The sequence below is a fragment of the Stegodyphus dumicola genome, chromosome 7, assembly GCF_044657685.1.
Source record: "Stegodyphus dumicola isolate Sdum_Otavi_A_Nest chromosome 7, ASM4465768v1".
NCBI classification, from domain to species: Eukaryota; Metazoa; Arthropoda; class Arachnida; order Araneae; family Eresidae; genus Stegodyphus; species Stegodyphus dumicola.
This window is the reverse complement of record NC_140774.1, coordinates 48,975,548-49,097,443: the sequence shown is the minus strand read 5'-3', so window position 1 is coordinate 49,097,443 and position 121,896 is coordinate 48,975,548. Positions and strand designations below refer to the sequence as shown.

Here is a 121,896-nt window from a genome sequence, read left to right as displayed (position 1 = left end):
TATACTTAATGGAGATAAATTAAAATGCAAATGCATTTGGATTAAGTTAAATGTAGTTAATTAAAATACATTTTTTTCGATTATGTCATAAAATAAATACACTGAATTTATAACATAATCAAACACATGACTTTTAAGTGTTGCCATTATTTTGTAAAAGATATTTCTAACACTGTATGCTATGTACATAGATGCAGAATCTTCTTTTTCTACTTTTTTCCTTAAATAAAGCTGAATATTTTAAGCATATTTTAAACTGAGACTTACACGACAATAAAAAACATGATACAAGAGGATTTTTTAAATATGTCTTTTAATGGGCAATGGAGAAATTCCGCTACAGATAATTTTCACATTTAATTTTATGTACAAAATCTTCGAAATAGTATGACATATTTCAAATTATATATTCACCTTTGATTCTATCTTACGAGAAAATACATAACAATCAGTTCATGATTTTGTTTTCATACAGACGTGGAGGACCAGATTTTCAAAACATGTTATAATTACATCTCTGTACATCCATGTTGTAATCATTCTGAAAGACAGGAAAAGAAGGAAGCAAATATGTAGATTAATTTATATTTCTTTCTGTATAAATTTGGCACGGGAGTTTTTATTATCTCCGAAGAAAATTTAAAGTTAGTCTTAGATGGATTTACTGGAGCACTCAAACAGGACTCAGAAGAACAGAATGACTGAAAATTAGCATGGTTACATACTTGAATAGAAAGTCATTATTCGAAATAATTCCTTGTACGGCAATGAAGCTTTCCCAATGTCCTGGAAGCAATTTTATCCTCTCTTTTAACAAAGTGGTTGGGTTCATATCTACGCTCAAATATCTCTGATAACACTGGAGGCTAAATCTGTATTATAACAGAGACTTGGCAGCATGTCCTACCAACCTACATTATTCTCCAGGTTTCTGCGAAGCCTGGTCGAAATTCTGGAACCTGAGATATTTTCCTCCAGGAAAGACTTGACGAATAATTCTTTGTTTTACAGACCCAGATACAGCTTGTTTAATTATTATTCTCATCGCTGCCACACGTGATTGACAAGAGAAAGCTCATATTGCACTGAAGGCAGCACGTAATTGCTAGAGTATTCGCAGTCATTTAATATGCAGCAACAATAAGGGCGTGAAAAATCCATCACTCTGTGTCATATTTGAATGCTCTATAATGAAACAAACTGGAGACTGCATCTTCAAAGTTCTCCTCTGGAACTGCTAGAACTCCGTTCTTGTTCCTCCGCGTCGTCTTCATCAGCACCTTTCTGCCTGCTGCTCCCATTGCGACGCTTTGCGCTAAATGAGTCTTGGGCAGTTTTGTCCGAATCCTTCCATGTTCTTTCAAATACTTCTGTGTCATCTTCTCGTTGGATTGTTCTGGAATCTTCGACTGAAGCATCTGAATGGATTGGGTTCTCTTCTTCATCCCTGCCTTCCATTGGCTGATCTGGAGTCACATTTGGAAGATTATCAGTAGCGATAGAATTCTCATTCTGACTTTCCTCTTTCTCTGATTCTTCTGCCTTCTGATTCTGTTCTTCTGACTCTGTGGTGGTAGCCTCTATAACATCTGAAACTTGATTGTCAGGCTGGGAATTTACTGCATTTTCGTCATGATCATCCAGATGTTCGCTTCCAGCTGACGCGGTTACATTTCCTTCATCTTGCTCTGAATACGCTTTAATTTCTGTTTCGCTTTCGGCATCAGGCTTAGGAAGTAGCTTCTTGTCATTGAGATTTCCGTCTTCTTGATCTTTAGAGTTTTCTTTGACTCTCTCATCATCGTTCTCGCAAACGTCGAGAGACTTTTCAGAAGGAGATGGTGATCTACATTCTGAATTTTTCTCTCTATTTGCTTCTGAAATAACTTCTTCAGCAACAGAATTCGATTCATCTTTTTCCTCAACTTCATGACTTTTATATGCCGATTCATCTTTCTCTTCTAGTTCATCATTTTCCCTTTCCGAATCATCTTGTGCGTCTAATTCCTGATTTTTATCTGCTGATTCATCTTTGACTTTTAGTTCATGATTTCCCTCCCCTGAATTTTCTTTTCCCTCAAGTTCATGAAATTTTTCTCCAGATTCTTCTTGTACTTTAAGCTCTTGACATTTTTCGTTCGGTGCATATTCTTCCTCATAACTTTTTCCTGCATAATCATCTTGTTCCTCATGATCATATCTTCTTTCTTCGTCTTCCTCTTGTCCTGCAAGATTATGACTTTTTTCTTCTGATTCATCTTTTTTCTCAATTTCATGACTCTTTTCGCCATTATTATTTTCACTGTTTTCTGATGTACATGTGATATTTTCTTCCACATCTAAATTATTGTTAGAAGAATTTATGAGTTTTTCAGACAAATCCTGCTCTTGTTCAAGAACTTCACCTTCAAGATTCTTTTCATTGATTTCTTCGTCATGTTGTTCTCTTCCCTCGGCGAAACTTCCATTTTCATGTACAGCAGGATTTTCTCTTTCATTTTCTGGAGAGGCATTTTCCTGTTCGGTTAATTTTTCAGTTGTATCGTTATCTTCATCAAGAACATCACTTTTAACAACAGATGTTGTTGAAACATCAGTATCAGTCTCATGGCTTTGATTTACTTCTTCTACACTTTTTTCACGATCTTCCTCTATTCTTTCATGTTCTTTTTCCACATCTATATCACTAATTTTTGGAGGTGGCATTCCCTCATTTTCGGTTCGTTGAATCACTTGTTCTGACTCGTCACTTTCAGCAACAGGCACATTTCCAGACTGCTCATTATCCCCTGAAGCATGATCTTCGCTTTTCTCGGCGTAATCTTCACTGTTCATTTGCATTTTTTGCTCTTTTGCTGCATCGGATTCATCGTTTATTAATGAAACAGTGTCAGAGTCTTTAATTGGAATTTCTTGTTCCGAAACTGGGTCTTCATCAACACCTCTTGGCGGTTCTTGCTTATCGGTGGCTAATTCTGTCATTTCTTCAGGTTCATTTATGGTGACATCCGTGTTATCAACTCCTCCCTCTAACTTTTCCTTTCCTTCTAAGGTTGGATTTTCGGTTGGTTGAGATTCACTTTTCTCCTCAGAGGGAATGGAATCCTTTCGTTTTCCGGGTGTCGATTCACTATTGGAGGAAGCATTCACTTCAGATTCTCCATTTTCTTCGTTTGTCTGTTTGTTATCGTTTTCAAGAGATATATCCTCATTTTCTTGGTTTTCTGAAGGTTCCTGTTCAACAGGCATCTTTTCTTGACCAGAAGGCCCACTTTGGTCTGCACAAGAAATTTGACTGTCTTCATACGATTCTTGATTTGCCATATTCTCTTTAGCAGAAGCAGAACTTTCATCCCCTTCAATTTCTTGACGCATTTCATCCATTTCCGATTCTTCATTACTGTTTTTATTATCATTTTCCTCTTGGTCTGAATTTTGTACTTGATCTGCACTGCAGGTCTGCTTCATTTCAGTCTCCTCTGCTGGGTCATCGGATTTAATGGACTGATCATCTTTTACGACATCAGGAATGATTTCAGAACCGCTGGCAGTTTCATTATCTACTTTCCTCTCTTCTTCATTCGTGTCTTCTTCTTTCGATGTCTTTCCATTTTCTGACGTTTCACTTTTCTCATCTAACTGGATTTCCTCATTGATCGCAGCTTCCTGTTTTAATTCTTCCGAACTGACAGCAATTTCTTCAGGCACTTCATGAATTTGCTTATTATTGTTATGAATTCCTACAACAATTTCATCTTTCGTACTGTCTGTAACGCTTTCTTTCGAACTTTCTTTATCAGATTCCTCGGAATGTAAATTTTCATCAGTTGCCGACTGCTTTGTCGATTTGTTTTCCAACAATGCAATATCATCGTCAATGTTATTTTTACTATGTACATCCTTTTCACCAGTTTCTGATTCTACTGCATTTGGAATGTGATCGTTAGTTTCTTCAACGTTATTTGATTTTTCAACACTATTTGTTTCCTTATTCAACTCAAGATTGTCTATAGATTGACTTTGTAGACATCCTTCGTTAGTCACACTCTTGAAATCTTGTAAGAAGTGTCTTAATTCATCTTCCAGTTTATTCTCTGTCGTAGATATTAAGCCAATTCTGTCTCGTAATGACGACTGGAGAAGAAGATTCAGTTCTTGCGTTTCACCCTTTGTTTCATCGCTAATAAAACTGACATATCCTAATTTTAAAATTTTTTCTACATTTCTAACATCAAGTAACTCGAAGGGAAATTTATAAATGAAGAATCCCTTTGAATAGGACACTTCATCTTGTTTCAAAACATTTTGTAACAAGCGAAGTCCTTCAATTGAGTTTGAAGTTTTATCGTCAACAACAAGTTGGCAATAATCGATGAAGCACATTCCCAGTTCGTTGGCTATGAAATCGCGGATTTTTTCTTCATAAGTTAAGTTCAGATTTTCGAGGGCACACAGTAATGGAATTCGTTGGGTAGGTAACTCGTCATCTACCGTTACTTCTTGTTTATCTTCTGCAGTTTCTTCGGGTTTCTGGTCATTTGTGTCATCAATAATTGGAGAAGTATGTTCCATTTTGACGATTTCCTTTCGGTCATCTTCTTCTAGAAGTTTGGAATCAGTAGAATATTCCATTTCAGATCTTGCTTTGGTTTCGTCACTTTCGCTCTCATCGAAAGACTTCTCTGCATTGGCTCCTTGAAGCATATCGTCATCGTTCGCTATATCACCCTCTTTCTCGTTTCCTTCAAGACTGGGCACAGTTTTTACTTTATAACTTTCTGTTTGCATGGAAGCCAGATCTTCCTCAGTTGCATCTCTGATCTCTACAGTAGAAGGCCTTCCTCTTGGAGGATTTCCCGCTTCATCATCGTCCCAGAATCCTTCCGTGTTTTTTCTCGTTTCAATTACCCTATCCACCGAGAGAACAAGGTCTTCGATAATATCCTCCATATCCTGGTCGCCCATCACCACAGTCAGAAGATCTTTATTGTCGTAGTATTCGGCGACGGATATGATATCCTGCTTGTAGCGTTCTAATTCCAACTCCACGTCTGCAGTATTAGACATTTCATGCTTGAGGAAGCGGCGAAGTGCATCTTCTTCGAAGTCGACAAGAACAACTCCGTCCATGCGCACTCCTCGGCTGCGATACTCTTCGATGTCTCCGCGATTCCTGGGAAATCCGGCCACTGAAAGAAAAACAGAAATGTGTAGTAGAGTGAACAATATTTTGGCTTATTGCATAGAATGGACAGTTAAAGTTAGTTGCAAAATGGATAACAGTTATAAGTATACAAAAATTTGCTAAAATTTTCTAAAACAATTTGATTGCATTGCAAATTACTTGCCATTTGCAGGCCCGAGGAATGCATGCCCCCTCTGAGCTCCTTTACTGTAGCCTGCGGTAAGATTAACAAATATTATTCTGATTATCGAACACGGATTGCGTAAATATTACCACGCGTCCTTTTGATAGCGTACTGAAGAAAGATGCAGAGACGTACAGCATACCTGCAAGTTCCTGGTACGGTGCAGTTAAAAACTGTTTTTGATGAACTTGCTTTTTTGGGGGGGGGGCAAGAGTATGTACAAAGTTCTCATTAATACGTATTATATTTTAAGAACATAAATATTTTGCTGAAAAGTACATTCAAAGGGGCATAAATTCCATAATACTGATAACTTGCATTTGAAATCTAAATTGTTCTATAAGTAATGATTTGATTTGATTGCAGACAAAATTACTATAATTAATGTAAAGTAAATATTATTAATACTTTGAAATAATAGTTGTAGAATTATTAGGTTTCTCGAAGCACGAAATGTGAATTCGAATTCCGGACCTCCCGACTGCAAACCGGATGTGCTTCGAGTTGCACCACGAAGAGACGCGATAAGAAGGGACACCCTAGATAAAAAGATATGTAATTTGATATATCAGCCATCATTTGATCATCTTAAAGTGGCCGTTATGTGTAAAGAATTTCATTCTCTTTGTTGAAAGAAACCAGACCCTTGTGCGTGAGAGCTCAGCGTCTCATTTTAAGTGTAGAAGCAGTGCTAACTGGATAGCAACATCATACAGAAAAATGGCCTGAATTTTAAAAAGAGGTTCACGTATGCTGTAAGAAATTAAAGGCATTTCCTGTCATGTACTCTTTCTTGTATAGCGATTAGCATATCTAGCTGGTTACTGAAAGACTCGAGCTATGGCCAAAGTTAATTTTAACTGAATTCTCGTTCTCGAATTCGAAATATAGAATACAGTAGAACGTAGTAGAATGTGACAGTTGTGTAGAATTCATCGCCACCTGAATAACGCCACCTAGGTGTCTTTTCCAGTCGACCTAAAGGTACGGTGGAGTGTTTGCTTACTGTTTTATTTGCTTAATGAAACTCAGCAATGTGCAGAGAAGGATGCTTCCGCGGAGAACTTTCTAAGGGAAATCAGCTTTTATTAAAGTTATACTTTATTATTAGATAAAGAAATCGCATGACTATTCAAGATGCATTTTGTTCCTCAAGATCGTTGATGCCTGCAAGAATATTTCCTGTAAATGAGGTTGCAAAAATTCCTATTTTGCCACGACTTGAAATTTGCGTTGTGTCAACATGGCACCCTTCTTCGAGGTTTTAAAAATAATTCATTGGCTAATTTTTTCAAAAAGGAACATTTTGTTTTATGGAGGGTAAAGCATTTAGTTTTAACTGTGCAACATCTATTGAATTAAAATGCTATAAAACAGAAAATTATCTCTCATTTGCACTATATCAAATATAAATTTGGCCCATAGAAAATACACAACCCAATTATCCAGACTTTCTGCTGTATCCAGATGTGTTACGATTACAGTTAATCCAAATATCCAGATTCTGTTGTACGTGGAATAGCTTGAATGCCTATTTAACTTTCACATATATATTCCCTTTAATTTCTTGTCTTCCGTAGAACAGTTACTCAACGTTTTTAGCATAATCATTGCGTGTCAACAGATTTCATGAAACTACAAATCCATTTTCTTCGGCTATGTGACTAATACTACCCTCTCCTGTCACACTGCAGCGTCGGAAGGCAATCTGATTTGAGCTCCACCCAGTTCTGCCGACTAAGCACTAGTTGACTGGTACCTTTTCCTGCAAATTAAGGCTTTCATGCAACTCCTTTACCCCAGAAAAGTTTAATGTTTTGACACTGTAGGCGTCCTTAATAGTCTTTCCAACTTTTGGAAATGAGAATGTAACATAATCCTACCACGTATTTATCATCTACGCAATTTCAGAAGCATTACAGCTGCGCGAAATAGAAAGTCTTTATTTTCCACACTTCTTTGTCGTTAGCGGTCTTCAGTACATTGCGATTTGAAGTTATATAAGCTCTTTGATTTTAATCATTTAAGATCTTTAAACTGGAAGGAATTGGTACTCTGCGAGAAAAGCGTGCTTTCAGTCTTTTCCGTGCAATGTGAGCCTGATAATTTGCATTTTATTAGCAAACTGCTGGTTTTATATTTTCTCAATCTGAGTTTGCGAGTGCTTCATAGCAACGGGGTTTTTTTTAAAGCCTGAAAAGGCTTACACATTTCTATGAATTCCTACGAAATCGTTCTCCAAATACGGTTTCGCGTTGTTTCACTTTTCAACAGAAGATAAGTAACGTTCATCATGTTACTCTAAATGCATACATACCTATTAAACTATAAAATATTTCTCTATTCCACTTGGACCATGTCCATTGATAATCTCTACTGCTAAACTATATTAAACTTTAAGCAAGCTGTTTTGTCGATAGTTGAAAGCTGAACCTTTCAGATTTTATTTTTAGTCCAAAGGGGCAATTTGCCGGGAAGGGCTATTAATTTCGTTCTGCTTCGTCCTCTATAAAACGGCGTGTCACTTTTCTACTTGTTAACACAAAATATTAGAGCCCTTCGTTATATTTAAGGAAATTAAATAATGAAGGATAGACATAAATGCATGTATGTGTCTCGCATTGTAAAAAAACAACGGTATCTAGAGACTTCAAATTTTGAATAACTTAGTCCTTCACTCGAATATGGGCGTATGAAAGTCCAAATTTGGAATCTGTAATTTGTTTTATTATGTATTTCATATTTTGTGAAACTTTAACGAACTTTTTATTAACAAACTCAACGATTTCAAAGCGAGTAATGGCAACGCTGTACGAAAAAAAAAAAAAAAAAACTATTTTCATCACGCAGGACTGCCTAATGGAAATTCTAAAGATATGCTGTTTTTAAATATTTTGTGATATTGCTGTAGAACTGAATTTTATGGTTTAAGTGCGAAACACAAAAAGTTAAAAAAAAAGCCCTTTTGGGCGTAATATAAAATCTGAAAGCTTTCAGAGTTTTTTATTCTTTAAAATTTAATTTAATGATAATTAATAGATAAATTTAATTTAATCTATTATTTTCTGTTTCATTGAGTTGTTCTTTTGTGAATACTAATACAAGTATATACACGTTATTTCTTTACATATTTCTGATTTTAATTTTGTAATAATATATTAATATATGTAATAATATATTTTATATGTTTTTTTTTATTTTCCTGTTTACGCCATTTCACTTTGCAAAAAGAAAGGTTAGAATCAAATGCTAGAAATTTGAAAGCTAGAATCCTATTCGAGTTGGGTTTTAGTATTATTCGACAGTAGGTTTATTTGTATTTAAGAACTGGCATTTATTTAGGAATACACTTTTCTTTTATTTCAGAGGAGACGCGGAATAAATGTATAGTTTTATATTCTTTTTTAATTAATAATATTCTTAATGGTAAAACGTTCTCTTATTAACCAACAAAATTCCTGGAAATATCGGTTGCCTATTTGGAGAAAGAAAAGTTTCAGTTTAATAACTTTTAAATTATAGGAATACAGTAGAATTTATGAATAAAGAAAAATTTAGAATAAAATTAATAGAAAAATTAGTACGCAGAATGAGAAAAATAACACATATATTATCTTTAACCTTTCAGGCACTTACCATAATATAATATAGACATTTTAAAAATTATTTACCGTAACATAGAACAAGATATTTCATTACGTAACTTCTTTGTTTCAGAAAAAAAAAAAAAAAAAAAAAAGGGTTAATAAATTATATATTTCAATAGTTAAAGAACTTAGATACTAAAACTTGTGCGTTTTAAATCTATCATTATGCTTAGTAATTTTTATTATCACCAAAGGATCTGTTATTACCAAATCTCATTTTTTTGCCCGTATCTTTTTATGTTCGTACAACTTTTCAAATATACAGAGTGGTTGAAAACTATATGTTAAAAATGTAAAGACATTATTACAAGACAAAGAAAAGGATATTCGCAAGCATATATCTTTACGTCATTTTCTTGCCAGGTTAAATTTTGCAAACTAGAGTATAAGTTTTTTTCCCATATGAACCCAAAAGTGCTAAACTAAATTTGATTTATTTTAATTCTTTCAGATTTATTAGCGTGAAACCACAGCGAATTTTCTATATTATCTGCATTTACTGACAGCGCAACATATCGGAATTTAGGCCCCTCCTTTCGCGTTTGCTGGAGACACTTTTACTGTAATACAGGAGGGGATATATCCTTTTGTTGTTTATTATTTCTTGAAAACAAATCTTATAAAATGAATGTTTTTTAAAATGTAAAACAGATTATTTTTTTAGTCCAAAGGAGCAATTTTCCCTGAAGGACTATTAATTTCGTTTTGGCATTTTGCCTCGATTCACGATAAGCGTTGTTTCAATTTTCAAACTGTTGCCACCAAATATTATCGCCCTGTATTTAAAGAAATTAAATAATGAAGAATCTGCATAAATGTATGTATATTTCTCGCATTGTGATAAAACAACGGTACCTAGAGCCGTCAAAATTTGAATAATGTAAACTTCCATAGAATATGGACATGTGGAAGCCCTAATTTGAATTTGAAATTTGTTTTATTACCGAATTTATATTTTGTAACGCTTTAAAGAACGAATTTTTGATTAACAAACTACACGATTTCAAAGCGAGCAATGGCAACACTGTATGAAAAAAAATTATCTTCAGCGCGCGAGATTCTGTATGGAAAATTCTGAAGATATGCTCATTTTAAAATTATTTTGCGATATTGCCGTTGAACTGAATTTTATGGTTTAAATGCAAAGAACATGATATTTAATAAATAAAGGTACCGCACAAAATGTTAAAGAAAACCTCCCCTTTGGACGTAATTTAAAACCTAAAACCTTTCAGATTAAAAAAAAAAAAAAAAAAAAAAAAAAAAAAATTATTTATTTATTTTTGAAAAATTGAACAAATATTTATTCTGTTATTATGTTGATCTTTGATGTCATATGTTAATTAAATCGATATTTGTTTTTGCTTTAAAAGGAAATAGAATTTTTTAAGTCTGTAAAAAGAAATATAAAAATAAACGATTCTTTTGCAAGGTGCATAATATATGGTGTTAAAAATCTTTTTATTTATTGTGGCTCATATTTGCTTTCAGTCACTTGCGTTTAAAGTTTATTTACAAAAAAACATACATTAAGCAATCAAAGAATTGAATTTAATTTTTTTTCACACGTGCTGTTGTTTCATATGACCCATATGAAAATATATTTTGTTTTCACAATATAATAAATATATATATTAATAATTAATATCATATAATTTGTTTTCACACACACACATATATACACTTTGAAAACTTGCTTGCTGCAAAATAATATGCTCATAATTTATTCAAAACGAGCTGGAAATTAACTAATACAAGCTTTAGAGCTCTTAGAACATATATTTGATATTAAACAAAAATATGGGAATAACAGAACCTTAAACAATTTATTAGTTACCTTTCAGCTAAAATTATATTTTTCGTATGCTTTTGCATAGAATGAAGGAACATTTATTTACATCTAGAAATATTCGATTATGTTTCCTTCTTGCTTTTAAATAAATATCGTATCTCCTTGTTCTTTTCTCCAGCTCATTTCATACATGTGTAATAGGATTTTAAGTTCCGCAAGTATCCTGCAATTTTAATGACTCATACAAAACACATCAACAAATATTTAGACCTATGAATTTATAATCGTTATTCTGATAGAATGTAAATGGGTTTTGCATTTCATGTCTTTGCAGAGGTGTTTTCAACTTTCATTCAGCAGCTTTTGCCCTTTTGTTCTTATCCGTAATGAAATTCCGCAATAAAAATTATATTTTCTACATCAGAGGCAGTTTAGGTGCCTCCGCAATAAAATGGCCACCACTTCTGGCCTTAGTAGTGGCCAATGCCGTTATTATAGGCAAATGCCCACCATCGGGGGAGGACATCAGAGGCAATAAAGCTTTACCAAACCATTATGCCTCCACATTCACGTCCTTAACGGCATAGGCAACAAGTTTTTTGGATAACGTGTTTCCGCTGTACAACAATTCGTCTATCGTGAAATTTTATTCGTCTGCAAATATTATATTATGAATGTGCCATAAATCTTTGTTTATGTTGGATTTTGTAAGCTGCAAGGTATAACTTTTTTCCTCTTCCATATACGAAGAAGTTCCTTCTTGCCACTCTGCTGTGATGACTAGTTTGATAGCTTCAGAATTAACTTTTACTGCAAACCATTCTTTTAATTCAGCTACAAGTTTTACAGAACAAAGCCTTGAGTTTTGCTTGATTTTCTGATTCCTTGGTGTTGGCTCGAACTGTGATTTTATTTTAAGGCCATTTCCACTGTTTCATCTAATGTCTATGATTTCGTAATAAAAACAGCTGGACGCTTTATATTAATGGTTTCTGTCATATTTTTGTTATTTTTACGATCTTTAAAATATTATATAACAAAATTTAATAGAATTTTATCCTTACTTTTTATCGTTGAAGAACTAATGACTACAAACTATAGACAGTAACTGTCGTGATGTATTGATGTATTTTCATTTAAAATTTAAAAAAAAAAAAAAAAAAATGTAATAAAATTCTTCGTCTGAAAATTTCACCCAAACGTTTAGGTGTCCGAACAATTACGTGGATTCATTTTTGAATGAACTATTTTATTTTGAGAAACATTTTGAATATATTTTACGTATGTACTTTAAATTATATCGGATGCGTATATGATTATTAAAAAAAAGACTTAAATTATTAAAAAATATATTCAGTAATTTTTAAGTAACTGATATTGTTAATTGATTAATTTAAATTGGAGATCTTATGCTGTGCCAAATAGCAACACCGTGAGAAATGCTTATTTGTAAGGCCACGTGGAAGCTGAAGATCTTACGATTTGAACAATGGCAGTATTTATATAGGATACATAAGGCCGTTGAATTCAAAGCAGATTTAAATTTGGCGATTTAAGTTAAGAGTTAGAGGTTTATCTGAGTGTCACCAAACCTCATTATGGAATGGAGAAATTTCGATTTCATGTTGAATTCAGCACTAAAAATGCTGTTCTGGACATCCATTTCGATTCGTGTATATGAACAGAACAAATTTATGAATATTTTGCTCGACGTATTTTTATATTCATCGTTTAATAACAACAAGTTTGATACCATTAGCATAATTAAAGACGCTTCTAACACCGTATATCATTCATGCAACACGTTTCTAAAACTGATCATTTAAGTTTTTTGTTGGATTTGAAAGAAAAATAAGAATTACTTAAAATATGAACGATGCGATATATTTAGCCAATCAATAACACAAGAAAAAGAGCAGCGCATAATGCACATAATCGAACTGCATAAGACGCCCAACTAGTCAGCCATTATCGATGGCTTTAAAACTAGCAGCACATCAGAATTAATCAGAGTAGCACTCGAAATATTTTAGAAAAATATTTTCTAAAATATTTAAAGCTTTACATTAAGTTACAACGCTTTTTGCATTTTAAGGTTACTATGCCTTCTATTACGCCCTCGCGTTGCCTAATATTGCCATTCAGGACAACATCATCCACGTGGCCTTGTTAAGGAATATTCTTTGATATCGCCAAGAGATGGCGTTAGGAGTCCATCTATTGGCTTACTTAACCTTTCCCCTTCTGAACACGTGACTTGAAAAAATATTCTTCTTCTTGAAGGTAGAATTTCGATGCACTACGCAATAGAATTCGATTTAGATTTTAGCTGGAACTATTCAGTTCTTGCCTTTTGAGCATTAAATATTCGATTCAGGCATTTTAGCCTACATTGTATATATGTAAATATTAAGTTTAATTAAAATTTATGGAAAACCCTCCAGGCCATGCATCTCGACTTTTGGATTATGAGTGATTCGACTTTGATCTAGAACTTTCGTTACAGCCTTGTAAAGAATCCATTTCCAGAGTTTTACCATTTGATGTTACATGAAATTTTTAATTTACCTTTCAAGTTATAATTGTGATACTTAACAAGATGAATGATTTGAAAGCAATAAACGAGCGTTCCAGAAATATCTATTTTATTTTAATTAGGTATGTAATTAACACAATTTTAAACACATTTGTTTCATTTAACATATCCAACTATAATTTTGTGAGTTTTTACAGCATTCTTTCTATAATTAGTAAAAGGTGTTTCTAACGCCCTGTATTGCATATCTGGAGAGAGAATCACTTGATTTTAAAATGTTTTTAGAATTTGCGACGGTTAAAATATTTCTTAATTTTGATATAACTTATAAATTAATTCATAAAATACTTTTCTACCATTACGGAAGTTCTTAAATAGTTGTAATGTAGGCTTTCAGATTACAATTTTGATAACGCGGCACATTTTCAAAAGGTTACTGGAGGTTTAAATTTTTATACGAACTGCACTGGGAAAATAATCGTACGATTCTGTACGGAAGTGCGCAATGTACGGCATTAGAGTGATCTTGAATTAATTACAGCAGAGGAGCTGAAATTATTCAAAACAATTATCAGTTGAAAATATTCTAAACTAAATTCATTAAAAATTGAGTAAGGATATAAGAATTTATTTATCTGAAGCGCTGCGTTAAACTCGCCATTAGGCTTGTCACGCCGATATTGGGTTTAAGCCAACTCGCTCCCTTCTGTCTATGTAGCCTTTGGGCTAACTTACGATTTAATCTCTATTAAATTCTTTACTTTTGAGTTACGCCATAAATGCTGCCTAAGCAAGAGCCGTGCCTTCTGTTAATCTATTGATTTCAATAAAAGGTCTTTTACACCCTTTTCGAGTCTCTGTTGTAATTTCCAAGACATAGCGAGAAGTCCTCTAGAGTTCTCATCAGTTTATGTTGCCAAAGAGGGTGAGACTCTACAAGGATTTAAATTTAACAAATATTATTAATTAAACAAATATTAAAATTATTACCTTATTTTTGCTTTGACATCTCGCATCTACTTTCGTGATAAAGTCATAGTTTCGGAATAAAATTAAGTTGTTCATAAAATTTAAAAAAAAAAAAAAAAAAATGAGTCATTTTTGCACAAAACTGGTATAATTCTCTTCTTCAAAGGAAAAAGACGGAACATATGCGAGTCACATTTGAAATCGACAGCATTTTAATATATAATAATATTTACGCAAATTTAAAGTTATTTTTTTCTATTCAATTTTATATTTATATTGGTCTGCGTCTTTTATATAAAGATATTATGACATATCTAATAACAGTTTTAGAAATTGGCTGTTTGTCGTTCTTCGTAGAGCCGTATGATTCTGTACGGAATCGTATGGAATCTAATATCCTAGTAACAGATTCTGTACGGCATCTAATTAAGGATCTTACGCTTCGGTGCTAAAAGTATTTACCAAAGTCTCTATAGATTCTCTTCACTTTTCTTCTCATCAGTTTCTTATGCAAGGTCAAGGTCTATGCAAGGTCTAATTTTGCTGGAACAACATTTTAATACATTAAAAGAAAGCAATTACAACCATACAAAACTTTAATTTTTGAAACTAAACTTTCCTTGATAAGCAGATCCTTGATCAGCTCTCACGGATCCTGTGGGGTTAACGAACAACAGTTTTACAAGCGCTATGCTAGATGACTCTCTTATGATGTGTAATCACGAGGATGCAATTAAGCACGGTTTTTCTTTCGAACACTTCCAATGCCCATTTTTAATTTTTAATACAGAAAACTATATTATAACGTTACAATGGCGATTTTGAAACCTCTTAAAATCTAGGACCCTCGGTTGAACCTTACACTCCTAGGCTATATCAGGGACACTGCACTCTTAAAGGCGTTAGAATTAACAGGAAGCTCTAGGAATGGGGTAAGGAGGCAGGGAACTTTACAAAGGAGCAACAATAATGGCAATAATATTAAAACACTGTTATGATACTACAAGGTATTTTCTTCCTCCTTCCAACATGCCTTTCTGGTGTAAATGTAGAACAATCGGCGCATAATTGAGAGGTCCAGGTGACAGCATTGCATATATTCTACGTCTTCTGCTTCGAAAAAAACCTAAAGACTCTACACTGGCGTTCAAACTAAAAGGTGATGGAAAATAAGTCGTCACCTCCGGGATTTGGCAATTGGGTTCCCTTTCATTTACTTCGGCTTCAAAATAACTTAATGACTGTACAGTACTGTTAGACTTAAATTTTGTAACAGCTTTAGCATAAGTCATAAAAACAACATCACAGGCTGCACTTTATTTCCTATATTTTAGGTAAACAAATAATGTTATTATATTATTTTTTGTCAAATGAAAGAAATCATCTGCAGAGTGTTGAAGATGGTGATGTACAACTTAAACAAAGTACAATAATACTAACCTTACTAAGCTACTAAATGACCACAGAGGTCATACATTCCATTAAATGAATATCAAAATATTGTTGTTACTTTATAACACTAATGTTACACTATAGTTGATGTTAGGAAAGTCTATAGTAGACTTTTTCCAGAATTTTTGGGCTATTGCATTTACGTAATGTTGCACTGGTATGTGTCTATCGTCTACTTGTTCTACTGTGCAAAACATAAAAGCTTTAATTTATCTTCTGCTTGGGCCACCCAAATAGTAGTTTTCAAATTCTCGCTATTGGCAAAGCATAAGTTCTTGAATGAATCTGTCAAATTATATTTGCATTGCTTAGCTGAGAAATTTAAGATTTCTCCAATTCCTTAACAAACTGAGCGATTTAAAAAGATTAAAAGCACTTCTGAATAATTTCCATAACTAATAATAAAATCCATACCTTTATTTTTAAATAACATATTTAAGTGACACAATTTTAAAATATATTCTATGTATAGTGTGTCAACTAATAACTTTTACGGGCGTTTGGAGCATCATTTAATTAATAAAAGATGTTACTAAAGTGTATACTCTGTACTTTATGAGGAAACGTTTAGTTTCATAAATTAAAAGCATTTTGTATCAAATTATATAAATATACTATTTGTTTTCTATATTATAACCGTGTATTGTTTATAGCGAAGCAAGTGATTCGAAAGCATTATGCATGGTAGACATTTCGAGGTGTTGATTGTAATCTAAAGTGCTCAGATTGCAACTTTTTTTTAAAATTTTCTCTTTTTTTAAAGTCGCACTTAACCTACGCAAGAGTTTCCCTTTCATATTTATACGTAAAGCCGAAACTCAGCTGCAGATAATAACTTATCGTATGTTTCCCAGTTTGCTTATGGTCAACTTTTTCTATTATTGTATTCAAAGCAATTAATATTATAGTTTACAACCCTGCAGTGTCACGAAAGAGACAAGGGACAATACTGTTACTATGGAAACCGCACACGAGTGAAGAGACTGTCTGTCTAACGAGCAATTATTAATTTAAAGTTTTACATTATCCCGATGTTAACTGCCTTGTTTGTATTCATATCCCAACACTGTGGTAACAGGAAACAAATTACGCCACTGTAATTTTGTGTGTTTTAGATTCTTATCAGTGTTTAAAATAATGATTTTGATATTAGAAATCTTTGCAGAGACGACTTTTCAGAATTATTGGATTGTTTCATTACGTTACCACCCACTTATCATATACACACATTAGCAGATATTATCACCGAGCAAAAATTGAATTGCTACTCCTGACGACAGATAAAAGGCTTTGGCGCTCACTATCTGTTTCGTCTTATTTTAGTAATCCACTCAACTGATGTAATTTTTTTATTAATTTAGTTTATAACATGTCTCACATAACTAAAATTATCGGGAAATTTTCAGCATAGTTGTAACAAATTAAAATGTTTCCAATGCCATATATTTCGTACGTAATACACAATAATCTGGTATTTGATTCGAATTGATTTCTAGAAAATAATTTTGGAATTAAAAATTACATCAGTAGAAACTTCCCCAAACGTTTGTAAAATTATGTTCGTTGTGACACGTTGCCTTTTCGATGACTGCCATTTATTGTTCATACGCTTTGGTAGGTGTTGCCATTGAATATATGAAGTCTTTAATTTAGCTTTTTCTCGAGCTCTCCCAAACAGTCAGTTCTCACAACGTTGCCATTTGGCAAAGTATTAATTCCGCTTACAAATTAAGTCAGTGTAGTTGAGCAAATTTAAAACAATAAATGTATTCTTAAAAATTTTAATCTCTGTTTTTTTAAGGCTACAAACGGATTGTTATTAAAATTAGCCTGTTTGCAGCATTTTGTAAGTTATTTGGTGAGTAGACTTCTACGAAAGTTAATGCATAAGTTGTTAAAAAATGAGGAAAAGTGTTCTACAGAAAAATAAAATATAAGTTCATAATTGTCCGTTAAGGGGCGCTTTTACAAAAATGCGATAAAAGGAGCATATTAAACTAATGAAAGAAACCAATTAACCACAAAGAACATTTTAGCCTTTAGAACACAATTTATCACCATTACAAATGGAATAAAGGAGGAAAAATTGCATCGAGTGTCAGAAGCAAAAGAAAACACAATCTGATTAGTAATCATGTTTTGGATTGCAGCTTACTATGCGTAATTCACGTAATCAAACACTAGTTATGTCCGTATAAGACGTTTAAAAGAATTTGCTCAATATGCTCTTCAGCTTGAACTGGCACAAGTTGAAAGCGATGATGAGCGTGTTTAACAGCTCATTTCAAATGTCCTCTGCGATTCTTCGCGCATTGGTTCTAAGATACTGTCCATCAAGTCTGCAGAAGCAGAAACATATCCTCGATAAAAAGCATTCATCAGATGGCCCCACATTTAAAAGCCAAGCTGATTAATATCTGGTCAACACGAAACAAACAAACAAAAACCCAGAAAATTCATGTTTACATTATCTTTTTTAGTACATTTAGTAGACTTAGTAAATAAAACGTTTTTTGCATTTTAACAAAGAGCGTCCTCACAGTAATTTTTAAACTGAGTTTTTATAACTCGAAGAATGTATATTTTTCACTTAATATATGAAACCGGCATACATAATCAAGCCTAGGACACATTGAGCACTGATTTTTCGAACGCGCATTGCGGTCTCGGGTGATACCCGGGACCTCGCCTGTCTGAGGGTCGGATGAGACTTGCCGAAGGAGCTTGCTCCTACTTGGTCGTATCGGACGTCAAACTCCGTCGACCTAAGGTCTCGTATCCCCTTGGCCGAGAAGCGCACCATTCGAGAGGACGCTCGAGGGCGGGAGAGACGATTCATAAAGATACTAAGGACGGTAGAGGGAGCCGTGACCTCAGATAAGAAATATGAAATGAGAAGCGTATACATGAGTTATACGACAAATGGCTTTGTGGCGGAAATTGATGGTATAAGATTGGTATGAATATCAAATCTAATAAAAATGAAAACTCGATAGACGAGAAAACTGGATATATTCTTCTAGAGCGGCGGTTCTCAACCATTTGAAAAACTTCAGTACCACCATTAGATTTCAGAAAAATTATTTTTCAGTTCCTCAGTAGAAATATTAATATATATATATATATATTTACATTTGCACAAACTATTCGCTATTTGTATTAAATATGCACACATTAAAAATATTAGATTAAAAATTCGTTACCATTTTAATTATCAAAATATAAGTTATAATACTTTAAAATTTAGTGTGAAATTTGGGCCTGTTTAAGAGTGATTCATTTCTTTATGTCTGGCCTTAATTTTACTCAGATTTAACCGTAAATTAGGGTCCACTTTTAATTTCGTTCTGTATTTATTTTTCAAATATAACGTGGAATAAAATCCTTATTCACACAAATAGGTTGTGCAAAACGGCAATAAAATTTTGATAAACTTTATTTGAAATGCCTTTAAATTTTTTATTCGGTTCAGACAAAAGTTAACAAGTGTGTTATTTTTAAGCTCTTCAGTTAGAGTTCGATCACGGGAAATTTCTATCAATTATTCTTTGTCTTCAGGAAGCTTTTCAATTTAATTGCTAAAAATACTTCGTTTCTTTGCGTACCACCAGTGGTACGCCTACCACCGGTTGAGAATCTCTGTTCTAGACTCTTTGGTAAGTCTGCCATTGTAAGAATGAATTGTGCGCCTTCGCGCACAAAAACATTCTTAGAGTGTTATGTGTTGTAAAGATTTAACATGTTTCAAGTTTAATTTGTTTCTTGCAGTTGAATGTGCGAATACAAGGGATTTGAAATAAAAACAAACTAAAAAAAGGCATTTCTTAATAAATGGAATTATTGTTTTTGTGTTTTCATAGTGTATCTCATTGATGCAAATTGAAATCCAGTAAGACCTTAAATTTTGCGAATAAACTTTCCCTGCGAATGTTCCGCAAGAAGTATAAAGTTTTTAATAAATTTTAACTTGATAAAGGAGCTCAACCTTACGATAATTCTTCTGTTCTTCATTGGTTGACTGAGGGATAATCATTCCTCATGCTCGGTCCCAGTCGATGTACCTTGCCCACTTAATCAACATCCGTCCAAGTGCATATTGTTTACTATAACATTGTGAGGATGCATGTGCGTGAAGAACTCATAAGTGTACTTTGGAGCTATACTGCAACAATAGTTCCCATCAGGGAACATTTGAAAAGGAAAGCGATTAAGAAGGAGGTAAATGGGGTGGAAGATAAGAAGAAAACTGTTTGAAAGTACGAACTAGGTACGCAAATGGCTCTCATCTCAAGATTTTGTTAAGAAGTCTTCTTCGACGATCTGCGCAATATTAAAGAAAAAGGAAGTTATGAGAGGCTAGATGCAGCGAAAGTAAATCACGGGAAAGCCGAAGCAACAGTGTATGTTCTGGAAGATGTAAACAAGTAACCCTTCGTGTGAAGGGTAAATTACTGCATCTACCCTCTTTAGGAGTTCCTTTGCCTTTAATATCGCGCGGGTCGTCGAAGTAGACTTATAAGGTATTTCTCCCGCCTTCCCAGCGTGCCTTCGTGGTGTAGTGGTTCTACACCCTGGGCCGGTATTCTAGAGGTCCGTGGTTCGATTCCCGGCGAAGGCGTTGATAATTTTTCATCTTGTCTGCTTTAAAAAAATACATAATGTTTCTACAGATTTCTTATAAAATCTTGCTGTGACAGCTATTTGCGTACCTCATTCATACTTTAAAACAATTTCCTTCTTACATTCCACCCCATTTATCTCCTTCAAATAAATGTTAAGCTAGCTCGTGAGTGATACTGTGACCATGAATTTTACTGACGAAAACACACAGACTCTGATTTCATAATGAATTGCCAAAACGTCGACATATTACATAAATGGTTTTAAGGCTAGGGGAAGGGACAATTATTCTCCGGAGAAGCGGCATCCACCATGTAACAAGGCACTGATCTCAAACTGGTGGCTTGAGGGCAGCATGCGGCTTTGAGGCAATTTTATGTGGTACGCTTATACCTTTCCCGTCTAATTAATTAGAATTATTATGACAAGAATTTAAAGAAAAAGTTTAAGATTTTGTTGGTTTGAAATTGAGTTTTACGTTATTTTCATTACCTTAAACGATCGTAAGTAATTCTAATGAAAATCTAGAAATGAATCTAATTAATTTATACTGTGATATAAATCTTAATCAAAGACTGGAAATTACAAATTTGATTAGATTTTATTAGTACTTATCAAAATATAAATATACTCAGTTATGAATTTTTGTAATATGAATAATTGCTTTGTTTTGAAGTACATTTACATATCAACAGCTTTTTTTTTCTTCGTAGTTGAAAATTAAGTTTACCAAAAGAATCAGATTGCTGATGAGTATCTACAATTTGCGACGAAGATACTTTCTAGTAATTTTCCTCCAAGATTACAAAGTTTATAAAATTCGAAAAGTAAGACATGTAGTAGCTGAAAGATATATAGTAAGACATAAAGAAGCTATTAATTATTTTCATACACGTACCACTTTTTCTTTATGAGTCATAGAAAAATCTAATAAAAAGAGAAAGGGAATAGGTTGCCTTTATTTTTCTTGGGAAATTTTCCTATATTTCCTTTTAGTTTATATTAAATTCCGTATATTTCTTTTTAGTTTATATTTCGTGCATTTCTCTTTAGTTTATATTGTTTAAAGCACTAATTAACTTAGTGGTTTAAAAATATATACATTTTTATACCACTAAGTTATTTAGTGGTTACTTCAGCGTATTATATTTCTTTGAATAAATGTTAATTTGAAAATTTTAATATTTAGCTGTCAATGAGCGTAATTACAGATTTGACTAACAAAAATTTCTTGTAGATACCAACTTTTAGACTCAAAGCAAAAAATAAATATAAATTTTAATTTTTTTCTTTGCGTTATTTTTATATGTATGTTTTAACAAATATCTAGTACAACGTTTTTTTAAAAAATTAGTTAAAAATTTTGTTTTGTTAACACACACACACACACACACACACAAAAAAAAAAAAAAAAAAAAAAAAAAAAAAAAAAAAAATCTTGTTTTTTTTTAATTGAGGCCCCTACATTACAGCTGAAAAGAACCTAATACTCGATGACATACACATGAAAGGGAATCTTAACGGTTTTTGGTACGTGCTAAAGCAAGGGAAAATTTCAGACTTATGCCCTGATTGAGTACCTTTCCAAATATCCAAGAGCATTCAAAAAAAGCAGTGTGCAGCACCGAGATATAAACTTTATGTGGAATTCCAGCATCAAGCCTTGTGTTATACATATCTTATTAGTTGAGAGAATCAAAGAGCTATTCTGTCTTACAATAAAAAAAATTAGAAAGGCAACTTCCATTCAAATTCTTGCTGATATGAATACTGGCTGCTGTCGCTCATCCTCCTTGTCATAAATCATTTGCTAGATAAAAGATGAGGCCTGTTCCTCCAAATTCTAGTCTTATTCCAGCTTATGAATCAGCTGGTCATTTCAGGCGTTGATTTAAAATGCTGATCGAAAGAAGTTTGAAGGAAGTTACCCTCCGCAGCTTGGAAAAAAACAATTTTCGCATATCGATTATTTACTCATATTCACTGGGGTATAAAGATCATCGATAAACCTGGTACGGGGTAGCCAACACAACTTTCAGTACTGCTGGTAGAAAGCTGTGATCTGATTACGCCCTTAAACAGGAATTTAAGACGTTTACTTATGAACAGGAACCGCCACAAAAAGAAAACTACTTCAGTGAGCCAACAGATAGTAATATTTTTGTTAGTTAGCAACAATTCCTTTCAAAGGCATATTAATATTAATATTGTATTACGTATTAATACTTTTTATTTGAATATTTAAGGGTTATGGAAAAAATCATCTGAGTCTGCATTATTTCTAATGGGAAAATTTACTTTTATACATAAGCCCTTTGCGTTGTGAGCACGTTTCCGGAACGAACCGTGCTCCCAAACCAAGATACCATTGCACATTTACACTCATGTCCATAAATTAAGGATAATCAGGAGTCACGCGGAAATCGAATTCTAAAATAAATATATCACCTGTAAAATCACTACACACATCTTCAAGAATCATATGCAAATTTCAGGAAGTAACCATATGACACCGATGGTACGTCACAATGACGAGAGTGTAAGAAAGTGATATATAAGGAATACAGGCAAAGAAGTAAAATTGTTCGCAAGCGCTTTATAAGCATTTCTATGCAATAACCGAATAGTTATGACACAAAGGACGTATTTGGATGATTTTTTACGTGGTAGAATAATCGGCCGTATGGAATGTGGGCGTACCCAACTGGAAGTATCAGACGAACTTGGAATTGCCCAGAGTGTCATCTCCAGGCTTTGGCAACGATTCCAAGATGATGGTAATGTGAGTAGACGTTACAGCACAGGTCGCCCCAGAGTTACAACGCCGAATGAGGACCGGTATTTGGCAGTTACTGCCAAAAGAAACAGGCGGAGCACAGCCTCAGACCTGTCTCGTCAGTTCTCTTCAACCACTGGTACGACAATTTCAAGGCAGACCGTGTACAGACGCTTAGGGCAGATTGGTCTATATGCTCGTAGACCTGTCAGACGCGTTCCACTTACTGCAACTCACTGTCGCCTGCGGTTAGCCTGGAGTAGAGAGCATGCATTGTGGACACCGCAACAGTGGGCTTGTGTGATGTTTTCCGACGAGTCCAGGTTTAGTTTGCAGTCTGATTCTCGTCGGACTTTCATATGGAGAGGTCCAGGTACCCGTTACCACCAAGAAAACATCATTGAACGACACCGTTACGGTGGTGCAGGAGTGCTCATTTGGGGTGGAATTATTCTGGGTTCCAGAACTGACCTACATGTTCAAATTGTAACCATGACAAGTCATATCTATCGGGACGTCATTCTGGAATAACATGTACGTTTGTTTCGGGGCGCCATGGGGACACAATTTGTGTTCATTAATGACAAAGCCCGTCCTCACCGTGCAAACATCGTAAGCGAATGCCTTCAATCGGAGGATATCACCCGTATGGACTGGCCAGCATTCTCACCGGACTTGAATCCAGTAGAGCACGTGTGGGACATGCTTGGCCGACGAGTTGCAGCCCGTCAACCCCCTCCTAATGTCTACCGGAACTTCGGAGAGCATTGCTTTTTGAGTGGTGTAATATTCCACAAGATAAGATCGATAATTTGATGCTCAGCATGCCTAGGCTTTGCACGGACTGTATTGCATCGTCTGGGAGACATACAATGCATTAGCAATCACACCAACCATGTAATATCGGTTTTTTGTAAATAGGGTTTTTTGTAATTTGCTCCAGGGAGAAAAAATCGCTAATTTTTTTAATAATATCAAACACATAGCATCTTTGTTTGCTCTCTACCTTTTGTTTAATAAATCAGCTTTATAAATAAGTCAAATTAGTTTTGCTTCTAACCCTTCCTTTGCCTGATTTTGCATTATCCTTAATTTATGGACATGAGTGTAATTTACCATCCGTAGGAAACCACACTATATTCAAATGATAACTTTTATGTATATTTGAAGCTTTGATATCATTACAAAATTTATTTCTAATGTTACATGCTACATAATTAGTATAACATCTTTTTTTTTTCCTTTTATAGATTTTTAATTTTTCCATTTTTTATGGCTCTTTGTTTAAATTTTAAACATTAATTCCTTTTTGAGGCTTTAGAGAGTAATTTGAGGCTTTTTCGAATTATAACTTTATTCATTTATTTTCCCTTGTTAAATTATTTTTTAAGTCCCTTGAATAAAGGTTTTTAAATTTTGGTATCTATCCTATAGTTACGGAGCGTTCCGAGCAGTTTCAACTTTAAATATTATTATCTAATTTAATAAGAACTTAACTGTATTTAATTTCTGACCAGCGAACTGATTTATTGCGTGAATATTTCTGGCTTTGCGGCAATGAATAAAAGATATTCATAACGCCATGCATTGCCTAGCTTGACCAAATAAATTTTAATTGCTGAATAAAGTGAATGATTTGAAAGCAATAAAGAAACATTTCAAAGGTAAAAAAATTTTCCCATAATTATGAATTTAATTTATATAAGTGAAAACTATTCAGTTTTAAAATATCCAGATGATAAAATTTTATCAGCATTACTAATTAATAAGAGATAATATCCTTGGGTTTTGTTTCGCTTTTAATGTCATTGTTTCCACTTGATGTCTGAGGCCAAAGCGGAAGTTGTTATCAGTCTGCGAGGCATTAAATCAATCAGAGTATTACTTCATCTCATCTTGCTGCATTTAAATTCAGTTATCATAATTTTTGAGCTGCTAGAGGACTTTATGAATATCATTAGACTTTCATTTTGATGTAGATATTAATGTAAACATAAAACAGGGACAAAAAATTTTTCCAGTCGAGAAAATCATTATATGCCTCTAGAGATGTCTTTTATTGATTATTATTGATTCTTTATTGGTTTTGTGACGTAAATTTTAATGAAACTTGTTGCCATAGGAATACATCAAAATATTACTGAGAAGACACTGAAGTTAGAAAGATACGCTGAAGTAAGAAATGTCCGTAGAGGAATCATTCCAGAATTTTCGACTCTTACGTTACTTTACGCTATCCTGCTTTATGATGAGTGCTCCTTCTTAACAGTTGCACTGGACAAAACGTTCTACTTCTTAACATTAATGACTGTTAATCTGGTGGTTTCAAACTCAAACTGTGTGCGAGCCCGAATCTGAGATCTCAAAGTAGCTGACGAGAGAATTTTTTTTTTTACGGAAATAAAAAGTTTCTTTCTTAACAAAACATCTTTTTTTTAACTGAATTTAAAATTTTACTTACCAAATATTTATCAAAATGTACATAAACTATAATAGTAATGATGCATAGGAAAGAAATCCAATTTATGTTATTTTTTCTCTGAAATCTAAAGGCTGGTAACTGAAAGAAATTTCTGATGATTGCACTTTATAATGAAAACGTATTGTTAGCTAAAATTAAATTTTCAGGATAATCTTTATTTCAAATAATTCTAATATATTGAATAAACGACTAAATAACTTAAATTTAAATCAAACTAAAAACACGAGAAATGTGTTTCGAATTTTTTTATATAAGTAATTATAAATTTCTTTTTTGTTAGAATAGCTTTCAGCTACAATGCCTCACAGCATTTTCGACTTTGATAAAATTTAGAACTCCTATAGAAAATTCCTAGGTACTATCCTCTTCACAATTTTTGGATGCTCATCGGTTAATCTAATTCTTTTTTAGACATTTTAATTTTGAACTGTCGGAAAAACGGTTTATATATAAATGTAAACTCAAACAAAGTGATTATTCTTATCACAAAAACTTTTATGAGGTTATTTATCTTCAGACAAATATGAAAAAAAAATCAAATATGCATTTCTAAATATTTTAATAACATTTATATTCCAGTGTAAATTAACTAGTTCTATTTGTAGATTTTCTGGAGCGTTACTCATGTTCGTTTTAACTCTTTCGCATCGAAATCGCCCGTAACGCCCGTTCATTCAGGCAACGGCAAACCTCCCCAACGCCTCGTTTATTTTCCACCTAGTGCTTTCCCCCTCCACGTTAGTGTATGGCTCATTGGTTTGGCGAGTTGTTAAGAGACATGTCAATCATTCTTTTGAAGCAACTAAAGGAAACATACGGAAAGCTATTAAGGGTTGCAGGTGCAATCCGGCTGTAAGGTGAAACTGCACACAATGGATGAAACCGCTGAAAAACCCCAAGAGAGAAACACTCATTTCACTTAAGTAGGTTATTATTAATGCTGTAGCTATCTACCAGGCAGGGGGAAAGGAAAGCTATTCCAAGACAAATTCGTAAACACGGGCGTTTTCGATGTTTGATGAAAACAGATTTGGTCGTCTCTCGATGCAAAAGAGTTAATGGTAATGAAAATAATGAAATTTTGGACTGCAAATCATTAAAATCTTAAAACTTTCCACAAATTCCAATCATAATAATTAATGTCTTAATTACACTAATTAATTTATGGGAAATAAATCCGTCGGCTTCGTAAAATTGCTTCGGGGATGCATGCGACCTGCGGGGCACACGTTTGAGTTCACTGTTTGAACCTGTTAAATAGTAAATCACTGGTGATCAGCAGTATTTATTGTTACTTGTACTCTCTTCAGTTATGACGTTTGAAAATTCTCAGCGGAGTATTTCTCAAATATTTCGACTTTTTAAGAAAGGTTAAGTTTATGTTGCATTATATTACCATAAGATACGTTGTACTATCTACCAATAAGTATTTGTATGCTCATGCAAATGCCGATATGTGCGGTCCTGATATACGTCAAGCCCTCAGCTGTTAAGTATCATGTAGGAAACACATAGGCATTAGTCACATGCAAAATGCCACGAAGTGCAGAATTATCCGATTTCGAAAAATGTGTAATTGTTGGCTATTACAGAAATGACCAATCGTTAAGAGGCATATCTAGCGGTCTGAATTACCCAAAATCGACAGTGGTCTATGTGATTCAGAAGTGGAAGGTGAGCGGTGATTGTCGGAATGTGCGCCGAATCGGCAGACCCCACGGCTGTACCGCACCCAACTGAAGGCTAACATACTCCAGGAGTTTAAAGAAGCATCCAGGAGTGTTCAGCGTGCTCCACCTATAAGCCTTTGATCGCGAAGTCCAACCACTCTGCTCGACTGTGGTTAAAAAATACGTCGATAGTGGACTGTAGATCAGTAGAAACAGGTTCTCTGGAGCGGCAAATCAAAGTTCATTCTCTACCCTTCGGATAACAGGGGTTCGGTCTGTCGTCTGCCTGGAGAACGCCTCCTGCCAAAATGCATTGTTCCCTTAGGCTAGAGAGGCTCTTTGAGTTCGCCAAAGGTAGAACTGTGGTCTGGAAGTGTTTCTCTTGGTATGGACTAAAACTCTTGGTCCAAATTCAGGATAAGCTCAACGCCGATGCCTACTGCACTGTTTTAGATAACAGTGTGCTTCCTACGTTATGTCAGTTTTACTGTGTGGGCCCACATCATTTTCAGAACTACAAAGTCAACTGTTATGTTGCGAAGTCCACCATGGATTGGTGGGATGACGATGGGGTTAACCGAATGGACTGGAATTCCACAGCCTACAGCTACAGCCAGAACTCTATAAAGAACCTCTGGAACGAGTTGGATCACCGAATTAAGGGGTGCAACAAACGAACAACTTAACAGAAGAAACTTACATGTCTTCTCCAAGCCGAGTGGAAGAAAATACCAAACCGTCGTACAAAGACTTGTGGACAGCATTTCTCGGAGGATCGAGGCTGTAACTCTCTCTACGAACTATTGAATATAAATAAATTTTATTTTTCTTTTCTATCCCGCGTGTCCAAATACTTATTAATTGGTAATGTATATTATCATCATCCCTACAATTTGGCAAGTATTGAAAGTGTGCGAAGCATAAGCACTTCAGATTATCGTCTAAGCAAATAGTTCTCAGAAAGCAGCCACAAAGCAAAGCGTAAAGTATTTAATTTATTTCAAATGTAATTAATCTGTGAATACTTAAACTGAGCAGTTTAAAAGCAATGAATGAATATCTTAACTTACTGTACCGTACCACACCAATGGCTATCAGCTTGCAAATCATCAATGACTGAAAAATTTGATCGCATTTGTGTTCTTGGGTGTAACGTACCCCATACCAATCAATGACTGAAAATCCACAAAACACTGGTCAACATACTGTTTCACATCATTTAAGAAATATCGTAAGAGTACATAAAGGTTCGCACGGCATAATTTGTGTGGATGTGGTACAGGCATCTTCATTTCTAATCCTTGTGTTTTTAATCATCACGTTCCATCTAGTGTAGCTTCTTCTTTTACTTCTTTGATGACGCTAATCAATCGTGGAATGAATTTTCTAGGGTTAAAACACTTCCACTTGTTTTGATGCGATTCATGCGATTTCTTCTGGATACTATGTGTGACATTTTATTTAGGTGTTAATAACAGTTAACACTTGACTTTATTCTTTAATTTACGCCTCCTTTCGTCACGTACTATCTCATTGCAGAGGTTTATGCAATTTTATGGCACGCTGTGTAGTTTAAACTAAGAAGGAAAATCACAACCATCTTGTTCTTGAGTAAAGATCTAGTTGTTGTTGCCGTCGTTTGCTTTCCCGTGAAAGTAGCTGTTTAGAACAAACTCGATCCCATGAAATTCGGCAGTGCTTTTTGGTAAATGTTGGAAACTAATGAAATTTAGATTTTTCGCCCCAGTTGTTATTTGTAGTTTCGGGTAGGATTTCTGAAATTGTACCTAATTAATTTATTGTAAGTTTCCAACCAGAAGCTATAATCAAGAAGCTTTAAAATTTTGCTTTGTATTATATTTTAAACATTTCTAAGATTAGAAGAGCCGAAGCACTATGAGGATGGCCATCGGCAAAGAAGGAAAAAAAATTAAATAAAATAACTATTATTACAATAATAAAATAATTAAGAATTAATAAAATAAATAACGAATAAAACACTACGTAATTAAAATAATAAAATAATTACTGATTAAAATATTAAATAATTAAAATGATAAAATCATTAACATTAAAACTATTATTAAACATAATATGTAAGCAAACATTTTTTAATAAAATTTAAATACCTCATTACATTCATTCAATCAAAATGTAGACAAGCAACAGACAAATGATAATTTAGTTAATTATTAATTTAGCGATGAATGGTTAAAAGGACACAGCTCAGCAAAGCATTAGCTTAATTTAGGCCCTGAATGGACAGATAAAATGCTGTTTCAAAGGATGATAGAAACAAAGGCCATGATTTTCTATCATACCAAAGAAAAAAGGTACAAAAATTAAAGCTCCACAATTGAAAATACGGATAGTGCTAGAAACAGTACCAGAAGGGAAGCAAATTTGGTTGCTTAGCACTTTTGTCTAAAATGACGTTTCGCCCAATTTTTCCTTTTTCCTTGTCACCCACGGAGGAATGTCTTTTCCTTACTGTCCTCCTATTCTCTGCCCCATTAAGTGATGGGAGTTCTTCTCTATCTACCTTTTCACCCCTTATCTCGTTAATCTCTTAACCTCTACCTCAATTTTCACATCGCTAACTTATAATGATCTCTACAGTTATTAATAAATTATTTTTAAATGAATTTCGATTCTGATTGTTAAAGCGTCTTCTTAGTTTTCTTTTTAATGTATTTTTTAGTTTTAATTTAGATATTGATTTATTTATATATTGTTCATAATTTTAGGTCATAAGCGTTGATAAGAAAGTATACTTGCTATACTTGCTATATTTAAATAAGCGTTCTGACATCGTCATTTTCCCAAATTAAACTTCCACATTCATAAAACAATGCTTACTTTTATGCAATAATAAAACCTTTTCCATTCGCACCTTCTCTCTTTTTAACGTCTAAAGCTATTCGCGCAGAGTAATACTTCGGGAATAGTTAGTTATTTTAGACACTAATTTAGGTAAAGGCGAACTGTTTGGTTTGTGTAAGATAATATTTTTTTAATACGGCAGTTTGGTACCTCACTGAAAAAAAATTCTTTTTGCTAGACAAATGTTATGATTTTGATTAGACCTCTTAACACTGAATTAGGACGCTAAAAATTTATTTTCATCTGCCTAGGTTGAAAGCAACAATATCTTAAAAATTTTTGCAAAAGGATGGGGAAAAGTGCGTATTAAGCATCATTTTCTTCGCACTTACGCCCTATACAATTCAACACCAAAATTGGAAAAAAAAATTAAAAGCTGCATAGCAGTATACGTTTCGAGTTCCCGATGCAGCTTTAAGTGTCGGCATATATTTTCTGATTTTTTTTCTCAGCCTTTTCTCAATTCTGAGAAAAGACTTCTTAAAGCCATCTTAGTAAAAAAACTAAACACATCATATCAGTGTTTAGTTTTCTTACTAAGATGGCTTTACGAAACCTTTTTTTTGTCTCTTCATTACTAACACATTGTGTGTTTACTTTATTTATTAAATATCGAGTTCTTGGCGCTTACGCCACATAAAATTCGATTCAACAGCAAAATTACAAAATATTTAAATGCAGTATATCTTTAGAACTTCCGATAGATAGTATCGCGCGTTGGAAATAATTTTTTTTCCTGGTACTGTGTTGCCATTGTTCGCTTTGAAATCGTTGAATTTTTTAACCAAAAATTAGTTAAAGTATTACAAAATATGAAAAAGATAATAAAACGAATTCGAAATGAAAAATTCGGACTTTCATGTGCCCATGTTCAGGTTCAGGACTACGTTTTTCAAAATTTGATAGCTCTATGTGCGTTTGTTTCTTCATAAAGCGAGAAACATACTGTTACTGTTTTTGTATTTAGTTTGCTATTTTTAGTAAAATTGTTATCAAATTGTTTTATTTCTCCGTGCAATGCTGGGCGCGACATGTTTTAAGTGAACGTTAAGCCGAAAGAGTAGGAATACAAGAGGATGCGCATTTAACATTTAATAAATAGATATCTCGTAATTGTACTCTTTTACTATCCAGAAAAGTCGAGAAAATACCAGAATGTTTTCGTGCATGATTAAAAAGATTATAAAAGCAGGATTAAAACATCTCAGTTCAGTTATTTACTTAGTTCTTGTAGTTTACTGCAGCGAATTCGCGGTGAGATCGGTTTAGCTTCCTCTGTATTTTTTAACTGAGTTCTATTTAACGTTTTAGTAGTTTAAAATATAACTACTGTGAGATATCGCAATATTTTACGAATATATCTAAGGGTATTTCAGCTTTTTGTTTTATATCTTGGGATGAGAATAAATTTTATTAACTTTTTATCGACTTGTGCATTCAATCCATTACGAAACCGTACGCACGCAACAATACATACATTTGCCTTTTCTGAGAAACTGATGTAAAAAGAATGCTTTCGTCTGTTTTACAAACTTTTCATTTCTCGGCACTCCATCCTTTTACATGAATATAGATGACGCTACGGGAATTCTATGATTCTCAGAGCAATATTTGATAACGATGTTATAAATATGGTAGCGTTGGAAACTAAATCTTACCTTGAGTAATCAGAGCAGCAAAATCGCTTACGTCCTTTTTTTTACCACAGAAAATATCGGAAGCCCGCTGAACCAAATGAAATAAGGGCTTTTTTGACACTGGTGATACTCGAAGGCACTGTGAAAAAAAATTAAAGACTGGTGTGTATTATTTCAAAATTCAACATACTGAGTTGAAATATTAATTTTCATTCTGGAATTTCATGAAATGTCAAGTACGCCAAATGTTTGTCTCTATAAAATGTATAAAACTGTGTTTCCCTTAGAAAGTTTATAAGGTACTTCTCCCGCTTTCCAAGCGTCCTTTGTGGTGTAGTGGTTCTGCACGCTGGCCCGGTATTCCAGAGGTCCGTGGTTCGATTCCCGGCGAAGGCGTTGTTAATTTTTCATCTCTCCGGCCTCCAAAAAATATCCTAATGACTCTACAGTGGCACCCGAACTAAAAGGGTTGTGGATGATGATTCTCCACACCCAGGATTTGGCGACTAGGTCCCCTAAAACCCTAGTCGCCCTTTAAAAAGGGGAGTATATAAGGTATTTCTCCCGCTTTCCAAGCGTCCTTTGTGGTGTAGTGGTTCTGCATGCTGGTCCGGTATTCCAGAGGTCCGTGGTTCGATTCCCGGCGAAGGCGTTGTTAATTTTTCATCTCTCCGGCCTCCAAAAAATATCCTAATGACTCTACAAGTTCTCCACGAAAGCATCACAGCCCTTAGGCAAATAATCCTTGAATATTTTCCCGTAATCAAACCAAGCCAAACCAACTCTGTAAACTAGTTTACTATACATACCAGCGTGAGCGAGAAATGCCGACATTAAAGGGATAAAGACTTTTATATTTCTCTCTATTTTCTTTAAGTGATTTTCAATATCTTTTTCTTTAAAAATGCAAGTTTGCTGCATTTTTTTAAATAAAAAATTTATTTACTTATTTATTTATTTATTTTTAAATCTGAGATTTGGTTAGTGATTTAGAGATACAGTAGACTCTTGGTTAACCGGGATAATACAGAAGATGATATGCACGGTAACCCAAAAGCGCGGTTAATTTTAAAGGAGTTGAAAAAACACAGGAGAGATAAAATACATGTAATACGTAACAGAAAATATTATTAATAACTCACTTGCATGTCGGTGCAGTTTAATTTGGAAAATAAATTCATTCGATTATATTGTGTCCTGTCTTTCTTTTGAGTTAACTAATAATTAAAAGTTTATTTTACACCTTTCTTTTATACCTCGTTTATTTTACACCACCTTTCTTTTATACCTCGTGTTTTTACACCTTTCTTTTGTACCTCGTTTCGTCACGTACTCGCTCGGTGCAGAGGTTTATGCACATTTGATTGGAAAACGATGTAGTTTAAATTAAGTAAGAATTGTAACCGCAGGACTTGTGGCATAGATACATTTTGCTGTTGTTTTATCAGCAAACCTTTGGCATCACAAGCCGCAAATAGAGAAAGACGCCGTTATCGGTATTAGCGATGCTGGTTGCCGTACCGATGGGTTCGAGTTTGAAACTCGGAGAAGGCACGGATACGTATTTGTAAGTGAACAGTGTCTGTGCCGGCATGGGGGTACTTAATACTGTTGAGGCGAAAAGTACTTTCGAGTGGTATGGTTATAGAGGAAGAGGGTCGGAAGATTCTTAGATCGACCTCTGAAGTATTCTCAATGAAAACTGGGGAAACCTGCACAATTAGTGCTATTAGTGCACAATTAGTGATCGAAAAACAGAATCTCGGTTGGTAAGTGAGATTTAATTTAGGACTAAACTATTCGACGCATGTATACTTTGCAACCTTCAGTAGAAATACTGTATTGTATCCAGTTCAACAATGCGTTCCACTCAGTTTCAGTAGGCATTGTACTGTATTATTTTAATTTGGATCTCGCAATTAAGAAGGTAAAGTAGAGTTAAGTTAATGCTTTACAACTTTTCTGTGCTTACTGCTTTTGAATCAGATTTAAATTTAAGTTGATAACTCGCATCTCAGCTATAAAATTATGTTTGAAAGGTCTGTGTTTGGCAACAGGTTTGTAATGAATAAGAAAGGCTACTGAAGAACTGAAATGTAAATCATAGTTTAAAACAAGAAGACGCTTAAAATCAAAAGGAGCAGTACCTTTATTTATATTAGTCTTGTATTTGGACAAGAGTTAATGGGAAACAGAAAACTAATGACTGTGCGTTTAATTTGTTTTTATGATTCAGCAATTCAGTTTTAATTAAATTACATACTGTTCAATTAAATTACATACTGTGATGGATATAAAGCAATAATTTGTTTTGCCTACTTTTGCCATCACTGCTTTCATGCCATGCAATTTCTTCTGTCTATCTTTCTTTCTTTCTTTCTTTATTGCAAAAAGTTTGTTTTATTCCAGCGGTATATGGTAGTAATTTCTCTTTCGTTCCGCAACAAACATAATGTTTTAAATCGGTTAAACTGTAACCCCGTTAAGCGGGAGTTAACTGTACATGATATAACTTATAATATACTAGCTCTCAGTTTTTACGAGCTTTTGCAGCATTATGAAAATTAATAAAAGAAGTTCCAAACGTCATACATTACGTATTAGATACAAGAAACTTTTCAAACGCTCACTTGGTAATGCATTGATGAGAAAAATAATGTCACAATTTTGAAGCTAGAGTAAAAGATAATATGACACAGAGACAGGAAGCAGTTCCGTTTCCGATCTTGCATGCGATTTTGTCCAAACAAAAAGAAAAAACATACTTCTAAGACTTCAACAACAATCAATAGAAATGTTACTAATCTTCCAACCCTCCCCACTCAGATAGATTTTTGAGCAACTTGTAGATTACGACTTTCGATCAAAATACAGCTCATATTTTGTAATTTCTGTCTGAATTGATCAGAACTTACGAAAAAAAATTAAACAACATTAATATTACAAACAGAAAAATTATGTTGTAGGATGATGAGCCCACGATAACAGACGATTCCATTTATCGATTTCAAGTATCGATTTTAAAGTTCGGTATACCGATATCGAATGACGAGGACACACGTCAATAAAAAGAATCGATTAATTTTTATTTCGGTTACTTTTCGCGTGACATTCTTTTCACCAGTTTCGGTGCACCAGTTTTGTAAAATTCTTTTTTCCTATTTCCGTGAGGATGAAGTTACAAGATTAATGTTGATAAAATGTTCATAACTTTCGTGTTAGTAGAGTCAATTGCCAGGCGCAATTTATTATGCATTACAATATTGTACAAGCTAATTAATATTGTACAAGCTAGTAATTTTCATTACAATAAATTCTAATATAATAATTTATTATAATAACCTTGCGATAGTAAGTAATTATTATAATAATACTATAATTAATAATTATTAGGTATTTTTTCACCTTTGAGCTAAAATATATCTACATTACTGTATACTGAAAAAAAAAAAAAAAAAAAAGAAAAGAAAAAAAAAAAAAAAGAAATTTTTTAATAAAAATTATAATAATTATACGATAATGAACAATTCCTATATTTATTTAATTAATTATAATAATTATATTACATTACTACTAAATAATATTACAATAGATAATTATTATATTTCTTTTCCTTTTTTTAAGGTGAAATCTATATGCATTTTTATACATAGTTGAATAAGGGATAACAAAATTTTGTTTTAGAAAAAAAGAAAATAATTCTTGCATAAAAGATCGCAATACTGACAAATGTCACGTTAACTTAATGACTATCAGGGAAGACCGATACCCTTTTTTTAACCTGCTGACCCTTTTTATTTCCTTGTATGAAGTAAAAAGGAAGTATTGCAATCGCGAAAAATTACAAGTATCATATTTCAACGAAAATATCCATTTTGACCGCTGTCGAATGCAATTTAACGATGTTTTCGCGTGACATCTATACATAAGAACAGAATAAAGGACTCTTTTCCCCAAAAAAATTTATAATGATTTAAAATGAATTCTGAAGATATTTTTTTTTCGTAGCGTCTATAGGTACGTACGTATCTCGCATAACCCAAAAACGAGTAGCCTCATAACGTTGAAATTTTGTATATAGGACTGCTATAACATGTAGATGTGCACCTCCCATTTTGGTTGCAATCGGCCTCACCAAAAGTATATAAATATATATATCCACTCTGTTACTCGGCTCAGTGAGCTCAGTTTCTTTATTCTTATATGTTTGTAAATTGTGCACTTTTTGCTTTAAAAGTGATTGAATTATGTTGTTCTGGTTAGGATTTTTATGCCTTTAGTTAACCTGCATGGAATAACTGTGGAATTATCAACAATTTAAAGGTTTTTTTTAATTACGGCAAAAGTAATTTTTGATTACCATGGCCGCCATGTTTGTTTACATTTGAAACTTATTGGATTTGTTGCCAATCTAGAGAAACCAAGCTTCGCAACAACAAAGTAGTTGTAGAGAGATTAGTTTATTTGGAAGCAGGAAAGATGAAAATTAGCAACGCCTTCGCCGGGAATCAAACCCGTGGATATCTCAATTACACGCTGAGCGTGCAGACCAGTACACCACGAAGGTTCGCTAAGAAGGCGGGAAAAATACGTTATAACGTCTGCTTTTATTAATGCGAATTAAATTATGTTTAATTCATTCTAGAATTATGATTTAAGTTATTAGCTTGTTTTTGCTTTGAAAGTGTAATTTTAATTGTAAACATTGCTTTTCTAGTTGTTTTAACTGTACTTGGTGTTTCATGATTTTCTATATCTTTCAAATTTTAAGAAAATATTTTGAATTTTTATTTATTTTTCCTTTCCGAGAAGTGAGAACTGAGTTAATTAGTAGCGCATGAGCATTAGGTAAGCGGCGCTGAATTGTCTGCGAAAAACTGTTTCTTTTTTATTTGTTTAATTTCTTTTATATATTGTTTTAGATTTATTATAGTATTTGAATAGAACTTGTGGTAATTCTTCAGATGATATAATTTTTGTGCACCCTCAGTTATAAAATGAATGAGATGGAATGCTGTTAAGTGAACCTGGCGCCGAAGTATCGCTATGGCAAATAAATAAAGTGAACTTTAAACAGTGCATTTATTCTATTGTGCTTTATGTGCTATCAACGAAGTAGATTTAATTCAAAATTCGTTAACTGTTAATTCGATATGTTTAATTAAAATGGAGGAAAAATGTGTATAATTTAATATCCCTTACAAGAAAGTCATGTAGTGTACACATCAGATTTTTTTAATAAGAAAAAATATTGCCTTCCCAAAGTATTGTTCCATTATTTTTAGGAATATATTTTTAAAAGTAAGCAATGAAACCTTTCACGTAAACTTCATATGTTATGAAAAAACATTTCAAACATTAATGGTTTTCAATGTTGCACAAAAGTGAAAAAGAAATGTAGTAGTTATTTATTATAATTTATTATTATAAATAATTCTCTTTCAGTGTGTATTAAGGAACATAAATTTAGTGTGCATTAATGAATATAAATAAAAATGATATATATTAATTTGTAGAGACATTTAGTACTTTTGGAAAGGCAAGATGAAAAATGAGCAATTGCCTTCGCACGGAATCGAACCACGAACCTCTGGAATACCGGCCAGCGTGCAGAACCACTACACCACGAATCACGCTGGGAAAATGGGAGAAATACCTAATAAATTATAGGATAGTTATAATAATTATTTCCGTTAAGCTACAATAAATTATATTAGAATTCATTGTAACGATAATATACTATTGAAAATAATACAGTAGAAAATAAAAATTCGAAGAAAATCTGAAATGTTTCAGATTTTAAATTTCGTCTAAAGGGGCGGTTTTTTAACATTTTGTGGGTTACTTTTATTTATTAAATATCATGTTCTTCGACCTAAAACCATAAAATTAAGTTCAAGAGAAATATCGCGAAATAATTTTAAATTGACCATATCTTTAGAATTTCCGATGCGCAGTCTCGCGCGCTGGAGATAAAAATGTCCCCCCCCCCGTACAGTGTTGCCATTGATCGCTTTGAAATCCTTGAGTTTGTTAATCAAAAATTCGTTAAAGTTTTACAAAATATGAAATCAATAATAAAACAAATTCCAAATTTGGCTTCCAGATGCCCATATTCGCAGTAGGTTTACGTCATTCAAAATTCGGTGACTCTAGGTGCCGTTTTTTTATCACAGTGAGAGAAACATACATACATTTATGCAGATTCTTCAATTCTTAATTTCTTCAAATATAACACAAGGCGATAATATTTGGTGGCAATAGTTTGAAAAGTGAAACGGAGATTCAGAGTGATTCGACGCAAAATCGCAAAACGAAAACAATAGTCCCTCAGAAACAAAGCCACTTCGAACTAATAACTTATATTTTTACAATATAAAAATAAATGTTTAAATAAATCAATAAATAAATGCACAAATTAAACACAATGCAGTCAAAGAGCTAATTATAAATGATGATCAGCATATTATCTCAGATTACTTAAAAGTAATTTAAAAATTACTTAAAAGTAAACTCTTTTAATTCTGTGCTCTTTCACTGCAAGTCTTAAACAGTTAAAAAAGAAATCTGATGTGGACACAACATGGCTTCCTTGTACGCCCTATTAAATAATATACAGTTTTTGCTGCATTTCATTTAAACTTATTTCCTCGAATTTCATTAGGCATATATTTCACATTTAATCAATTCATTTTTAACTTCACAGCAAGGCAAAAGTTCGTAAAAACACAAAACATCTTCAAAATTTGTAAAACACAAGAAAACATAAAACACTAAATATAGTTAAAACATGTCTTTTTACAATTAAAATTAGAGTTTCTACGCAAAAACAAGCTATTCCGCCAACGGTCACGAAGACAGAATCTTTCGGTGTATCACACTAAAATTTTACTTTTGGTTCCACTCGGCCAAAAGACATTGAAATTAGTGAAGAAACTGACTTAATTCACTGTTTTACTGAGAGTGTCAAATGTAAACCAATGGCGGGTTCGTTAGGCTTAGTACCACTCAAGGAACGTTTAAATTGTTGATGATTCTACAATTAAGATGCATTCAATTGCATGCAGATTAACTGAAGGCGTAAAAACTTAGTCGGGACATAAGAGGAACATAATTCAAACACTTTTAAAGCAAAAAATACAAAATTTACCAGCATAGAAGGAAAACGACTGAGGTCTCCGAGTTGGATAACAGAGTGGGATATATATATATATATATATATATTCTTGGTGCGGCTGATTTCAACCAAAAAGGGAGGTGCACAACTACATGGGATTCGAGAGGGGTCAAAATAGGTATTTACGATTGAAATATGATACCTGAAATTTTTCACAATTTCAATACTTCCTTCATTTCATACAAGGAAGTAAAAAACAAGGAGGGAAAAGGAAGAAAAATCCCTACTACGTGACTGATGTGCATCCGCCCATTCTATTTTGTGAATCACTCGATCCGAATGGCGCATGCGTGTTTATGCTCATGGTAGTGGCTGCCGCGGTTAAAACTATAATTATAAAAAATAACACAGATTTGTTCGATAAAAAAAGCATTTATTTCAATTTTTATATCATAGCTCTAAATGAAGTGTTATAAATTTTTAATTTTATAAACAATTACTCATAGAATCAGTTAAGTAAACAAATAATATTAACAAAATTTAAACATTTTTAATTTCAATGACTTCAATGCGTTTGAAATTTCGAATTACAAATTCTTTCAATTGTAGGGGCAATATTAAAAATTCGAATTCTTAATATCAGATGCAACATCAAGTCAGTTTTTATAGTTATGTTTTGTTGCTGCCTAATATGAAAAACCATCCTCGCATAAATACGTTACCGCAAAAAGAAGTAAAATGGAATACAATCTGAATATAATATTGTTGCGTGCGTACGGGTTCGTTACGAAATGAATGCACAAGTCCGATGAAAAATGAACAAAAATTTATTATTATCACAACAAAAATGCTTAAATTTTCTCAAATTATCATGCAGTATTACAATATCTCACAGTAGTTATCTTTTAACTACTCAAATATCCAATAGAACGTAATTCAAAACAGCTAAAGAACGCTAATCCGCGAATTCGCTACAATCAACAACAGTAGTTTTCTAAACAACAACAAACTAAGCAACTACTACAAACTGAGATGTTTTCCTCCTTTTATAAGATTTTAAAATCACGCGCTAGAATTTTCCAGTACTTTCTCGAAATCAAAAAGAGATATTTATTTATTTAATGCACGCGCTCTTGTATTTTCAATTTTCCGGCTTAGCTCTCTTTTAATATTCGTCACGCGCTGCACTGCGCGAGAAATAAAACCATTTAATTTATAATTGAACAAACATCAGCTTTTTAAATACCAAATTCGTAACACTGCCCCCTTCCCAAGGAGTGCACGTCCCGGCAGTACAATCCCTGGACAGGAAGCTAAACTTACAACTGTGGCATAAATGCATTAATAAACATTTCATTACAATAATAAACAACATGAACAATAAATGCAATAAAAAAAATCAAATGCTATCAAATACAAATCAAATACACATTTAAAAACAAAATGGACCATGGTCTTATACTATTTACAATTATTTACATTATGTACTATGGCCATAGTAATGAGCTAACCTGTTGTAATGAACGACTTTAGATTTAGAGTTCGAAGACTTACGAATCCGAACCACGACGTCATTTAGCCTGTTTAGGACTGTGTACGGCCCATCCCAAGGTGACTGTAATTTCGGACAAAGTCCTTTCCGTCGAGTCGGATTCCACAACCACACCTTGTCTCCTTCGTGGAATTGATGTTCAGTAGCTCTTGTGTCGTATCGGGTCTTCATCTTCTCCGTCGCCAAGTTGACTCGCTCTCGTGCAAAATTGTGCACCACTTCAAACCGGGCCTGGAGATCTTGAATATATTCCTCAGACGATGAAGGAGCATCCGGAGGGCGGCCAAACAATAGATCACAAGGCAGACGAAGGTCACGACCGAAGAGCATCTGTGATGGAGAGTAGCCGGTAGTCTCGTGGACAGCACTGCGGTAAGCCAGTAGAAAGAGTGGTAATTTCTTGTCCCAGTCCTGTTGGTTTCTGGAAACCACTAATGAGAGGTTATTAAGGATGGTTCGATTGAACCTCTCTACCATGCCGTCCGACTGGGGATGCAATGGCGTCGTTTGAGTTTTGTCAATGCCAAGTAGTTTGCATAGTTCTTTGATTACTGCCGAGGCAAAATTCCTTCCCTGATCGGAATGTAACTGAAGAGGCACTCCGAATCTGGAAATCCAGCGCTGTATCATTACCTCAGCTACTGTGACTGCCTCTTGATCAGGAATAGGATAAGCTTCAGGCCACTTGGTGAAGTAATCAATGACAACGAGTATGTATTTGTTGCCATCAGCAGTTCGTGGCAGAGGTCCCAGGATGTCAAAGGCGATACGTTCAAAAGGCGCACCTACGTTGTAACGTTGCAGTCTGCCTCGGCTGCGTTTCCTCGGTCCTTTTCGACCTGCACAGGCATCGCAAGATCGGCACCACTTTTGCACGTCATTCTTTGCATTATTCCAGTAAAAGCGCTCACGAACTCTCTGTAAGGTCTTCATAATTCCAAAGTGACCTCCTGTAGGGCTGTTATGTAGTTCTTTGAGGACATCAGTAATCCGGGATCTTGGAAGTATCAGTTGCCATCGGAACGTCTTCCCATCATCCGACTCGAATTTCCGGTATAAGACGCCGTTTCGAATGTGAAGTGAATCCCAGAGTGCCCAGTATTGTTTTGTTGTAGGACTACAGATAGAAATGTCCTGCCATGTAGGTTTTCTGTTTGATGACTCTATTAAATCAAGTATGGGTTTAATGTCGCGGTCTTCCAGCTGGTCTCTCCTGACTTCATTATCACTCCACGGGTCTCGATCAGCCGATGTTGATGTTGTAATTTGTCTTGCGACCGGAGTCAGCAGCTCGTATTTCGCTTCCACCCTGGAACACTATCGGCAGCTTTCTTGGCAAGGTCTTCTAGACAGGGCGTCGGCGTTTCCGTGTGATGATCCCTTATGATGACGGATAGTGATGTCATATTCTTGGAGTCTCTGTATCCACCTGGCTATTTGACCCTCAGGATTTTTGAAATTTAAAAGCCAGGCCAATGAGGCATGGTCCGTGCGGAGGAGGAATTTTCTCCCGTATAGATAATGATGGAAATGTTCTACAGCTTTGACTATGGCGAGTAACTCTTTCCTTGTGACACAGTAATTCCTCTCCCGGTTTAGACAGGCACTTGCTCCAGTAAGCTACTACCCGTTCTTGGCCGTCTATTTCTTGGGACAAAACAGCACCGACACTTTCATTGCTCGCGTCGGTGTCGAGAATAAATGGTCTGTCGAGCTGAGGATACGTCAGGATTGGAGCAGATGTTAAAGCTTCCTTTAAGTTGTTAAATGCATTCTCGCATTCCTTTGTCCACAAGAATCTTTGCTTGCTCTCTGTCAGCTTGTGAAGTGGTCTTGCGATGGAAGAAAAGTTCTTCACGAATCTCCTATAGTAGGTGCAAAGCCCTAGGAAGCTTCTCAGCTGATGGACATTTTCGGGACGCGTCCAGGATTTAACCGCTGATACCTTTTCAGGATCCGTGCGCACACCTTCTGCAGAGATGACATGTCCCAGGTAAGTCACTTCCTTTCGAAACAATTTGCATTTAGCGGGAGTCAGCTTCAGATTGGCCTCTTTCAGTTTCTGAAGCACCTTTCTAAGATTTTCTAGATGCTCTTCAAAACTCTTTCCGACGATGATTATATCGTCCAGGTATATCAGACAGGCTTCGTAGGAAAGGCCTTTCAAAACAGTCTCCATAAGACGTTCGAATGTTGCCGGCGCATTACAGTCCAAACGGCATCACTTTGAACTGCCAAAGTCCTTGTCCCGTAGTAAATGCCGTCTTTTCTCGGTCATCAGGATGGATTTCTACCTGCCAATACCCACTCTTTAAATCAAGTGTTGAGAACCACTTGCTTCCAGAAAGAGTGTCTAGAATGTCATCAATTCTAGGAAGAGGTAACTGTCTTTCTTCGTAACCTCATTCAACCGGCGATAGTCAACGCAAAATCTTGTTGAGCCGTCTTTCTTTCTGACGAGAACGATGGGAGATGCTCATGGACTCGCTGAAGGCTCGATGACATCGCCTTCTTCCATATCTTTTAACAGTGTTCGCACCTCTTCCTGTTTAGCAAACGGTAGACGTCTTGGATGTTGCTTGATCGGGGGATGATCGCCAGTATCTATTCTATGTTGTGTCAAACTAGTTCGACCCACGTCAGAAGACGAGCGGGAGAAAACAACTTGAAGATCTTTAATGACGCGATCGGCAGCATTTTTCTCTTTATCGTTTAATTGTGCATTCTGCAATAACTCCGATGTAATGCTCGCTGAGGACACGGATTCTGGGATGTTACTCTTTCTTTCAACGCTGGTTACTGGAGTACATGTCGCAACCACTTCACCTTTCTTAATAACTCTCGACTTTTCAGTTACATTGGCGACTCTCACCGGGATAACCGTTCTGGATAGGTCGACGAGTGTTGAGGCTACTAATACTCCTTTTGGGATATTACAGTTATTGGGATATTCTATGATGCCGTAGCGGAAATTTCTATTTTCGGCTATGGATCCAGGAAGTAAAATTTCTGTTCTTGCCGGTATTGTAATATAGTCTTGTGCTATGATTTTATGGACAGATTTAACTTCTTCATCATTAACGAGAAATAACGCTATGTCCTCAGATGTAGAATGCAATTCGTTATTTTTAAAATCCAAGGAAAAATTGTATTTCCTTAGAAAGTCCAATCCGAGTATGCAAGAATCAGTGATCTCTGCTACATATGCCGTGTGATGGTAAGCGGCACTTCCAAACGTGATGTTAACATTTACTTTTCCGTCGATGTCGATCTTCTCACCGGACACAGTCTGGAGGGTAACGCAGGGCGGCGTCCAGATAAGTTTGTTTCCTAGTTGTTGAGCCAAATCTTTTCGGATGATGGTGACGTTGGCTCCTGTATCTATAGTCATATTGCACGGAACTCCATTAATATGTCCTATTATGAAAAGTCCATTACTGCCGCCTCTCACTGCAGAAATCTGAAGCGCTTTAAACGGGGGCTTTTCATTATCTGGCAACCTCCGCCCCGCGAGATGGCCACTAATTAGTTTCCCTGCTGCTTGTTAGAAGCGGTCTTAACATCAGTACCCTGGGGTGTTTTGCAGTTTCGTCGTATGTGACCTTCAGCACCGCAGTTCCAGCACTTAACGGTCGGTTTCTTCTCACCAATATTCCGTCTCAAGGCGTTCAGTTGTCTAGTTAAATCGTCAAGTCGAGCGGTGACTTGATCCCCTGGCTCCTGGACTTGAGCAGCTCTGACTGGGTGGCGGTCTCGACGAGTGGCTTGCTGGGCTGCCTCAAATTTCATGGCGTACACTAGAGCACTTTTTAAATCTTTTACATCCGCCATTCGTAGAGCTTTCTGTATTTCAGTATCTCGGATGCCGTCGATAAAGTATTGCAAGGACAGGATTTCCCTTGTTTCTGTCGGGCATTACGAAAAGGCGAGATGGGACAGCCTTTCAACATCCGCGGCGAGCTCCTGAAGTGTTTCGGTAGGCTTCTGTTGACGAGATTTTAATTGGAGCCTGATGTAGTCTTTTAAACAGTTCTCCCCAAAGCGCAACTCCAAGGCGCCGGACAGAGCTTCGAAATCTAACCTTTTGTTTTTGGGAAGCGTCTGCAGGATATCCGCTGCGTCTGCTCTCAGAGAAGCGGCGAGATGACAGGCCTTAGCTTGGGAATCCCATCCATTCGCATCCGCTACGATAGAAAACTGGGTCTTATACACTTGCCAGGATGTCTTCCCATCATATGTGGATAGCTTCAGAGATGGACGAGCAGGCATCGGTAAGAATTTAAAATCATCACTCTTACTCCCAGCCGTCGCTACGAATTTCTTTAAAGTTTCCAGTTCTTTGGCAACCGCACAAACCCGGTCATCAATTTGTTGTTCGATTTGTTTCTAAACGGAACAAACTCTTTCTTCTATTTCTTCTTTAACAGAAGAAACATTTTCCTCAATTTGTCCCACTTTATTCTCAACCACATCTATTCTGCCTTCCATAGCATCGAATTTGGTTTCTATTATGCAGGCAATTTCTCTTTTCATTTCGCATTGACTTTCTTCAATCTTGACTTGAACAGCTTTTATTTCTTCTTTAACAGATTCCTTAACAACTTTTATTTCGTCTTTAAAAGTTAATTGACCAGTTTGAATGGCCTTCATTTCTTCCTTAACGGATTCTTGGCCCAATTTCATCTCGCCTTTAATTTCTTCTTTAACGGAGTTGACGGCTCCTTCCATCTTTTCTTGGAAAGCAGCAAATGCAGTCATCATTTGCCTGAATTGTTCTTCCATCGCTCTTGTTATTGGCATTCAAACCCCACTCCTGACACCAAAAATTGTTGCGTGCGTACGGGTTCGTTACAAAATGAATGCACAAGTCTGATGAAAAATGAACAAAAATTTATTATTATCACAACAAAAATGCTTAAATTTTCTCAAATTATCATGCAGTATTACAATATCTCACAGTAATTATCTTTTAACTACTCAAATATCCAATAGAACGTAATTCAAAACAGCTAAAGAACGCTAATCCGTGAATTCGCTACAATCAACAACAGTAGTTTTCTAAACAACAACAAACTAAGCAACTACTACAAACTGAGATGTTTTCCTCCTTTTATAAGATTTTAAAATCACGCGCTAGAATTTTCCAGTACTTTCTCGAAATCAAAAAGAGATATTTATTTATTTAATGCACGCGCTCTTGTATTTTCAATTTTCCGGCATAGCTCTCTTTTAATATTTGTCACGCGCTGCACTGAGCGAGAAATAAAACCATTTAATTTATAATTGAACTAACATTAGCTTTTTAAATACCAAATTCGTAACAATATAAATAAATAAAAAAAATTAAAAAAAAAAATCTGAAATGTTTCAGATTTTAAATTACGTCCAAAGGGGCGTTTTTTAACATTTTGTGTGTTACCTTTCTTTATTAAATATCATGTTCCTCGCACTTAAACCATAAGATCCAGTGCAACAGCAATATCGCAAAATAGTTTTAAAACGAGCATATCTTTAGAATTTCCGATACAGAGACTCACGCGCTGGAGATAAAAATGTTTTTTCTGCACAACGTTGCCATTGCTCGCTTTGAAATCCTTGAGTTTGTTAATCAAAAATTCGTCAAAGTTTTAAAAAATAGGAAATCGATCATAAAACAAATTTCAAATTTCAAATTTGGTCTTCCACATGCTCATATTCGTTGGAGGATTACGTATTCAAAATTCGATGACTCTATGTACCGTTATTTTATGACAATGTGAGAAATATACATACATTTACGCAGATTTTCATTATTTAATTTCTTCAAATATAATGCAGGACTCTAACATTTTATGGCAACAGTTTGAAAAGTGAACCGACATTTATCCGTCCGACGCAAAATGCCAAAAGGAAACTAATAGTCCTTCGGGATTCAAATCCCTTTGGACTAATAAATAAATAAAAAAATCTGAAAGCTTTCAGATTTTACATTACGCTCAAAGGGGCATTTCTTTAACGTTTTGTGTTACCTTTATTTATTAAATATCATGTTCTTTCCACTTAAATCCATACAATTCAATTCAACAGCAATATCGCAGAGCAATTCTAAAATGAGCAAAGCTTTCGAATTTCCGATACACAGCCTCACGCACTGGAGATTAAAAATGTTTCCCCTCCTCGGACAGTGTTACCATTGCTCGCTTTGAAATCTTTGAGTTTGTTAATCAAAAATTCGTTAAAGTGTTACAAAATATGTAATCGATAATAAAACAGATTTCAAATTCCAAATTTGGGCTACCAGATGACAATATTCGGTAGAAGATTACGTTATTCAAACATACATACATTTATGGGGAGTCATCAGTATTTAATTTCTTGAAATATAGAACAGGGCGATAATATTCGGTGACAACAATCTGAAAAGTGAAACGACATTTTTAGTGAACCAACGCTAAATGCCAAAACGAAATTAATAATCTTTCATGGAAAATTGCCCCTTTGGACTAAAACTAAAACAATTCAAAGTAAAATATAAATTGATCGCAAAATTAACAGTCACTGTGTCACTGTTGAGAAGCATATAAAAACGAGCAATGGTTGAACCACTTTCAATCCTAGCTAACAAAAAGCGAGTCAAATTTCAGGTAAATTTTAATAGCTTTTGAAAGGTAGAAGGTTATTGCGAAATAAGCAAAAGAAATAATTAAAAAACTAAGAAAAAACAAATCTGAAAGGTTTCAGATTTTAAATTACGTCCAAAAGGCCGTTTTTTTTAACATTTTTTGTGTAGCATTTATTTATTAAATAAAAGGTATTTTCTTTTCCTTTCCTTTTCTTTTGGATGGAGAGGGGACAAATATTAGCTGAAATCATGAACATGTTTTTCCTTCTTCAAATTGTGTATATTAGATACATCATTAAAGATTCAATAATATTTAAATTCTAAGAAGTCATCTTCGTTTTCTCTTCTTTTCTGCTCAATTTGTTGGATAACTGCAGTTTTAGTTTGAAAGGTAATGATACTACGAACTTTCTAATGGAAACGTTCAAGACTTACAAGACTGCTTGAAAGGTGAATTAAAGAAGATCTTAATGCATCGTTCAGTATGAACGATAACTAAATGGCGTGGAGCTCTGGTTAGCGTAAAGTAACATTACATAATGCAGCAGCACAAAATTTTGGAAATATTTAGCTACCGATGCTTCGTACGACAAAACTCTGCTTCGTTTTACTCGGTATGTTACAAAACGTTTGAAGAAATTATGACTTCTAAAATTAGCAGTCACTGAAAGTTGAGACGAAATACGTTATTGAGGACATCAACGGTTAAGGCACAAAGCGCGCCTGGGGACATAACCTCAATGATCGTGCAAAGAGGACACTTACCTCGATTGAAAGACAAATTTGACTGCAAATCGTCAGGACTTACCATAATGTTTCTATAGTGCTTTTTTTAAGTTATGAGTATCATCTTTTCATTTAATGTTAGAAAAACTCTCGCGAATCGCAAGTTACAGAGCAGATTGCTTTGCCTGTAGTTGTTGGGTTATAAGTTTCAAACATTTTACTTTTGATGTTAGAAACTTTATAAAGTTCCTATTATTTTGCACTCACTAGTTATTTATAATTTCAGCCTTTACCGTAATTTTTCCTTTCCGTTTCCTCACCAGAAATGTAAATTAGTTTAGAGAGTATTTCAGCTGAGGTTTTTGGATTGTAAGACAGAGTGTGTTTCTTCCTCTCGAGGCCACGTTACTTAGTTTTGCCATTTCTGATATAATTGTAAGTTTTCGGCTTCGCGATATAGCTGCCGTCATTTAAATTGTTGCGCCGGTGAGAAATTTTGAGCCAACTTAGATTTAAAGTTCATTGTGCAGTCTTTGACTACTAGTCTACATTTAAAATTCTGAATCTGACTGCTACTTTATACTGCATCGCCATAAGTGATGGTTGATCCTTAGAGCACGAGAAGAGCATTAGTGTTCTGTTCAATAAAATGTTTTACACCCTTTAAAGGCTATGTAGTTCATTTCAGACACAGCGATCATTCGCTTAATATCTTTTAGGAGTTCGATACTAGTTTATGCTTTCAAAGTCAAACTCTATAACTTTTATTATGTTACTTAACGTTACGTTACCAAACCATATATCATTCATGCGAGCTGATCACGATAATCACTGCTCGAGGATAAAATAATTTAATTTACTTTCCATCATCCTGCAAACAACTAGTTTCTACAATACTGCAAGTCGAAACTGCATAACATATTCAAATTTTAAACAATTAATAAGACGTACAGACGACACAAATTAAAAGCAGTTAGTTTTTGGTATAGTCAAGTGATATTTTTTTAATATTTTGAGAAGTATTGATTTGCTTCATTTTTTGACTACGGCGAAGCACGCTAGAATTACCTGCCTAAAGGAAGGATTGCTTTCGTGGAAAACTTTCTAGGGGAAACTGGCTCCTATCCTCGTTACACATGGGGAAGATGCCCATGCAACAAGCCCGTTCACCAGGATTTGAACCTCATCGAACTATTAGCCTTCAAGGACTTTACCGCTCTGCGGCTGCTACGCAATATTGCAATTAATAAAAAAATATTTTATTGTCATGTATTAAATACCTATCATAGAATCCTTTGGCTTTCCTCAACACTTGATGAAATACTGAGTTTAAATACTTCGAAAACAGCTATTTTTTTAAATTTAACTCTAAAATATTTGTCCACTGTAAACAAAGATCAGAAACTTTGCAGCATGTTGCCTCTAATACTGGGACAAAATTTACTTCATTTGACTCTAATGTTATAAAACTGCGTTGCTTCGCTGTGTAAAAATGTAAATGAAATAAGGTAAAATAAAATTTTATCTGAATTTCTTAGCAACATTTTACAACAATTGCTATTCTATATTTTGAATATTATTAGTAAAATAAATTTTTATAATGCGATAGTCAAGTCGCTTACAAAGTTTTCTCTGCTTTCGTACGCTAGGATCAGAATCTACAGCAAAATCCGTTTTTTAATGTGATATAACTTATTTCTCCCGCCTTCGTGGTGTATTGGTCTGCACGCTCAGGGCGCAATTGAGAGGTCCGAGGTACGATTCCCGGCGAGGTCGTTGCTAATTTTTCATCTTGTCTGCTATTAAAAATACATAATGTCTCTACAGTGGCGCCCGAACAAAAAGGGTGTTGGATGATGATTCTCCTCACCCAGGATTTGGCAACTGGGTCTCCTAAAAAACCGCAGTCGCCCTTTAAAAGGGGGAGTATAAAAGGTATTTCTCCCGCCTTCTTAGCGAGCCTTCGTGTGTGCACACTCAGTGCGTAACTGAGAGGTCCGCGGTTCGATTCCCGGAGAAGGCGTTGCATATTTTTCATCTTGCCTGCTTCCAAAAATCCTAATGTCTCTACAGTGAAATTTGGTAATAACAGACAAATAAAAAACCTTTGTACATATTTCTTTTTTAATATTATTCAAATAATTATACAAATCTTTAATAGTTTGATGCTTAGTTTGTAAAAAATATGCTGTCCTCCAAAATATTAAATTCATAAAGAAACGCCGGAACATATAAAATAAATTTTTTTCAAAGCTGAGTTTTAATTTTATTCATCACTAAAAGTTTAGTTTTATATGTTAGTAATAATATATATAATTCTTTTAAGAATAATACGAAACCTTTTTTCTTATTTCTTACAGCTTTAATTTTTATAGCTCCTATTTTATAGCTTCTATTTTTTTTTAATGCAATCAGTTATAGAACACTGGAAACCAACTACTTTGATGATTTCCTATATCCTTTTATTTAATTTTAATAATCTAGACGAGTTTAATGCAACTGCTCTGGCCCCTGGCGATAACTTGTGGGTTTATTACCAGCGAACTTCAACCAGTAGGTCAAATATAAGCAACTACATTAGTGGGCATCAACGTCCTTTAGCTTTTATACATACAATTTCACTTTTTTTGCTGTTACAACTGTTGCAAAAATAACAAAACTTTTGGAATATGGCTCCAGTTTTATTTTCTTTAATTTGCCAGAAATGGAATAATAATAATGCTACGCTTCTAGTTTTAACTACAAAGTGTTTTATTGCGTATAATTATACGTTAAAATTTATTATATTTTAACATATAAATTAAAGTTATTACATAAAATAAGTATGAAAATTATATATATAAAATTTGCACATAATTTTGTAAACTATATATATGCACTGATAAGCCAAAACATTATGATCACCTACTAAAAAACGCGTTGCACGACCCTTGGCCTGCAAAACAGCTGCAACTCGCCTTGGCATGGATGCTACAAGTTCTTGGTAGGTGACTTGAGACAGGTTGTACCAAATGTTTAAGCAGCTGTCATGTGAAGTCGAGATATTCCGATAAAGTTGGGTTTGAGCTCTGAGCTGCCACTACATGACATCCTAAATGTGCTTTATCGGGCTAAGATCCAGCGAGTTAGAGGGCCAGGACATCAATTGGAATTCATTATTATGCTTCTCGAGCCACTCCAACGCAATTCGAGCCTTGTGACAACATGAAGCGTTTTGTTGTGGGGAAGACAGATGCCTTTTTATTTAATTAGATGCCTTTTATTTTATAAGGGTGCAATTGATCCGCAGGTTATGTTCAGATAGTCTGCAGCTTTCATGATCTGTTTTACTACAAGTAAGCGTCCCAGAGCCGCTCATAAAAACGTCTCCCAAAGCATAATACCACCACCACCAGCCTGTGTATGATCTACTATACAGGAGAAAGAAACTGTTCACCTGGAAGACGGAGTACCCTGACATGACCATCGACGTGATAAATGAGATCCATGATCTAGTCTCGATATTCCCGGGCCCACTTTAGGCGTAGCTGACAATGATGGTTGGTCAACAGAGGCACACGAGTGGGACGTCTGCTGCGCAAGTCCCATATCCAGCACTGTCTGCTGAACTGCGCATTACGGAACACTTGCACATTGACCTGCATTGTATGGGGCTGTCAGCTGAGTCACTGTCTACTACTGGTTTCACCGTCTTTTATCCACATTGCATAAATACTAACAACGGCAAATCGTGAACAAACTGCCATTCGTGCAGTTTCGGAGATACTCGTTCTGAGTCTTCGGGCCATTACAATCTGACCTCTGTCAAATTCGCTTAGATCACCTTTCCCATCACTCGCAAAATTAAATGTAAGCAAAAACACATCAAACAAATGTCTCAAAATTAAATGATAGCCTTTCCCATCACTCGCAAAATTAAATGTAAGAATGATTTCTTACCATCTTCAGCATCAGTTAAATACTATTCCCATTTAATCATGTGCCCTTCACGTCATCCAGACGAATTCGCTGAAAAATGTTTGGATGATCATAATGTTTTGGCTCGTCAGTGTATAATGGGATGGTCCATTTTTTTTAAGTTTCGGTTTTCACAAACATAAACAGGAAATGAACAACAAATCAATCAATAATGTATTCTCCGTTGATTTTTACAACTTCTTCCCAACATTCAACAAGCTGTTGAATCCCTTGATGTAGAAATCACCGTCTTTGAATAGCTTAAAACAATTTTAAGTCATTTTGTGAGGCATCATTTCTTCGCCATACACTTTACGAATCTCCCGAGCAGCTTCTGTCTGTGGCACCTCGATTAAACGCAAAAAGCAGGTGTCGAAAATGCACTTTATTGTCGACCTGACACTTCATTTTAATGGCATGAAAAGAACAAAAATTATATCAGCATAAAAAATTATGCACACTATATTGTACAGCACAAAATTCTCTATCGAGTAACATAAAACGCATTCCCAAAACACATTTTTATGCGATATTTTCACTTAAATGAAACGCCAGAACTTACAGGCCAACCGAATAATTACTGCATTTAGTTGTTGAAAAAATGAAGTCGCGTCTAAAAAACAAATAATTCAGAATTAATATTTTTAGAATGCGTAAAAATTGCGTAGTTGAGGAGTTTCTTAGTAGACTGAAAGATTTAGAGTCTAACACATGAAACAAACAATCACGTGATGAATTTTAAGAAACTAAACAATAAACAATTAAAAAATATTCCAAAAAAATCCAGCACATAGTTTGCTGCTGTTCCTAATCTAAATCTTGCTTTGTTGAATAAAGCTCAACTCTAAAAGCATTTCAGTTTTAAATAAAAAAACTGGCGCTTGTTTCTACTTTTTGCTTTGGAACGCAGAATGTTATAAAATATGAAAATATTAAGAGAATATTCCAGCGTTTGAGCAAAAGGTTAGTATATGTTATAGTATATTGCAATCTGCATGTTACTATAGAATTTTATTACTCCCTTCGATTTTATTTTGTATGCAAAACAATAGGGAACAGAAGAAATGGGAATTTTGAAATGTATATATTATAAGCTACTAGAAAAGTGTTTTGTAAAAGTTGGATTAAAAGCCCTTTTGTCAACACAAAACTATCGTTTCGAAACTATCAAAAACACATTGATACTTTCAAAAATACTTTGCTATTACAAACAAAAACGCTTATTGTCTGTCAATATAATCGCCTAAGATTATTAAGCATCTGCCATGCTCATCCAATAACAATGCATATGACTATATTTCATCGACAAAATGAAGCAAGTACTGCCAGGGATCCATTACGATAGTAGAAAGGGGACTATCCGTTCTTTAGGGCGGTCTCTGCGAGGCATCATTAGAAATTTGGCATGCTGATGGTATAGAGCCCTTTTCGGTAATTTCGCAAAGGGTGGTAGAGTGATAGGCAGAGATACCGGAAGTTTTGTATCCATAGTAATAAAGTCTATTTAGAACTATCGATGTATTACGAGTACTTTCTATCGTCTTTGTTATGCTTAGTGTATAAAATAACACTTGTGACAAAATATTATTAATAAATACAGATAAAATAACATTTTAATTGATTAGTTACTGCCTTGTACGAAGTAAAAAGGAAGTACTGTAATGGCGAAAAATTTCGGGTATCATATTTCAACGAAAATATCCAGTTTGACCGCTATCGAATGCAATTTAACGATGTTTTTGCGTAACATCTGTACCTAAGGGCAGAATAAAGGACTCTTTTTCCCCAAAAAATTTATAAAACTGATTTAAAATGAATTCTCAAGAGATTTTTTTCGTAGCGTCTATAGGTACGAACGTATCTCGCATAACTCAAAAACGAGTAGCCTCATAACGTTGAAATTTTGTATATAGGGCTGCTATAACCTGTAGATGTGCACCTCCCATTTTGGTTGCAATCGGCCGCACCAAAAGTATATAAATATATATATATGTATCCACTCTGTTACTCGGCTCAGTGAGCTCTTTCTTTATTCTTTTATGTTTATAAATTGTGCATTTTTTGCTTTGAAAGTGATTGAATTATGTTGTTCTGGTTAGAATTTTTATGCCTTAGTTAACTTGCATGCAATAATTGTGGAATTATGAATAATTTAAATGTTTTTTTAATTGCGGTTAAGCCTAACTTTTGATTAACATAGCAGCCATGTTTCTTTACATTTGAAACTTAGCAGAATAGTCGATTTGTGTCTTATCTAGAGAAACTAAGCTTCGCAACAACAAAATAACGTCTTCTTTTATTATTGCGAATTAAATCACGCTTAATTCATTCTGAAATTTTCATTTAATTTATTAGCTTGTTTTTGTGTAGAAACTGTAACTTTAATTTCAAAAATTGTTTTAACTGTACTTGGTGTTTTATGTTTTTCTACATCTTTCAAATTTTAATGAAAGTGTTTCGAATTTTTATTTGTGCCTTGCCGGGAAGTGAAACCTGAATTAATTAGTAGCGCATGCGCATTAGGTAAGCGGCGCTGAATCGTCTGCAAAACACTGTTTCTTTTTAATTTGTTTAATTTCTTTTATATATCGTTTTAGATTTATTAGATTTATAGTATCGCTATGGCAAATAAATAAAGAGAACTTTAAAGAGTGCATTTATTCTATTGTGCTTTATGCACTGTCAACGAAGTAGATTTAATTCAAAATTCGTTAACTGTTAATTCGATATGTTTAAATGAAATGCAGGAAAATTGTGTATAATTTAATATTCCGTACAAAGAAGTCATGTGGTGTACACATCAGATTTTTTTTTTCCATACTGAGGAGCAATGCTTCTTTAGAGTATAGGAAATAAATGAAAGATTTTGTGCTTCATCGACTAGTTAAAACGTGTTTTGGAAATTCCTATCTCTATTTGCAATGGACAAGATTTTATCGTTAACTGAAATCAATAACACTTTTTCTAGATATAAATAAAAAAATAAAAATTAAAACAAGTAAAATAAATACAAAAAATAACAAAAAAACAACAACAAAAAAAAAAAAATATCTGAAAAGTTTCAGATTTTAAATTACGTCCAAAGGGGCGTTTTTTAACATTTTGTTTGTTACATTTATTTATTAAATATCTCATTCTTCTCACTTAAACCATAAAATTCAGTTCAACAGCAATATCGCAAAATAGTTTTAAAATGAGCCTAATTTTATAATTTCCAATGCGTATTTTTAAGCGCTGGAGATAAAAATGGTTTTTCTGTACAACGTTGCCATTGCTCGCTTTGAAATCTTTGAGTTTGTTAATAAAAAATTCGTTAAAGTTTTACAAACTATGAAATTGATAAGGAAACAAATTCCAAATTCAAATTTTTGCTTCCACATGCCCATATTCGGAGGAGGATTACGTCATTCAAAATTCGATGGCTCTACGTATCGTTGTTTTATCACAACGCATATATTTATGCAGATTTTTCATTATTTAATTTTTTCAAATATAATGCAGAACTCTGACATTTGGTGGCAACAGTTTGAAAAGTGAAACGGACATTTATAGTGAACGAACGCAAAATCGCAAAACGATAACAATAGTCCTTCAGGGACAAAGCCCCTTTGAACTAAAACTGCAAAATATAAATAAATTTTTAAAAAAATTAAAAATTGCAGTTACGTTTTTAGTTAATACTTGAGATCTGCAAAAGCCTGTAATTTGAAGTACGAAATACGCCACTAGTTTAGAATATTGATATTTTTCAGACGGAAAATTGTCTATTCCTACAGGTACAAAAAACCTAACATAGAAATGTGATACTGATATTTTCTTTAATTACGCTGTTTTAAGTGCTTCTCATGAAAGAAAATGAAGAGAAACGCTCAAAGGTAAAGTTTCAAATTAGGGGGAAGAACTTAGATTGGAGTAAATTTTAAATAAAGTTCTATCTATGATTCCATTGATAGCTAACTGAAGGCAAAATATTTAGCCTTCGGTAGAAAAGAGACTTATGCCAAATCACTATCAAAAACAACAGACCTTTGTTTCAAATGCTAATCTATAGTTGTTTTTTTTTTTTTTTGGTCTTAGTATAATGCCCGTATGAAAATTATTAGTATTATGATTCACATCGTATTTATTAAAAAGTTATTTAAAAACGTCCCATAGTCAAAGAATTAATATAAAAATTAAAGGAAAAGTTTAAAATTTGCGTATACATATACTTTGTTTATGTTAAATGAAATAATTTCTTTCCGTAATTTTAAAATATATATATATATATTTTTACCGTTAAATCAAGTTAAAATGCAACTGAAAATGGAATTCGTACGCTCCGGCATTTATTTCTGCAGTGTTCAGAACATTAAAAAATATAAACAGATGAGTATCAAAATAATAGAAATAAAGAAATTAATACTAACAATTTAAATAAATTTTAAAAAATATGTAAAAAAGCACGTAATTAACGCGTAACTTAAAAATTTCGCTTGAACTATTAAAGTTCACTTGGATGCAGACAAATGTGAGTACAATTATGAAAAATTTTTAATGGACTTTTTTACAGGCTGCCAGAAATGAGTTTTGCTTATGACATTTGTGGCGTGATGTAACACTTGTTGGAAAATTTACCAACGTAAGTCAGACGAAATGATTTTGAAATGATTAACGTACAACAGTGTTGAACAGTGTACTTTATAATACCTGAAAAAAAAAAAAAAAAAAAAAAAAAAAGATCGTATGAATGAAGGATTGGAAACAACGTTCTATTTATGTCGGATGGAATTTTATAGAAATTAAAAACAAGATCATTTTTTGAGGTTTTAAAAAATGGTAGCTATCTGTGTTCAGTTTTGTACCTGAAAGCTAATGTAAACTTATACTATTCCAATGTGAAACTCTGCGAAAAATTCGCATTTTTTGTGAGAAAACTATTAACTTTTGCATCATGTGTGAATTAGAAAAAAGAATCTAGTTTTAAACTTCTACGAACTTTACTATTTCTACTTCTTCTTTTCTACTTTCTTAAAACTTTTACGTGCTACTATAAATGATCTGAACAGAAATCATAGATAGGGATCTGAAGAGAAATCATGGAGTCTTTTAAAAAAGAACGTAGAAATATTTAAATATTTTGTCTTTTATTTAATAAAAATAATATCTCCTTTAACCTTTAATAAAGCTTTACCATAATAAAACTAAAAAACTAAAGGCTCAATTCAAAAAGTGTTACAAATTTAAAAGCACAAAGCTTTGTTTCCGCACTTATTTTGGGTGGAAAAAATTACACGTAATATCACAAGTAATTTCATTTCCCTTAGAATAAAATTTAAAAAAGACTTTAACGTTTAAATGAGTTTAATTTGTATGTACATGTAGAATTTCTTTGTCATCTTTATATTTTTATTTAAATGCGAACTGTAGAATACATAAAAAGTAATATTAGAAGTTTTAGAGTGCTCGTTATAATTATTAAAATATTTTTATTCTTAGGCTACAGGTATAAAATAACACTTGTTGAAAAATGGTATAAGAAGTACATATAAAATAAATTTTAAATGATTAGCTTCTTACACTGATGAGTAACGCAGTTAGCAACGCCATATGAGTAGTGATGAGTAACGCAGTAACGCAATACGGAAGATAAATGAAAGATATCATGCATCGTTGATTTGCAACAACTTTGACAGAAAAGGAAATTTTGCATTTCGAGTTGTGCAGCCAATGGCACGAGATTTTAAGCGTTAATGTAAGCGAAATTTGTCTCTGCTTATGCAAATACTTCTTTCGGACCACATATCTATTATAAAACTAATTTTTCAATTATGAGAACTTAAAAAAAATAATCTGAAGATTTCAGATTTTATATTACGCACTAAGGGGCTTTTCTTTAACGTTTTGTGTGTTATCTTTATTTATTAAATATCATGTTCTTCGCACCTAAACCTTAAAATTCAATTCCACAGAAACAGCACAAAATAATTTAAAAAGAATATAGCTTTAGAATTTCCGATACACAGTGTCGCGTGCTAAAGATAATTTTTTTCCCTTACAGTGTTGCCATGGCTCACTTTGAAATCGTTGAGTTTCTTCATCAAAAACTCATAAATGCTTTACAAAATATGAAATAGATAATAAAACAAATTCCTAATTTGGGTTTCCAGATGTCCATGTTCGGGTGGAGGCGCACTTTATTCAAACTTTGATTGCTCTAGGTACCGCTGTTTTATCATAATGCGAGAAACATACATACATTCATGCAGATTCTTCATTACATAATTTCTCTGAATATTACACAGGGCGATAATATTTGGTGGAATTGGTTTGGTTTATTACGGTATCCAAATATTTGGTTTGGCGAAGAATTCTAGGGTTATCTGCCTAAGAGGAGGGATGAGTTCGTGGAGGACTTTCTGAGGGAAACTGGTTCGTGTACGTTTGAAAAAAACACGAAAACACCCCTGCAGCCAGCCCGTTCGCCTAAATCCAAATCTAAGTCAGAACTATCAGTGTTCAAGGATTTTACCACTCGGCCGCTGGTGGACTTAAAATGGTTATGATAAAAACTTTTAGTAGTGTATAACTTGTAGATTTCTTTATATGTTTACGCTTTTAATTTTCTTCAGAAGGTAATATACCTTTCAGATATTATGATTTTTTTCTTTTTATACTATTTTTCTTTCAAATAAGAAATGCGCAATTAATTAATAAAATACAATAATATACCAATGGTCTCAAATCGAAATTGCGTTCAGGCAGAATGCACAATCTGAAAACAGCTGACAGGCCACAGAACTTTTATTTTAACAAACTGAAATTTTATTAACAAAATTTAAAAACATTTTTAATAAATTTTCAATGTCCCTTACTAAATTTTTAACACATAGTATAAACAACAATAATAATAATATCGTAAAGGGAAAAAAATTCAAATTTATATTTCTTTTCTATCCGAAAGTGCACCTGCAAGATATTTTATTTAGTTACATTCTGTAATTAAAATAAGTTGACAGCTAAGTATTAAATTTTCTGACCGACTTTTATTTCAAAAATCAAGACTGATATTTATTTCAAATGTGATTTGAGATAAAAGTCAGCTTGAAAATTTGTATGTTAAAGTGCCATTTAAGAATAGTTATAAACACGTCTAATTAATCATTAATTAACTTTAATTTAATTAAACATACGAAAATTACGAAAATTTTCCAAGTGGAATAAAACTTGGTAATAAGTAATGACAATCTAGTGTCTTATTAGATTTTTCTTCGAAGTATATATAAAAATAAGTAGGTTTGTACATAAATAATTATAAACTTTTTTACTACAGCTTGGCCTTTGAAGCGTTTCAATTTTCATGAAGTTTGTAGGCTTGGAGAGAAATTACTCGAAATTGTGTTCATCACGGATTGTAGATGCACATCGATCACTCGAATCCGTTTCTTATTAAATTTCAACTGAGAAAAAAAAAAAAAAAAAAAAAAAAAAAGGCTGTATAAATGTAAAGAGATAATATACATTTAATATTATCTTATATAAATGTTCTTAGTGCAGAAATTTGTAACTGAGCGTATTTATTTTTTGACAAATACAAACAACGTTAATAAAATCTGTCAAATCATTTATTATAGATTCCTTTCAAATAAGATTTACATCGCAACGTAAAATAATTAGCTCCATTTGTAGATCTTCTTTTGTATTAATCATGTTAGTTTTTAATGGTAATGAAAATTATGTAACCTTGGAAATTAAATAACTAAAATCTTGAACTCTTTCCAACAAATAAATACTTGAAATGTATTCACAGGCCGCGAAAAATTGCTTCGGGGCCGCATGCCATCAAAAGGCCACTAGTTTGAAACCATATATTATTGCTATACACAATAGAAATAGGTTATACTATGCTATTTCACTAGTCCCGTCTGAGTAAGGCAAGTCATTTACGTGTTTCTTTCGCATTAAAAAAAAAAAAAAAAAAAAAAAAAAAAAAAACTGAAAGGTTTCAAATTTTAACGGTCACCCAAAAGTATTTGTTGAAAGTCTTTTTTTACCCTTTCCCTGAGCTCGCAGTTTACCTGTCTGCTTTTACACTCATTCGTACTAATTCTTCCCTTTTTTATGTTTTTATCTTTTCAGTTTTATTATAGACTTATTTTCTTTCTACTTAACATATACAATCCAATAACAAAATTACAAAAATTTTAGAAGCAGCATAGCAGTATATGTTTATAATTCCCGATACAGAGTTAAGTCTTGGCATCCATTTTTTAAAAAGTTTTTTCTCAGTTCAATCATCCTGTTGGCTTCCTAAAGTTGGTGTAAACGAGTGAACAGAGAAGGGATATAGAAAGCTTTGAAACTACGAACACGTCTTTTTTTTTCCGTTACTCTACATATATTACTGAAAACATACGATATGCTTTTTTTTAGAATTTCTAAATATAATAGCAATATTTATACTACATAAAACATAACATTGACGCGCTTCTTGCAAAATGACATGATTGTTTTTGAATGACTGATTTTATTACATAAATGAAAACAACGTATTGCATATATAAAATCTGTAAAAAGAAATATATATTAAAAAATGCAAGTGCAAATACAGATGTTTAATTTCGGTAGTAACATTCCCTTACTGCGATATAAACGACAACAGTTCATCAATGTTTGTTCTATAAAAGAAAACTTCAACCAATAAAACTGTGATATAAAAATTTAATAATTACTATCAAAAGTAGGAAGGATTCTGTCCTGCTGTTTTGCATTACCATTCAATTAGTTATTAAATCTAACTAATAATATTCAGATTCCTGATTCAATGCAGTACGTTTCTTATTAAGAAAAAATGATTCAACAGCTTATTTATTCCATCAAAGCATTTGAAATCAGTTTAGCTAAAGATGGCTTCTCGAAGATCTTCCTAAGAAAAATAAGGCTCTTTCTCATTTGCGTTAGAAGCAGATAGGAATCGAGTTGCTTTTTTAATCAATTACACAACCTAATTTGTGTTACATATAGAGAAAACCATGAAACCTTTATGGAATCACTCTCTCTGCCATGTACCCAATTCATTATTCAGAACCGCGGCCGAATTACCAGTGTGCAGCGATATTATCTCTTGGCCGTTGGTGGTTTAATAGTGTTATGAACTGAGCTTTTGGAAACTGACAGCTGGAAAGATGAGAGCCGTTGGGCAAATAGCTTAACTAAAGAATTAGAATTGGTCTCGACGCTGAGATAATGCATTTTCTATGATTTTGAAACTAATACTGTCTCCAAAAGTGATAATTAGTGTAGTATTGTAATCGAGGGGGATGAAAAAGAAAGGACAAAATTCGCAGAGTGGTAGCCGAATAATTGCAATCTGTTCACTTCAGATAGCAAAGAAGAAGCTCAAAAAAGAAGTTCTTAAAAAAATTAAGAAATATAAAGAAATTTTATATGCCAAAAAAATCATAAAAATATTACGTTTGTCTTCCTAAGAAATGATATGGCTAACACAAAAATTAAAAAATTTTTACAGTGTTATCAAATTAAATAGCAAGCCAGAAAGAATTAAATTTTAAAAACTCGTTTTTATGTGCAATTTTTCGATTTTTATTGGGGGGGGGGTGAGAACGAATAGGTAGAAAGAAAAAAGTATGAAACTATTAAAAAACGTAATACTGTTTGAAGAAGTAAAATATTATGAGGAATGAAGTGTGTATGTTACTACTTATAACTACCAAATTTAATCATTCTTGTTCGATTTTATTTGGAAGTAGGATACAGTGTGCTAATGAAAGATAGTGAACAAACTTTGAAAACATTTATAACAAATTACTAATATTATTATTTTTTTTGTGATACTCATGATATAAAGTAACACTCGTTGCAGATGTTGCTACAGAATCTAAATAAATTGGCTTTCTAACTGATCAATGTTGATGATCTACCCACTGTCATATTATAGAACATCATCAACTAGCACTGACATTTTAATCACTTATTTAAACTTCGCGTTTCGACCCTCATCGCTGACAGTCAATCCGTAGGTCACCAGTGAACAAAGGCTCTGAGATCACCAGTGATCAAAGGCTCTGAGATCACCTTCGGCTTATTTTGATTTTAACAATCCATCGAGCCGATAAAATTTTTAGTACATTTTATTAATATTGTATCCGTTTAATATTCTATGAATAACTGCAACATTAGTGTAATTAATGGAGGATGTTTCTAATGCCCTATATTACATATGCAGACCCAAAATTACTAGGTTTTACATTTACTAATAGTTTCTTACAGAATCCATAGTTAGGAGAAAATATCGCTTATATCGTTTTTATCTCTAATAATTAAATTAATTTTAACTGAGTGTCGAATTGCGAGGGATAAGTTAAAATTCATCTCGATTCAGAGATAAAATATTTTCCGCTGATTTACAACCGATGATGTTTTCAAAACTGACAATACATAATCAAGTAAACAACTTAAACACTTACGTACCTAGGAGTGCTCCGGCGCTTTTCACCATGGACATAGCTTGCAAAACGGAATCAACGACAGCGCAGGCAGGGACAGAGGTCAGCCTGTGAAAGCCTTCGATTGTCATCCGCGTCTTCAGCATGGAACAGATCGAGATGTGGACCAAACCTCTAAGGCGCGCTACAACCTGTTCGCATAGCTCGTCTGTCTTGGCTCCGGGACCTCCCAACACAAATAGGACGGGTACCTGAGGCTTGGCGAGGACCGGCGGCGGGTTGTGGTACAGGATGTATGTATTCTTGGACTCTGGTGGAGTTCTGGCTTTTGCGCTGATGGGTGGCAAGGGAGTACTCTGGCGGGAATTATCAGACCAGGATGAGAAGGAATCCTGCTTTTTAGGGGTAAGTGGCGGCAATATATCTTTAGATTTTCTCTTTTTGGCGTTGACGAAAGTGCTCCACTGCACTCTAGTCTCGCTGCCGGACCTCACCTCGTCCAGGCAAGTCTGGAGATATCCGATGTGGTTCTCTGGCCGGTGGTACATGAGTCCAGCCATAAGGCTTTCAAAGAGTTGAGGGATCTCCCTCTGAGAAAGGTAATTCTTCACTTCCGCGTAGGAGACCATGGCGCCCGAGGCCCGCGAGCGCCGCTTCGACATCTGTCCGGAATGACGGTCGATCTCCGCGTGCAGCTGGACAGTGGAAGCCAGCGTCGCCCCGTTGCCCCGGCAACCCACATCAACCAAACAACAGAGTCCACTGCGGTTCGTATTCAACTTAAATTTCGCCGAAAGGTCGCTCGCTGCAAAGGAAGAAAATTGTTTTCATTTTTTTCATCAGCTTTCACGATAATAACGGAGAGTTTCCGTTTAACAAGTTGCGAGTAAAAGGGAGGCTGTTTAAGCAAACCGCCGACTCAGCGGGGGCAATTGTTCTCGTTTACGTAAATGTGAAAGGCTGGAGTGAAATGGGGATATCCTTTTTACAACTTGCGTTACTTTTACACACAATGTCGGAAATTAGCAGGCCTTTATGAAATAAGGTTTTTACTCACGCAGACAGGTGGCGGGATGGCCATCAAAAAATTGAAGCGTTACGTTAACACGAAATGAACTTGACCTTTCCTTTGACAAGAGTATCTTAATTAAAGAGAGTCTACTAAATCATTACAAATTTAATCTATAATTCTTGAAGATATAACGCAAAGACTAGCATTTTTTTTAGTTTGTGACTTTGATCAGAATTAACGTTTCACATATTTCACCCGTGCAAATAATTATTCAACCTCCGTGTATAATCTATTTGCCTCACGCGAAAACGTTATTATCGTTTAGTTCTAATTTTAGTAATAGTTAGCAGAAATATTTAAAAAAAAAAAGAAAGAAAGAAAGAAAGAAAATGGGCTGAAATATTTTTGTAATATTTCACATGAATTTCAATTTGCTTCTTAGTTTTAGGAATCATACAATTTTAAAGTTATATGAATTCAAATTTGTTTCTGAATCCCCTGAATGTTACAGTTTTAAATTCATATTAATTTAAAATTGTATATGAATTAAAACATTTTTTTGTCCATATGAGTAATTTAAAATACTGTATAATAATTTATCATTTTTCAAATACAAAAACGAAAGTTTAGTACCAACATCCAGCACTTTTCCTAACTCATATTCAGTGTGGGATAAAAAAATAAGTGAATACGTAAATACGTGTTTCCCAACTTCTAGAGCAACATTCATGTGGCCGTCGACAGTTTAAATTCGAGTAAAAGTAAAAGACTGAAGTTACTCTTAATGTCATCCCTCATTAGCCACTCAGGTTGTTGCAATACAATGAATGACGACCGCGATTTGCTTCTCGAACTCAGTGGGTTAAAGAACTCATTGTTAGGTTAAACGGAAACAATTTCTGTATCAAATTACGCGAAATATGGTAAGAGGAACATATTACATTAATTATACTGATGCAAAATAATTTCTTAAATCACCTGTCAGGGATATTATAAAATTTATGAATTAAATATATAATAAATTAGTTTATAAATTGGAAGTATTGAAAACAAAATAAAGCTATAACTAAGAGGCTTATTTCTTGCTTTTCAACCTTTTAATTCATTAAGAAGATTTTAGTTTTAAAGCTAATAAAATTAAAGATTTTACACCCTTTCCAATGGCAACATTTGGCAGCAGTTTAGCTGCAGTGAACACTGTTTTGTCTTTTGTATACTTATTTCACTTCTTAGTTATCAAAAATGAGGACCTTTAAAATTAGAGCTGGGACCTTTAGAATGGCATAAATTTTATCAAGTTTTGTTTCAGAAGTGAAAAGGAAACGGATGGTTTAAAATAATGTCAACAAATATTAGGAAAATTATTCTTTTCTTGTTATTTGGATACCAGTTCAAAAAGTCTGAAGGGAGTCAAAAATTAATGCTGATAGAATGTAAAATGCCTGTTTTCATTCAAATTTCAGTTTAACACTTTAAACAACTTTAAGCTGAACAGTTATACCAAGAAGTAAAACCTTTAAAATTTCAATAGATACAGAATGGTAAACAAGAGGCAGAACTGTTATGATACAAGCATTAAATCAACACAACGTTAAAAATTGTTGCATTATTTTTTTCTTTGGATATCCTGCGCGTGAGACTTGCAGCAAAAAATTTCGGTATAGTTTCTACAATTTCTATTTTGCGACAGACCAAAATTCGCATTAATGAAAATAATAAGACTTTCTTCAAGGGTGTGAAAAACTCCAGACGGCACAACGCAATGATAAGGTAAATTTTCTTCTGATATCTTAAAATATTCGAAATGGATCTTTTTTCAATACTGATAAAAGTTCCCGAATCCTAATCCTATATATTTAGAAACGCCCACAATTTGTTCACATATCATAAGTCATTCGTACATTTCAATATATCCATGTCGTACATTTCAGCATATCAGATTTTAGCATGAATATTCTTCGACATCCTGGTACTGTAAGATCTACTACTCCAACAATCCCTAAAATCAAGGGATTCCAAAAAACTGCAAAAGCAATACTATTAGAAACTTTCACAAGCTTTAATACCACATTTTCCGGCGTATAACGAGCATCTGTAATTTCAAACTATATATTTTTTTTTAATTTTCAGGTATATTCACCGTATAACGCGCACAGAATTCTTCACGAAGAAAAGTAAAAGATATAAGTGCAATGCTGTTATTTAGCGATAAAGGGGGAACAATGTGTGTACGTGTTAAATGCTTGACGGAGTAAATATTTCTGCAAAAAGGATGGATTGTGTTCGATGCAAGTGTCCAAAAGAATGCGATTGTAGGGTTTCGAGAAAAGGGGATATAATTTGGAGAAATAATGCATTTCCATAATAATTCTAATGAAGCTAATGAACTCGTAGAATAAGGAATTAGATGTTTTCTCTTTCTATAGTCATTTGAAGCCGCTATTTAATTGATAATCGAAAATGATTTAAGTTTAAACCGCATTTGCTTTAGCTGAAATACAATTGATGTAATATTTCTTTTAGTAGTAAATATGGCTTCCGCGAAAAGAAAGAAACACAGTGCTAGTTTCAAATGCAAAGCCATTCGTTTTGCGAAAGAAAATGGAAATCGTGCTGCAACAAGAGCGTTTGGTGTTGGTGAAAGGTGGAACGGATGATGATAATTTATTTATGGATAAGAGTAACAATGATGAAGATGAAACAGAATTCGATGATGTGTCTGGAGATACAAGGAAAGAGAAGATGATGAAAGTTTCATGTTATCCGATAATGAAAATTTTTCTGTTCACAAGGTTCATTTCTTCTTTTAAATAAACTTCTTAAACATAATTCTATCTATTTAAGTATATATAGAAATCTAATGTTTTTATTCTCATCACTTTTTTTGAATCGATCATTTTTATATCCGACGTATAAAGCGCACTCGTAAATTTCGATCTTAATTTTTTTGTGCTGAAAGTGCGCTTTATACGCCGGAATATACTGCAGTAGCTAAAAATATGCCTTACAGTCCTCATATTTACTGTATACGAAGGTTAATCAGAAACACGAACAATAGAAATAATATTTAAAAAATATCATTGTTAAGGTAATAAAATATCGGGTTTTAACGAAAGTTTGACGCCACCGCTAATGTTGTCTGCGCAGACAGTTCGCGTTGGCGTGTTTAATCATATTTTGTCACACGATTTTTTAGCATTTGAAAGAAAGAGCCCTGCTTTAGAGCACCGTATTGTGAAATTTGTAAACGATTATCGTTGTCATTAAGAACAAGGTATCTGAAATGGAACGATCGAGCTACCAGATTAGAACCATCATTTACTTCCAGTTCTGTTGCAAAAGGTCAGCCACAGAATCTCACCAAATCATGTGTTCAGCTTTATGTACTAATGTTGTATCATATGACACTGTGAAGGTTTAGTACCGAAAATTCAAAAACAAGGACTATGACTTTCGAGAAACAGAGCGCTCTGACCATGGAGGTAGGAAAGGGAGGACGGGCCATTCCGCGCTAGAAGTGAAGCACTGCTTTGAAGCTTGGGTCACCAGACGGGGTGTTCTTTGTTTACATTCAGAAGCTCGCTTGACAAGATTCTGATAGTATTTCGACACACGACAGTTCCATAGAAATCGAAAAAGGGACACTCTCGCATGAAAGAAACATTCATAGTGTGATGGATAATAGCAATTTGTATAGTTTACTGACATTTACGCAAAAATCACATCTTGGTTATTTTTCGATAACTAACAACAGCGATTTTGATTATGAATTTGTTTTATAAAATTCTAAGCTGTTGCACTACAAAAATATAGATTTTAAGAAAATTGCTAAAAGAGATCTGCCAAAATTTATTTTCTAGAAGATTTGAAAAGTTTGAAACTTGATGGCTAAATGTAAATATAAAATTATGTATGTTAAAATATTTGTAATTAGGCACATAGGTCAGATTAAGTTTTTATTAAATAGAGTAACGCATGCAAGGGCTATCTGCCTAAAGAGAGAGATGCCATCGTGGAGGAATTTTGAAGAAAAACTGATCTTTGAGTGGGTATTAAAAATAATACTTATAATTTTCATTCAAATTATATTCATATATATTTTTTATGTAAAACTTTCGGGTGTATGCTAAATTAGTGTAAATTACTTTACACGAAATATATAGAGAATGCACAGATATTAAAGATTTGCACATGCCGGAAATGATAAATAGGATATATGTATGGGTATTTATGCATGTGCTTGCAAAAAGCATGTATCTGCCTTTGACAAAATACTTAAATATTCATTAAATTATTTATAAATGTATTTGAAATGAAGAATTTATTCACTTATAAACAACTGTGAAAGTACTGTGAAGAAATCTAATGATTAAATTTATCTAATTTATAATAATTATAAATGTTATCTAAATATATAATAACCTTAATATTGAATTGTAAACATAAATTGAAATCCTGTTGACAAATACGTTATAAAACTATTTAAGCAAAAATTGTTCGTATTGGAAAGCGATCTGTTAAAAGGTATTGTAAAGCAAATGCTATGAGATGCGCACTTAAGAACGTAATAAAGAGTTTTGGAATATGTATTGTTGAAATGAAGGGTAAAAAAAAATCTTATAAGTATAATTAAAAGAATTATTCCCTTTACATTTTATAATAACTCAGTTACAAGTTTTAAATAATACTTAAAAAAAAAAAAAAAAAAAAAAAAAAAAAAAACTTTTTATTCCCTTTCAGAAATGTTCAGAGAAAGTCAAATACTATTTAATACGTATTTAATTATTAGGAATTAGCGAAATACTTATTTAAAGTATTTCGCTAATTCCTAATAATTCTCTAATTTAAAATGAACCGAATAGAGCATTAATTATAAATTGACTTACATTTTTCGATTTAAAAGAAGCCAAAAAATCATGTCATATTTAAGAAAGTATTTTAGGAAGAAGCTCTATAAATAGAAAAGAAATAATGCATAATTTTAATATTAATAATACAATAAACTTTGATCTTAATTTTTGTACCTTAACCGTATCAGGTTCTGTGTTTCTCCTTACTTGCTTGGGGAACATTGAGGAACCTGACTCGGAACAGGGAGCTTACTAAAGCTATGTTCAATAAATGTGGGAAGTAGACAAGATACACAGGAAGGGTATACGAAACCCTTTATTTTTCACTCTTTACAATAATTTCCGTACTTCGGAATACAGAGACCAACTACTTGTGGTCTGAACGTAAGAATATAAAAATATTTAACTAAACTCTAACTTAACTTTAGAATAATAAACAAGGGCCTACGTGGAAGATTGGCCTTATATTAACAGGAAGCCGTATGTAGTACAGAGAACTGTTAACACTACAATACGTTTAAAAATTATCACGAGGATTAAACCTCTGGCCTGGAAGGCAACCAGCAACTGAGTAAAACTGCTAAGGTAAGCGGTCTGCTTCTACTAACTCCTTCCTCTCTCTCGCTTGGCAAAAAGCCACAACTTAAGTACTTGGCGTTCGCCAGACAAATTTTGCATAAATAAGTTAACGCTTTTAATTCTGGCCGGAAGTAGAAAATAAGAAGTGATAGTAAAGATTTAAAATAAAAATAAACGTTAGTAAAACTTAAGATCCTTACAACCGAATAAAATCGAATTACCTTAATTTTTTTTCTAATGTAATTAACGAAAACTTGTGAAAATATTTCATTCAAATTAAACCATTCTGAGAAAACTGTCCTGTGAAAATTATAGCATTTAATTCCGTTCATGTTGTTTAAAAATATGTTGTTTTCACATACTTAGGACTCTGAAGTGTTGTAGAAAAAGAAAATATATACATTTATATGTATATTTGCAACGTAATTACAAAATATTTACACCCGAACACGTCAAATCCCATAGAACTCAATGGTAAATGACCTAATGTTTTGGTCACCACGTAAGGATCGCCGGTGCTTCAGAGCAGGGTACGGAGAAACTTGTTTAGGGCTACTCCTTCTTACTTCCTACCTCCATGGCTCTGACCGGCCTATTGATGTTAATGAGACCCGCCTGCGAGACTGTGTAGAAGAAAAACAGTATGCAACTAGTCGAGAGCTTGCTAAGGAGATAGATGTTAGTGTTATGTCCATTAGTCACGCTATGCATCGCTTAAATTGGACGTTCAAGTTCAGTCGCTGAGTGCTGCATGAGCTGACTCGAGCAGATGGGGACAGGCGTGTTCGGGCCTGCACTTATCTGCTCGAATATCAAAGCAAGGACAAAATTCTAGACCTGGTCGTTCCTTGGGATGAAAAGTGGATTTACTTCAGCAACAGGCCAAAAAGGAGGTTCGTCTACGACCGGTGTGCCTGTCGGCAACGTCGCTAAGCGCAATTTGACTAATAGCAAGATCATGCTTTGTATCTGGTGGGATTGCCATGGTATTATCCATAAAGAGTGTCAGGGAAAAGGTAAAACCCTCGGCATTAAAGTGCACAGCCAGATGATAGTCCGTGTTGACGCTGCAATCAAGGAAAAACGTCGAACTGAGTTCTGTCGCAAAAAGGTAAAATTTCATCAAGATAATGCAAGACCACATGTTTCTCCATTTACTCTGTAAGGATTCTAATGGGATCTTTTACCACACCCACCCACCATATAGCCCGATATCGTACCTTCGAATTTCTACCTTTTTCACACCTGCAGCTACATCTTGCTGGTGCTATCTTCCATTCTGCATAGGACGTCCGGAATTAGGCTGATCTGTTTTTGGACTCGCAGCCACCAAGTTTCTGAGTCGAAGGCTTTGAAAAACTACCAAAACGTTGGCAGAAAATCATAGATTTGGGTGGTGATTGTGACCCGAGGTACTGCTTTCATGTTGTTGTTTTTTTTAAATTTTATTAAGAAAGTTTTTTTTTGGAAAACTTTCCTCACACCCAGATATATCAGACCATCCAATACATAGCAAATGAGAAAAGTTACGTTAAAATCCGGGCGAACGACTGATAACGTTTTATAGCGAATATTTAAGAAAGTGATTTTAAGCTACCAACAGATAGTGTTAAAAATACTCTTGTACAATTATTAAAATAGATCAATCATTCGAACAGAGCGACGTTGTGATTACCTCAGAATTTACAATAAATATTCTGTAAACAAATTTTCTGGTTTTCCACTGAAAGTAATAATATATTTTAGATACATATAATAACGGAGTGGTCACATAACAAAAACAATTTGGGGAAAATAGGAGTTATAGAGATTAGTTGGGGCATTTCAAGATTTATGTCATCTATGACTGATAATCGCAAAAATTACGAAAACTAAATATATTGATTTTATCTTCTCGGAGTACTTACAAAATTTTTGGAGATCACGTTGCGCTACCATGCATTTATCATCCACGCACAATTTTTTTGCAAGCATGAAACATATTGTAGCCTTGTGTCGATAAGCATCAACTCATTAGTCACCGGCAATCCATCACCTGGACTGTCATTTATTCCCTTCATTAAATTTTATTTTCATGATCAATCTGAATTTATCGTGTTGCCTCATACAGATGATCTTCAGCCCGTAAGTTATAGATGCTCTTTAATTTAATTTAATTTCACTGTTCTGTATGAATATACTGAGTCATGTGACAGTGATGATCGTCAGCCCATAGATTACTGGTGCCTAAAGGTTATGACTACCATGTTCAGTTTCATTTTATTATTCAATTATTATTATTTATTATACATTTATTTGAATACTATATTTAATTAATATAATTTTAAAGGCATTTAGTTTATAACACAGCCAACTGTTAATTTTTAAGAATATTTATACCATTAGTTTAATTACTAAAGGATGTTTATAATATTATATATTACTTGAGTTGATATTGAATTAGTTTTTTACTTTCTTTGCACTCTTTGACAATATGAATGATAATAAAAAAATTTAAAAAAAAACTTTTTTTCTCATTTACGTAATGAACTTTATTACAAACATATTTTATCGATTACGATAATTGTATATGCTTATCAATTAGATATACTGCATATCATATTAGTTGAATGTGCTAGTAAAAAAAACTGATAATGTTAATTATCATGAAATATCTTTATTGCTTTTAAATCATCCAGTTTTCAATGCAACTGAGTTAAAATTTGAAAGACAGATTAAAAATCTCATATCCCAACAAATGGAAATACAATAGAAGCTGACTATTTGCCGAGTGCACATAGAAAACTGTATATGTGCTACAATGGCAACACTTTTTACATCACGTGGACATTAAGTACGATGCTAATTTGACGACAACAAATTTTAGAAATCTTCAAAATCTTTTTCTAGTGTTAAAATGTGTTGCAAAATACTTTTGAGAGAAACATAGCGTTTATATATTGAGTAACAAAGAAGTTTTATTAAGGATGATAAAAGGCACATATTTTATTTTGTGGCTTGGCAATATCATAGACTTTTTGACTTAAAATAAGTCATTCTGCAAAATAAAAACAATAATAACGTTAAAATACTCCATTACTAAACCCAGACTACATGCGCGTGCTGAAAACACGATTCGTTCATTTGCACGAGGCGTTGCTACTGTTGCAGTCGTATCGATCGGTCAAAAATATCACACTATCCATATTCTAAATAACTCTATTTTGACATCCAATCTAACGCAAATACTGGTATTCGGTTTTAGAAACTTGCCACACGAATCGAAAGGCGGAAATGTATCAAATTTTTAGATGCATAGAATAGTAATAATGAAAGAAGCGTGTATATTAATTCAATAATTTTTTTGATGATGTTTTTTTCTTTCCAGCTGTATGGAAATTTTTAAATATAATTGGTTTACTGCAGACATTTTCAGGAAAATGAAGTAAAAACTTTCATTTTCATTTCTGTAGGTGTTGTCCTCAAGTGTCTTGCTTGAAAGGGGAAAGAATTGAAAACTTTCTTTATTTTAAATGATAAATGAATATGATTTTGAGATATATACAGTTATGGAGATACACAATTGGGCTGATGATAATTCCATCACAACCAAAACAAAATTTTGTAAAACGTATTATACTTTTGTAAGGTTATGTTAATTAACCAGTTATTCGGTTATTTTATTTTTTGGATCTTTACTGTAACTTCTCCCTTCCGTTTTCCCGCCAGAATGCAAATTTAGTTTTCATGTATTTAAGGTGAGGGTTTTAGATTGTAAGACAGAGCGTGTTCTGGTTTTCGAGGCCACGTTACCGGGTTACTAGATCAGATAAGATTTCTAGTCTTCGGCTTTGCATTATAATTGCCGATAGTTTATTAACCACGCCGGTTAATTTTCGGGACAGCTTCGCGTTAACTGACCTGTGTAGCCTTCTGCTACTACCTTATTTAAATTACTCTTTAGGTTTGACTTTCTGATACCTTAAGATAATTACACTCTCGCCATAAGTGTTTGGCTGAGTTGTAAGCACCAAGTGTGCCATCTGTTCTTAATTAATTTTAAACAAAGGATATTTTACACCCTTCTCAAGTGTCAGTTGTTACTTTAGATTTAATTATCGATAATTCGCTGCCAATCTATCTAAAGTTTCGTTACAGTTTATGATTACATTTTATGAGAAAATTTGCAAACTTCATACTTTAAAAAAAAATGTGACCTGAAGCTTTTACATTATAAGACATCAAATAAGAATTTATCATTTAAAAGGTATTAAAAAACTGCAAAGCGTAAAATATCATGAAACTTAGGAACAATATTAAGCTTAAAGATTCTGTAGCAGTTACATTCGACGTTAGAGGCATCTTTTATTAATCACAACAAACTGCAGGTTTATAAATTTATCAGTTAGATGCAGTATAATTTGAATGCTTCTTAATTTCTATATAATGCGTTTTAATTTATATCAGTTAGACAGTAATGAAGATATAAGTCATTCAAAAGTGCTTTTATTGCCTTTTAAGTCTCTCAGTTGTTTAATTAATAGCAGACCAATTAAATCTGAAAAATAAATTAAAGATCTATATTTTTTGGCCGAATGGCAATACACTGACGATTAGCTAATAGCGAGCGAAGGGAAGAGAACATTCTTTCGTTTTGCCCAGTGGCAACACTTGCCAATGCTTTCTTCTAAGTTCTCTCTCTATTTTAGCCGTCAGTTCTCGAGGTATATTCGTGTGTATGAATTTTATTTTGCCTGAATGTTGTTTTACATGTTACCTGAAACAATGTATCTCCTTTGAATTTAAAGAAAAAAAAAAAAAAAAAAAAGGTTTTAGTTCATAAAAATATTCAATTTAAACTACTTCTGCACAGAGCCTGTATCATCAGTGTCAATAAACACTATAATACGAAACCATTCCGCACCACGCTTGATGACATGAGACGTTTCAAAACTTTTTTTGGATGTCATTTTATCCATATAGGATTAAACAAACATAGATACGTTAAACAATCAATCTAACAAATAAAGAGCAATCTAACTAATCAAAGAGCAGTAAATAGCGTGCTATTGAAGAATAGTTGAGCACCACTTTCTGTTGAGCTGATAAACTGAGATAAACTTAAGTGTTTTGATATGTAATCAAAACGCGCCTTTTTATCTTGTCTAAAATATTACTGCAAAGTTCAATATAATAATTTTAATGTTGGCATTGTTTCCTAGAGGGACGCCCGAAGGAAAAAAAATTGAACTGATTAATATGTATTATAGAATTTTCAAGCATTTTATTTATTAAAAAAATTATTTCTCATATCTATTCTCGGTAACACATATTTACTCTGCTATGTAACTTACAGGACAATATTAATATAGTTACTAACAAATAGATACCTTGGGGATACAAACTGGAGTTATGATATCTGTGAATATCGTGCAAATATTGTATTATTTGTATTTCCTTTTGTTGTACAGTCATTAGGTTATGTTGAGACTGGAGACGTGAAAAATGAGCAAACCTCTCCCCGGGCTACGAACTCAGACCTCTCAAATACGCTCCGAGTGTGCTACCGTTAGACCACGAAGACATGCAGAAAGGAGGGAGAATATATCTTATAATGTATTAGTTTCTATTTAATATGCGTACGGAGCATGTAATGTATATAAACACTCATCACACACGTTAATCTACTGTTCAGGCGATAGCATTTATGCTAAAGATTATGCCGTTAAATGTCAAATTTTTGAAGAATAGCACAGGGTTTTGGAAGTTCGGTGGAAGTTGATGCTTTTAATTTCTGCTCGCTTCAAGAGTCACCTGAACTAAATATAAATTAAATTATATTAAATAATTATTTAGATAAATATATTAAATAATCACATAAACTATTATAATATAAAATAAAAATTTTAATTTACTAAGAAAGGCTTTCATTGTTATTAAATCTTCAGTGTACTAAGAAATAAAATAATAATTTACAAGATAAGATCTTATGACAGGTCAATGTGTAAGATTATGGAAACTGGATATCTGCCTGACTGGATGGAGGGCGATTTAAAGGTTTTATATCAGTCGTAATACAGGTTCAAATGTATTCAAGCATTGGTAAAATTTAAAGAATTTCTGTTTGTGTTTGGTTATTGATATCGATTATTATGTTTGATTATGATTATTGTTGCTTATGATAAAGATTATATTTGATTTGATTATTTCTCTTGATATTAGAACAGAATTTATGTTTGGTTCTCTTATTTGCGCATTATTGCTTGGTACAAAATACATGCATGTTGTTGCATCCATATGCTACATGCATATACCTGTAAATATTTAAATTATTTTTATTGCATTGCTGCATTACTTATTTATTATCTCTGTATTTTTGGCCTCATTTATTTTTTACATGTGTGTTTGTTTCTAATATGGAATTATTAATATTTTGTTGACCTAAGAATGGTAAGGTTCAGAATGTAAAAAACAAGGACGTTTAAAGTAAATGGAGTAAGCTTCTTCCATACTTTCCGTGCTACGAAAATGAAGCCATGACACATAACGGTATGACGTCACGACTTATCATTGCCACTGCCATAAGCGGATTTTGGTTTGGTTTTTGCTCACATTCTAATGGATGTTGTCCAGTATTAGCTATATGTCATTAAAAGTATAAGTCTCTCTTTCTAATTTTAATACTTAACATAATTGCTTTTCTACTTAATATATAGAAAAATCTCAAGGATTGCAAATAACCTTTTCAAATTTAGTCAAATCTAGGTACATCAAATACGGCTAAGAAACCTAGGAGAGTCATCATGAAACTACAAGAAAAAATCCCGGAACTTCCACCAAAAAATTCAGAATATTTTCTGGCTCTAAGTAATGCTACTTCTGCTAAACTTCAGCAATATATTAGAAGTAAACAAGCCTTAACCAATGACAAGGAGTCCCAGACGTTTACGGACTGGATTTAAAACATTCTAATAAAACCTAAATTTCTCCTTGAGAGAATTAAACGAATTAACTTCTTAATGGGGAAAATACAAATAGTCATAAAACACTATGACTTTTTGACCTAAAAAATTTGTGAAATGAAATCAACTACACTTGTTAATTTTCTACTTTGCATGTTTTTTATAGTCAACATGATCAAGGAACTTTCCATAGAAAAATAGCTTATAAAGAAGGGTTACTTTTTCTGCATTGTATATTGTAAATCGTCCATGTGCCATTTCAAAACAGTATTATAATTACATGTGCCACTACATCTTCTTGAACTTATGCGCAAGAAACCTTGCAGACGCACATCAGATGGTGTCATATATATTCCGCAGGCCAAACTCAGCAGCTTTCGATGTTCGTCTTTTTTTCGAGACGCTTTTGCGTGATTTCTATCATGAACGCCAAAGTCTTAGGCAAGATTTTCAAGAGCACGGGAAAATACTGCTTCTGTAACAAGCTCACTGCACCAGCAAGTTCAAAACGTTCGAACAAGTTGTTCATTAAAGTTATTTTTACTGTTATAGATAAGCTTGTATTTGAATTTTTACTGTTCATATTTGAGGTTCTTTCTGTACAGATGATGCTATCGTGCGACGACTAATTCTGAAGTACTTTTGCTTTTATCATACTGAAGCCAAATTTAGAATCATCCAACATGCATCAAATATTAAACACTTGGATTTCGTATTTTTGTACGTTCTCTACTAGCCGTAGCACCGTCTACAGTCTTACGAAAATTGCGTTGGTAATTCCACAGAAAGGAAAAATTAGGGTGAAGCCTTTGGTGGGTTATATATTCTTCTTCGCCCCGGCTTCAAAGAACTTGGATATATGTTTTCTCTTTTAACATAGCAACGGAGTTTGATACATCGAACTTTCCATTTCCCAGGGAAATACATTTCACTATAATAAAATACAGGTGGGGTTATCAAGTAATGAAAAATCTTAGCATTGAAAATATTACCATTCATTTAAATGTGCTTGAAATAAAATACTTACTATTTATTAATGACATTAATAAGAAATTAAGCTCAATTTTCGTTAGGAAAGGTGCATCGCTGTCCTGCCATAATCACCTGTATAGCATTCAGGGAGAGCTATAATAATTGAAAGAGTTTGACAAAATCGAAATGATAAAACAATTGGGAGCACAATTTGAGGAAACCTTCAATGCTCTTCCGATCGCCTTTAGACCTGTTGCTCGACTAACAGGCAGACTGAAATCGATTCCAAAATAATCTCATTTAAATACTAGCAACAGATTTCCCCTGCTAAATCAAGAACCCTGCAATATCGATATGAATACGCAGGAAGAAACCCAAACCTCAGTCGACCAAACAGAAAACCTGTCAACTTCAATAAATCTTGGCCTTCATTGGACAATATCACAATCTGTACATTTTGCAATTCACCGGAAAAATTTGTCATGATGATAGACGGAACTGCTACAGAATTTAAGCGCACGTGTCAATCCCAACAGCAAGTATAACATCAGAGACCTAGTCATCATGTGACTTATACACAAAGCAAGACTTACCAGGAATGATAATGGCCTGATAGAGAAGAAGAAGGAACTCGTTAGTTGCATTGAGGACTGTGTTTTATATATTATCTTTATTCAGGAAACGCACCTCAGGCTTTCATCCAATGTACTCCTCCCAAATTTCCAAGCCTACAGGAATGACAGGCTTGTAGGATGCGGGGGTGGCACTCCAGCCTATGTGAAGAACACATCAACCATTTCTAGAATAACACACATACAACTCTTTTTAAAGCACACTCATCACATTTATTCATAACAATAAACACGTCATTGCTAACATTTGCATACTTCCCAGTAAAACAATCCATGGTAACGAACTCAACAGCAATTTTCTGCTCAGTTCTGCTACCATCGCCGGAGATGGAACTCCACCCCTTTTCTAATAACATCTGCAGCAATACCTGAGGAAAAGTTTTATTCAATCTACCTCTGTGGTTTGGATAGTTCATCATTGCACCTGATAATTCCACAAGATACTTTGATCACTGTGCAAGCACAGTTCACTTCGTTATATGAAAATATATTCCCTATTCACATCATATTGGACTCTAATCTTCTATAATCTGATCAAAATCTCCAACTTCATTCCTCTCACAAACTTGACAAGTTCAAAGACCATCTCAAGACAGCTGCGCTAGTCATATTCAAGAATGAACATCAAAGTAAACTTTGGCCAAGAAGTTGTCAGGTTAACTGAAACTATTAACACATACATAATTCATACTTTCAGTAAATGTGTGAAACTGAAAAGGCCTTCCAAAAGCTTGCCAAGAAACTCAGGGAGATTATAAAGCAAAAGAACAGAGCCAGAAAAAACTGGCAAACAATTTGGGACCCAAATCTGAAACATATATATATATATACTATATGTTTCAAAATATGCCATTCTAGGAATGGCATATTCTGAAACAGAACTAAAACTAGAATTGAAAACTTTTAGACAGCAGATATAGGATAATTCTTAAACTCGCTAATGACTAAAGATAGTACCTTATATGACCTCAACAATAGGAAACTTACTAAAAGTTGCACTTCAATTTCTTTTCTCCACGGCCCAGCAAGAATAGTTTATTCTGATGTTGACAAAATGTCTTGCTGATGAACTGAAGAACATGTCTCAGACAAATCCCAGGCCATATAACGATAATATCATCACTAAAGTCAACAGAGAAATGAATAACTTCATGCAAACAGATCGGATCACAGAACTCCTCTGCGATTGCCACTTCATCCCAGATTGTAAACACCACGAAGAAACTCAAAAATAGAAAACCTGCCTGTCCTGGCAGAATTAGTAAGAAGGCTCTGAAGCAATTTTCACTTAGAAGCATCATTCACTTAGTAGCATCACCACTATTATCAAAATCATAAATTCCTACTTACTCAAAGCAATTACTTCACTCAATTACAATTACTTCACTCAAAGCTCAGTCACAACAATTAGGTTTTTGGTTTGGTTTGGTTTATTTAATTATGGCAAAGCACACTAGGGCTATCTGTCTAAAGGGAGGGATGCCTTCGTAGAGGACTTTCTAAGGGAAACTGGCTCGTATACAGGTTGCACATGGAGAAAACCACGAAAATGCCCTTACAGCCAGCCCGATCGCGGGATTCGAACCTCGAACCGAACTACTAGCGCAACAATTAGGATTTCCAAGCACAATAAAAATCTCTCACTTCCGCAGAACTATTGGCCCATCCGGCTTACTCAGTATGTTTACAAAGATCGCCGAAAGAGCTATTCTGCTTCTACTACTCCACCACTGCAATATTAATATGTACTTTCCTCCCGAACAATGTGGATTTTGAATAAGTCACAGTAGTACACTCCAACTCCTCAGAGTTATAAACACCGCAACAGTAGGAATCAACTGCAAATTTTTCACCGGCGTAGTATTTTAAAAATCGTTAAAGCATTTGACTGGGTGTTCCACAATGGCTTGCTCTATAAGCTCATTCAATTCAAATTGCCTGACTATATCATTGCCTGATCATTGCTTCCTTTCTCAAAAACTCCAAATTCTGCGTCGGAATAAACTCAAAATTTTCTACTATTTGCAACATCAATACTGGAATTCCCCAAGGCAATGTTCTGCCTTTCAAATATCTAAACTCATGACATACTGCATAATCCCGAAATTCAACTTACGCTTTTTGCCGATGATACCGGCATACTTACAAAACCTGTGAACATCAAAATAGTATGGCAGCATCTTCAGCGTTATCTGTACCTCTCTGAACACTGCTATAAAGAATGGCGTAACTTTGTAAATTAGCAAAAATCTTCTTCATGTTGATGAAACATCATGTTTCGAAAATGAAATTCAAATAAACGTATTACCTTAACGCAGCCTATTTGACCTACAAATTGTCTGGGGAAGCAAGACTACATACCTTGGTATCACCCTAGATTCTAAAGTTACCTTCAATCATCATACAAAGAAAATTAAAGAAAAATACAATTATACTCTCTGAAACATACGACCTCTCCTAGGACGCTACAGTGAATTTTCCATCAGCAATAAACCAGGACTCAAACTTGATCTCCTTTATGCCTGCTTCTATTCGGAGTCATGAGGTAAAAATGCACATGCGCAAAATACAAGTCACCCAGAATAAGCTCTCGACAATTCACAAACGTCACGAGTACATCAAGAACTCTATCATGAATAAAGACTTAAAGCCTAGTACATAAATAACTACATCACAAACAATGCAAAATTCTATCTTTCTGTCAAACATCATCAAAACTCATCCAATCCTACTCAAAAAAACATACCGTTTCTCATAAAAAAAAAAAAAAAAAAAAAAAAAAAAAAAAAAAAAATGCGTATCCGGTTATACCACTCTTATCGTAAGCTCATTCCATCATTACCATCTATATTGTTCCATTTCAGTCATAGTCTTCTATTTACATTCATTAAATTTCAGTTACCACTAATTTTCATTCTTCCTGCCACACCTTCCAGGACTTTGCCACCATTTCTTCAGCATGAGTATCTCTGCTCCTATGAGGATTAAAAGTCTAAAATAAACTTCTATAATTAACAGAGTACAGAGGTTCGTACTTGTATTCCTTCGTGAATCCCATGGTTTAGTGCAAGGCGACCTATTATGTTTTCTGTTTAAGTTGTTATTCAACTGCGAGATTTAGCTGAATTGTGAGTTTACTCACAATATGTTTGAATGAATTGTGATAATAATTGTGACACATAATTGTGATAATAATTGTGAATGAATTGTGACACAATATGTCAATGAATTGTGAGTTTACTCACAATTGCAAGTGATTTTGACAAGTGCACTTTTCTCACGTTCTAAGGAGAAATTGTTTACATCTGCGTTATGCTCAAGCTATTTGAATTCGGTTTGTAATTAAATTTATAATAAATTGTTCATTTCTTCCTGTTATTCGAAGTAATCATTCAGAGAGATTTCATAGAACCGGTAGGCTGCAATCGTATATATTTTAATTTCTTTGCAAAAGTAGAAAGTAGTTAATTAATAATTGAGAGACTTAGTTGGTCAAAAAAATTGCGCGCTGAGCTGCAAATTTTAAAATAAGATTGAAATGAAAAAAAAAAAAGTTAAAAATAGCTAAAGCTTAAAGTACATTCAGAGGAATTTCATAGAACCGGTAGGCTGCAATCGTATATATTTTAATTTCTTTGCAAAAGTAGAAAGTAGTTAATTAATAATTGAGAGACTTAGTTGGTCAAATAAATTGCGCGCTGAGCTGCAAATTGTAAAATAAGATTGAAATGAAAAAAAAAAAAAAAAAAGTTAAAATTAGCTAAAGCTTAAAGTACATTCAGAGGAATTTCATAGAATTTCATTTCAACGTTTAGATGATTTAATAATTTTTTTGATTGCAAATTTTTTTTTCTTCTATTAATTTATAACTTTGATCTTTTTGTTCAATTTTAAATTTTATGTTTTATATACAGGCACGTCGGCTGCAATCGTATATATTTTAATTTCTTTGCAAAAGTAGAAAGTAGTTAATTAATAATTGAGAGACAGTTGGTCAAAAAAATTGCGCGCTGAGCTGCAAATTTTAAAATAAGATTGAAATGAAAAAAAAAAAAAAAGTTAAAATTAGCTAAAGCTTAAAGTACATTCAGAGGAATTTCATAGAACCGGTAGGCTGCAATCGTATATATTTTAATTTCTTTGCAAAAGTAGAAAGTAGTTAATTAGTTGGTCAAAAAAATTGCGCGCTGAGCTGCAAATTTTAAAATAAGATTGAAATAAAAAAAAAGTTAAAATTAGCTAAAGTTTAAAGTACATTTGACGCAGCTAATTCCATAGTTTAGAAGTAATACCAAGTAAAAACAATTACACTAATAGAAAAACAACAAAATCAAAATTGGTACTTTAAAAATACTAAAAAACTTTTTAAAAACCTATACGACAAAATCAAATTTGGGACTCTTAAAATAAAAAACCTAAACTTCTTTAAAAAACAGAGAAATTATATACAAAAACAGAAAAAAAAAAAAAAAAAAAAAAAATGGTCAATTCACTTAGATCGAAGTTTCAGACAGATTTATTGAGGAAAAAGTGCCTCAAATCTCCAATTAAGCTAATGCCATAGGCACTTTCGTCGAACTAAACCATTGAGACTGAAAACGGTAATCCATTTATAAAATAATTAAATTAATTCATCTTATTAAAGCGATGTCTAAAGTGTTTAGTCCCTTATCCCGACGTGCCTGTATATAAAACATAAAATTTAAAATTGAACAAAAAGATCAAAGTTATAAATTAATAGAAGAAAAAAAATTTTTTTGCAATCAAAAAAATTATTAAATCATCTAAACGTTGAAATTAAAAAACCTATACAACGTAGCCTGGGATGGCAAATATCCAACCAAATTAAACAGTGTAAAACCTGCAAGTATTAAATACACATCATTTTAAGGGTGAGCCCTTTTAACGAAAAGAATAAAAACTTTGTTTAAAAGAAAAATAATGACAAAAAAGGGGTCCTGCTAAGACCAAAAGGCAAAGAATAGAGCGTTCTAACTACTTTACACATTTATACATTTTTATATTTACGATTTTTTATTATCTTTTGGGAAAATAAATTTTCTCAAGCTACCATCAGTTCTATGAGCATTCAGTCTATTGCAAACCCGTACACATGTAAAAATATTATTATAAGTACTGCCATTAATAAATGAATGTCAGCATGGAGTAGTTGATAGTTGACAGCAAGCAAAAGCACCAATGCTTTACCATGGTGTTAACAGGTGCTGCCATTCGCTTGCAGCTTTCTGTAATTTAGATGTTTTTTTCCAAGGTTAGCACCTTCTCCAGAATTAATGTTTGAACAATGAAGTAGTGAGAAAACAATGCTTTTTTGTGAAGGTAAACATTTTTCAGTAATACACTGAAAAACAATATCAGGACTTCAAGATTAAAAGTACCATAATAGTCAAATTTAAAACAAAACAATTGGAAAAGGAAAAATTTATTACCGAAAGGTGCATACTTTTGTTTCAAACTGAGTGAAAATTGTTAAAAAAGATTATCCAGAAAACACTAGTACTAACGCACAAAAAATTAAAATATTTATAGTAAAAGTAATAGTAAAATATGCAGATTTCTCAAGATTTTAAATTAGAAATTACTTTTTAGATATTTCAGTGTTTGCTTTATTAAGTACAAGAGTCTCCGTGTGAAATGAACTTGCAATTTAATGACATGCGACGTATTTTCGTCTACTATTGTTATTGTAAACAGCTTCTTTTAAGTAAACAATTTTATCACGTGGTCGGTGTAATGGTTAACGAAAGCTGACTGCTAGTCTGAAACCATGAGTGGGGGGAGGTGATTAGACTAAATGATCGATGGATTAGCCGTTCTCGATGAATGTTTAACAAGCTAAAGCCAGCCATTTGACTTAAATTTTATGCTCTGCTTCATATTTTTATAGCAATTTATTCTTAAAATTGTAGGCCTACTACAACTGTTCAGCTAAAAAGTGTAATTTGAATATAAAGAACTCATTGCAATTTTTAAAGAATTTTACTTTTTTTTAGTAAAATGTTTTTTACATGTTTTCTGATTACTTTTCATTTTTTCCTCTTCATGACTGGCAATTAAAAAAATTTTTTCCTTAATTTCGGCGGCTACTGAATCAGAGATTTTCCACATGCTAGTTGGTGATTTTGACCGTTACATTACAAGAGAAAATGCAAAAGAATGCCTTTGACTCTTTACGAACACTAACCTTGATTTTAGCTGAGAGCAGCGTAGTGAGATGGAGAAGAGTGGCCTGTGTTGTAGTTCCTTGGAATCCGAAAATTTTTCCCCAAACATTACTGTTAATCTGGTGTGGTATCACGTTTAATTTTAAAATTCATATTGGCCATTGGCTTGACATTTGAGGCTGCTGAAGCTTTTATTTGCCAAATGATCGAATCCTAAGCATTAGGTTTTGTTTCGTCTTCAGTTTATAAATTAGGAATGATACTGAAAACGTCCTATTTTATTGGTCAATGCTATTTTGTATTTTTCAGGTTAGGGGAATTACGGGAAAACCCGACATTGTGTGCAAACAAAGTTAACTCACCTGCTGCCAACTACCAATAAAAATTTCATAAAGTTTGAGGGCAAATTTCATTGCGCATGCAAGGGCGGCCGCGTCTGCATTCGGAAACAAAGGGCGTTCAAATGTCACATGGGGCGCACACCGGAATAGCAACGAGGGGTGAGTGACCGTGAACCTCACACGTAGGCGGTCAATAACTCCGGACGGTTTTCCGAGAAACAATGAGAAACAAAAACGAAAGATAATATTCCCTTGTGAGGGAAATTAAAAGGGTGCTTTCTTCTCGGTAAAACACCCCCTAATGAATCCGTTTCCAGATAGAGAGAAAGACTGGATTTTGCTTAATAACAAAAGAAAAGCCAATCGTAAAAATCTCGGCCGTGTTTTACTTCGTTTCTCTAGGCTTTAATTATGCTCCTAGTAATACTTTTCAAGCAAATGGCAGAAATGCATTTGTTTTTAAGATTATTTTTGGTTTTGTTTAATGTCCATTTAAGCTAATGGTTCGCACGCTGATCGGTATCGATCGTTAGAAAAAGTTAAGATAATACAAGGGTTCGATAAACTCTAAACAGTCAGCTGATCTCTTGGGATGAACTAAGGGTCGCAGTACATTACCGGAAATTAAACAACAAACTTCAATTAAGCAAATTTTATATATCCGCACTCCAGTTATCCGTAATTTCAATTAACGTGATAGATCATTTATCCGCACTCCAGTTATCTGTAGCTTCAATTAACACGATAGATCATTTATCTTTCGAGGATAAGTAAATTTAAGCTCGAGGTTAATTCATATGTTTCGACATCAAAAACGTTCGGATGGAGTTTTGTTCAGAAGGTTTGGGACTTGCGTTACATTACTTCCTATTCTTTGCGCGTGTCATACTTATCCTTTGACAAATGTTGCCATTGCATGAATATTGCTCCACATTAATGACTGCAAAATCCGTACGTCACCAATGATTATTAATTTGACGATTATCGATATCTTTTGGTTAAATTTTTAAAAAATCTGTTTAAATTTGCTGCATCGCACCATACTTTTGACCTATAAATTGATTATCAGTGACCATCAAAATGTAGGCAAGGGTCATCCCCAGCTTTGTTAGTTTTGTTTGAACAGCTTTATCTAAATCTACTGCACCAGTTGGTTCCTTGCTAATGCGATCAAATTTCAAGTCAAAAAAGGCTAATAATGAATGAAAGGTCACTGACGTTCTTTGTTTTATTACATTTGAATAATCTAAGCTTATGAGTCACCCCTCACAGGTAACATTTAACCCAGCTAAGCTGTGAACGGTCGACATTTGCTGTGATCAGCTTCGTTTTAACACTATTTGCCCTATACAGGATGGTACAGTGATTAGCGAAGGCTGATTGGGAATCTCAGTCCTAGGCTGTGGGTCGAAAGTTGTGCAAGGCCTGGTTGTTTGTGCGCATCTTTCTCCTCAGGGTGTAATGTCGGTGAGCTCCCCTTGGTGTATCCCGTGCAACGTTCTCGTTGGTGAAACGGCAAATGACTGATGGGTTCCGCCATTCGCTTCAAATATGTGAGAGGAAGCAATCTGTCCAGCAATTTGAAAGTGGGGTCTAACTATTTTACTAATAAACGGAGTTTAAATAGTTAAGCTTAACATTTATTGCTTTTAAGTCTCTAAGTCAGTTAGATGCCTTATTAGGAACGCAACATGGAGTTTTAAATAGTGAAGCTTAACATTTATTGCTTTTAAGTCTCTAAGTTTGTTAAATTAATAATTAAGTGATCAGTTTGACACTCTGCTGAATGTTGTTAAAGAGTTAAAGAGTTGACACTCTGCTGAATGGTAACAATCTGAGAATTAGCTATGCGTGAGGTTTCATGGAAGATAGAGATCTTATATTTAGCCCAAGGGTAACATTTTCCAAGGTTGACCTCCTTGTTCGTCAGTTTTCAAGGCATAAATTACGCCTGCGATTTTTTTTTCCAGGGCGTAATTTTATATGTTAATTGAAAATGATATACCTCCTTGAAGGTGTAAGAAAGAAAGTATCCAATTATCCGGATCGATCATGTTCCAGCTGGCGTTCCATCGCAATGTTCTGAAGTTCCATTGTAATGTTCCATTGCAATTGGGTTCTTGCTTTCTGCTCTTTGAACCAAGCAATTATTCGCTTAATAGTTCACTAAGTTCCTCGACATCTCATTTAACAGGATTAAAGTGAGGAACTGTATAGACTAGGGTTGGCCAAACTTCCTGTCAGTAAGAGCCGCAAATGTTCGAGAGCCGCATCTAGATTTTCTAAAAGCCACAAGTTCATATTTACATCATTATAGAAGTAGTGGAGGAGGTTTTAAATAGAAAGAAATCCCTGATAACTTTGTAGAAAGAGTCGAAACTAATTAATTGCTTCTTTTTGGACACTGAATAGTTTTAGTTTACCATATTTCATACATATATTTTATATGCACGAGCCGCACAAATTGCCTGTGAGAGCCGTATGAGGTTCGCGAGCCGCACTTTGGCCACCCCTGGTATAGACTAATTCTACAGACAGGAGCATGAAATAAGGTTGCATGTTTTTATTTCAAAAAAGCATTCCAAAAAGGATGCCTTCGTAGAGGACGTTTTAAGATAGACTAACTCGAAATCGTGTTTCAAATTAGGGAATGCATCAGAATCTGTCAACTATCCCATTCAGTCTTCAAGAACCAAAGCTTGGATTAACTTCCAACATTCCAACATTCAATAGTCATGTGATACAGATTGCAAAAAACGGTTGAAAGCATATAAAAACGTTTCGCTCAAAATGTTTTGATATTACATCTGGTATAAAGGATACAAATGCACAAAATAACAATAAAGGGAAACCTCGCTTAACCAAAATCCTTGGTTAGTACAAAACTCTTCTTTATAAAACGATTAAAAAACGCTATAACTACAGTAAACTAATATTGAAATTGAAAAATAGTCATCATCAGCATTTTAAATGAAATTTTTCTACAAATACTTTTATGATATAAATAAGCAATTACAAAAAATGCACAGTTAATGCACTGCGTATGCACAATTAAAGTACTCAGTACTCGAAATACTTAAATACTTATGCTTACTGATAGATTGTTTCTAAGATTTGCATAGTTCTAAAAGATTTCGCTGAAAGTGAATCAAATACCCATAAAGAAAACAGAAAAGACGAAGAATCAGAAGAAGCACCATACGTTTGCGTGTAAATTAATAAAAATTTCTTTGCAGTACATCCCAGGCCAATAATAAAATATATTCCAATATTAAAAGTATAATAAATATCTTCTATAGGAAATGATGTACTTTAGGAACTAACAACTCTTCGCATTAAGTACAAATAAATCAATTTTTCAAGCGACATTCAGACGAGCAATCTTTTTATACCACCTAGGAAAAACTATTTGATTTAAGTGTCTTGATGTAAGAAAACTTTAAGAGGAGACATTTCAAAATGTTTTGGGCCTCCTCCCCAGTATTTTCCTTTCTCAGTATATGTCCGATTAGTTTCTCGTCAGTTTAGAGAGAATGAAGGGAACAGAATTGTCTACATGCATTCAGGCTTGCATCTCCTCTTCCCTAAAACTAATCTCTTTCAAATATGTAAGTAAATCCAGAATGTGCCGGCCGTATTTTAAAATCTCAAGATAATCGTCGTCACTTAGTTTCTTCATCTGCGAACGTAACGTTTTTTATAATTTCCTAGTTAAGAACTAAAATAAATATGGTGTTTATCAATGTGAATTGCCTCTGAAAGTTATAGGTACTACCATCAAATTTCAAATACCGGTGCCTAAAAATGGATCAGAAGTTCATTTTTATATTCTGGATAATTAATTGGTTGCATAAGGCTTATTGGCAGCAGGAAACCAATACAAATGTTTCCCACGGGTTGTTGTCTCATTACTTATTTTATCTCAAAGCCAAAAGTTTCGGATTTAAAATTAAGCCTTCAAAAATGGCGTTTTTTTAATATTGACGTTTAACTGAGTGTCAGTTAGAGGGAAGTTACTGTAGCATGTCGACGGAGAGTCGACGCGCTCGGCCGTACTTCAGGCCCTTGATAGTTTCGCCGTTAGTTAAAAGGTCAACTCTGTTAAAAGGTCAACTCTGTTAGAATCTTGATAGCTTCGGCTATATCTTTTTAGTTAAGTTTAGTTAAGTTTTATTTCTTAGTTTCCTGTGTTCAAGCCCGAGTGGAGGCTTTATTGTAACTCCAAGCAGGAGTCGACTGTTAAACTTTATTTGGAATAATAAAGGGTATTTAACCCTTCTTGAGTATCTGTTCTCTGTAGCTGGTAGGGAAAGACATGGGAGATCCGGGGACCCGTCCTTCGGGGTATTTTGTTTTTTATTATTCAAAACTGGGAGCAGAACTGAGCAAAGTCGTACTGTCACCTGTATGGTGACTTAGGCTCTTGTCAAAGACAAGGGCTATCTTCCCTTTTTGCCACGATGAATTTCGCGGGCTAGCTATTACGTGAGACAAGCGAGATTTGTCACAACAACAACAACCACTGAAGTCTTAAAGCTCATTCATTCACAATATCTTAAAACTAACATCAAAACATTTCGCAGAATGGAAATCAAATTTGCTCATAATAATGAGGCTTACAACATCCTATGGATTATGTTAATGGAACCTTAAAATTCACAGTTTTAAATATATAAAAATAGCATCTTACTTGCTTTCCTTAAGTCTTAAAATCTTTAAACTGCTTTACTGATCGCTGCCATTTAATGCTTCAAAGCAAAGAATAACTAAACTAAATATTTTTAAATTTTGCAATGTTTCCAGGTACTGAATTAGTATTTTTATGTGTTGACAGTTCGTATAAAATTCGTGGATAAACATGCCAGAAAGCAAAAAAAGGAAACAAAAATTTGAAACCTTTTTTACAACTCCAAGCAATAACAATTTTTATTGGTGAAGCTATCCGGAGCAAGTCATTGGGAGACTTTCTTCAATTTAAATTCCAAATATTAATAGTATAGATAATATTAAAAAAAGTATGGCTACCCTTAACACTGCAATTATGTAAACGCGAACACTGATCAGCTGACTGCGTCTACGGCACACATATATGCCTTTTCCGATACAAAACTCTGCCTCGGAGTATTTTTACAATGCGCGAAATGATATTGGAAGATACGATATAAAATAAAATTAAATAAAATTAATAATACCAAAGATATTAAATAATGAAAATAAAAATTAAATTACAACTAAATGCCAGTAAATGGAAATATCTCATCAAATCTCCTAGATTTCTGTATATTGTAAAAATAAATAGGATCTACCAATGAGAGCTTATATTGGAATATGTTTAAGCGATTTCTTTGGAAAATTTTCATGAAAATATAGATCCTGAAATCGGATGAAAAATAACAAGATTTTCAATAAGCATTGGGTAGGGAATGCCAAAAGTCACTGAAAAGCATTAAAATCGTGGACAAAAGAAGAAGATAGAGTCACGTTAGATTTTAAATGAAGACGAAATTGTAGACAGTATTGCAGTGCATCAGTGATCGTGAGAAAGATGATGAATTATAGCCAAAGCAACGAGGATAACCGAAACTCGAGGAGTAAAGCTAATTAATTTGCCAGTTAAAGTGATTACAGCAAAGCACGCAAGAGTTATTTAGCTTAGATAGCTTTCTGCAGAAATCTTTCTAAAATTAATTGGCTTGTGTTCATGTTCTACATATGAAAAACTGCGAAATAACCCAAGAAGCCAGATCACTGGAGATCGAACTTGAAGTGGTTGGCTGGCTACTAGCTTAGAGCGAAGCTTGCGTGTTCTACCTGCTTAATGAAAAGATGCGTTTGCGGAAGATTTTGCAAAGGGAAATGTTTAAGTATAAAAATGGACAAAATAATATCTTCATGGTAATCTGTTTAAAAATTGGTATTTTCTACTAAGCTATGCAATTTTGTTACTAAATTTGCTGTTTATATGGTCGTAAAATAAAATTCGTGTTTTGATAACTATTGTAGTATGATGATTCGCATTTTTTCGGACGTTACTTTGAAATTTAGGCAACTAGTTTCAGTTTTATTTATTATTTCTGTATATTTCTAAAATGTAAATTTTTACCTCCTTCTACAAAACCTATATTTCTGAAATTTTACACTTATAAAATATATACCATGACTGCATATTTTCCTGCTTGATAATTATATATATATATATATATATATATATATATATATCAAGCAAAGCAGTAATAACAATTTTTAAAAAACCAATTTTGGTCTAGAAAACATCTTGCGCAATATGCTGCAAAATAAGTAAAATATAAAAATTGTAGTAAGCTCGCCTAAAAGTTACCAAGAGCTGCTGCTCCGAAAGGTTTAACACGTTTTCAAAAAATTAATACACATGAAAATCAAATCATAAGACAACATTAATAAAATTAAAAACAGAAAAAGTTAAAAAGTAAGCGGAAAATGGTAAATCAGCCCAATTCAACTTCCAAACAGGCTTTTCAAGGTAAATTTCATTTATTTGAACGTCGAATCAAGCTAACCCCATTACGCGTTTCACCGAAACAGACAATTGAAACTTTTTCGCTAAAAATTTTTTTTAAATTTAGACAAAGTGTCTTGGAAATTTTAATAGTCTCAATTCTCTGTTCCAATTTCCCTATATATATATATATATTATATATATATTATATCAAGCAAAGCAGTAAAAACAATTTTGGTCAAGAAAACATCTTGCGCAATATGCTGCAAAATAAGTAAAAAATAAAAATTGTAGAAAGCTCACCTAAAAGTTACCAAGAGCTGCCGCTCCAAAAGGTTAAAGACGTTTTCAAAAATCAATACACATGAAAAGCAAATCATTAGACATGTAAAACATAAATACAATAAAATTAAATAACAGAAAAAGTTAAAAAGTAAGCGGAAAATGGTAAATTAGCCCAATTCGATATCCAAACAGGCTTTTCAAGGGAAATTTCATTGTTTGAACGTCGAATCAAGCTAACCCCATTACGCGTTTCGCCGAAACAGACAATTGAAACTTTTACGCTAAAAAATTTTTTGACAAAGTGTCTTGGAAATTTTAATAGTCTCAATTCTCTGTTCCAATTTCCCGACGCGTCCGCTTAGAAAGACACATTAAGGTGTTAAAATATGCAAATCAAAATCAAACTTTCTAAATCTAGTCTAAAATTAAAATCAAAACGAAAATAAATAGCGATGAGCTATTAGTCCTAAAAATACAAATACATTCGGGCTGGGCCTGCAAGCTTAAAGATTAACAATTTAATTTTTAAATTGTAGATTTTATAAAACTGTAAGAAAACCTGTAGTTAATAATCAATATAAAATTTAAAAAAAAAAAAAAAAAAATTGAGAAAAGAACAACTCAGTGGGTCTTGCTAAGACCAAGAAAAAGTTGTAACAAAAGAAACAAAAAACTGACCTTGCCGATGTAAAGCTGTCCCTCTGAAAACATGTAGTAAAATGGCTGCTAACATTAAGCGTCTTATTTTTGGATGACGTAGGTAGGGGGGAGCGAAGAGTTGTGGGCGTTTAGCCAATGCGAAGTGATTTTCGTTATCTGTAACTCGTCTCCTATTATCGGAGGGGGCCGGAAACCTCGTGAATCGTGTGAAGAGCTCAAAAAATGGCGCTTGGCTTGTAGAAGGATGGAAAAAAAATTTTCGAAGTGAAAATGGCAAATTCAGCTAAAACTATAAAAACTTGGCCATTAAAGCATGAGAAAAAGGAAAAAACAGTAATATGTTAAAAAAGTCGTAATTCTTCAAGCTAGCGGGCGATCAAGCTACTATGAAAAATGAAAAAAGCCCGATTTGTTAATAAAAGCAGTAAAATTGGCCACTAAAGAAATTTAAATTTAAAAATATGTACATAATAGTATTTAAGATTAAAGTGCCAAAATTTTTTTGGAGGAAAGAGAATGAATAAACAAGAATTATCTGTACATTTTTACAATAAATTCTCTGAATTAGTCATCCTTCTTAAACCGTCCGTAGCTTTAGGTATAAAAAATCATTATCTAACTCAAAAAATCTATAATTAGGTAAGGTTAATGCCAGCTTTGGTCAGGGAATTTTTAATTATTTTATGTGGTATTTGGTTACTTTTTAAAAAAGTTACGAAGTATAGTATTTCTTCTTGTAACTGATCCGCAGTATTGCAAATTCTTTTCATTCTAAGTAGCTGTGAATAAATTGTGTTGATTATTACTCTTTTGGAAATATTTGAATTCCAGTTAGTGAGTTTAAGTGTGGAAAAATTAAATTCTCTTCTTTTATCGTAAACTTTAATAAAACGGTAATCAATAATATGTAAATCAAGGTAGACTATATCATGCTGTTTTGTATTGGTTTTAGTAAGTTTTAAGCAAGCAGGGTAGATATTAGCGTTTTCTATTTTGTTGTAGTTATTAAATGCTATGACATCATCAATATATCTATAGATGTGTTGGAAAAAGAGACTTTCTTCCGTTCTGAGTGAACGTACATAGGTTAGTTCTTTAGTGAACAGGAATAATTCACAAACTGAAGTTGAAAAATTCCCGCCCATAGGTATTCCCTGTACTTGTTTATAGATGTAATTGTCAAACTGAATAAAATTATTGAAGAGAACGCTGGTAAGGAATAGCTGCCATTTTTCGTTGCTGAGAATGGTAGAAATTTGTGGAAATAAATCTGGAAGAGCAAGTAAACTTGTAAAAATTTCTTCGAGTGGTAGAGATGTATAAAGGTTTTCAAAGTCGTAGTATTGGATATGTTCTATTTGAAGGGAATTCAGAGTTTTAATAACTTGTTCATTACTAGAGATCATCCAGTTGCAATGCAAACCTTTAAAATCATAGTTATTGATTAGTTCACGAATCATACGAAGTTTTTGCGCAAAGAGATAATCTATTTCTTTGAGATAACTTTTAGTACTATTAGCTATGAACCTGAATTTAATTGGAGACTTATGAAATTTCGGTAAGGCATAGAGATTTGCAAACCTGTTGTTATATTTCTGGGGTTGTATTTTAAGTCTTTTATGTAGTGCTTTAAATTTATTTAGAAGAATCTGAGTACTGGAAGTTATTTTTTGGTAAGTGCAAGTGTTATTTAACTCTTTATGCAGAAGGTTGTAGTAGAAGTGTTGTCAAAGAATACTAAAATTGTTGCTTGCTTTGTCAATCTTCGTGATGATAAAGTTATGTTGCAATTTTTGAATGAGATCCTCCAGGTGTTTTTTATTGTGTAAAGAGTTGAAATTAGGCGCCTTGAAAAGCAAACATTGAAATTCTTTTATAAGTGCAGCTTTCCATTCAAGAAAAGTTGTAGTGGGTAAATTGGATCTTGTACTAGCAATAATAATAAATTTATCTAGATCATTATTGAATTGTTTGAGGCAGACGTGTCTATTAAGACTGAAAGTAGGACGAAACTTGGTGCCTAGTTGCATAAGGTTACGTAATTCAGTATTTTCTACAATATTAAGATCTCCTGTGACTATATGTTGGTGGAAAGGATCGACATATTTTTTGTAGACAGGCATTTGGCAGTAACAAGTGCTATTATCTTTTATAACGTGGTGGTTTATAACTTGTTGACCCAAGGTTTTTTCAAATTTAAAACAGGGTTTAATCTGGACTGGTTGGTTAGGAAGCAAGTGCTGATATTTTTTTAAAATGCTAGGAATTTTGAACTTATCGTAAGAAGGGTGTTTGAACTGAATAGTACAAAAAAGTTTTTTGCGAAAGAAACTACTGTTTTTTAGTTTAAAATTGCAGAAGTCTAAAATAAGATCCTTGACTATTTTGGAGCATTGAGACGGTTGATTTACTGTTTTAATCAGATTCCATAAGGTAGTATTCTTAAAGGTATGAAGAAGTTTTATGGCATTTTTAACGAAGTCTTGATGTCCAAGGTAGGAATTAAGATTATGAATAATTAATTTCAGATCTTGTGTCGAAAAAAATTTTTTGTTTTTAGCATCACCTCCTCTAGTTCCTCTGTTAGTAGTAGTGCTAAAAAATCTGAATTGTCCATATATAGAAATCTCGTGCTGTCTATTAGTGGTATTACTGAGATATGCATTCAGTCCGTAAGGATAAAGTGACTTATTTTGAAGTATGTAAATCGACTCCTTAAACAGTCGAAGTTTGGTGTTAGGAACAATATCAAGCACGTTAATTTCTATGTGATCAAAATTATGTTGATAATAATGTTCAAGAATAGCTGTAAGTTGATGATCTTTGGTGCTATTATTGTTATTATTTTTATTTTTAAATCTTTTAATATGAGATCTATGGTTATTAATTCTGAGGTTGAGAGGGTTTTTAGTTTGACCTATATATGCGAGAGAACATTCTTTACAGGTGATTTGGTAGATGCAATTGTATGTCTTTCAAAGTGATTGTGTTTTACTTGCAGTAGAAGGAAGCGGAGTAGCATTAGCCTTACAGGTTTTTCAAAGCTGGTTGCTTCATTTAATTATTTTTATGTTATTTATCTGAGCCAGTGATTGAAAGTAAAGAGGGAGCTAGCCTGCTTTACAGTGTTAATTTAATCAGTGAAGAATTTCAATCTGTGTGTCATAAAAAAGCAGCTTTTAAGTTCTTCATTATCTGTAAAGAAATTTATCAAATTCTAAAGAGTTTTAAATAATCTTGTTAAACTATTGTGCGGCTGCTAACAGTGAGGGGTTTTAAAATCAAAAGATTTATCCGTCATTGCTGTCCCCAGGACGTTTGCTGGCATCATATAGGAACAAGAATGCTATATTACTTAAAACATTTTTATTTATTTAATGCGTAAAGCAGAGATTCTCAATCCTTTTCTTAGCTTCACCTCTTTTAAATGAATGGTTTCTTTATTGACTCCTTTAAATTATTTCTCTATATTATTATTATATTGCAAATAATTGCGCATAAATACCTTCAGGATAACAATTAAACAAAAACTATGAGGAAGTAATTTATTAGATTATTATTTTATAATTTTTTGGTTTAGTAATATTTTAAATTTTGCAAAAATAAATCAAATTTCCAGATAAATATAATAAATTTTAATTGCATAAAATTTCAATTTTTAATGTGATGGCTGCACTTAATGGATTTAGGAAAATTAATTTTATATTTGGCATAACATTCCTTGATGTTTTTACTTAATATTAAATAACCTCGTTCAAAAGTATTCAGCCTGTTCCTTGCTTTCTGCAGTAAATTATTGACTTGACTAAAGTCTGTTGCTCTGTAGTTAAGAGGTTCGATAATAACTTTAATTTTGGGATATTTCCTGTGTCGTACTTTTTTATATTGCATTTTTTATGTTGCATAAAAAACTTATATATATATATATATAAATTATAATTGATTTTTAAAATATATTAAATTAATTATAATTTTATTAATAATCTTTTTTGTAATCAACGGGGTCTCGATTATGCCGATTAATTGCCGGTACTTATTCAGCTATCAACCCGTGATCTTTGCTGAACCCATTTAAAATTTCATAGAGGGTTAAATCGACCCCGATGGCAGACTTCAGCTGAATTTAAACACCAGTTCGGACCGCTGTGATCCTTGTTAAGGAAGTTGCACTGCATTTTCTGCTATTAAATTAGTTTATTATATTTGAATCTACTTACAAAAATGGCAAAGAAGGAAAACGCAGCCACAGAAAAAAGCTTTGACCCCGGAAACGGCTGATTCTCAATCAACCGTGACTACGAAGTGAAGAGTCATGGATAAGTGCTCACAGAGAGAAGCATTATTTTAATGTCGATTTATGATGATACGTAAGTTGTTAAAAAAAAATCCAGTTGAACATCCGAAATATGTCATAAACTGATATCTTTGCTGCTTAAAAAGTTCAAGGTTCGTCAAAAATTCAAACGAAAATTTTTTGTTTAAGTACTGGATTCCTGTTTAACTGGCCTTTATGGAATCCCATTTTAGATGGTTTACGGAGTACCCGATTAATGTCAAAATGCATGCGACACAACCTTCATGAATTTTAAAGTTTGGTTGAAAAATTTGTATTGTAGGATGCATAAAAATATACAGATTGATCAGTTTAAAAGTGGATTGCAATAATTTTGTGCATATTTTTGTTTTGTAGATATTCTCTGATGCATGTATTTTTCCATTGCGAGTAAGAGGCTGATAAACCAGTTTGGTGAACGTGTGGAAATCAGAGAGAATTCTTCGAAAACAGAAAAAGCATTTCCTGTTTTATTTTCATTCTTTCCACGGCAGAAGGATTCGAATATTGCCATGTTGTATGTCATGTCTCTTATTATTAAAAAAAACTTTAAAAAATTGTAGAAACTTCACATGTGGCGGCATTTCTATTCCTGATTAAGTGTCTTTTATAGATAAGGCATGGTTTTATTTTAATGGATATATGTAAAATTAATGAATATAGATCAGAAATTATCTAATGTTAACATCTACCCCTATGAATTTAGTTGCCTTTGCTATCTGCGAAAAGTGGTGTTTGATATGCTCTGTCAAGGCAATGAATAAATGGGCTTCTGTTCTTTGAAACAACCGTGGTTGTTATGTACCGTGCCTTACTGTAGAAGAATGAAGAGTCACACAGTAGAATCATTAGAGTTATTGAAGCAGGAGACATAAAAAATACATAATGCCCTCCGGCATTAGAACTCCGCAGCTTCTAATTGTTAGCCGGCGTACTTCCAATTACACTACTAAAGCTGGCGGTAAGAAGGAAGAAAAGATTTTATAATTCTATGGTATAGCAAAATGGGAACACATAAAAATCTTTGCATAGTGACAAGGCACATACTTGAAAAGGCTTGAATTGGTTTATTTACATAATATCAAAGTAAGCGAGGACTATCTATTTAAGGGGAGGAATGTATCATGGCCTCACACCTTACAGTAGTTGAAAATGAGCATTACTGTTGTCATCCATTATAAGACAAAGAGAATCTCATTCAGGTTGTTAGGAACATGGTGAAATGCGCAGACATAAGCACTCGACTGAAGGGTCATATTTAACATATGCTGTAGACAGGATATGTCTTAAAAATATGTACACTTACTTTTCTATGAACGGTACTCTTTTAAACTACTTCTTCCCCCCGTGCAGACTTTTATTTAGCTATCTACAGGAATTATTGTTTTTAATACAAGAAAAAAATCGCATCTTTCCAAAATAGGAAGAATTCACAAAAACTGATGTCGTCATATCTATAACTACGAATTTTATTAGCCGGCAGATTATATCAACTAGAATAAAATAGTTACCAAATCATACTTCTTACATATATAATTAGAAAACATTGCCAACATGCGCGCTATAACTTCTTATTTGAATTCTTTTTAATTTCTATATTATACGTAAATACGAGAAAATGCTTTTTATCATTAAAAAGTTATTCGCATTATTTTATTGAGCGTTTTCGCACTGTATGTAAGATATGAGGCAGCAAGTTGGAATCAAAAAAGTCAGGTCACAGTTTTCCTATTAGTTCTTGATTTCTATGTCTGTTATTGATCTTATATTGATTCACGTGCTGAGGTGTGAAATAAAAGAGTCAACTGATGATTGGCCGAGCGGATAGGCCGCTAAGGGGGGTTCATATATTGGGGAAATTTCTTATGACAACGTGTATTGCTTTATTGAATTATAAAGACAAATGTGTATGTTTATTCTGTAATAATAAATAGCGATTCCAACTAAAAGCAATATTAAAAGACATTTCAAAACTTTCCATTCAAATTTTGATACTGACTACCATCTGAATTTTCAAATGCAAAGAAAAAAAGACTTTGTTACTAAATTCGCCATTACACATCAAAAAAGGCTTCCTTTTTATTTTTTTACCAGAAGGAGAGGTAGCCCAGATGGACAATTAGTTTCGAAACGGCATTTGGGTTGTTTCGCTATAAATGTCCGCTTCGCATTTCAAATTGTTGCCACCAAATATTTTTGCCCTGTATTATATTTAAAGAAATTAAATAATGAAGAATCTGCATGAATGCATGTATGTTTCTCGCACTGGGAAAAAACGACGGTACCTAGAGCCACCGAATTTTGAATAACGTAATTCACTACTCGAACATGGGCACCTGAATGCCCGAGTTTCGAATTTGTTTTATTATTTATTTCATATTTTGCAAAACTTTAATGAATTTTTTATTAACAAATTCAACGATTTCAAAGCGAGCAGTGGCAAAAGGGTACGGAAAAAAATATTTTTATGTCCAGCGCGCGAGACTGTCTATAAAAAATTCTAAAGATCTATCTTTAGAATTTAAACGTATGGATGTAGTTTAAGTGCAAAAAGCGTGATATTTAATAAATAAAGGTCACACACAAAATGCTAAAAAAACACCCTTTTGGACGTATATAAAATATGAAATCTTTCAGATTTTATTTTATTGTTTTAATTTTTATATTACTAAATCTGTGAAACAATTACAACTAGTGACGACTGAATGGATTAAAAGTCAGTATTTGTTAGTTGAGAATCGTAAAAACATTCACAGATGTGAAGTTAGTAAAGGAAGCTATGCTAGAAGCATCTGAAGAAGAAGAAGCCTCATTTTGAAGATTTTAAAATAAAACAGGGATAATTTCAGCTATGAACATGTTATATTACCTATAAGACTTATAATTATCAGAGTTGAAGTAATGACTACTGAGAAACAGAATTAACAAATGATATAGGAAAATGCGCTTTCTTCTCATTACAAATGGATAAATTAAAATACACACTGTGTCCGCAAAAACTCCTTACCCAGGTTTTATTTTAGCAATCACCTGCTATAGACATGCAATTCCAGTTACAATAATGTTTTAAATAACGCAGATATTCATGATGTGGCATTTTTTAATTTAAAACAATCAGTTTTGAAAAAATTACGAAATTGTTTTCTCAGTCCTTATATTCATCACTTTTATACCCATTATAAAAAATAATACAAAAAGTTTGACTTCAATAATACAAAATTTGACCAAGATGTTTAGTTTCAAAATTACGATTTTTGACATCCTTTTCAGCTTCAGAAGTTGTAGGGTTTATATTTATTTTAACTAACATTTATTTTAAGCTATCTTTCCTGTCAAGCCTCTACTTTTCCCTGGAATTGTCAATGCCAGAGTATGTAAATCGTAGTAGAACGCGCAGAGTGTTCAAATTTTAGAAGTAATTGACTTTAAATAGAAGGGAAACGAGATTTGTAAGTGTGCTTCTTGAATCACGAGCGTTAAAGGTTGCTAGGTAGAAATTTAAGAACCGCGCGTTTCGGCCTGTGTGCCTACTTCGGCAGTTACTTGAATCTTTCAACTTCTTAATCAGAAAGTTTGCTGAATCTCAGCTGTATCTTAGAACGCGGTTAAGATAGTTACAATTATAGAGCCTCGTAGATAGTGACTTCGTTAGTTATTTATCCTGTCATTCATTTTTAGTTGTACTTTTTCTATTTTTATTTAACCGCCGGGTCGGCGTAGTTTGTGAGCGTCGAGTGAACGCAACTGTGACTTCTAAAGTGAAATAAAAAGGGAGTTAAACCCTTCTTAAGAGTCTGTGTAATTTCCAGTTCATAGCAGTCACTACTACTATTGCTGACAAGCTGGGGCCTCTCAACATCACAAAGTAATTAGAATGATTCGAAATTGACTTTTTTTCTTCTTAAATGCAGTTTAAAAATATTTCTTGCGATTAGCTTGTGTATAATTCATAATTTTGATAATTTAGTATGCAAAAAAATTTACGTAAGTAATTTATAAGTTTTTAAACGCTAAAAATACGTTATTAATATTCTCAGGAAGTTTTATTTTATTAGAATCATAATTTGGTAATAATGCACAAAATTCATTGAATTAATAATACTTTTGATTTTTAACTAATGCAAATAACATTATGAATTGGCTGCGTAACATAACTGAAGTCTGCCCGCGTTTTATAGAACATGCCCACGTTTCACTATAAGATTCTGTGAATAAGATCTCCATTTTGAAAAAAGTTTGATGTGGACACCAAATGGCTTCCTTGTACGCCCTTTTAAATTATACATACTTTTGCTGCGCTTCATTTAAACTTAGAGATATGTATGTCATTCAATAAATTCAGTTCTCACTTCGTAGCAAGGCAAAAATACATAAGCATTCAAGACATTTTCATTAAAAATTGTAAAATATAGAAAAACCTAAAACACCAAAAACAGTTAGAAACATTTAAAAGAAAAAAAAAAAAAAAAAGAAAAGAAAAAGAAAAAAGAAAAAAAGATTTTTACAATTAAAATAGGAGTTTGTACGCAAAACAAGCAACCGGGACCAGCGGACAGGAAGGGAAAAAAATTTTAATGCGCAAAATTCAAAGTTTAATTTTGGTTCCACTGGGCAAAAAGACACTGAAGTTGGTGCAGAAACTGAGTTAACTATTCTCCTGAGAGTTTCAAATGTAAACAAATGGCAGCTTTGTTAGACTTAGTAGCACTTAAACAACTTTTAAATTTTTGATAATTCTACAAATAATGCATGCAGATTAACTAAAAACATAATGAAACTCTTTTAAAGCAAAAAATACACAGTTTATCAACATATAAGGGGAAAAAAAAACACAGAGCTCTCTCTCTCTCTCTATATATATATATAGTTGCTTATCATCCAAAAATATTCTTGCCGATTACAAATAAAAAGGGAGGTGCACAACTACATGTTATAGCAGTCTCATACAAAAAATTTCAATGTTCTACGCTTAATTGTTTTTGAGTTAGGCGAGATAGATGCGTACGTACGTACGTCTAGACGTTACGAAAATGTCTGTTCTGAACCTATTTTAAATCCATTTTACAATCTGTTTGGAGAAAAAATTGAGCTTTATTCTGTTCTTACGTACAGATGTCACGCCAAAAAAAGTGTCTAAATGGATGCGGGAGCGGTCAATCTGGATATTTTCATTGAAATATGATACCTGAAATTTTTCGCGGTTACAGTACTTCCTTTAAGTCTTACGAGGGAGTAAAAATAATATTGATAAATGCTTTCACAAAAATCTGCATAGAAATGATTGTCAATTAACATCAGAACCATTTTTCTAAGCCGATATTTTACTTTTGGTTGCGTACAAACACAAACATTTCGCTCTTCCATTTGTGTGCGTCTCTTGGATAGGATTTCTGACTTAATACCAAATATCTTTATCACTTTTTGTGGTATGGGAGTCACACTTTTTGTTTTATTTTTTATAACAAGTATAAAACGTTCCTAAATACAAGTGTAGCTGCCGAAGATAAATTTAGATTTCATAATTTTTAAAACCCTGAAACATGAATATTTGCATCATTTAAAACATTTTTGACGCGATATATATATCTATAACCAACGGCTACGAAACTAATGACTGGGTAGGGAATTTATGGACGTGATGTAGAGCAAAATTCGCAATTAGCGAGAAGATGATGTTTTAGGGAAAGGAGAATTTCTTGACATTCTTTTATTCAAACTGTGTCCTAGAGGTGAGCGGAAGAGATTTTCTGTTTAAAAACGCTTTTAGTTAATAAAATACACTACCGCTTCATGTACCACAGATGGCGGGATAGCAGTGACCGGCAAGAATATAGGTTTTATCGCTTTCCTACAAACTGGATTCCACACTTCTTACCTTTATTACACATCCCACTGCATTATAATAGGTGGCCCCTCAACATCGTCCAAACTCTACATTCCTTGCCTGGAATATATAAAAATGATCAAAGGTCTGTTCTGCATGATCCATAGTTTTCGAGATAAATGCGAAAGAAATGTGTAACATCACATCTATCAATCGCCTATGGTTCCAGCATGATGGAGCTTTAGTGCATTTCGTGATTGGCTAGTTACAAAATACCAAGATCATCGATCAAGGAAACTTCGCCTTTTTATATTGATCTAAAATTATGATGATTCAATTCAGATCGCTTTCGGATTCAAAATTGAATGTATCCATTCAAAATTGAATCTGGTCCTTATTTTTCGACTCAAAATTTTTAAATAAAAATTCCTTTATTTCTTCATCTATTTTTTACTGTAGAAGGCAGTATTCTTATGAACCAATTTTCGGCATTTTGACATTAATTTTTTTCCTTTTTGCAGAACCCTTCTTTAGATGTAACTTTTAATTTTTTGATGATTGCGGGGGTTAAAGCCTCTGTACCTAAGAACCCCGTAATGGATTCCTTTCTTGATTCTTGATCCGCTGTGAACTGGACATGGAGGTCTGGTTTTATAATCGACAAGATCTAACAACTTATGGATTTCGCCTTATGGGGCCATCTGAAGTAATTGGCTTATCAAGACCTAGTTACTATAGAAAGCGACTTAGTTGCTCGTCTTCATGCTGTGTGTACTTTTGTGGACACCAAGCTGCTGCAACGTGTGCTGTCAGCCATTCCACGGCACGCGCATGCATGATTTGATATACACAGCGGACATCTTGAATATATTCCTGTGTAAACATATGTATGTAAGATTCTCACTAGTGTAAATCTCAGTTACTGTAGAAAGTGACGACTCTTAAGAACTAGTTAGCGAATAATCGCTTAAGTTCGTGTGACAGGAAACAACAAAGATGGAAGGATAACTAACCCTTTATTATTCCAATAAGATTTAACGAAACTCAGTCTTGGAGTGTACAATCAAAGCCGACACTTGGGCTTGAACTTAAGAGACTAAGAATTAAACTAAAACTAAGATTAACTAAAGAAATATAGCCGAAGCTATCAAGATTCTGGACTAGTTGGCCCCTTAACTCTATTTGACTACGAAGCTTATCAAGGGCCTAAATACGGCCGAGCGTAATAACAGCTTTGAGAGAGAGTGGCCAAAAGGCAGACGCGCGTAAATCAGAAACTCTGATTCTCTCTCGCTAAGACCAAAGAACTTCGCGGTTAAATACCGCTCTTCCTCATTATGTATTCAGACGTGATTCTAAAACTACGTTCTGGCCGGAAGTAGTAAGTTGAAGTTAAGAATTTGACAGGAAAGGAACTTTAACTTAAAATTTAACTGTTAATAAAATTAACATAATCCTTACATGTAAATATCGATATTTGCACCAGATATTGACTTCATACTTTTCTTTCGCCTTTATCTCGAAAACTATGGATAGTACAGTTCTTTGCGCATTTTTTATGAGTTGCAATCGAGGAATCTGGCTGTGCAGAGTTTGAGCGGTCTTGACGGGGCATCTTATATATCAAAACGCAATGTGCAAAAGTTGTGCATTTTTAAAATATAATTTTAGTTGCAAAAAAATTACAATAAAATCAAATGCATTGTAACATAGGCTATTTAAATTATTTTTGCAAATAAAGCCACTCATTTCGCAGACGTTTCCTTATACAGTGATGTAAAATGGCTGAGTAAGTGTTAAATGTTGGAATGAATAATCGTTTTTGTTTTTTGTTTCCTTAAATACCCAAAGCAAAAGAACTTGTATCACCACATGAATTTTACTAGCAGATAAAAAAGGACTGTTCAATCGATCTAGGATTTTGCAACAACAAAGTAATGAATTGAACCTAAAACTGCACAGGAAAAAAACTATCATATCGCTGGCATGATAAATGCATTTAGATCTCATTTATCGCTACTGAAATCTCACTGACGAAAAAAAAAAAAAAAAAAATCATTATCATACTTTTCTTATATAGCCTCTTTGTTGACATGGTGATAGAGAAGCAGGCTGCCATAACCTTGAAACTGGCTTCGAATATCGGAGGAAGCGTGGATAATCATAAGCATGGACAGCATTCTCGTTATCTGAGTAAAGAAACTGCTAAATCGGCCGATCGGTTCAGCTTTTCCTGACGAATACTTAGTAAAATATTTTGCCAATTAGGAAAATATACAAATAAATAAATTTCTTAATGCAAAACATGTCATTAAGAGCCAGTAAAATTAAATTCTTTTTAATCAACCGTATGTGGAAATTATAGATATATTATTATTATTATTTCAGATTTGTCAGTTTCGTGGCAATACCCCCATTTGTTGTAATTTTTTTCATAAATCCTTTGAGTACTTCCGAAAGTAATGCGTATGCTATAATATCAGTAATTTTTCAAATTTATAATACCGAAAGCCTAGAATTAGAAACAATAGAACTGCAAAATGATCGTATTTTGAAAGCACATTATAACAATAAACAGCTTCAAACTAAGTCAAAAAAAAAATTTTTACTCTGTTTTGAGTAAACGCGCATTAAAGGTACTATTATATTGGTCAATTACTTACGAATGTGAATGCTTATTCTCAGTTATGATATCTTTAAAATCAAAACAAACTTACAGATGCCTATTTATATAATTGCTTAAGAGCAGGTAATTTGAGTTACATCTATGATTACAATCGATTACCAGATGAATCATAGGCACAAATTTTGCATTCTATTTACACATGTGTAACAATAATTTCATTTTACTTAATTTTATTTAACTTTAGTTCATATCATTTTATGCATGTGCCTTGAATTTTGATTTTTTATATGTAATGTAATGCGTAATCTTTAATTTGTATAAACTTGCATACTTCAAAACATAATTATCTTTACTTCTTATTATTACTTGCCACTGGCTCGGATAAAATGCTTAGAACAGTTATAACGAAAAAAAAGGGGGTATACAATAAATAAATAAATGAAATCTGAATGGATTCAGATTTTAACTTTCGTTTGAAAGGGCGCTTTAAAGTTTAATACGGTTACGAGATTATCGATGCAGATAGCCTAGGTGGAATAGCGAAATCTTTTGTAGGATATAAGATGAATTTAGATTTAAACTATCATGGAATAAAATATGTAAACTATCATGGAAACATTACAAAGATCTGTGTAATTGAAAAGTGAAAAAATATGTAACGCAAATTCTACAAAATGATTTAAATATTTTCATTTGGCTATGCTATGAATTAAATGCATTTTTATTTAAGGGTATCAGATTCAAAAGTAAAAATACTTAAGAACTGCATCTATTACTTTTAAACAGTTTTTTCATCAGTATCAGACAGATGAAATTTAAAAGACAAATATGAATTTGAAAGATCGATCTAGCATGATAAGATAAATTTGGTAATATCTTATATTTTGTCGAATGGCAACAGACTTAAATGGAAATTGAAACAACGCATTAAAATGAAACAATGCAAATTCGCATTCCGAATCTAATATCCCTTTGGGGCTCATAATGATTTTTATGAAACTAGCGTAGTTTCTTATTTTATCTTATGTATTATTATTATTAGTCCAAAGGGGCTTTGTCCCTGAAGGACTATTGTTTTCGTTTTGCGATTTTGCGTCGGACTCATAAACGTCGGTTCACTTTTCAAACTGTTGCCACAAAATGTTAGAGTCCTGCATTATATTTGAAGAAATTAAATAATGAAAAATCTGCATAAATGATTGTCTATTTCTCGCATTGTGATAAAACAATGGTACATAGAGCCATCGAATTTTGAATGACGAAATCCTACTGCGAATATGGGCATCTGAAATCCCAAATTTGGAATTTGTTTTATTATAGATTTTATATTTTGTAAAACTTTAACGAATTTTTGATTTACAAACTCAATGCTTTAAAAGCGAGAAATGGCAACGTTATATAGAAAAAAAATACTTTTATCTCCAGCTCGCGAGACTGTGTATATCGGAAATTCTAAAGATATGCTTAATTTAACATTATTTTGCGATATTGCTCTTGAACTGAATTTTATGGTTTAAGTGCAAAAGAACATGATATTTAATAAATAAAGGTAACACTCAAAACGTTAAAAAAACGCCCCTTTGGACGTAATTTAAAATCTGAAACATTTCAGATTTTTTTTTTTTTTTTTTTTTTTTTTTTTTTTTTTTTTTTTTTTTAGTATTTCTTATGAAACTAGTGTAGTTCTGAAAATTACATTAGTTTGACAAGAATATTTAATGTTGCAAATTAGGTATATCATGAACTAAATGCATTCTATTTAAATCAATGAGACTAAATAATAAAATAAGTAAATAAATATAGTTAAGAACAATGTTTATTGCTTTTAAACCTCTTAGTTTGTTAATCAATAACAGAGATTAAATTTGAAAGAAAAATCAAATATCTTACACATTTTGAGGAAAGGTAGAACAAAAATATTTTATTTTTGGCAGTGACAAAGTATAGCTTTCAAATACTTGCACAGTTTGTTTATTAGCTTTCAAAGATTTATTTCGAGCAACGGCAAAACATTGTTTTTAAATCGCTGAATTTGTTTATCAAAATTTCATACAAAAGATAACTCGAAATACGAAATGAAGGAAAAACAAATTCAGAATTCAAAATTCTAGCTTCGATCAGCTCATGTTCGGGAGGACTACATGTATATAAAACTTGGTGCTTCTAGATCCCGCCGTTTTTAGCTAATGCTAGGAACATTCATATATATATAAGCCCTCCACGGATTTTAAAATATCTATTGTGCTGTTACTAATAAAAAAAATTGTTGATCCCTGCTAAGGACATTGCTTGTAGAAGAACCTCGGGAATGGGATTAAAATTGAGGATGCTTGATGGCATATCTTCCAAGTGTACCCAATACTCTCTTGCATCAAAATTTAGAGTCGATTCATTAGCTGCTGTTTGTATGATTAACTTAAAAACATTCAGACTATGTTTTGTTTTTATATAATTTTTTTAAATAATTTTACGTAAAAATGAATATTATTTGCAGATTTTTGTATTAAATTTCTTATAAAAATCACTTTTACCAAAATTGTTTACTTTTTTTCGACTTGAAAAGAAAATATTCATTTGTACTTTTTAATTTCATTAACATCTACCTCCACTAATTTTGTGTTGCTTTTTAAGCTCTAAATTTTATCTGTTTTATGAGAATGTGAGTGACGTCTACCTTGAAATTCAATTACCTTTCTAATTTTGACTCATGCCATAATTGCACTTTTAGATAAGATAACATCTGTTATCGGAATTATTATTGTGCAAGTATTCGCAACAGTCTCACGTCGAAGCCTGACATTTAATTCGTGCCTATCATCAGAAACAAACATTAAAACCTCATAACTGATTGTAGAGTTGGTTAATATTAGCGAGGAGTTAAAGTGGAAAGATATACATTGAAATGCAATGCGTGCTGGAGAATATAATAAAGGCGCATTTGTACTATGTAGCATGGAAATGATCCCTTCTAGTTCTCCTATTACAAGTTAATTCTGGCTGTTTTAATGCAGTAATACCTTACTTTTTAATGCAGCCTACTGTTATGTATGTGACAATTATATCAAGTTGGATTATAGTTAATTTTAACATTACAAGATCCTTAGGGAAGTCTTTAGAAAATTTAGGAGCTTTATCTTACTCCACCATTGCTTGAAATATCACATTGTCATGCATGAAATATCGCATAGCCCTACATCGATGACTGGGTAACCGGTACCAGCGGTACCGCCAAAATCATTCGATTTATTTACATTCAAATAATCTATGTAAATTTATTCAACCGTTCCACATCTGTGATTCGTAAGCTCTAACATGATGGCCATTACGTCCATTGGTGTCACTTGGGTTAGTTTTCACATTAGAAACGTTCTTAAGAATCTTGGCGAAAATATTTGAATTATTATGTTGCATAACCACGCCTTTGTCATTCGGTAACTTGACAAGTTTTGCAACTGAAAGAAATACAAGATGCTTAATTCATCTTTAACTTGACATTGCAAATTTGTCACATGGACTACAGAGAGTGTCTACACACGTTATAACGATTTCGATGAGGAATTAAGAAAAAGCAAATGTTTTGGAATAAAAATTTCGGGCAACAGCTTGTAAAGACATTAGATATTTTTTTGGAAGCAGAAATGATGAAAAATTAGCAACGCCTTCGCCGGGAATCGAACCGCGAACCTCTCAAACGCTCTGAGCGTGCAGACCACTATACCACGAAGACTCGTTAAGGCGGGAGAAATACTTTATAAGCTTATTATTTGAGATGAAAAATATGCCCTGCTACTTTTAATTTTCTTTAAAAATATTCGCATGTAAAGAAGCTTTGGATTGAAGGATATGTTCTTTAGAGAAGTATTCCTACTCCATAATTCAAAAACGTTGCCAAACGCATGGTATTAAAATTTATAACAACATTATTATTAATTGGAAAGGGAAAATTGTCAATCATTACTTCCACATGAAAAGAAAATTCCAAACAAATGTCCAAAAATTTACTTTCTATTTCTAACGTTTCTAAAGTTAAATCATTGGTAATAACAGAAAATCCGCCGCTGCAAAAATCAGTTGCAAAATCTTGAAATTCATCTGTAACTGCAACAAATAATATACTGGGATATACAACTTAAAAAGCTATTTGCCGAGGACATGTGAAAAAAAAATATTACACAAACAACGGGTCATGAAAAAAGTACTAAATAACTAATAATAATAATAATAATAATAATAATAATAAACCGAAAACTTTGCTCAAAGCGTTTCTGTGGCGCCATCTAACGACGCATTCTAATACTTGATAATATGGTGCTACTGCTCCCGTTAACGCTAGACGAAAATGATATCGTATCTCACACGTACTTAATTTCATCGAAATTATTTTGGGGATTCATACCTACACTTCCTAGCTTCGGAGATGAATATTACTTCATAATTCTGATCTAAATAGTTGTGAATTCATGAAAAGCCTTTGGGCCATATCTTCTCGAGTTTTGTTTGCATTTTTTCCTTTCTAATATTTACATTAAATACGCACATAAATGATTAATAAAATGATGCTCATCGTTAAGAATTATTAAATGCTAACTACTATATTGTAATACATTTGTAAACTAAAATAGAAAATATCAATACAAGAACCAAAACTAAGTGGTTAGGGGAAAAAGATAAAAAACTCCGCAATTTTTTTTTTTTTTTTTTTTTTTTAATTAAAGAATTCCTTTCTAAAAATATTTCGAAGCATTTTATGTGCTGTATAAGTAACGTTTGTATAAGTAGTAGTGCATAGCTGTTCAGTTACTTTCAAAACAACTTTTGAGCCTTCAAATGACAGAAAAAAGTAGATAAAAAAATAAGTAAAATTAAAAAAAATAATAATAAATAAAAGTCTTAACTTAACTTATGACTTAATTCTTTCTGGTTATTAACTACTAAAGAGTTTTCGCCAGTAGATCGCATTAAAGTGCACTAGGCAAAGATATTTCCAAATAAATGGTACTAGGGAAGTACCAACACCCGTGGGCGAAGAAAATTCAGCTGCGTGAGCAGGCATATTTTAATACTTACGAAAGTAGGCGTTCATCATAAAAATTGTGCAGTGATAAGCAATGGCATTAAATTGAAGCATGCAGGCAGATGCAGTGAGTTATATGGCAAATGCAGATGGTGAATGCAATATAGCTAGTAAGAGTGCAGGATAAGAGAGTCCAATTTCAGAGTTCAAGTAAATTTTAAAATTAAAATTTACAAGTTACCACCATGACGAATTGTGATAAATTGCCCTTGGGCGTGAAAGGTTTCAGATTTTAAATTACGTCCAAATGGGCGTTTTTTTAAACATTTTGTGTGTTATCTTTATTTATTAAATATCATGTTCTTCGAACGTAACCGATAAAATTCAGTTCAAGAGCAATATCGCAAAATAATTTTAAATTAAGCAAATCTTTAGAATTTCCGATACACAGTCTCACGCGCTGGAGATAAAAATGTTTTTTTCTGTACAACGTTGCCATTGCTCGCTTTGAAATCCGCGTGTTTGTTAATCAAAAGTTCGTTAAAGTTTTACAAAATACGAAATCGATCATAAAACAAATTCCAAATTTCAAATTTGGGTTTCCAGATGTCCATATTCGCAGGAGGATTACGTTTTTCAAAATTTGATAGCTCTACGTACCGTTGTTTTATCACAATGCGAGAAACATACATATATTTATGCAGGTTCTTCATTATTTAATTTCCTCAAATACATTACAGGAATCTAATATTTGGTGACAGCAATTTAAAAAGTGATTCACCGTTTACAGTAAATCGACGCAAAATGCCGAAACGAAATTAATAGCCCTTCTCGGCTAACGCAGTTTGGGCTAAAAAGTTATTTAAATGTAAATGTACTCCAAAACAAAGCGATTATTTTTATTGCAAAATTTCATAACTGAGAATATTTATCTTTCGACGAATACTAATAAAAGGAATTTGGATCTTCAAATCTTGTGTAAGATTTATTAGCACAGCGTCCGTTAATTAACCGCATATCTAGATTTTCGAAGTTATCTTCGTTTTTGATACTGAAAATAGTGTAAAACTGGACTCCACAAAAGACTAAATTATTTTTCCTCGAATTCGTGTCGTAATAATGCGAATTAAGAGGAAATGTATTCGAGGGCCACATCAGATGTCTTCAGGGGCCGCCAGTTTGAGACCGCTGCATTGTCATACGAAGCTAAGCCAAGAAATAAAAAAATCTGATGTGTACACCACATGACTTCCTTGTATGGAATATTAAATTATACGCATTTTTTCTTGCATTTCATTTAAACTTATTGGATTCAATTAAACCTACTTCGCCGACAGCGCATAAACTACAATACAAAAAATGCATTCTTTAAAACTCACTCTAGTATTTGTTTACCATAGCGACACTCTGGCGCTAGATTCACTTAACAGTATTATATTTCGTTCATATTATAACTCATAATGCACAAAATTTATATCATTTAACGAATATAATTATCTAATCGTTGCCACATGTTCTATTCAAATACTAAAATAAAGCTAGAATGATGTATAAAAGAAATTAAGCAAACAAAACACAAAAGAAACAGTTTTTCACAGACGATTGAGTATTTCTCATTCAATTAATTCAGTTCTCACTTCGCGAGAAGGCAAAAATACATAAAAAACTCAAAATATCTATATTAAAAATTACAAAGTAAATTTTAAACACTTATTTCCTCGAAAAAATTCCAGAAAGGATTAAACATGATTTAATTGGCAATAATAAATGAATGCGTTATCTTTCTTGTTGCAAAGCTAAGTTTCTCTAGATTGGCAACAAATCCACTAGTCTCCTGTTTCAAATGTAAACATCAATGGCCGCCATTAAAAACAGGCCTAGCGGCAATTAAACAACTTTAAAATTGCTGATAATTTTAAAAATCTTGCACACAGATTTACTAAAGGCATAAAAGCCTTAACCGGAAGATAAAAACAACATAATTCAATCATTTTTAAAGCAAAAAATGTACAATTTACAAACATATAAGAGTAAAGAAACTGAGATCACTGAGCCGGGTAAAGAATGGATATATATATATATTTATATACGTTTGGTGCGGCCGATTGCAACCAAAACACGAGGTGCACATCTACATGTTATAGCAGCCGCCATTTTCTTAAAGGAAAGCATTAGAATATGAAAATTATATTTCAGTATACAAAATTTCAACGTTCTGAGGCTACTCGTTTTTGAGTTACGCGAAATACGTACGTACGTACATACGTTCGTACAGACGCCACGAAAAATTCTCTTCAGAATTCATTTTAAAGCAATTTTATAATTTTTTTGGAGGAAACGAGTCTTTTATTCTGTCCTTACGTACAGATATCACTCAAAATCACATCGTTAAATTGCATTCGATAGCGGTCAAAATGGATATTTTCGTTGAAATATGCTGCCTGAAACTTTTCGCGATTACAATTTTTACTTCGTACAAGGAAGTAAAAAAAGCGAAATTTAAACTAAATATACAGCACAATCTAAAACTCGAAGCAGATTACTCGCCTTTTCGTAATAATAATGGCTAAAGCGTAATAATTGTACCATATTCAATGCTAAACAACGAACACTCATGTGAACGCAATAAAAGTACCCCAAGGCAAGGTTCTTTAATATACTAAAGGTTAGGCCAGGAACGGAAAAAGCATGCCATTGGTTGCTGGTAGTGACGTCAAACGAGCGACAAGATACATCGGTCGACGCGTCTGCTGCATGATTTCAGTAATGGAGAAAATGTAAACTAAAGCAAAATGATCATTTTATATGTAGTATGTATAATAATATATTGGAAATACCGGGTATATACTTTCCTATTAAGTATTTTGTCACAGCAAATGTTTATTTTACAATCAGAATTCGTACGAATGCTAAAATAATTGTAAACATCATTTTCTTAAAGGAAAGCATTAGAATATGAAAAATTATATTTCAGTTAATGAAACTAAATATCATAAAACGCGTTATTTTTAAATATTTTTACGTTGTATTGCCTGCACTTAATAAATCTTGTTGAATAGAATACATGAAGGCAGAACTGCCAAAACCATGGTAATAACATAATCAAAAAGTATTTCCCATATGTTTTCATTGCTTGTTCACCTCGTTTGTGAAGGGGGGCAGAAATTGAACTTCACACTCATCAAAAGATCGACGCTACCTTTCAGGACAACACATTTTATTCCTACTCACTAACATATACTATGATACAGAAAAACTGGCAAGATGGCAAACTGACAGCGCCCTCTTACGGCGGGCAATGGATGGCGTAACACACTGGGCTCCCATGACCCCGTCATCAGCTCAGCTAGAAATATAAACTGAAATATAATGCAACACCTAAAAATTAAACAAACTGTAAATATAATTATAAAACATGGAAAGAAATAATTCAATCAGTCATTTATAGGAAGTCTGACCAGTTTATGTATTGGTCTTTTCATTTCACCCGACGCAGTTTTTAAGTTGACTGACCTTACTCTTTGGTCAGTTCCCTTATAAGTGCAAATTACTTTTGCCATCTTCCACCTAAGTGGCGGCAAGTTTTCATCCTTGATTAGCACCAAGTCATTCACACGTAAATCGGCACTGGGAAGTTTCTACTTGTTGCGCACTTGCAACTGAGTTAAGTAGTCTTTTGACCACGATTTCCAAAACGATTGGGAAATCTGTGTGACTAATTTCCACCGTTCACGGATGGGAATTTTCTCATTTGTTACATCAATTTCAGGAACACTTTTTAACTCAGACCCGATAATAAAGTGACCCGGTGTAATGACAGAAAAATCATTTGGGTCCTCAGAAGCAGCCACTAAAGGACGGGAGTTAAGTATGGCTTGAATCTCCACTAGACTCGTTGAAAATTCTTCTTGTGAGAGGATCTGAGATCCTATAACACGTCTCGTGTGAAACTTCATGGATTTAACGGCAGCCTCCCATAGGCCTCCAAAATGAGGGGCTGATGGAACATTCATTGTCCATTTAACACCTTCGTTGGTCAAGTAAGTACCAAGTGCCTCCATCCTACACGCTTTTAAGTAATTCTTTGCACCGATAAAGTTCGTTCCACAATCACTGAATATTTCAGCGGGCTTTCCTCGTCGCCCTATGAATCGTTTCAGAGCTGCAATGCATGCCTGAGCCCTAAGGTCACTAACAAGTTCTAAATGGACGGCTTTCGTTGCAAAGCATACAAACACACATACGTACATTTTCAGTGGTTTAACTCCTCTACAACGTCTAGGGCTGATCAAGAATGGTCCTGAAAAGTCAGTTCCGCATTTAAGAAATGGTCTTCCGGGATTCATTCTCGCAGAAGGTAAATCAGCCATCATTTGTTTCGAAAACTCAGAGCAAAATCTGGCGCAGATAACGCACTTTCTTATTTCTCTGCGTATTGCAGTTTTTGCTCCTATAATCCAATACTTTTGTTTCATCGCAGAGTTAACTAATTGTACTCCTCCGTGCATATAATTAAGGTGATAAAATGTCACTAACAATTTTGTAACAGGATGATTCTTAGGCAATATTATTTGATGTTTCACAGAGTCTGGTAAGCTGGCATTTCTTAAACGTCCTCCTACACGTAGTATGCCCCTGTTGTCTAAAAACGGATTTAGAGAAATTAAAGAACTTTTCTTTAACACTCTCGCTTTCTCTAAAGTAGCTATTTCCCTTTTATACTCAGTTCTTTGGACTAGTTTGATTAGAATATCATGTGCTTCTTTTAGTTCACTTGTTTCTAAGAAAAGAGCCAAAATCCTATTCCCCCTCACTTTTCTTATAAACCTTAAACACCAAACAACAACTCTATGCAACTTACTCCAAACTGAAAATTTGTTCCAAAGCTGCTCAACTAATTCCAACTGAACTACAAAACGTTTGACAGAATATTTTTGCTCTCTTAGTATTTCCGCACTGTCTACATTTGGTAACCCTCTAACCCAATGGTTAGGCCAACTCTCAAAACTTTTTCGAAACCAAATTGGATCTGACCACCATTTTTCATTAAGTACCAACCTCTCAGCCGAGATTCCTCTAGTAAGCAAATCTGCGGCATTATCGTCAGACGGACAATAATACCAATCACTTGGACTCGATCTTTCCTGAATTTCCACAACCCGGTTGGCAACGAACTGTTTCCATCTCTTCGCACTTCCCTTCACCCAATGCAACGCAATACAAGAATCACTCCAAAACACTATTCTTCCAATTTTATCCTTAAAAACACTCTTAAAGTAATTTCCCACTCTAGCACCTATTACCATGGCCATTAGCTCCAACCGTGGCAGCGTTAGTTTCTTTAACGGTGACACTCTACTCTTCGACATTATAAAAGATACTCTGTAATTCTCATTATTCTCACAATATCTAAAATAAACAACAGTTCCGTAAGCACTTGGTGAAGCATCGCAAAACACATGTACTTCGGATTGCTCATTCTCACAATCCAGAAAACAATATCTCGGAATAGTAACGTCTATCAATTTTTCAATTTCTTTACACCACGTTATCCACTTTTCCTGAAAGTCCTCCGGCAATTCTTCGTCCCAATCACACGCTCTCTCCCAAATTTCCTGTAACAATAACTTTATACGTATCACATACGGCGCAATCAAACCAATAGGATCAAAGATTTTTGCAGCTGTCTGTAAAACACATCTTTTAGTGCGTCGCAGAGTTTTCCACGAATTCACCAAACCCTTCACCTCCAACGACAAGTCATCTCTATCAGGATTCCAATTCAACCCTAAGACTTTCAGTTGTTGAACTCCCACTATCTCACTGTCACCAAGTCCATTTTCTATCCACAATTTTTCTAATTCTCTACTGTTCGACCTCAGTTTCCTTAAATTGAATCCACTACTCTTTAATATTGATACAGCATCCGACGACAACTCAAATAATTCTCTCACACTGTCTCCACCATAATATAAATCGTCTACGTAAAGTGATGAATTTAACATTTCAAATGACTTCGGTTTACTTTCCTTATATTTTTTTATATGATGCTTGATCGTAGCACACAAAATGAAAGGGGAACTTTTACATCCAAAGGGTAGTCTTTTCATTCTCATAATTTTATATTCTTCACTAGGGTTATCTGAATACCAAAGAAATTTTAAGAATTTTCTATCTCTTTCAGAAATTTTTATCATTAAGAAAGCCTTCTCTGTATCACCATTAAACGCTATTTTGTAATTACGAAATTTTAGAATCACATCAAGAATATTTGGATTTAAATTTGGGCCAGTTTCCAAACAATCGTTTAAAGAAAGATTACCTTTAGATCTTGAACTGCAGTTAAAGACTATACGAACTTTAGTTGTTTCTTTATCTTCCCTAATAACTGCTCTATGAGGCATAAAATACTCATGCTCATCTCTACCACATTCCTCAATAACTCCATTTTTTTTTTGGTCATTTATTATATCCCTATACGCATTAGCAACCCAATCATTTTTAGAAAAATCCTTTACTAACTCATCAAACCTCTTTTTAGCTAAAAAAATTATTATTTCCTAATTCATCCTAACTAAACTTCCATAATAAATCAGTTTCATATCTCTCATTCACGAATTTTAAATTTTTCTCAAATTCATCTATCAGCGCTTTATCAACTACATTTAACTCTTCCTTTTCTTTAATTCCTAAAGCATCAAGCTCCCATAATATCTGAACATCTGAAGCGGTTACAGAAAAATTCGCTGAAACTGCAGTCTTAACATTTGGCTTGTAAACATATTGACTTCCCTGTAAAGCAAACCCGAAAATCGTTTGGCACGCAAGTAATTTCCTGGTTTATTTTTTCGAAAGCTGAAGCTTCAATAATCTGCCAAAACACATCTGCCCCAATTAATATCTCAATGGTTATATCACTGTCACAGCAGTCGGCTAAGACTAATCCGCGGGACTGCATAATATTTTGTACTTCTTCATTTGGAACAGAAACAGATGCCGCTGTAATAGTATCGGCCACTAGCACTTCAATTTCAATACACTGATTAGGGTTGTATCTACTAGATAATTTTTAACTCTACTACTTCGTATAATTTTTCAGTAGGCTTTGCTGAGCCAAAGGAGAAAACTGACAACCTTTCCTTTCTAATTGATTTTAATTTTAAGCAATTGGCAAGGGCCTTCGTACACCAGCTTCTTTCAGAGCCATTATCGCATAATATGCGCGTCATTTTATTCAATTTTGTTTTATCAACAGAGCTAACGTACACACTGCACGTGAGTAACAGCACAGATGATTTATGTATTCGGCTTGACCTTGATACTGAAGCATTGCACTGTGTTCGTTCGGCGCCACTGCTCTCTACTTTGGAAACTCGTAAGAGAGCGTGGGTTCGAACCCCACTCCTGACACCAAAAAATGTTCACCTCGTTTGTGAAGGGGGGCAGAAATTGCTAATGTTTTTATACTTTTAATTAAATTTTACATATTTCGATTTGAGTTGTCCGTCTCAACATTTGGATTTTGTAGCCCGTCTTTTCTAGTGTTAGCTAAAGCTAATTCCGCCTCTAACTGAGAAAGTTTTATTTTCTCTAACTCTAATCTAATTTCGTTTTCTGATTTTTGTTTCTCAATTCGTATTTTCTTTTCCTCTAGAATATTATCAATAACATTTTGCACAAATTCAGCATCATTTGCACAAACTTCTGAACTTTCTATTAAAGTTTTCAAAGTAACAATTTTCGCCCCGCTCGGAATTACTAATCCTAATTCCGACGAGCGTCAACTCGTCTTTTTTTAATGACTTAAGCGACTTCAGACTCATCTTAATTCAAAGAAAAATACAACCTTCAATAGACAACTAGAACACAATGAGTGCAAAAACGAACACAATCAAACTCAACACAGACACTATCAACTCAAATTATCAAGTAGGAACACCTCAATACACAACACTAATAAACAGAATTTAACACTAAACATTATTACAACAAACCAAAATTACTCACCACAATCTACACAATGGAACACCTTCACTTTCGATTTTCGCGCAACACATATTCCCATATCGCCACACTATTTTTTCACACAAAATTCGATGATACACATTATTACCATTACATTCTCACCTAATCCCACCTCTGACACCAAAAAATGTTCACCTCGTTTGTGAAGGGGGGCAGAAATTGAACTCCACACTCATCAAAAAATCGACGCTACCTTTCAAGACAACACATTTTATTCCTACTCACTAACATATACTATGATACAGAAAAACTAGCAAGATTAAACAGCGCCCTCTTACGGCGGGCAATGGATGGCGTAACATTGCTCATGCATTTTTTTTTTTTTTTTAATACAAATGAATTTTGATACTTTGTGAGTAATATATGATCATGATTTTCAGTTTAAATTGCATATCTCAAGTTAAAAAAAAATATATATATAATGATATGAATCACCAAATTCTTACTTAATTAATATAAAATTCTACAATTTTCTTTACCACGTCAGTATACCTTTTGAAATAGACTTTTGAAACACATTTTTTAAGGTGAAAAGTCACTTATATTGATTCACTTCAGATGTCAGCAGAAGTACATATATTTTCTGTATTATCTAAAAGTACTCTTTCCCTAATTCTTAATTTCAATTAAGCCTGCGTACAAATTAAATATTTTTAATAACTACTGTATTTATATCACCTTGTTTCTTAAAACGCTTTTGTTATACTCCAAATAGTGTTCCGTATTTAAATATTTTTCTTTCTGTTATAATTAAAAATAAATTATATGGAATCAAAATTAAAAATTTACGCAGCAGTTAAATAACACTGAAGAGAGTATCTTACTCTTTCGCTATTTGTATTCCAACACAATACACATATTTGTTTTCCTTCAGGGTCAAGCATGGGGAAATTCACTTAGTTATGTTAATTAAATTATATCAGACATATGATTCAGTTAAATAACACTGATGAGAATATGTCACTCACTGATTCGATATTTGCATGGTAGTGTGGTCGAGAAACTGTTCTTTCCTCAGGGTGAAGCATATATCAGTGTACTTTGTACGCAAAGCTTAACCCAAACACTGCTTCAATATACAGAATTACTTTTGGGATGTAAAGAAAGTAACCAAAACACATAGGCATGTGATTGAAGTTGTATAAGCGAATTTAATAATTAGCTAATCATTTAGGTAGCCAATATTCGTAAACATGACACTGAGTTTAAATATCTCATTATGATATACAGTGGATGGACAAAAATATGGAAACACCTTGTGAAATGCATGTTTGAAAAGAAAGATTGATTTTAATGAAATATGTAGGTGGCGCTGGCGTTTTTGACTACTGACGCCACCTATACAACTTCGTAAATGTGCTAAACAGTTCAGTTGTTGTCGGAGTACTGTTATGTGAGGTTGTCATTGCATTATGTCAGAGTTAACAGACTTCGAACGTGGGCAAATTGTTGGAGCATGTATGGTAGGTGCTTCCGTAAGCAAGGTAGCCGAGGTGTTTAGTGTTTCAAGAGGTACTGTATCGAAGATTTATTCCGCATATTTGAAAAGCGGAAAAACATCATCTGCTAAATCACAGCGCGGACGAAAGTGTGTCCTGAGTGATCGTGACAGACGATCATTAAGGGCAATTGTGACGAAAAATAAGAAGACCACAGCTGAAAAAGTTACTGCTGAAATGAATGTTGTGTTACCGAACCCTGTGACTACCAAAACAATTACAAGGGAGCTTCATAAACAGGGAATTGCTGGCCGTGCTGCAATTGAGAAGCCACTCATCAGTGATGCTAATGCCCGTAACAGGAAAAGGTGGTGTTTAAGTCATAAAGCCTGGACTGTAGAGCAGTGGAAGCGAGTAATATGGTCTGACGAGTCTTCTTTCACATCGTTTCCCACTTCTGGCCGAGTTTACGTCTGGAGAACGCCATCTCAAGCCTATAATACAGACTGCTTATGAAACATGGTGGGGGTTCTGTTATAGTTTGGGCAGCCATATCGTGGTTCTCTGCTAGCCCCATGATAACTGTGTCAGGGCACATGACTGCCAAGACTTATGTGAACATTTTGGCCGATCAAGTTCATCCCATGGTACAAACTTTGTTCCCCGATGGTGATGGTGTCTTCCAAAACGACAAAGCCCCTGTTCGCACAGCTCACATTGTACAGGACTGGTTTTCTGAGCACGAGGATGAGTTGTCCCATCTCCCCTGGCCACCACAGTCACCAGACCTGAATATTATCGAACCTTTGTGGTCTACATTGGAACGGAAAGTGCGTTCTCGTTATCCACCGCCAACATCGTTATCTGAACTTGCCACCGTTTTGCAGGAAGAATGGTATAATATTCCCTTGGCAAACATACAGGAACTGTATTATCCATTCCGAGAAGACTGCAAGATTTTTTGGATGCCAACGGGTTTCCTACACCATATTAAGCAAAGAAACATGTTTTTTTTAAAGGTGTTTCCATATTTTTGTCCAACCCCTGTAGGTCTCAATCATAAAATGAAGATTATAATAAAAAGTGATTTAAGATAAGAAAAACCTTAATTTAAATGTAAAATATTAGTAAAATGACCTATAAATGTACAATTACATATACTAATGTATCTATTCGATCACAGTTACGTATGAACTACATAAATTCATTAAAAAAATAAGCAGATATTTTATCTGATTGTAATGACTAACTCAATGTGTCACTGGATGATGTGTCACTTCAACTAAATCAAATGTGTCACTGGGTGCAAACTGAGTTGCACAGTCTATCTTATCAGCTTATAGCCTTTTCTTTTTTGGGAAAAGGGAAGCTAAATTTTCCAATGCTCATTTCCTTGTTTCGCGAGCCTGACACCTCATGCATTTAGGGAAAATTTGAATACGCTTTCATATTGTGGGAGGAAATAAAGGGAAAACGTTTTTCCCTTTGTCCTTGTAAAATATACTGCTTCGCTAATGATTCTGGTATTCACGCAACACGCAGTCGCATAATTAGAGATGACACGACAGTGCGCAATTCATTTCATTATAAATTTCTGACTGTAAATAAAATCGATGAATCATTCCAAAGCTGCGCATTTAAAGTAATTAATAAGGATTTTATAATTGATTTAAGAAATAATAACTCCTTTTATTGCTATTTGAAATTTATATAGGCGTGAGCCGCATGCATCGTATGCCCTAAAGACGACACTCCTGATTAGGATCTACATTTCAGGTTTCATTAGTAACAGAAATCACTTTAGTTTTCTTTCATTTCTACCAGGAAGTAGCTGAGTCTCAATAAAACCTTTTTTTTCTTTTCTTCAATATCTTGATTACAGACGGCAAGAGACTTACTGGACGGTAGGATAACAAACGGGTCTTGAAAGTCTTTGGCTGTTTTGAGAAATAAAGCTATTTCAGCAAGTTTTATGTCTCTTGACACATGTCCCACCCTACAGCAAGCACGGCAGAGCTTTGTGAGTAGTACCTGATATTCCGCATGATTGACTTTCATTAATGTATTGTCGATACCCTCTGGCCTAGTGGCCTTTTTTGTTTATTAAATTTCGTACTGTATTGACAATTTTGTTTGCAGTTGGAAGTTCGTATTCGTGATTCTGGCTTGTCTAATTTCGAATGTTATATAAGGCTCTTACCCTGGTACGCCCTTTATCATCTTGCGAAATATCATCTTTGGTAACGATCGCTTCCAATATAATTCGGTAGATGTCAGTTGTCTGATTAACCACTGGTGATGTGCTAGTTGCCAGCCGCAGTGAAGCAATTGTTACAGGCGATCATTTTCCCTCTGCCAAATATTGAAGCAAATTTGCATACACATACTGCGGTAAAGATTTGTAATTTGAGGAAGTTAGGATGCCCAAAGAATCCCTCAAACTGATAACTAGACCTCAGTCATTCTTCACATGGTCTTTGACCAAACTGTCTCTACTCTATTTCTGTGTTGCATATTCAACAGCATAGCGGGCTGTAAACGTAAAGCTTCTGCAACGGAGATAAAATAAACTTTAATATATACAATTATATATATATATATATATATATATATATATATATATATAATTGTATATATTAAAAAAAACTTCAGAAATACAGTTTATCCAAAATCTCAGGGAGAAAATTTGGTTATCAGGAAATAGGTGAAAAAGCTGGAGCATACGGATGTCGAAGAAGTATTGGTAAAATGGTCCGCCATTCAAAAGAAGCTATAATTTGCCAATATCTGAACAAATACTTCAGACAAATGCTAATGAATTCTACAGATACTTTGGAGGGACTGAAAAAGAACAAACAACAAATTTAATAAATACGCGTAATAATAATTACATTTAATTAACTTAAAATCATTTTAATTAGATTTATTATTCACTGCTTTTAGTATATGCGAAAATTTTAATAATTTTTTTCTTTATTCGTAATTCAAATTTTACACTTTTTTGTGAAATAGTTCATATTTCTTATCGGATCGGATGTAGTGAACATAACTTCCTGTCTCTTGAAATTCGTAATAGGAGGATTCAACTGTATATCACATAAAAACATTTTCTCGGCTAGTGGCCTAAGAATTAAGACCGTTAAAATGCCGGTGGGTCAAACCCAGGCAAACGAGCCGTGTAAATTGGCGTTTCTTCTGGTTATCCCCCTGTGTAAGGTGAATACGAGCCAGTTTCCCTTAGAAAATCTTCCATGATGGCATTCCTCATCTTAGACGGATAGCTCTCACGAGTTTTGCCTCATTCAGACAACCTAACCTAACCATAAAAATACCGTTTATTTAAAAAGGACCGAAAACTAAATGCAATTTACTTCAGTTCACAGAATAGCTTCAGTTTAGTTTCAGTTTTTATATAATAATCATAGATATTAAATATAAGGCTTCCACTGATATAAGGCTTATTTATAATTGC

The 121,896-nt window shown here is 33.6% G+C and overlaps 1 protein-coding gene across 1 annotated transcript; it reads right to left on the bottom strand.

The window, feature by feature from the left end:
- Nucleotides 1-294: 294 nt before the first annotated feature.
- Nucleotides 295-63,021, bottom strand: LOC118201705 (uncharacterized). Its single transcript, XM_035373850.2, has 2 exons — nt 62,257-63,021; nt 295-5,189 (listed from the first exon to the last, which is right to left on the bottom strand). The coding sequence occupies exons 1-2, from the start codon at nt 62,891-62,893 to the stop codon at nt 1,216-1,218; spliced, it is 4,611 nt and encodes a 1,536-aa protein (XP_035229741.2). The 5' UTR covers nt 62,894-63,021; the 3' UTR covers nt 295-1,215.
- Nucleotides 63,022-121,896: the final 58,875 nt, after the last annotated feature.

Bases quoted from the DNA above. Each gene is read 5' to 3' on its own strand.
- LOC118201705 (XM_035373850.2), bottom strand. From the start codon at position 62,893: ATGTCGAAGCGGCGCTCGCGGGCCTCGGGCGCCATGGTCTCCTACGCG. The intron at 5,190-62,256 runs GTACGTAAGTGT...TTTTTCTTTCAG, and splicing joins AAGCGCCGGAGCACTCCTAG to TGGCCGGATTTCCCAGGAAT.